We start from the raw sequence: 128,820 nt of genomic DNA on the forward strand, positions 1-128,820 counted from the left end.
GGTTTTCAAATAAAGGAGAGAAAGTCAGGCGTGAAACGGTCAATTGGATAATATTGAACACTTTGAGATAGCACTATGAGCTATTTAGTTTAAAGCTTTAGTTTGGCAATGGTTCAACATTAAGCTTATATTATAGTTTATTTGAAAATCAATAAATAAGAAAAGTATGTGGATTGGTCTGTCTAAATTACTATGTACATCGTTCAAAATTAAATGAACGGCTTTCCATTTAAAATTTTAAATAATTTCTGCAGACAGCAATGGAAATGTGTCTTACCCATGGCTATAATAAGAGTGCACTCTCGAGTGTAATGTAATGTGTGTGGTGGAGAGTGTGCTGTGTGCTTTATGGTCTACGATAGAGTACATTTCTCACGGGGCACAAACTCAAGTGTCACAACACGTAAGTCAACACGTAGAAATTGGATTATTAGAGCGGCGCGTGTTTGCACAATAGCAGACGAGTATCCTGGGCAAATTGGACCTGGTCTTGGAAAGACGACCAATGTCGATTGGGCAACCAACGAGACACAAAACAAGCATTCTAGGAATGCGAACGCATTTAAAATTCAGCAGACAGAAGAAGTCCAGGACTAAGCAGCCTTGGAATGCGCTTTAAGGGGCATCCATAATTCAGTGAGCTCTCAGTAACCAAAGGACCTTAGCTTGGCAGAATAACAAGCAAAACAGCTCAATTATCCTTTCCTGACGTTTGATGGTTATAGACAAAAATTATATTTAAAATTTGTAGTCATTTTTATGTATTATTTTCTAAGCTTTTTATGTTAGATATATAACATTTATTACTACAATTTGAAAGAGCATTTAAAGCCCATGTATAACCCATAAAAATGACCTAAACCTCAAGACTCAAGGCCAGACTATGGTCGTTCGTTTTATTGTCCCGACAACAAGTGCAAAATATGGCACATTCAGCGAGGACCAACTTTAATTTGGAACTTTAAAGCAACTTCTCAGTGGCTGAACCTGTCAGATTACATATCGCAAATCGATTTTTCCCTCTCGGTTATGTTTTGGTTATAAATTACAAAACGAAATGACATGTCGTCCTTCGTCAAAAGTCGACGGAGCTTAATAAATCGTGTGCAATTTGCGCCAGGCCATTTTTTGCACTCTGTGCTCTCCGTTCGCCTCATTAAAATCGTTACCCCTCTAATCCCAGCCAGGCCTTCTGATAATAATTCAAATACGGCGGCACATTAGTTCCACCATTTTGAGCAGCCAGTGTACAATAAACGATGGTCCAACAGGTTGTGACAAGTGGATTTGGCGAAGATGAAAGCCGAAAGCCGAGGGCTGAGCACTAAACACGCTCCTGCAATTCACAGACACTTCATAAATGTCTAGAAAAGTTATTAAATGGACATTTAATTTGAGGGAAATGATTGATAGTGGCGTATACAGAGAGAGAAATTGGGGAAATATCAAGAACGCCTATTTCAAATGAAATGTTAAGTTAAAAATCTATTTGGCAGTCATAGAAATTGAAATAGAATAGTACCTTAGAAGCTAACCTAAAAAGAAGCTTTAAGAATTCTTCAAGAAAAAGAAACTTATATATAATAGATTTTGTAATAAATAAAATATATGTACATTAAAATATCCTTTATTTTTATCCATTTGAAGTGCCTATTCTTCCTGTGTAAACCAAGAATAGGAAAAAATAAGCCCATAAAACGTTTTCGGCAAATGTTCATCAAGTAGCCATACAATAAATAATAGAACAGTCAGAAACATTTGATGGAGAACCATAAAATTGCAGCTCACCCAAAAATGATGGAAAAAAAGCATCCAAGAAATATACACCCAGAGCTCATTCAAATTGTTGCCATGTTCACATAAAGAGCAGACAAAAGACATAAAGTAAATGAAGCGCCGCACACAAAATTCAGACATGAGATGAGTAGTATTTGGTATGTAGTATGTAGTGTCCTCGTATGTCGTATGTATTTTGGCCCAGAATGAATTCTAGACGATGTGACGAGTATTTTCATTCTATTTCCATTTGAACATTCTCGTAACTCCGATGCCATTCATTCAAAGGCGAGGGCAGAGCCACAGTCGAAATCGAAATCAATTGTTACACACAATGAAAACAGTTTTCCTTGGCAATAAATGTGAGCCACACACACTGGGGCGTGCATATATTTAGCACTTAGAGAAAGAAGCAGTTAATGTAAAAATTTAGATAAAATAGTACATTATATAAGGCCTTAAGATGGGTAGTTTTTAGAGCTAATATTTGCCAAATTATATTTTAATCAAAGATTAAAAATAGAACCTCCTATTGTCTTTTCAAAGACACATTTTCCTTTGTGTTGAATTCGGTTGAAACCGAATCCTGCTTTAATATAAAAATAATCATTTAAACAAGATTCCAGGACCCAATCTACCAGGTTCTTCTGCCTGACAGGAGTGGAACAAAGGCCTGGATAGTTGAAGAGAATTGTTTGTGACTGACTGACAAGTTGTCGAGATAAGGTTTTAACATCAATCGCGACTTGACAGACTTTGGCAATACTTAACCTTGAGAGGTTCGAACACAAAAAGGTTATCATGTCTGGAATGTGTGAGGTACATGGCATGACAATTGAGCCTGATTTTGTGTTTAAATAAATTAATTTTCAATGTTCATAGGTGAACATGTTGTTAGGCTATAGGACTAATTCGAGGAAACTACAAATGAAATGTTTTTTTTCATCATCTTTCAAATCAAGATACTTAATTACATTCTTTAGTGAGTCAGTAAATGAGTTTCCTTTGTAAATGTAACATTCTGCACATCTCTTTCAGAACCTAAACAGACAATAAAGACATCTAACCAACCAAATTCTTTAGCCTCAAAGCCATGAATACAGAGTGCGTGCAAAACAACAAACTGGAGAGGGAAGGGCCTTCATGGGAATAGGGAAAATGTTAATACGCGTATGAATGAATGAAAATGCTGAAAATAAAATTCAAAGGCTCTGTGCCGACAGAGTGATGAAAATTAATTTTTCCCCGGCTTTAGACATGATAATGCCACGGCTTACAACCTACTCTATATTGGAGAGTATCTGGTATTTCGACTGCAAACAAATGCCAAATTGACGACTTGTCAAATGAAAGTTATTAGCATAAATTGGTTTTTAATGCCAAGGATTGTGCAGCTCGAGCATCATAATTCGAATATGATTATCACATACTTCTGCATTTGATTTTCCATGGTCTGGCAGTTATATCTCAGCTCGGGCAGGATCCCAAAGTGATTTGTTTACTCAAGGGGAATTGATTGCAGACAAAGACAAACGCATCTGGAGGTCTGGCGGTCCAAGGATACCAGTTCCAAATCTGTTATCCGTCCAGACAGAGAGGTTGCACATATAAATTCCATCCATCCATCGGAAACACGCCCTCTGGCGCACGAGGCAAGTGTAAATTTGCCATTTTTATGGTTTCAGTGTCGCGTCATTATAATTCAGTAGAAAATTAATGGCGTTCAGGACATTCGAATTGTTTATGGGAGACACATTAAAAGTTTCTTTTCGGCAGGAGGACCATATGTTTGTATTTGAAAATATATCACCCAAAAAGCAATCAAGATAAAATAACATGAAAAACAACTGACGCACTTGATGAAGCTGATAATAATGGAACAAAGTAAACACTTTATCAAGATTTAATTTGAATTTAATTCTAATTTAATAGCATGTTAATATAAAGTTTTCTAATACAACCTCTTCGTAGCCACTGAAAATATTAGGAAAAAAATGCATTATAGTCTAAACTAATTTAAATATTTACATAAACTTACTCCACATATTTCCCACGATAAGTGGACACTGATGATGCCAAACTCTTTTTTCGGAATTCAACCAAAGCAGCATAGTTCCCATCCGAGGTTTCAATTTAATATTAAGTGATGGGAAAACAGTTTCTCCACCTTGTTTAACATTATTCAACTGAAAATAATTAATAATTTTGATATAAATTTGCAGTTTTTCACTAAACACTTACAAATATTAAAACATTGGCTTTATGATCTCTTTTAGACATTTCTCTATCATCGGGGTTGTAGTTTCCAGAAATGCCATAATTTATGACCTCTATAACTTCATTAACATTTTTACCTACTCCACTAATGTCCCTTATTTTTTTGTTAATAATATTAACTATTTCATGTTCAGAGCCTTTTAGTTCTGCGATTTTGCAACTGCAGTTCCAAGACAAGTTTTCATCGCGATTCAACTGAGGTCTGGACACCATTTTGAGGGCTTCTGTCTCATTTTTAGTAAGAAAGTTTGGATAATGTCTCAGATTTATTTTTTTTGACAATTTAAATTTTTCTTCGAGTGAAATTTTAGGATATTCCTTTGTACAAATGGCTTTCTGCAGCTGATACATCTTTTCATTGCTTTTGGTAGATTTTGGTGGCTTTTTATCTAAATCGTTTAATTTAAGTAATTGATTATTTATGTAATTATGATTAGGTTGCAGACTCAAAAGCTCATTGGCATATTGCCTTGCTTTTGAATAATGTCCTAAAAGAAAAGAAACGTTTTATAAATCAGGGAAATAAATTTAAATATTATTCACATTAAACCCACCGAGCCCCTTATTTGCTTCGACCAATAACTCTAAAATGTTGGACAATTTAAAAAGTTTAATATCAAGTTCCTTAGGCCGAGGATGGCCCCTGAAATAAATCAAGGCTAATCGGAACCATTGTTCTGATAGGTCGTAATGCTTCATCAATTGGTTTAACAGGCCCATTATAAGACACTCATCCGCACCCCAGTTTTTAACGCTAGAAAAAGGATGCTTTAAATATAAACACAAAATAAATTACATTCGTACTTGTAGCTTTTGCCATTTAAAATTCCACGCGTCATATTAGAGGCATCCAAATCGTAAACGACTTGAATTTTATAAATGGCTGCCATGGATTCTTCAAAGTCGGTTGCTTTGGGCTGTTTTTCTAATAATTCTTGGGAAAGGGACATCTCTTTGATACCCAATTCTTTTCTAAATAACTTTAAATATTCCGGCCAATCATTGTGCATATGTCGCAAAAGTTTAAACAAAACTATTACATTTCCCTTATCTTCCACCATGGAATTTAACAAATTTTCAGTATGCTTTATGGCTCTGTTGTAAATAAAATATGCACTTTAAAGTTTAGTCTAAAAATGTATCACTCACCGCTTAATTGCAAAGTAATGTATAGCTAATTCATTTTTATAGTTTTTTAAATTTGTTACTTGAATTTCTTTTAATGTCAAAAGTTTTAGTTGTGATTCTAAGGATATGGCAAAATCATGAGAGGAGTAAATGCTGTTATTGTGGGCCCTCAATTGGAAACAAATATTTGCAATTATAATTAAAAAACTAAACAGGATTCTAGCCATTTTTGTATGAAACTGAGAAAAAAACTGAGCTTTTTATTGAGATATTTTTTTGTCGAGGCTGACTAAATCAATTTATTATACGTAATGGTTTATTAAAGCCTCATGTGTCTTTCTCTCACAATTTACACTTAAATTAAAGTCGAAAAAAAGTTTCTATTATATTAACCCTTTTAATTTATTTATTTTGAAAGTCCTTGGGACACTTTCGTATAAACGTTTGTGCTTTTTCACGCAGCCATTTGGTGGCAACTAAAATAAAAAAATCAACTTAATAAACAGTATTTAAAATATGCTTAAATACTTACTCCATTTATTGCCCATGAGAACTGGACAAGAAGCATGTAAAACTCGAGAATCTGTAGTTCCATTCGAAAGTAAATTATACCAAACCATCAGGGACCCTTTTTGAGCGGGAACTTTTAAATTTAAGTGTGGAAAAACAGTATCACCGCCTTGCTCGACATCGCTTAACTGAAACAAAAATTATTAAAGAAATAGTTTATGAAATAAGCATGACTTCTTACATAAAACAAAGCTGTAATCACACGATTTCCAGAATTCCAAAAATCAATTTTAGTTGTGGTTGTAAAATCCTGATGCTCATATAAGTGTCCGCCAATGCCGTAGTTACTAATCTGTAGCTTCTCGGAATCTTTTACACTCAATCCTGTGGCGTCTACAATCCGATTATTTAATTTTTCAAGTAAGGGGTGATTGGTATCATCTAACCGCATTGTTTTGCAAGTTCGAAGATTGGAAAAATCCTCAAAAACACCATGGTATTCTGAATATAATTCGCTACGTTTCAAATATGGTGTTGAAAGGTTTTTTAATAATGAGATTTCCTTCTCATTTATCAAATCATGATAGATACTCATAGGTGGATCTAAGAATACCTTTTCCATTTTTATTGGTGCCAATTTTAAAAAGGGAGAAGCTTTCAAGTATTGACATTTTAAATGGACATGAGGATATTTCTTTCGGCAAGCAGGCTTGAACAGATACTTAAATGGCTCGAATGGTTTGATTACCTCTGGGTTTTTAATTAATGCTTCGATTTGGGCCATTTGATCTTCCCAATATTTTGTATTCAATTCAAGATTAAATCCTTTTTTGGCATAATTTAATGCTGTTTTGTAGCGGCCAGAACTTCTGGCTGATTTCATTAGCAATATCAAGATAAACTTGTAAGGAATGCCTAGAACTGCAAACTGTTTTGGGATTGAGTGCTGGTAGTACTTTTTCTGAGCAAGTTTAAACCAGATTTCTGCATTTTCAAAATTTTCATCCAAATAATATGTAGTTCCCACCATCAAACATTCCAAAGCGCTCCATTTCTTGCATCTGTAGATATATAAAAAGCTAAAATTTCTATATCTAAATTAGTTAAGTCTAACCTGTATTGCTTTCCTCTCAGTAAGCCCTCTGACATCTCAGCAGGATCCAGATCATAGGTGGTTTGAAGTCTATATATAGCATAAAGAGCTTCTTTATAATCGGTAACTGATGGCATCCTGGGACGTAACCTTTGAGCCTTTAAAATCTCTTTTGAGCCGATTTGTTCTTTTAGAAAACGAAACCACTTTTTCCAGTCGAAATATAAATGTCTTGCCAGTTTAAATAATTTAAAAGGTTTTAATGAATCTCCAGGCTCTAGGAGTTCCTCCAATTGCTTAATTCCTCTAAAAATATATGATTTTTATTAATGGAATAAATATTTTAAGCCTTACACTTACAGTTCCACATTTTTTAAGCGATTTTCCAAAGCCTTTGAATAGTTGCTAAGATTTTCTACTGCCTGTTCCTTGAGTTGCAACAAGGGAACCATGTGTATTTGAGATAAAGCATAATCATAAGGAATTTGTCGATATGTAGGTTCCTCAATCCCTAAAATAGATTTATCATGAATTAAAAAAAATAAAAGAATACAAAGTTGAATCATTGCAGAAAGTAATGAGACTGAATGCAAAAAATAAACTATAGTAAAAACTAAATACTTTTCACACTTTAATAATTTTTGAAACGCTTTAAATATGTCAGACAGACAGCAACCGAAACAATTGCACAAGTAGAACCTATTTTAGTTTATCGTGTTTCCTCTTAAAGCTAAAAATATGCGGTTTAAACCTACGATTTATTTAACATTACTTATTTTAACGGAAATAAAAATGGAACTCATTACTGATCATGCACTTTCGGTAGTTTACATGAAAAATCTAGTAGATATGGAGGATAATTTCATCGGCGAGCTAACCAACTATACAATAGCTCTAAAGGAAAAAATAAATACCATAGAGAGGTAGTATTTAAAGATGAACTATTAATTTATTAATTCATCGTGTTAGTTTTCTTAAGGAAGTTCGAATTAAACGAGAAATATCTAAGAAAAATCCCGAGGAGTTTGTGTCGAATCCTTTAAATGGTTATTCTCTAATTCGTCGTCTTTACGAGGATTGGTCCTATTTCGAGTTGTACTTGCCAATAGTTGCGGGCGCTAGCCACCTGGAAAATATTAAAAATAATCTAAACACTAACACCGTCCTAGACATGGACATGGAGGATGCTGCTATGGGTATTTCTTCGATAGAAGTATACTATGATCTGGAAGCCACAGATATAGCCAGGGGATTTTTTAGGGGCAAGCAATACAAGTAAAGCACTCATCATCATGGTTATAAAATTGAATACTTAATACATTTATTATTTTTGGAAAAGTGGCACTCTTAATACTATGGAATGCCTTGTTATGGCCAACTACGCTACAATTAATGGCCGAGAACAATCATCTATAAATTGGCATGAGGCAGCTTTCCAACGGTATGAACAGGATGAAATGGAACACGGTCAAGAATTGCGGCAAGTTTTCGATTTTTCGTTACCACAGTTATTCAAAAAATATACAGATTCCTTGATGGTTAAAGGTAGGCCTCAACTTTGCAATAATTCATAATAATGCTGATTGTTTTTGAAAAGGATTTCGAAGAGCCAGTATAGATCTTCTTCGAGGAGTTTCCGATTCCGACGTCAGATTGTGGCAACTTCAACGCCTGCTTGAGAAACAAATTAAAGCTTTTGGGGTCGATGCAACAGTATGTTGAATCATTTTTAAAAATGACTGACTATATTTTTTTATTTCATCTAGTATATTAAGCCGCCACTTCAGAACTTCCAAAGAAACTGTATGGACCAATCAAAAACACCAAATTCAAAACTAAAATGTTTCTATGAACAAAAACGGACAGCCTTTTTGGCAATTGCTCCTCTTAAAACGGAAATATTAAGTCTTGATCCCTATATAGCGATTTTCCACGATGTCATTTATGAAAATGAAATAAGGAGAGTGAAAAATATAACACTTTCTTCGTTCAAGGGTCCTTTGAGGTATTCAAATCGGGATGAATACAACGTCCAATTTGCCAAAGTCTATGAAGATCAGCAAAGTATGTTGAATAAACGCATTGAGGACTTAACAGGAGATGTTGTGGCTAAGGAGGATAAGGACTTTGACGTATACAACTATGGCATAGGAGGAATTTCATATTCCCACTTGGATGTACCCAGTGAAGAAGATGCAGAGGTGGGATATACATATATATGAATCCCTCAATCATTTAAAAAAAATCACAATTTTTCAGGCTGGCCTAGGAAACTATCTTACTAGTATTATGTTTTTCGTAAGTAACATGCATGGTTTTAACATAATTTGTTTATATTTATTTGCACTTTTAGTTGAGTGATTTGGAAGATGGCGGCGCCTTAACGTTTGATAATGAGGGTCTTACAGTTCCACCTAAAAAAGGATGTGCTTTGGTTTGGCGAAATTTGGATAATTTCATGACTTTCGATCCGCGGTTATTCCATTCGTCCTGTCCTGTTATAATGGGCTCCAAGTGGAGTAAGTTTTATTAAAAACCTTAATTAATTATTATTTTAATCAATATAATATTTTTATAGCCCTCGTTAAATGGTTGCACGAAGTGCCTCAAATATTTGCCAGACCATGCCGGAATACTTATCTTGAATTTAATGCTTAAATTGAATTTGTATTTTATTAAGCAGTTTAGTAGTAAAATAAAGACTTAAATACTTAAAAAAAACCGTAACAAGCGTAGAAAATTATTAATTGATTTCTCTTCGGAATAAATTCTTTCAAACTTAGTTTCCTTTTAAAGTTCTGAGGAGAAACATGAGATATTTTGTATACCTTTTATTTATTATTTTTATAATAATATATAATGGATCAAGGAGTGGATCTGAGAAATCAAAAGAAGAAATAGAGGAGGAAAAGGAAAAGGAGGCAAAATGGCAACTTAAATATAACACGGAGTACTACAGTTCCTCATGTATGGGTTTGGTTAAGCTCCAAAAACTGGAAAATGAATTCATGAAAAATTTTACCCTCTACACTGATGATTTGCAGGAAAAAGTTAACACCTTAAACCTGTTAGTTTTATCTGCAAACTTAAATCTTTAAATATATAAGCATTTTCTTTTAGTTATCTTGATTCATTGAAGCGACCCAAACACTTAACTCAGAAAGAAAGAGAGAAGTTTGTATCTAATCCCATAAACTCCTTTGGATTGATAAGGAGACTCCACCAGGATTGGATTAAATTGCAGAATTATGTATATTCCCCTGTAGGAATGGAAAGGCTTGATCAAATGGAAGCCATTGTGAAAAAAGCACCCGAGGCCTATGACATGAATGAGGCCCAAATATCTATCAGTCGCATTGAAACCACTTACGAATTGAAAGTAAATGATTTGGCCAATGGTATTATTTACAACGAGGATTACAGGTTAGTTAATAAATAGAAAACCCATTTTGTTTACATTTTTATACGTGTTTTAATCTCAAGATCTGAGATGGGAGTTAGAGATTTCTTTGCTTTAGCTCAACATAGATTTAAAACCGGCGATTACAATAGATCCTTAGAGTGGCTTGAGGAGGCTCGGCAGTACAAGTCTCTGGAGAACCAAAATAACACCAATAAGATCCTGGGTGATCCTTGGGAAGAGTTTGCTCGCTCCATAATAATGCATAGTAAGTTAAAAAAATAAGTAAAATGTGTAGTGAACCAAAATCTTTCCTTCATAGATATTTCTCTGGAAAATCCATCCCTGAATAATGAAACTATTTACAAACAAGCGAGCAACAAGTTGAAAGTTTCAGAACCTAAAGAAATAGACAAAGTTGTTTACTCACTGCTGACTCAATGGAAAGAAGAAAGCCACAATGCGACCAATAGCACAGAACCGTCTTTAATTGCACATTATACTGGATGTCGAAATCAATTTCCAAAACAAAATAATCTTGTTTGTCGATACAACGCCACCACTACACCATTTCTGAAATTGGCTCCCCTGAAGTTGGAGGAAGTAAGCCTGGATCCCTACATTGTTCTTTACCATAATGTAATATCTGATAGGGAAATTGAAGAAATGAAAGGTCTAATTGATGAAATGGATAATGGTTGGACGGATTTGAATGAAAGCAGGGAAATCGTAAGCCGTCTTGTTTGGTTAACCAAGGAATCAAGATTTAGGAAACGCTTGAACCTGCGTATCAGAGACATCACAGGATTTAATGTTGATGAAATTCGTGGACTCCAAATAGCCAATTTTGGTGTGGGTGGACAATTCAAGCCGCACTATGATTATTTCACGGAGCGCATTTTAAGATTGAATAATACTATACTGGGAGATCGAATAGCTAGCATTATCTTTTATGTAAGTAACTTAATCAACGAGGAGATTTTTGGAAGCAAATAGACTCTTTTATAGGTTGGCGATGTTGTCCATGGTGGTCAGACAGTATTTCCAGATATTCAAATAGCCGTAAAGCCTCAAAAGGGGAGTAGCTTATTTTGGTTCAATACATTTGATGATGCAACTCCAGATCCCAGATCTTTGCACTCCGTTTGCCCTGTTTTGATTGGTGACCGATGGAGTAAGTATAATACTTTAATATTACAGATTTTCCAATCTAATAAGAATATTTCAGCCATAACTAAATGGTTGCATTATGAGCCCCAACTATTTGTGAAGCCCTGCTATCCAAAGATCAGAGAATAATATATGACGTGTACTTTGAATTTAAACCATGAATAAATAAATTAAAGGCATGATATTTCCAACTCGTATTTATTCATATTTTTAGTTTGCTGATATCATTCAATGGAGGTGAAAATTAAAAGTAGTTGGGTCTTCTCAACAATACTCCTCTTTTGGGAGCTTATTTTTGCTGAACAAACAAGAGATCAATCCCAAGATGAAGGGGGACTTATGGAGCTCATAAAACTAGAACAACAATTCATAATGAACCTGAAAGCTTACACTGAAAAACTGAATGAAAAAGTTACCAACTTGCAGGCGTAAGATTTAATTTTTGGTGAGAAAATTAGAAGCCACCTCTTGACTTTTACAGATTTATCGAATCAATTGATTATGGAGTTAATCAAAGCCTAGAGGAACGTGAGAAGTACCTCAGCAATCCACTAAATGCATTTTCACTAATACGAAGGACCCATCAGGATTTACCCAAATGGCATAATTACACGCAACAGTTTGTAGGAATGGGTAATATGGCTAAACATCTTATTAGCTGAAACACTTTCACAGTTTATTATATTTTAAAGAGGAGTTATATGCCTTAGATGAAATAATAGCGCAGTCCCCGGACGAAAATGAAATGAAAGATGCTTTGCAAGGAATGAATCGATTGGAACAAATTTACAATCTGGAAGCCATAGAATTGGCAAAAGGCCGTCTACTGGACAAGAAACACAAGTAAAAAGAAAGGAAAACAATCTTCGGATAAAACCGGAGCGTTTAGATTTAGAATTGAAGAGAATCGATTTTACTTTCCCAAGAAGCCAATAACTATTGGCGAAGTTATTGCCTTCGCTGTGAGCCATATAGTGGAGATATAGTGGCGGTCGTTGGGGGCCTTATAGTTTTCTAGATTTTGGCAGGGGGTCCTCCAAAAAAGTTGATGAAAAATCTAAAAAATATTTTGTTCCTAGATTTTGATGCAAAATGATGGGGAATCTATCTACGAATCGTTTAAGGTTTTCCGCTCAAGAATCGGATGAAAATTTTATAAGATAAGATATAGCCATCGCTGGAGGAGGTAATAATTATTGATAAGGTATAGCTTAGGAGGTTCTTATTATCCGTAACTTGTAGATTAGAAAAGGACCTGAAAGATTATAAAAAATATATTCCAGTTTTATTTATATTTCTCATAAAACTACTATTTTAAGTATTCAACTTTCCATACGTGACTGTGTGGCCTTGGGTGATGATAAATTTAAAAGAAAAGATTATTCAAAAGCATCCATGTGGTTTCGGGCGGCCATCAAACATGAACCTGAAATCCATTCCAATTTAATTAATGAAGTGCTTGGCGATCCCCTGGATAAATTACATTTGAAGTATGCGAAGGCGACTCTAGTTTATGGTAAATAATTTAAATAATTTTTTAATCATAATTCTTAAAAAGAAAAACTAAACTTGCAGCCATAATAAAATCAAATCCAAGGCAAGGTATAAAAAAAGCTGAGGAGATGGCAGATGGAGCCATTGCAAGTGCCAGTCTTCCGGATTTAAAGTCTTTAATAACAGAATTGCTAAGCCAAAGCGATCAGGCAATAATTAGTGATATGGCTCAAAATAAGACTGTCCCTACGGATTATGAATTGGGATGTCGAGGATTGTTTCCTTTGAAAAATAAACTATTCTGCCAATACAATTTCCATACAACCCCGTTTTTGAAGATAGCCCCTTTGAAACAGGAAATATTAAGCTTGGATCCATTTATTTCTATGTTTCATGAAGTGCTTTACGAATATGAGTTACATGGTCTCAAGGAGGACTTGAAAAACCCAATCAAATCTAAAAAATATAAGAAAAATATTACAAATAGATTTTCTCAACGCCTGACTGATATAACAGGCTTACATTTTTCCAAAAGAGATCAAATAAATATAGACAATTATGGGCTTGAAAATCAAGCTGAAGTTCATTACAACTATAAAGATATAGGAGGACCAGTAGGAGCCATTCTATTTTTCGTAAGTTCAGAGTATTATTTTATAATATTTATTATTAAATATACAACATTTAAATAATACTGAATAATTTTTTTTTAGATCAGTGATGATGTTCAGGGTGGTGCCACTGTATTTCCAAAGTTAAAAGTTTCCGTTTTTCCCAAAAAAGGAAGCTGTTTGGTGTGGTATAATATAAAGGACGACGGGAGGTTAGATCCTCGTACTACTCATTCTATTTGTCCTGTTCTTGAAGGAAACTCTTTAGGCAAATATAAAAATTATTAAAAGTTATATTTATTTAATTAAATATGAATCTTTTCAGTTTTAACCAAGACGTTTTTCATGGCAACACAGATGACTAGCCAAACCTGCCTTTTGAATGATTTTGCTCAAAACAAGATTTTTTATTTATAAATATTTACAAATCTTTTAAATCAATCCTTTATTTTTTTTTTCGATGGTATCTAAAATTCGAATAAATTCACTTAAAAATAAGCCATTTAGATTGATAATCAATTTTATAGCATACTAGCATATCTAATGCATTAGATTGCAATAAAACAAAGCTATTTCTGTTTGTTTAATTTTAATTTTTAGTGAATATGTTAGGATTCTTCGGGTCTTTAGTAATTTTCCTCTGTTTTGGCCCCAATTCTGTATGGGGAATTGAGGAAAAAAGCCAAAATGCAAGTCAGTACTATTCATCTACTGTTGAACTTCTAAAGTTATTAAAATTGGAGCACCAGTTTGTGGAAGTCTTCAAAAACTACTCTGAAGAGCTGGGCGGCAATCTGAAAGCGTAAGAATAACCAATTTTAGTATTTACCTTCATATTAATGACCAATTTTTTTAGTTACTTGATCTCAATAAAATATAAAGAAAACCAAACCATAAGCGAAAAGGTGGAGTATATTTCAAATCCTTTGAATGCGTATATGCTTCTGAGGCGCACTCGCGAGGAATTGCCAAAGTGGTTGGATTATTTTAAAAAGATACTTGGGAATGGTAAAGCTTGTTTAACAAATAGAATTTAAAATTCATGAAATATCCCAATTGTCCTAACAGATACATTTAAAAAACTGGACAAACTTGTGCCTTTATTACCAGATGTTTTGGATTTAAGAGAGGCCATGTTGGGATTACAACGGATAGAAACTACTTATGATCTGAGGGTAGACGACTTAGCATATGGTATTCTTCAGGGCAAGCAATATGAGTAAATTATGACATTTACACAATTCTTAGTTAGTAAATGAATCTATTTTTTTTTCAAGTATACAACTTTCTTATCGAGATCGTGTGGCTATGGGACATTTGAGCTTTCAACGACGGAACTACCAGGCGGCTGCCCAATGGTATCGTACGGCATGTAAGCACGATTCCGAGGATAATGAAGAGATACTGAACAAGGTCCTGGGCAATCCAACCGAATTCCTGCATCGCCAACATATCAAGGCCCTTTATGTATATGGTAAACTTTTACTTATTTAAATATAAATTTACATTAATTTTATTTATTCAAAAGGCATCAGCATCTCAGGAGACGACGAGACGGAAGAGGTAGCCCTTTCCAGGATAGAGAACTCCTTGGGTCATGTTGGCAACCAATGGCTACAGAAACTAATAGAAAGTCTTCATAGACCCAATAATGATGTGGAAATAATGAAAGAGCTGTATCAAACGAAGCCACTTGTTTCCACCTTTGAGGAGGGATGTCGAGGCTTATATCAGCAGAAAATGAACCTATTTTGTCGGTATAACTTTACCACAACACCGTTTCTCCGCCTGGCACCTCTTAAACTAGAGGAAATCAATTTAGATCCTTACGTAGTTATGTATCATGAAGTGCTCTACGAAACTGAAATCGAGGAACTCAAAAAGCAATCGGGTCATATGAAAAATGGATATGCGGATCAAAAGAATGGAACCATGTATAGGGCAGTGGTGGCTCGACATTCCTGGTGGTCCGATGAGTCACCTACTAGGGAAAGGATTAACCGGCGAATCAGGGATATGACAGGATTAGATTTTCCCATAACAGACACGCTGCAAGTGGCGAACTACGGGTGTGGCACATATTTTAAACCTCACTTCGATTACACCTCAGATGGCTATGAAACTCCGAATGCGGATGCCTTGGGAGATCGCTTGGGAACTATTATTTTTTATGTAGGTATTTATAAATATTTTCCAATGTAACGCTATATATTTTATTTCCAATTCCAGGCCAGTGATGTTTTGCAAGGCGGTGCCACTGTTTTTCCAGATATTAAAGTCTCCATAACTCCTCGAAAAGGTAGCAGTGTATTTTGGTATAATTTGTACGACGATGGAAGACCTGACATCAGAAGCAGGCACTCTGTTTGTCCGGTTATAAACGGCGATAGATGGAGTAAGTATTTTTAAGTTGAAGTTTATAATTCCTCTCAACAAAAAATTTGATTCCAGCTCTCACCAAGTGGATTCACATATTTCCTCAAATGTTTATTATTCCATGTGGACCCAGGAAGTAGTCTTTCATGCATTTTAAACTTTGAAATATCTAAAATGGAAAAAGATTTATTAAATTATATGGATCTTATTGTAAAATAACCATAACCAATACTTTGTGAAATTAGAGTTTCTTTTTCATTTGTATTTTACATCTGAAATGAAGTGGTTTAGCTTTCAGCTCCCTTTTCTGTTATTTCTTTATTTTTCACAAGTTATTTGTTTTGAAAAGTTAGAGAACCATGAAGACTCCATTATATACAGCACTTCCGTCATGAGTATGGTTAAAATTTTAGAATTGGAAGAGTCTTTAAAAACGAATCTGGAAGTATACGTTAATGAAATGCAACACAAACTGGATCTCATTAAAGTGTAGGTTATAAAATATATTCCTTAGAACTAAAAATATAATTATAAATTCTAGGTTTCAAGAATCAATTAAGCGAGACAAGTTTAAGACTCTGGAAGAAAAGGAAGAATATATGGGAAATCCTTTAAACTCTTATCCCATGCTAAGGCGTCTAAATCAGGACTGGCCAAAATGGCTCAGATACCTCAAACTGGGTATATCTTCCAAAAACATCAAAGAAATGGAATCTTTACTTCAGTCTTCCCCAAGCAATGAAGATCTTCAGGTGGCTCTCAAAGGAATGTCGCGTATAGAACAATTCTACAACCAACATGCTGAGGACTTAACCAAGGGTTTTCTCTTGGGAAAGAAATTTGAGTAAGTCATAACTTGTAGGCTCTTTAAGAATCTAATCCATTTCCTTCATAGTTCCCAACTGAATTCCCCGGACTGTGTGGCTTTAGGAGACTTTTATTATAACCAAACCCAATACTCGGATTCAACGCACTGGTATCGCATGGCATTACGACTTCATAAGTTCACCGAAGGAAAGATATACGAAAAAGTTTTGCATTTAAAAAGAAAAAGAATCTACAAAAAATATGCCAAAGCCATGGTACAAGAAAGTAAGTTTCCAAACAAAAATAATTTACATTAATCAATAAATATATTTTTTAAAAAGCCCTAAAATTAGACAAAAAGAAAGCCATTGCCAAAAATATTCCAGAACTTGAAGCTATGGCCAAGCAGGTGGCAAGAGAAGACAACTATCAGAACATTAAAAGGACAATCGATGAACTATTAACTGGAAAAGAGCGAATATTCCAAGAGGAAGCTGCCAGAAATAAGCGTAAGCCTTCAAATTTGGAACTAGGCTGCCGAGGAAAGTGGCCCAAGAAGCCATCACCAACACTAACATGCAGATATGTTAGGGAAACCCATGATTTCTTGAAACTAGCACCATTGAAAATGGAGTTTTTAAACATGCAACCCTTGATAGTTCTTTACCACGATGTCCTTTACGAAGGCGAGTTCAAATCGATGCGGGATATAGCCATCTTTAATGCCACCATGGGGGATGGGTGGACTTATGTGGATTTTGACAAAAAAGGAAAGCCAAAGCGACAGGATCGAGTGGTGAAAATGATCACTTTTCAGGGAACCACGGCAGAGTTTACACTTAGAATCAATAGACGGATCGCGGATATGACTGGGCTGGAGATGAACGAAAATATGGCTCTACATTTGACCAATTACGGGTTGGGGGGACATTTTGGTAAGCATGTTGACTATGTTGAGTTGGCCAAACGTCCGGTGAGTAGTTTAGTTTTTATAATACAACTTAATTTAAATACAATATTTTTCCAGCCTAATTTCTTTGGGGATTTAGGAGGCGATCGAATCGCCACAGCTCTTTTGTATGTAAGTAGGATTACAAGATATTTGGAAATTAGGATTAAATCCTTCAATTTTACATATTTCAGGCTAGTGATGTTCCTTTGGGCGGCACCACCGTCTTCACCAAATTAAAATTATCCATTGAACCGAAGAAGGGAAGTGCACTAATCTGGTTCAACTTGAACAATGCCGGAGATCCTGATCCGATGAGCGAGCACTCCGCCTGCCCCGTAGTCCTGGGCTCTCGATGGAGTGAGTTCCATAAGCAAACCTGTTAAAAATAACTTTAATAAGTATGTGTTGATAATTTACAGCCATTTCAAAGTGGATACACGAACGCCAGCAACTGTTCAAGAAGCCCTGCTTTGCCTAGTACAATGTAGAATGTATCACTCTATTAGAGCCTCCATTAGGAGGGGGCATCTCTAAATAAATAGCCATCGCCCGAGGCGAGGACAATGTCGATGCACATTGGAAGTTGGAAGGGGAGAAGGGAGATGTGACACCAGAGCCACACTTTGGGCCTCCCTTTCTTTGTTTGCCATAAAAATTGCAAGTGCCACTAAATCCAGAGCCAGTATTGGCAGGGAGGAGTCTCCGACGGGGGCGCTAAGCTTATGTGCTTGCCCCAAATACCATTTAGCGGAAGTGCACACTTCAATAATGGAAAGAGGGCGGCTGGAGCAGTCGAGTAGTCAAGCGGGGGCACGAGGACAATAGCCAGTCGAGGTACTTAAGCCAACTTTGTCTGTTCTGCATCCAGGAGTAGACAGAAAGGGTGCAGCCATGTGATTTAAGGGGTCAGGGGAGCAGTCCAGTTTACATGGATATTTTCCACCAGGGATGCAAATGGGTTTTCCGATTTATTAAACCAATTTAATGGCTTACTTCCGTATAGGATGATTACAAGATAATGCCATTGGTAAGCACTCCTAATAATCTTAACAATTGGTACTAGAAAATGTGCCTTAAAATATTAAAATCTTCTTAAAAATACACAATTACTATTTTCTCTTTCAAAAATAACACAAAACTTGCATCCCTGTTTAACTAAAAACTGCATAATTTGGAAAATTGTGTAGGAAGCGAATATTCTCAAAAACTGTTACACTAATTGGAATATTTTTGAAGTGGCTGCCTCAATAGTGACCCTAATACACGGCCAAGTTAGACGGGAACTTTAAATGAGTTTAAAAACAACTCGGTTTGGTGGGGGGACGAGGACATGGACCGAAGCGAAGCGAACGAAACGAAATCAGCATGAAAGCAATTGTCCAAGTTGTTCCAAAGAGCCCGCAGGCAAAAGACACTCGGACACACAGGCAGCCCAGCCGGCAGGACAACTTCCAGAGAATCCTCTTGCTGTTTCTGTCAACGGAACTGTTTTTGAAAGGGGTTAAAAGGAAAGGCACTGCCGGATGATGGCCCCAGTCGAGTGGGCCAAGAAGTCTCTGAAATGTTGTTTGTATAACCATTGAATTTACGATCCATAGTTAAGAATTAACAATTTAACCAAGGAGTTGCTGTTGTTGACAAAAAGTTGTCAAAAGCTTCAAGCTGCTAACAAAAATGATTACTCTTTATTGCCAGAAATGTGTTTTTAGGGATAATAATGCGATTCACATTTTGAACTCAACGAGGAGCAAAGTTTTTAAAGTTCTTGGTAGAATATTTTTAAAGATTTCTTAAAATATTTTCCAAGCCTAAGGTTAAAGCACTTATGAGTACATTCATGACAACCAGACCATTACATTTTGCCCAGAAGTGCATCTCAAGGTAGTAGGGCATTGTCCTATTCAAATCGACGGCTCCAATGACTTAGCCCAAGTTTGCCGCATTGATTTACCATGAGTCGCCTGTTGAAAGGCCAGGACACGGAAGCCAAAGTCCAGGAGAAGTAAATCCATTCGAATGGCTTGCCAAGTTGTTGAGAAAAGTGCAGGACCGAGAGCAAGAAAAATGTGAGAAAAAATATAGAAAATAAGCAGAAGAAAATGCAATCTAAAGCGTCTGCACTTACCACTTGCCGAGCAAAGTTGTCAAGAGAACCGCAGAACACAGGACGCTCAGGACACCACAATGTGTCCACGGGGACCTGGCTTAGGGGCATTGTAAAGCGATTCCGAAATGTGCTGAACTCCTAAGTGATTGAATTGTTATCGCTGACATGAATTTGTTCGCCGATTTGAATGGAAGGAGTCCGGGAATCAACGTTGCCATCGTGAGATGGCAGATAAGTTAATGCAAGCGCACAAAATACGAATATTATCAACTAACCGGATATGACTCAGCTGTCAGGGGAGACCAGAAGCTATGGTTGTGCAGTTAACTCCCTTGGATGAGGCGACGAGAACATGTGGAGCTGAAAAAAGCACACTCGAGGGATTACAGAGTAATATTATTAGAGGTTTGAACATTTGATTATAAATACCTTGAGAGCCATCTTCTCAAAGCTACTAAAGAATAGTTCATATATGTAGCTATTTTCAAGGCAGTACATGCTTAACATCTCTACGATTTCGACCACCACTGTAGGAAGGAAGGCAGGCAATTCGATTGAATGCACTTACATAGCGCCGAGTCACTGCCGCAGTGTCAAGCTGCTGCAGCGACTAGGCCATAAGGGTTTATGGTGGTCATGTCCGTGCCGCAGTTCCTTTCTGGCAGCTTATGTGACCCCTCCACTAAGAGATCTCCGCCAATTGTGTCACTGGATTAAAGCTAAAAGTAGACTGGGCTGAAAGTTAACATCACATGGATGGCCCACCTTACAGAGAAAACATTGAAAGTTAAAGGTACATTGATTTATACACCATATGGAATGTATTTAAATAAGAAATATAAAGTTAACATGCAGCTCAAGTCAAAATAAAGTAATTTGAGTGTCAAACTCAAAACGAAAAACTTAAATTCAAAGATCATCGTCGTCCGGCAGAGGGGCTTCCTCAAACTTGCAGATTTGTTCCCAGCTGAGATTCGACGGTTTGATCAGACTGATGGGTGCTACGCAATAAGGGCACTGCTGGAAGTCCATTAGAAACGCTTCCTATAAAGCAAAACGAGAATATGAGGAGGTCAGAGGAATAAAGAGGCCTTGGGGGCTAGCTCACCGAAGGATGCTTGTCACAGATTTCAGCGACTCTACCGTGAAATAATTGATGACACCTTCCACACTCATAAGCTATCGAAGGGCGCATACAGATGCACGGTTTGCGTCCCATGGTCTCGACCGGGACCTCGCATTTCAGCTCTTGTGACTGATTTGCAGCCAGACTCATGTCCACTCTGGTGGCCAGGTTGTTGTTCAGATCGCTCTCGGATTTTTTTCCCATCTCGGTCAATGGAGTACGGACGAAGGCCTTGGGTTCCTTTGGACGATAAGTGACACCACGCGGCGATGAGGCACTCAAATTGGGGTACCGAATGCTTAAACGAGCAGCAATATCGGTAGGACTAGTTCCCAATATTTCTAAAATAAAAAAATATTCACTTTTCATACATACCAATTATTTTGAACTTATTTTTACCTTTTGATAGTTTGTATTCCATTTTTATAAGTAAAGAAAATTTTTAAAAATATATTATATTATTTTATTATAAGGGACAACTGTGTAGCTCGAAAACTTCCTTTGTAATGAGGAAATTAAACATTTTCCTGAGGTTCTAAGCTCTAAAACATATTTTCGACGCCAACTTTGATTAATGGCGCTTGCCAGTATTGGAAAATTTCGAAATAGGTTTCTGTCGATTAGTGTTAATTGTTTTTAGTAATGGGAGCTTCTTAAAGGTGTTGTAAACTACTTGATATTTTTTATTACTTTTCATTTTTCAAAAATCATTCTTTAAAAAAAACAAATTTGTATTCACATCTTAACTTTTATATTTAAAGAAAAATGTACTTCCCTATGAATCATGCTTTAAAGCTATTGTTTGTTTGCAACTACCCCAGCAGAGTCGCAGCCCTGGTGATTTTTCTATAAAATAAACAAACCCTTTTATTTACAAATTTCGCTTTATTTCAACGTATACATTATGCTTATGTATAGTATCTGCTCCAGTAATGTTTATTTTTATTTGCAAGCTTCGTCAACGACAGCATTGCATTTGAATATTTATTCTTCATTGGGGCTCAATTTTGGCCAGTGATCTGCAAATAATGAACATTGGCCCCGCAGAACGCACAATGACGAGCATCCATCAGAAAAGTCACCTAAATGGACACAAAAATCAATATTTAATTGCAATTTTCAGATTTTCGCTACCTACTTCAGGATGTTTTGGGCATTGCTGGGAAATGCGTCCCACAAAAGTTTCCTTGCAGTGATTGCAAAAAATAACACTGCGCTTCCGCTCACAAATGCAATATTTGTAAGCGGAATGGATATAGTTTGGAAAATCGTAGGACTTTTGTAGATCCATTGTTTTTTTTCATCCGACGATCAGAACCTTCTTTGTTTCTTTCAGCGACTATGATCCACGACCACAGCTTACAACTTTGAGGCGTTTGCCAACACATTTCAGAGGCAGTCTTCCAAGCTTGCCAAATTGGTATATCGGTAGTGGAACAATTATTTTTATTTATATTATTTTTACTAATATAATTCCGATTAAAAAAAGATATTTTACATTCTTTCTTTTCAGCCTTTTCAATGTTGGTGTAGTACCATCTGTTAGCGATAAATAAAACTACTGATTGTGATATAAAATGGCTGTGATATTAAATTCTTCAGAAAACTTTATTTATTAATTAAAATTTCAATTAAAATCTTGTTTTGTAAAATATATAAAACTTAAGTTTAAGTAAAAAAATACCAGTTTTTAATAGATTTAAAATTTAGCGCTTAACAGCCTTACTTTCAACACCATTTCGAAAACTTGTCCAACACTGGCAGGTTTGTGTCTTTGATAGAAAAGCCTTTTATACACATTTTTTGGTCACACCACAAAAGATGCTCAACGCAATTTAATTGAATTTGCTTTGCACATATATTTTATTTTGTGGGTCAAATCTTTATTGCTATTTTTTAAACTTTTATGGGAACATATTAAACGTTTATTGCACTCTCGACGCAAATGTTGCCTCGTTCTCATCCCAGCCACCGCTTCTTAAGTGTACAATCCGGCGCTCCACCTTCAACTGGCTCGTTGGTCTAGAGGTATGATTCTCGCTTCGGGTGCGAGAGGTCCCGGGTTCAATTCCCGGACGAGCCCAAGCTAATTTGAAATTAATTTTTTTTCTATTTTAAAGTAGTTATTTTAAATTATTAAGTGTTACTTTAGTGGCTATTACTTTATCAGTGTTTGATTTCATAATTTTTTTGGAAAAAGACTAATAAGTTATAATTTTTTGTGGTAAGACTTGTTTGTATTTCTATGGAGGCAGCTTAAAAAATTATGTCGGATTTAAAAAATTATTTGTAGTTATATACATAAAAAATAATACAGCAGCGTCTACAAAAGATAATCTTTGAAATAATAAAAAAAAAGAGTTAAATTTTAACAAATTCCACCCTAAAAGACCTCCTTTTCACCAGAAATATTTTGTTCGTTTTGAGCTTTTTTTTAAGATCCTGGTATCCTGGTAATAATATGTACATGCATAAGGATTGTTTTCTTTATATCATGGATTTAGTTTTAGTTTTACTTTTGTGGATTGAAAAGTGGGAGAACCCCTAACAAGTTACTCGGTATTTAGATTACAACTTTAAATAGTCTGTGAATAAAATAAATTCTTGATGGATTTCATTTTTAAACTTTTGAGTGCCGGAGCTGAACTAATCTCAAGCGAGGGAATACCCAGTATGTGGTTTTTTTTATTATAATTTTTGTTTTTAGTTAGTATTACTTAATTTGTAAGCGCTGCCGCGGCCTTGTCTCTCTTTTGTATTCTTTATTGTATTTATTTATTCGTTATGCATGGGTATTGTGTGTGTATATGGTGTTTGGGGTGCAGTCTCTATGGATGTCCACGGATGCCTCACTCGTACTCCAGCACGTTTTTATGGTAGAACAATAAATAACTAAAGGATGAATGAAAAGTTTATTAGATAAGTATCCCAAGTAATCCTTAAACTATAATAAATAGAAAGAATCTTACCCCTCGCTGTCTAGCACCTGCTTGAGCGACGCCATCGTTATCACATGATCATCGCACTTCACCCAAGTGTCCTTCTGGTGGCGCACATACGCCGTATAGTGTCCAGTGTCGATGGTGCCCACATGGTTGACCACGGCGTACAAGGAGAACCGGAAGTCTCCGTAGGCATTCTTCTTCTCGGACATAAACGGCGTCATGTCGAACTCCACCGGGAACTGGATGAACGAGGAGATCTTGCGGTCGATGAGGGCCGAGTGCTCGAAACGTTTGAGATGAAAAGAGACGACACTGGGCAGGGTGCGAAGGCTGAACTGCTTGGTGGACTCCTGGTAGGACTTGCAGGTGGAGCACTTGATCTTGGCCGCCGATCCTAGGTGTTCGGCCCGCGTATACCGCTCCAGGCAGTCGATCAGCGTCTTGGGAGTGACTCCACCATGCGTTGTCGTCTCCCCCAGGTCCAGCGATATGTCCCAGAAGGGATCAAAGGTGGTGGAGACACCGTTGCAGGCCTGGCACACCACATCGCTCTGCAGCATGCCGGTGAAGATCTGGTCGATGATGCAGTTGCACTGTCCATAGCAATGGGAGCTGCTCGAGCTGCTGGAATTGGTGCCGCTGCCGGAGCTGGAGCTGTTGCTCTTGTTCTCGTGCTCGGCCTTCGCCTTGACGCAGTGACGATGCAGCACGTCCAGAGTGGCAATAAAGAACTCATGGGCATCCTGTTGCTCATACCCGGCCAGGTGCTTCGCATGGTTCCAGATTAAATGCAGTAGCCGGTGCAGGGACAGCGGCGAACGGGAGCCCGAATAGAACTCCTGGAGGAAGATTAGATAAGGGATTAGGGTACTTTCTAATGATTTATTTTGAATCCTGACTGTCCACGCACCTGGAAGAGACGCGAAACTTCGCAGACGAGACATTTGTGCGAGGACTTACTACCGCAATCATGGCGATCCGACATAAAGTAGTCACTGAGCAGCGGAGTGTGAACCAGGGCCTGAAAAAGCAACCAAAGTTAGTCCCTTGGGTTCAGTTCTCTGTCTCTCAGACAGGACATTACCTGGACAATGCAGTTCATGAAGCAGGTGGCCCCCAGATTTAGGAGCCCCCTCAGACCGATTGTCTGATTCGGTCTCACCAACCTCCGGCGCGCGTTGGCCAACAGCAGATTCGTCTCCTTGGCTGTAGGAATCCATGGCTGCCACCCCAGACTCTTCTGCAGATCCTTGGCCTCCAGCTTCCGGTTGATTAGCGCATACTCCCTGCTCCTCGCATCGTAGATGAAGTCGCGGCACGCGTAGCAGTAGAGCGTTCCGTGCGAGAGCTCCAGGGCCACGTTGTGCTTCTTCGCCCGCAGGTGGCTGGTGATGTGGGCGCCACGGCATCCGAAGTAGATGCAGTGCAGGCAGGCGTACAACTGGATGCCATAACTCCCGCACTCGAAGCAGTTGCAGTGAATGGCCTGTGGAGCACAAAATCATATCTAACTTATAGGCTACTTTTCAGCGAAAAATAAAAGTGTATTCTGATAAATAATTAAATTAATTAATCATTCTTATCAATCATGTTTCGATTAATCAAAATTTCCCGTCAATACTGATCATTTGCAAGTTATACCACGTGATTGGGTCAGTGACCTTCCCAGTGACTGAGTCACGGTTTATGCTTGCTCATCTCCTTTTTACTTTTTGTCACTTCCCCTCTTTCTCATTCTTTATCACCTTTTTCGTACATGCAAAAAAAACTAAAGGTGTTGCGAAGGGTTAAATTTCCCCTAGAGATGGGAAGTCCTTTAAGGATAATTAAGAATATTTCTTATATATTTTATATTATTATCAAATGAAGCCTAATTAATTATTATTAAAAAATATTTAACTTAAATATTTTGTTTTTGTTTATTTTTCACAAATTAAAAAATCACGTGACTGAACCCCGGCTACCTTTACGTCGTGACTTAGTCACGATTATGCAAATATTTGATCATCTCTATTTTCACAGCTTGGCTCTTTCCACCCCCACCCCTACTACCTGGGTCGCGCCGCTCGAACTCTGCTCTCACCTTCTTCTCTCGCGCATCTCTGTTGACGCAGGCCGCGAAGTAGGCGTCGATGACCCGGAATGTATCATAGCTGTGCTCCTTCACGTAGCTCTGATAATGCCGGCAGCCCGTCTCTGACATGACAGCGCTGCTGGCGTCGGCTGTGCTGCTGGCGGTGGCGCTGACGTTGGCGTCGAGCTCAGTCGCTAACTTTTCAACGGTGCGCAGGGACCGAACAATTGAAAAGTCAGCGGCGTTCAGGGGACTCTTTTGGCTTTGACCCTTTGTTAGCTGCTCCTCTTCCTTTTTCGCTTTCGTTGCGCTTTCTCCGGCACCCCCAACGCCGGCCCCGCCGCCACGCCCACCTCTTGCAACAGCTTCGCCGAAAAATGCCGCACACCGGCCGGCAGCTGATGTTAGTGCTCCTGTTGTTGTTGTTGTTGCTGGTGTTGGTGTTGGGGCTGAAGAAGCTACCGTTTCATTCGCGGCCGTTCCCCGGCCCACTCCCGCCCCCGGACGCTTGTTGTTGCCTACGCCTACGCCGATGCCCGCAACGACTGCACTGCCGCTGCTATAGGTGCTGCTGCTGCTGGCACTGCTCAAAACGCTCGTATTGCTGTCAACACTATTCTCTTTTGTTTTCGTTCGTTTTGTGCACGGCTGCGATGGCACGAACGCTTTATCACACTTGCGCTGTTTTCGCCGAATTTTGGCCACTTTTGCGCTCTGGCTGCGAAATGATATTAAATAGGAACTCGGCCGGTTTTCGCTTTTTTTCTATCTATATTTCAGTGACTTTTCGCGTTTTTTCTGTTTCGGTTTCAGTTTCTGCACACATACACGCAGCCAGCAGCTGTTTCACGAACTCGTGAGAGTACCTACTCGTGCCGAATCGTGTGAGAAAATTTACAGTCGTTGCGACTTTTTACATTTTACTTTGAGTTATCGGTTCGTATCGGTTACGGTGACAGTGTGCCCAGCCGCATAAGTAAATACCTGTCAAGTATTTTTTAATTTAAATTATTTAAATTTAATTTAAACAAAGTTTCATTGTAATAATGCCAGCTAAATTGTAATAAAGACTATTTAATCCTTATTATATTTTAAAAAAGAATATATTTATTTTTTGTACAATTGTATCAGACAAAATAACTCTTAAATAAAATAAATAACAAAATACAGCTTAAATCTAGTTTAATTTTAAATCACCTGGTTTTAGGACTTGCCGCACGTTAATATTTATACGCGAATCGGCGATATAACTACAAAAGGGCTGCCAATAATTGGAATCTGCCACTTGTTCGAATAAATCAATGTCCAAAAATTTGAAATTTTCCAATTTAGATTCATTTGGAAGACTATCCGTCGACATATTCGTTGTTTGAATAATTCGAGGAACTGCGTGGTAACAGAGACGGGATTCTCCGGACATTACTAAGACATCGCCGCTCTCCAGGTATATAGCAGTGGGTTTCTCCTCCAGAGTTCTTCCGCCGATGAGGAAAATCGCTGTTTGTCCAAAACTGAAGGAAAACAAGGGGGCTAAGTGATTTGGTTCAGAGTGATCTGTGTGGCCCGATAGGCTGCTTCCCAATGGGTAGTAGTTGACAATGGCGGCCTCTGACCTAAAGTCCTGATACCCCAAATAGGACGAAAACAATTGGCAGAGCCTGCTCAAATCCTCCGGGAACGGGGACTTGGAGTGCTCATTGTAGATCTTGGTGTCCCAATCGTGATGGTAGCCCAAAGTTGTCCAGCGCATGGCAGCCTTGATACGATGCCTTTCTGAGGGATCTTTGCATTCCTGGAGCTCCTTCCACCAGTCGCATCTGACGGAGTCGTCGAAAAGCCTTTCATTCAGATTGACAATGTTAGGCGCCCTTGGGTAGTCGCGCAGGCACCGAGCTATCCAATAACGCTGGCCATGATCGGTGAAGGGATTTCGTATCACCAGCAAGCCGGGATGACTTTTAAGGACAAAAGTTCGCCACGCACGTGGGCTTTTTAGTCCAGGAAACTCAGACCAGTTGGTGTCTTCATTATTGAAGCTTATACGCTGTGCTTTACTATCCTTCTCCGGGTTGTCGTCAATTTCATCAAAACTAACCACTTCGCTGAGGTCTGGGCTTGTGCTTTTCACCTTGTATTGCTTAAAAACAGTCTTAAACATATTATGTTAAACGGTATTAATTGTTTTGGCAAAATAAAAACAAAGGTGTGACCGAATTTGGCGCTGTTTCAGTGTTGCGAAGTAAGCAATTTCTTAACTGTAAATGAACCGGCTTATTCATCAGCGTTTAATTTTTGTTCAAATCTAAATCAAAATCTATATTTGTGAAAAAATAAAATTTAAGGCTATTATAATATATAAAATAATCATTGTTAAAAGTATTTTGCATCAGAACCATTTTAAATATTTGCAAGACACATTTGTAAGCTATTTGTAAAGCTTAAAAGTAAAGTAACTTTATTCGATACATAATAAATAGTAAAATAAAAGAATCACATTTCTTTTAATTTCTTTAAATTTTTAGCTTCTTTTTAATTTCAAATCTAGCATATTTTGGCGCGCAAACCCGCCAACACTGATTAATTCATCGAATCGATAACATTGGCGCTTGCCCACACTGCTGCATTTGAAAATACTGATCCTTTTTTGACATCTGCCTCTCGCCCTTTTAGTTTAAGACAAAATTGGACATAATTGTGATTGAGAAAGATGCCAAACAGCGAGGTCCGGACGCCCCAGGCAATAAAGAATAGGTACTTCACAAATCTGAGTGAGTTGAAGTGTAGGGCGCGTAGAAATAGTGCCTCAATTAGCAACAATTCCGGGGCGGCGTCGGTGGCAACGCCAACGAATGGCGGCAAGGAAAATCAAAATGGAAAATGTAGCCCTCAGATGTCGGGATTTGTGTGCACACCGCCTCCAAAAAGACTGCACAAGGTAAGGAATCCGTTCGAAGGAGCTTTGGCCGATCGCTTGCACCTTCCGTTGATTGCCAGGTAAGCATTTTGGATTGCAAATTGTTCTTCAGAGTATTGAATTGAGAATTTTTCCTGCAGTCCCTCGCTTTTCCGGTCCAGGACTCCTCAGCTCTCCTCAACTCAATTCGAGTGGAATATAGAGGAGGTATCTCAGCTAAAGCCCGCCGATGTGGAGCCGCACGAAACACAGTTCCATGACTCTCCCGATCCTGAACTGGAGTCCAAAGCCCAGCTGGCCATCAGTACCTTTTTCAGGGAATCTCACATTGTGCCCAGTCCCGTGGATTGTCCTTTGCGTAGACAGCGCATAGTACTTAACCAGAATGAGGACAATACGCCCATATCCAACAAGTCTCGCAGGAAGCGGGACTGTGAGGTGCAAACAGAGTTGACGCTGCCACCTGTGCTACCGAAAGCTCTCGAGGATGCACTGCGCCCCTATTTCCAGCCACACTTGGCGGGAAGGCTGTCTGACAGAGGAAAGTCCAGCGGTGGTCACGATATTTTCAACAGTTCGATGCGGCGAAAACTCTTTGATCTGCACAACGTGATCGTTTTGGGTGAGCAAGATCCGGCCGAGCCGTTTTCCCAAGTAGTGGGTTCCAGTCCTCAAGGTAAGCAGACTATGTTCGCTGGCAGACTCTCGGACTCGACCTCTGCCGAGGGTAGCTTCGGTAGCCTTTCGCCGATCCGAAATCTTTGTGGATTGAATCCGGGGACTCCTGATGACGGCAACTGCTCGGGAAAGAGAAAACTTCTAATGCACGAGCTGGAATTGCCTTCACCCATTGCCCCCTCAGAGCATCTAAGCCGGAAATTGGCTTACTCCAAGGTAGAAGTTAGTGTCACGGAACAGCATGAGACCTTGTCGGAGACAACTGCCCTGAAGTTTACGCCCGACAGGAGTTCATCGCCCATGGGTGCCCTGGAGCACTCGGACTGTAGCATCAATCAAAGAGTTAGTCGCTTGAGGGTGAACAGCACCCGTCAGGCTTCTCTATCCATAATGCAAGTGGAGCAGCCCTTGTTCGAGGAATCAGATGAGGAGGAAGAGCAGGCGGAGGAGGACGAACAGAATGATGAGGAGGAGGAGGAGGTAGATGTAGAGACCGAGGAGGAGGATGGAGAAGCTATGCAGCTCTCCACCCTCAGCTTCAATTGCAGCTCGTCCAATTCGGACACTCCGCGGGGACACAGAAGACATCGGTCGGCTCAGCGCAAGAACCTGTCGCAATCTTTCAGTGCAAATCTAGAGGACGAAGAGGATCAGATGCAGGAGCAGGACATTAAGCAGCACCTGACCGTTCCACCGGCTATTAACCCGCAGCAGGGACCCAGGATTCTCTTGTACCGCACGGATAGCGGCTTCAATGAAACATCCAGCACGTCGACTTTTGTGTGCTCCCAGGAGCTACCCTTGGACATCTCCATGACCTGCTGCTCCACCCCATCCAGCCGCTCCTGACCCGCAAAAGTTTGCCTTTTTAGTTCGTATACCTTAATTATTTAAGATATTCAATGCAATAACTCATTTTCCCAGGCTAATGAGAGGAAGACTCGTAATTATCTGCAATTTAAAACCACCGATTATATATTTTGTATTTAAGTTTCGTCTTTGTAGTTTAAATTTGCCAAATAGTTTAATAAGGTTTATTCGCTTACCCTGTTTATTGCCTCCAATTATTGTCCTTAGTCTTTAGAGAATTAAAACTCGATGCCATATTAGGTCTAAAAAGTTGTATTTTAATTTAAATTTTGAAAAATATTTATCCACCATAAACAACAGATTTTCTTTTGGCAGAAAGTTGAAGAATTCTAGAATGGATTGAACAAATTAAAATTGATTTCAAATAAAGTATTTTTAAAAATAAATAGTTTAAAAAATTAAGTTGCCGTTAGTAGAAAGTAAGAGAGTTTGCGGTAAGAAACGCTAATCGCTCACCTGGTCACACTATTTGTTGTTTTTGTTTCTTCGTTGGTGTTTTTGTTTATTTTCGTTTTATCAGCTCAGGTATGAATATCGGTGGTCTCCGCGTTGTGCCGGAATGTATGATTTTTTTCAAAATCATCACTTATTTTCGCGCTTGTTCAGCCTAATTAGTCGGCTTTGCCTCAATTAAAGATAAGCTGTAATAGTTTTTAAAATAATTTTTCTGTTTCGAAAAACGTGTCTTTTTAATGAGAACTTGTTGCATTCGGCGTTCGTACAAGTAATTAATTTTAAAATTATTCGTACGATCGGTGGAGATTTCTGCACTAATTTTCACCTGAACGCTGCAGTGGGTGTGCGTGCGTGTGTGTGTGAGTTCTGTTATAAATAGCAAGAAGAGAGGAAAAAGCAGATCGCTTTTTGGGCCGTAAAAAAATGCCGAAAGAAAGTGCGAAGAAAGATAAATGAAAATATTTGTTTGTGGGCCAGCAACATAAATTAGAACAACTCGTAAATTAAACGGGAACAGAATCCCAATCGTCAATAAAAAATTCAAACTAAAATAACCAAACACCGGAAATGTGCAAATTGATGAAAAATTCAACAAAAAATTGTTCGTTTGTTTTAAGAAAATAAATAAAAAAGAAAAAAAAAAAAAAAGGTTCCTGTTACAAGAAACCTGTTCCTTCTCCTCCGCACTCCACCTACTCGCATGGGATACACTGAAAACACTAATATACTCATACCTGTACCTGTGCTCGATTTTAAGGATGCAATTGGTATCTCAAAATATGAAATCTGTTGCAAATCTAATCTAATCTTTATATTTTTGTAGAAAGATAAGATAAGAAAAGCTACAGCTACAGTCATAAAATATTTAAATAATTAATTAATATAAAATACAATTTTTCGCTGTGCTCTGCATCCGTTTTGAGCGAAAGTTTCCTACACCCGGGTGTCCACTGTGCGAAATGTGGGCTAACAACTTGGCCAGCTGTTGGCGCAGAAAGGGGCGGTTGGAGTGGAGTGGAGCGGCGACTGCGAAGGAGAAAAATCTAGCCAATTAATTGTGCTGTGAAAGTGTGTGCCAAGTCAATGTCTATAATAAATACAATTTTTTACAATTTGCAGTTGTGCTTTTTGCGTTTTGCGCGATTTGATTCAATTTGTTGCAAAGCAACATTGGCGAAAAAAAAAATAAAATCCAAAACTAACAAAAACGGAAAGTCTTGCCTTGCAATTGGACTTGAATGGTAGACTGCGGCCTTTTATTTCATTTTTTTGCTCATTTGGAGGTAAGCGTGTTTAACGAGGGGACATTTTTTGCTCATATATTATATAGCTATAGCTTATAGGCATTGGGGAAAATGATTTCAGGAGTTTTATGCAAAATCACGTTTTTCCAATATCGAATATTTTCTCTTTCTGGTTTTCAGCCTGGTTTTCTGATTAACTAAAAAGTATACTATTTAGTGGCTTGTTTTAGATTATGGCATTTGGCCCGGAGTGGGGCAATTAAGAGTGTAAACAACAGTTAAATGTTGTTACCTCGCATCCAAGTCACTGCTTTCGTCACATGTTCTACGCTAGCAGTATTCTTTTATTTATTTATTTTTTTTTCATTTTCGTCATCAAGTTCTTTGGCTTATCTCTCAACCCTTGTTAGTTTTTGTCATGCGGCCGGTTTTGCGGCTTTTGTATAACTTCCGCTATTGTTATTATATTTTTTTATTTGTTCGCTGGAAAAAAAAAGTGTAATTAAACTGAGACAGATGGGGTGGGGTGGAGGGGTGGGGGGGCACAAATAACCCTGCAACAACTGCAACAGCCTCTCATGGGAGCTGCCACCTCAGAAACCGGTTATAAATCATTAAACTACAAAATTCTAAAGCATGGAAGGCTGGTAGTGAGGTGTGTGTCTGCAGCTGCATCTCTCTCTCTTTCACGCTCCCCGGTTGCATGCCTCGGTGGGCAGTGGCGCATGCAAGTGCAACTTGTTGCAGCAACTGTTGCTGCCTCAGCCGTTGCTGTTGCTGCACTTTCATTAAATATCTATGCGATAGGCCAATATCAAAACTATGAATAAAGGGAAAGTGTATGGAACGAGTCTTAAAAATAACGTGAAGTGGTTTCCGGATCTAAAAAAACTGGAACTTCTTTTTACTCCTTTACATTTTTTATTTAATTTGTTTAAATTTCAACAAAAGGATTGGGTATTTTTTGTATTTTCCGGTTATATTCAATAAAAAGAAACAAGAAATTTAAGAAAAAATATAAATAATGGTTTATTTTCTAAATATAAATTATATTATATACTATAGTAGTAGATAGTAGTAGATATAGTAGTATATATAGTAGTAGTACTATAGTATTAGATATAGTACTTAAATCTTACTCACTATAGTGTATTTTATATTCTACCTAAGCCATCTGACTTTTTCTCGTTTTTCCTGTTTTGCTTACAAAAAAAATCGAATTCAATTTGTCTAATATTCAAAATAGAAAGAGAAAAAAACTCGTTTATTGGCATCCTTGTGACACACTGACATCTTTTGCTAATCTCGGGTTCTCCTCCGCTCCAATCCCCCACTCCAACTCGCACTCTGCTTAATTAATTCTGCTTTGGGTTTTTGTGTGCCGCCACCCATAACTCCCTCCCTCCGGAGCTCCCATTGTTTGCCGAGTCATTTGCATTGATTTGCAAATTTTTTTATTGGCCATTTGGATCCGAGCCTGACGTAATTTGTTAAACTTTGTTATTTACCTGACTGACATCGATATAGGTTACTAATCAGCGCCAGCATTTGTTGACTTTAATTTATAGCCAGGGGGTTCGAGCGATTTAGCCATCAAGGTAGTCCTTTCTCACACCTCCATTCTACCTTGAATTTAAATATTGTCCCAATTTTTATTCAAAATTTTAAAGGGGTAATTTATTTTATTTTATTGTCTTTAAAAACTTCAGAAATTAGTAGTTTATGGGAACTATCAAATATGTAAATATTTGGTGGGGAGTACCGCTAATTCTTCTTCGTGGGGATGGAACTACCTCCTCGATACTATCGCCTTGAAGGCCTTATCGATATATCGTCCTTTATCTGCAGTGCTAATCGCCTTACTTATTTATTTGGTATTATTACCATGTTACAATGTTATTATTGTCTTTCAAAGTTAAACTTTAATAATCTTTTTTTATTTATCTTTTTTTAAAATTAGATTGACTTTCTCTGTTTCTTAATTATAGAACTTTCTCTGTTTCTTAATTATAGAACTGAGAAAGTCAATCCATAAGTGAGAACAAAGTAATTTCCGCTTATTAGAATCAGAAAATGATTAGATAATTACTCTATAATTCTTTATAATTAGAAAAGTGAGTGGAAATAGTCAATTCTACTTAAAAAATACTTTAATAAGTAATTTATAAGAAAGAGTATTAAAGAAAAGACATTGTAAAATCCTGTCTTAAAATGGTACGACTTTGCGTGTTTCGGAGCCTTAATTTTTTGGTTTGAAATTCGATACCTTGAACTGAAACCGAATGTTGAGGAAGTCGCCCTTCCTTTCTGTTTGTCCACAGCTGTTTTTAATTAGTAACCCAGGCAGCAGCAGCAGCTGTTGAGACTGAAATCCACACTTGCCTTGAATATCTTTTGTAAGTTTACTTATTTAACCGTTATGTACCTTACTCCCTTTGGAGTGTTAGGAACTTGTTAATTGCGCACTTTGCATTCTGCTGCAAGTTCATCATGTTTAACGGTATAATTTCCAAGTACAAGGGTTAAATATGAAACAGACTCAAAAGTCAGTTAACTAATTCAATTAGTGCCACGTGAATTACCCCATCAAAAAAATAAAGGAGAATAAAGAGGAAAATAACAAAGAGCAAACTGGACGGAGGAAAGGCGAAAACTTTTCTTATCCCCATTGTGATGATTACTTTTGAAGCTGAAAGGAAGGCAAGGAAACTTGTCTACAAATATTCCAAGAACTCTTCTACGAAAAAAGTTTGATAAGATAAGATTCGAAGTAGACACGTGTTCTATTCAAAATTCAGAACTACTCAAGTAGATACATATTCTAGGAATAAAAGCCTTTAAACATGTTTAAGTTGAAGTTTTATTTAAAGACAATATCAGTATTTTAGTATGAACTCTGTCTGGCGGGGATTACCGCTAATTCTTCTCCTTGGGGATGGAACCACCTCGATATCATCGAAGGCCTTATCGATATATCCTCCTTTAACTACAGTGCTTATAACTATTATCGTTACAAAGTTCAAATTTAATAATCCTTTTCTTTTAATTTTCAATAAAGAAAATCTTCAATCAAAACCCATTCATAATCTTTCAAAAAAGTTAAACAATACAAGCTTTAGTTTTAGTTTGAAAACTTTGTTTATGTTTAAGTCAAAATTGAGCCTTTGCTTAACTGGGCCATAAGGCCCTCAAATTATTCTTATCAAATTCAAGAATCTTTGTTGACCTTGTTCCAACTTTTTGGCCCATCTGCGAATTTTAACCAGCTCGTATTTCCATGCGAATTAGCCAGAACGCCTCCCAGATACATAGACTTGTTCTGGCCTGGTTTTTCCACCCAGTCCGGCTTATTATTATCACATGAGAGACAGAGGCAGTAAGCACAAAAGCCAGTTGCCAAAAACAAAAACAAAAAAAACAAACACTGAAAACTTTTGTACCAGTTTCATTTGGCATTGTTTGCTGTATTCTTTTATTATCCCCCGAGTTTCTGGCCCTCACCAAAAATTGCCAAACAAGACACAAAAAAAAAAACAACCAAACATAGACTATAAACTTTTGGTAGTGGGTGTCAACGTTGTTTTTGGGGTTTGTTAGTGCAAAAATCCCACGCCCACTGCCACTGCCACGCCCTCTGCGCCGCCCCTTAAAATACCAAACAATTGTGCTTTTGTTTACTAATTTGCGGCTGTCTTTGTTTTTGTTAGTGATGCCACAAGTTTTTTTCGGCTTTGAGTTTATCGCTCGTTTTGTTTACTTTCTTTGACTTGGTTTAGTTTTTGGTTGGCTATCTGCTGCTGCTGCTGCTGCTTCTTGTTTGCTGTGAGTTGAAAGTTCATTTGCCGTTTTAATTGCCAGCTAATAGTCCGAAAGTTACTCGTATTTTCATTTTATTACCCTTTTTTTTTTGCTTTGTTTTTGTTCATTGGGTGAATGGCAAAAGTTATGCGGGCTATAGCCGAGGGAGATAAATGGAGAGAGAAAGGAAGAAAGTGATTTAGAAGTGAACTTTCCGACTTTTGGGGTTAGAAAATTTAAATAATTTTGACATTTGTTGTTCACTTGACACATTAAGTGCAAGTCTCTTAGTAGGGGTCAAATAGGGGACTTGGAAATTATAATTTTATTGGAAATAAAGTAATTAGAATGGTTTAGATAGCATGCTCGTTTGAACTTCCGTTTATCCTTCCTCTTATTGATGGCCCAACTTCAATACTATAGTCTTAAAGAGAGCTGTTATCGATACACCGCAGCTGATCCAATATCGCAACAGTGCCTACCGATATAGGATCTAGGATCACTTTAATCTGGTATTTTTCGGTATTCGTCTTCTTTAGCTTAAAAACCCGACCTTTAACTTTTGTCTTGTCTCCCCCCTGGAGGGGGAGGCTCAACCTCATTGACATTTAAATTTTAATTATATTTGAAATAAAGTCAAAATAGTTTTAAGGGCATTTTTGCTTGAACTTTCATTAATCCTTCCTTTTAGTGATGGACCAACTTCGATTCTATCGCCTTAAAGAAAGCTTCTTTCGATATACCGTAGCTGATCTAATATCGCAACAGTTCCTATCGATATATGTATTTACAGGATCATTTTCATCTAGTATTTTTCGTTAGTTGTCTTCTTCACCTTAAGAATCTGACCTTTAGCTGTTGTCTTGGCCCCCCTGGGGATAGAATTTCACCTTTCATCTGTTTACATCTCAACCTCAATTTTCTGGGCCACTTTTGTTGGCCAAGACTAGCAATTAGCCTGCTGGCAGTTGGCCTGGCTACTTTTCCTGGTACTTCTGTAGCAATTTCCTTGTTTGGAGGAAACTTTTCCATTTTATTTCATAATTTTTCTTCCGACCAAGTTTAGACGGCGCGGTAAGAGCGCTAAATTGTTGACTCCCCTTTTGTCCTCATTTCTCCCTATAATCTCCATTAATCAAACTTCTGGTCTTTGTTCAATCTATTCTGGCCTCCATTCTTCTAGCTTCTCTTTCTTGTTTTCTCGAGGGCTTATTATTATTTTTTTTATTTATTATTGTTATGGGTATAAAGTTTTTTTTCTTTTTTTTAATATTTTTCAAAAGGGGAATATTGCCCTTGGGGGCCTCAAACAGTTGATGACCCCTCACGCAATTTCTCCATTTTTTCTCTAACGATAATTCTTGCTTATTTTGGCTTCTGATGTTTATTTCACGCTTTTTTCAGTTAACAGACTTTTTTCTGAACTTTTTTTTTGTGTTAGCTGATTTGCGATAGGGAAACAGAAACTGTCAACGCACACTCCGCGGTTGATAATAAAAAATTGAATAGAATTTTTTGTGTTGTTGTGATTATTTAACTGTTTTTTTATTATTGCTGTTGCTGGCATGCTAAAACAAAGGCTTGTCAGCCAACACAGGTACAGGTCATATGTTCCAGATATGATTAGAGCCAACTACAAAAAAGGGGCAGACGACAAAAGGCAAAAAAGCGAGAAATTCTTTCAACTCACAGACATATATAAATATTAATTTAGTCATGGGGCTTTTATTGGCTGATTGAGATGTCGGAATGGCAGGTTATCAAGCGCTTTTTTCAACCAATTAATAAACGTGGAAGAACTCTACGTCCAATAAGAAATAAAAAATGACATAATGGGCGTACTATTCTAATATTTATTTTACATTCCATTTTAAGAACCCTTCGAGAGTGCTCAAGCATATTTATCCAATCCAAAAATATCCCAAGCAATTCGATGTCAACCAAAACGAAAATAATATTATAAAAAATTTATTGTCCATGAGAAGCAGGAGGGGGGACTGAAAATGCAATATCTAGAGACGCACACGATCGGATTTGGGTGTACACTAATGCTATATATAGCCGACTGTCATAACAGTACCCCTGATAGCCCACGATAGCCCCCCCATTTGTCTTTGAAAGCGGTTCTGTTCCAGTGACAAGTCAACGAAAACAATAACATTACCAAACCAGCAACAACTCGTTTTTGATTAGATCATTCGAGGCAAAATGTCAGTCAATAAAGGGTGGTCGGTGCTCGGTGCTCGGGAGGCGCCCCTCTCAGTTTAACCTGCTGGTGTGTGATAATTAACTGAAATAGACCCGTGACTGCCAGTCAGCCGGCCACAAGACATTCTACATAGATGGATCTATAGTAGAAGCGAGCTACAGTGGGTTCTAAAAGGAAGAGGTTTTCTAACAAATACTATTATTTTAAAACTCTTTTTTGGGAAGAAATAGATTCTAACAGATACATCTTACGATGTAACATGTCTTAAAAATATATTATAATTTTAGAAATAGAATAATAAACTGCATTGCACTGTATCTATATGATATATAGCTTTAGGAGGTATTGCAATGTGTAGGTGTCGCTGAGCACTTGAGTTGCAATCACATTTCATGGCGAGACTGCAAAAGTGGGCTAGTTAAAAATGTCAGGCAGAAGTGCGGCGCTGAAAGCCATAAAAGCCGAAAAGCAAAGGAAAAAGGTGGAAACAGGTCGGAGGAAGGAAGCCAGGGCCAAAAGAGAAGACTTTTGAAACTTTTTTGGGCCCCGCCAAGGCAGAGGGAGAAGGCTAGGAAGGCTAGGGTAACCCATTCAGTTTTTTTTTGTTAAAGTTTCACCCTTCCACCAGAAGGCCCCCTCCTGGCAAGTCGGCCAGGTGCTTAAGACCATTCACTGATGTATTTTTTTTCTCCTTTTTAATAACTCACGACTTTGGCCATGGCTTTGACAAGCTGTTAATAGCATTAAACGAGAGAAAAAAAAATTCTTTGCCAGTCGGAGGAAAAAAATAAAAACTTGTTGGTCATTTAACAAAAGCAATTTCGCCCAACTCTACTTGCTTTGAGAATTATATTGTAACTTTTTCCTGGCCGTAATTGGTTTCAATTTGAAATTGAAACGCATTTCAAAGAGATTTCTTTAAATGTTACCCGGAATACTTTGTGATTTCGGCTCCCAGTTCGAATTTGGTGAAGAAATTTCTGTGGTTTTCATGTGCGTCGGAGCGTGGCAGCTAGCCAGTCCAGCAGCAGTCCTAGCCATAATTCTGGCCACGCCAAGCAGTTTATGAGATACCACTAATTGGCCATAAAATTATATGAATTTCATGTGGCGGTTTTTCCACTTTCGTGGCCAGTTAGTCACCCAAAATGTGGTTTTTCAATAATTTTCATACCTTTCAGTCGATTGAAGTGTGCGGGGGATGAACTGTAGTTGGCTTAAAAGTGATTTAATTGGCAGTAAGCAAGTAGTTTATTAAGAACGAGGTATTAATCAGTCTAGCAATTGAACTATTTGATTTTGGAATATTTTTTCTTGTCTCTGAACTCTTGCGATAAGGTACGGTGATATAAAGTGCTGACCATGCTGATAGTCCTCGGCTGTAATTGCTCGCAATAAATCACAAATGTTTGCGAAAAGTACACAAAAGAAAAAGTAATTATTTAAACAGACAATACATCAATTGAATTTCATTAAAACGGAATGAGAAATTGTTAACCAAATACAAATAAATATGTCAATTTGGAAATTAAATTACCGTGAACAAAAAACGCAAGAAATGCAATTGAATTATCTTCACTTTCATTTGGGGCTATTTTTTCTTTTCTTGAAATCTCTCTCCCCGAGGAGACCAATAAAATATTTATGCACAATTAACAATTTGCTGAGCGACACTTGACAAGACAATAAAATAAAAAATAGCACAGAAAGCCACAAAAAAATCCGTTGAAATATTAATGCCATTAAAAATGTAATTTCAATAAAGGCGTCGAGAAAAATTCAATTAAAACCACAGAAAAGCCAAAACAAATACAAAAATAGGAGAAAAACAGGGCAAATAAAGTAGATGGCTACTGGATAAGTTTTTATTCCATTTTTACCCGAGTTTATTTATTTTGTTTGCCATTTTAATGAAGTCGATGGCCGCTAAATAAACCCAACCGATAGCCACAGAATTTAATATTAATTAGTGGTTGAGTGGGAATACAGAAGATACTTAATCAAAAAAACATTAAAGTGTTTCTTAAAGAGTTTATAATATTGTTGCTATTCTAACTCCTTCCATTTATTCCATTTATTTCAGTGCAGGCACCCCTATTGCAAAAGCTTGAAACCCAATTTTAGGGGCAACTGTTAGAACGGCTAAGCCAACTAAGCCAACATTTAACCCAGTTAACTACTCTACCTTGACGCATCTGCTACTTGAAAAGCGCAAAAAAAAAAGACCATACGGAAAAATAGAAAAAACAAAAATGTAGTAGAAACTAAAACCATTTCCCTTCCCTCACAAACTGAAACGCGTGCCGGTAAAACAATTTTCAAACTATCTCCGATCTACACACAAAGACAAAACTTTGTCGGATTCTGGAAAATGGAAATAACCATCAGCATATTCATTTTCCCTCCTCTCCCGCCTCTAGTCTAGCATCCAGGCTGCAATATTTGCGCATTTCCTGTCGTACAAATATTTCCCATGTAACAGCATTCACTGGAGTTCCGTTCCATTCCGTTCCTAGGTGGATGCCACTTCCATCTACTGTACAGTAACACAAACAGCAACAATATGAATAGTAGCAACACCCAAAGCCGGCACAACACTGTTGCCAGATAACTTTCTGGCCAAAAGTGAGCAGAAAGTCCAATTTGGAGGGAGCAGTTGCCGTCAAATGCGAATTTTATATACTCTTTTTATATGCTCTTGAGTGGTTCTTATTTCGAATTTATTTTTATAGGATTTAAAAACATTATATCATATATTTTTGACATGTTATGTGGTATGGTTCGAAGCAGATATATTTTAAATTGATATTTTGTTTTAATATTTCTATTACTAAGACAGATTATAAATAAATTAGTAATAAATATAATATATAATTTATCTCTTAACCATGTATTTTTTTTATTATTATATTTTTGATTTATTTTACTTTTAATACAATTTTTTTATTAACATTTTGAAGGTCAAGTGGCCACTTTTAGTCTTGTAGTCATACAATATGAATCACTATCTCCTCTCTCCACCCACATTCCTATACAGCTTTGGCGAACATGTTTTATTGTTGGACTGGAGTACCCTACTCCCTCAAGGGTAATTCGGTTTAAAAAGTTTTCTCTGCAGCTGCACTCGCCGGAGAAAGGGTCGCAGACAAAGGCGGGTGGTGTGTGGGTGGCGGTTGGTGGGTACTGGGTACTGGGTGGTGGAGAGTGGGGAGTCAGTATACACCTAACAGCCGCTAAACAAAAAGCAAACAATGTAATGCCAGCAGCAGCGACCACGCATGAGAAAAACAACAACAAAGTTGAGGCAGACCACAGGCGTCAGGAAAGAGTGGAGGTCCTGGTAGAAAAAAAGGAACTAGGACTAGGATACAGGCTACGCAGTTAGTGAACTCAATAAAATCAGCAGATTTTATTACAAAAAGTATGTCTTTAAAATATATAATTCAAATATTATTTTTAAAGGCAATCCTCTTGCAATAAAAATATATATTAAATATAATACATTTTCTTCGAGTGCACAAAAGAGAGACTAAAACGGATATTGCTTTAGTTGCGGTGGAAAAAATAAAGAAAAATCACATTTGCGAGAGAATAGCGAGCAAAGTGGAAACAAAGCGACATGTTGCGCTTGAAAGGTTCTCTGGATGGGGGAATCCCCGCCATTCCATCTCCCCACCATCCGACCCACCGACCCACCGACCCACCGACCCTACCACCCACTCAGACAAACAAGGTTGACCTTCATGGGTGGCACGTGGCGGTGGAATGATAACCAATACTGAGGCCAGGATATCCTGGTTTATGTGGGAAGGGTGACGGCTGGTTGCGGTTGTCTGAACTGGAATCCAGAATTATCTTCAAGATACGTTCTCTTTTTTGTTCTGGAATTCGCCGGCTGACAGTATTCTTTTGTGTGTCAGCCAGTGATGGGTTAAAGTTAGTTAGGAGTTGTTACAAATAGGATCTGATTTGAAATAAGTAACAAGAACCGAAACAGGCTTCGCAAAATGCATTCTATCTGCTATAGTCACAGTTATTTCAATTGTTTTTCTTACTCTTTAGGTAGTCTGATACGGGAATTAGATAACTTTAACCCTGAAAAGTTCATTAACATGGAAAATCAGATAAAATTAGCCGAGTATTTTGATAAGATAGCTGTCTGAAGTAAGAAATTAAAAAAAAATACTCATTGGTGACTTAAAAGCGTACTCCTTCTTTGGTGTAAATTTTTAAAATTTATTAAGGATTGGTAATCAAAAAATATTATGACTCAAAAATACCTTCTGGGAAATAATTTAAAGTCCCTTCTTTTTAGTTTACTTAATAAAGTTTAGTTACTCCCGCGATCGATATATCTTGGCCGATTTCTATCCGATTCTTGAGTTAAATACCTTAAATGATTTGTGGATCGATTCTCCACAATTGTGCATCAAAATATACAAAATATTTTTTAGATTTTTTCTTAAATTTCCCGGGGGATCCCCTTCAAAGAATAAGAAAAATTGTTCGAAGGTCAATATGGCCCCCAGAGAAGGCTATATCTTGGCCAATTTCCATCCGATTCTTGAGCGGAATACCTTAAACGATTTGTGGATCGATTCTCCACAATTCTGCATCGAAATCTGACAACAAAATATTTTGTAGATTTTTTCTTAAATTTCCTGGGGGATCCCCTTCAAAAGTTAAGAAAAACTCGTAATTAAGGCCCCCAGAGAAACCTATATCCTGGCCAATTCTCATCCGATTTTGGAGCGGAATACTTTAAACGATTTGTGGATAGATTCTCCACAATTCTGCATCAAAATCCAAGAACAAAATATTTTTTAGATATTTTCTCAAATTTCCTGTGGGATCCCCTTTGAAAGTTAAGAAAAACGCTTGGAAGGTCAATGTGGCCCACAGAGAAGGCTATATCTTCGCCAATTTCCATCCGATTCTTGAACGGAATACCTTAAACGATTTGTGAGATCGTCAGAGACCGCCAGAGAAGGTGGTTTCTTGTATTATTCTACCTGAAGAAAAATAAGACCAAGAACAGTAATAAGATTGGTAATCAAATTACTGCCAGGGCGTATTTCCAGCTTGGCCCATTTACAAGGCCCCTTCCACCACCGACGTCATCCATCCATTTATTGTTATTTATATTACGCAATTTAGCCTGCTTATCGGCCATCAAATAATTGGTAAAGGTGTAGCAGGTGAAATCCCACAATGCCAATACAAATTATAGAGCTTGCCCTTTCCGGGTAGTTAGGGCTTTCCTATAACAATAACAAGCCGAGAGAGATATTTGTATACAAAGTGAGGGAGAAGGAGCAAGGATGCAGAGCGAAAAAGAACAAACACAAGTTTGTTTAACAAAGTGGTTTTCAACACCCCATAAAAAACATTTGCAAAAAAAAAACAGAGAAGCAACTGAAAAATACGCAAATGGGAAGAGACACCAAAGCAAAAGCAAAGTCAGAGCAGCAAAAAGTATAAAAAATAAATTACAATTCAAGGCAAATTTCCGTTGTTTCCGCACGTAAAAGTAAAAGGCAAATAAATAACCGTTGAGAGAAATGTAAACAATGCAGAGGGAGATGCACAAAAGGCCAAGAAAATGTGGAAAAGCGCAGAAGAGAGAGGCAGAAGAAAGCAGAAATGGGATTCGAAGCCGGTTTCTGTAGAATTTTCCCGACCGGGCTAGGTGCTTTTTGCACTCCAGAAGGCCAGACCAAGTGGCGGACCAAGAGGAAAAACTGAAGAAAAATAACTACATTCAGTTCTAATGAATGAGTTAAGGAGACGAGGGAGCCGGCAGGGCAACAAAATGGAGATGGGATAAACAAAATGGATGGAATTGCTTAATTGACGGGATTAGTTGAGCTTCAAATCCTTGAAATTCTTCTTGAGCTTTCTCCTCCGAGCCTTGCCACTGAACTTGTGGACTACTTGACATTGCATTTAAATAAGAGATGTCCTTTTCTAAAAGGTGCTTATTTGTATGAATATATAAAGAATACAGCTTATATTTTAGACTTAATATTCCTATAAATTATATTTAACAGTTATGACCTGACAACAATCCATAAATAATTTTTAAATTTATTCGGTCCTGTCAAGAATTTAATATTCACTAAAATTAGCCTTAATACATTGCATTTAAGCAAATGACGTGTGCTTTTATAATTATTCTTAGCACTTACTTATTTTAAAACCTGTTTTTTGTGCTAATTAACTTACAAATTACACAAATGAGGCTTAAAAACAAACATAAAAAAGTTTAAAATTATCAGGTATATAATTTTTAAAAACAACAAAATTCTTTGTTTTTATAATCAGGCTTTTAAATAATGAATTATAACATTTAAGGCAATTAAATCTTCAATAATATTACGTATACGTAATGTGACCATAACCATAAACTATAATATTACGTATACGTACTGTAGGCTTTTAAAAGCAAATAGCGGGAATAAGTTTTTGCGCATTTACGTACCTAATAGAGCTTACAATAATTCAGAATTTGGAGAGTCTGGTCAGCGTCATTATTTTACAACCAAATCCGAAAAGTAACTAAAAGACTTAACGAAAACTGTGAGGCTACAAACGCCAAATGGCAAGCCAGGGAAATGGAGCAAATCTTTAAGCAAACGCCGGATGGGTGGCAATTGATAAACTGCGCCAGATAGCGCAGTCATAAAAAGGGGGATGGGTGGGCAGGGTGGAGCACAGTATGCGGCGGAACCCGCACACTGACACAATTTTCCTCTTTCCGATTTCCCTCTTAATTTTCCAAGAGGCCGACAACGCCAATAGCGCAACGTTTCGGAAACAATTTGAAGGCCATAAAAGTTGATGTGGCGGCTGTCATAAAGGAGGCGACACCAGGCACAGATTCCACCGCCTCCCATCTTTCCTCCCCCTTTTACGCAGAAGTTAGGTGAAAACTGCGACGACACTCAAGATGCGGCAAATACGGAAGATACGGATACGGCCACAGGCGACGCGGAGCAGCAAACTCCGCCGGGAGGACAAGGCGGCAAACACCAAAATGGCAAGCAACAAATACAATCGACGACAAAAACAAATAAATAAACATCAAGCAGCTGTTTTTGGCGCCGTCTGGCAGGGAGAGCCTGAGAGAGAGAGTCTTTCAAGAGAAAGAGCCAATAAAGAGAAAGCAGTGTAAAGTGGGAGCACATCATGAGATGCTCTCATTGAAAATCTCTGCCGGCTACAGTGGTCAATTTTAGAAAATTGTGTTTAAAAATCAAAAAATATTTGTGGATAAAATTTATGATTTTATGTATTATGAAAATTGTTATGAATATTGACTAAAGGGGTATATAAACTCTTAATAATTTCTTGCTACAGCCCTTGTCAATATTCCGACCTCTACTGTTACCAGTGCTCTCTTACGCGCCTTACTTTCTCTCCCGCTCTGCTCTTCATGGTAGTTTTCTCACCGCCCACTTATCAATAGGCACTCACTCATTCATGGCCAGACTATGTGGATCCCCTTTCTTCCGCCCCCTTTGCCTTGCCCACGGCCCACCCCCATTTACACCCCCTCCCCACAGCGTCGGCTGTCTGCTGCGCCTATTGGCAGTGCGAATATAAAGCGGACAGAGTGAGAGAGACGGGAGAGAAAAACGACAGCGACGCTGCGGCATTTTGGGCACGCTTGGTGCTTGGTGCTTGGCACTTTGGGCCATATATTTCAATCCTCGGTCGCCAGTCGTTCTGGCCAAAAGCCCGCAAAATCAGTAGCGCAACCAGTAGTGCCGGAGTCGCGCCCGTAGATACGTCCGTTTCGAAATACGGGCGGAAATACGTCGTTTGCAGTACGGCTCTCGAGCTCTTTATTACGTATACGCACCGCGTGCCGCCGGCTTGGTGAATTTTATTGTTTTCTGCGAGTATCAGAAGACGCTCGGCAAATATGAAATTAAAATGTAAATGAAAATGAGACGGCGAGGCAGAAAACAAAAAAGGAGATAAAAAAGAATAGTTGGTGGAAATCAATGAAGATAAGACGGTAAACAGTTTTTACATAAAAGAATATTTTCAAGGCGAGGAACCAATGAAAAAATGCACAAAAAAAGCTAATAAATAAAAATAAATATTATATAACGAGTTATAAAATAAAAGCTAGAAAAAGAAAATCAAAATAGCAAGTTTAAAGTATAGTACTGACAATAAAAAATTAAAAAAAAATATTTTTTGTTGCATTTCGAATATTTTTACCCTCTTCACGTGATAAGAAAAAAAGAAACACCAAACAGACAGATAGCTAGATTGCCGAGAGGTAGGAGGAATATTCCTCAATTCCGATTCAGATGCGAATCGATTCGATATATAGTAGGTGAGTGCCAGGCGTGCAAACACAAACAAACAAATAAATAAACAAATCGAGCACAATAGAGTTCCTGTTACATACACTCCACTCCGTTCCGCAGCGCCCGGTTCCGCGGAGAATGCAACCCAAATATTAGTAATGCCATAAACCAATAAACCACCCATACGTATTAATTGCAATCTTGTGATAATGAAAGTACTGAGCCAGCAAAATAAACAAAAGGTAATTGATAAAGGCAAAGTAGTTTGATTGCGAAAAGAAAAAGATTATGACAGAGCCTCACTAGTCAGAGCAGAACAACCCGACACCCAATTAAAATTCCACAAAAGATTCTATTTGGAAATTCAAATTTCACATTTTTCGAAATTCGAATGCCTGAACAGTTTTTCATATTTATCAACAAACATTTCTGTGAATATTTAACTCCCCCCTGGTCGCCTGTAGCCTGTCGCGTTCCCCGAATTTCCGTCAAATGCCATTTGGTAGCCAATTATTAGTCTATATGTTGTCTGTCGTTGACAGTTTAAAGCTTTTCCGTGCACGGGTTTGGTTATATGTTTGTTTGCCAATAAATATGCCATATAAATAAAATATGAATGAATGGAAAAAATAATAATTGAATGCTTAACTAAAAAATAATTGAATTTAAAGCATGTTCTTTAATATGTAGCTAATTTTTAATGCAATAAAGGCAAGTCATTAAAATAGTTTATGCCAAATTGCCTTGGTTTTATGGACAAAAGTAAGTTGATTCAATTAGGACCCTTTGGAAATTCCCCAGACGAGGCTTCTTTGAAACTTTTAATTAAAATATTTTTAGTTGCCGAATCTTGAGCTTCCTAATGCTCATTTGCAGTTTCGAAGAATTACTGAAACCTCTAAACAAAACTTGAAATACTTTAATTTCATTGGGGCTAAAGTTGGCTAAATAAACGCCAAACCAAACCATGTAGCTATCGGGTGCCAATAACAACTTGTCCTTAGCCACCAAATTCGCCAGAAAGAAAGTTCTGTTGCCAAAAATTTGAGGAGCCAACATGAACATGAAATATTTGATTCTCTAAAAATGACCAATGGTGCGTATACTTAATATTACGCATTCGCCATGTTGTTTCTGCAAACAAATCAAAAAGAGGATTTTATTTTTGAAGTTTAAATAAATATATATTATTTTAAATTAAATAAACTTCATAGGGTATCAGATATGCCCTTTAAGAAAGTTCCAAAAAAAAACAAGAAAAACAATAACTGTTCGAAGGAATAACTTTTTCAATTGGCTTCCGCTCCTACAAGATTTATCCATATCCCTATACCCAGATGTGAGTGGGTGGCTGAGGGTTCGGGATTAGATGGAATCATTCATTCACATGTGATCATTGAGACTGTGGGTGGGCCTTGCCGCTTTCCTTGTTTTTTTTTTATTTTTATTTACGCCAGCAATTTGTGCTGACAGGTTCCATAATTTATGGCAACTCACTTATTGATTAGGCCGCCACCGCTCCAAGGTACGAATATTTTTCAACTTTTAAGATTCTTATCGAATTGTTCGTTTCGCTGCTCTCCTCCACCAGTTTGCCATTTTGCTCTTTGGCTCTTTAGCCGCTTTTCCGCAATTGCGGTCATAATTTGTCCGTTCAACTCGTTTTTGGGAAAATTAAACAGTCTTTATTCCATATAATGTATTTTAAATAATTTGAAATAAGTGGAATAAGTTTTAAAGAAGATAATCGAATAGTGGCCCCTTGTGACAAATTTTCAATCACTGATTAAATCCCTGATGTCCCATTTATCGAATAACCACCGTATTTTAGTTCGGACTGCTGGCCAAGCGGAAACGAAAGCTGCGTTTAGCTCTTTTCTGTCCCATTCTGGCCAGCAGCTTCCAGCCGTTTCCGTTTTCCGCTGGCTGGACAGAATTTTCTGTGACATTTTTTTTTGCGGCCGGCCTTCGACGGTGGGTGGCCTGCGGCAGGTGGCAGTTTTGTTGCAATTGTTTGCAATTTAGTTGCCACCGCAAAATGCCCAACTGTTTTCGTAGCTAATCTGTTGCCAATTGTTGGCTTTTTCGGAGGCCAATTTATGGTTTGTCGTTATGCAAAGGCTTTAAATGCTTTCAGCTTACTTTTTGTTTAAAGTCCTTGCAGGATTAAGCCACGAGGTTGAGAGCGAGGAGTAATGATATTTACATATTTTGCTTTGCCCGCATTTTTATTTTTTTCTTCGTTACTTTGGTATAAAGTGGATTTATGCTAATTGTAAGCACCAGAGCCTGGATTTTAGGTTTTATTCAAAGGAAGTTTGGATTTTTTGTGGATTTGTGTTCATCACTCATCTGTTGTTGGTTTTCGCTAATTAGAAGCGTGCCTCAATCGCTGGGCCGAAATTTATGCAGATAAAGTCAGATCTCCATGGGGAAAGTGAAACAAAGAAGAAATTAAAGCATACTTCAAGGCTATTCTTAGCCTGGGGTTAAAGTTTAAGGGTGTATTCCTTTGGATATGGTTTGTCTTTAATTATGTTTGTAGTATTTTTAGCTTTACGTTGGATTAAAGAGCATTATCTTAAGCTTATATGTATATGTTTCAAAATTAATGTTTTCCTAATGCCCTTCTCATGCCCCAACTTTGCTCATTAACATTTCAGGAAGGGAAAACAAAGATAAATTAAATATAAGCACTCCAGGAGCACACACGCCCTTCTGCTCTTGCTCCTGAAATTGCATTTAAACTAAACTGCACACAATGTTTGCGTTGAAATGCTCCCTTTTCTCGAAAACTAAACGCTGTTATGGTTCGTGCTTACAGAATATATTCGCTTCATATTCATATATCTATAAAAATAGCCATTCGTTGCGCTTCATAAAGAACTCGCTTGTTGATTGCAGATTGGCTGGTAGCCAAGTCGAGCCACTTAAACGCTAATGTTCCTCATGTCTGGGTTATTAAAGTTAAGCCAGCCCATTGTTGGGGGGCTTCTTTTTCCATTTTTTTTACTTTCATGGCGATTTACGGGGGCGACATTAAAATGACGGCTCATTCAGTTGATATCTTTCAGAAGATGATCAATAAAGTCAATCCCCAGCAGCCAATTGACAGGTCGTCTTCCACCGAACTTTTTTTTACTCTCCGCCCAGATTTTCATGGCCCTGTGCCATGGGACGAATATTTTTTACGACTTCTGTTTATATAACCAACAACAAAGGGGTGGCCCCCCTCCGGCATGAAAATGATTCCAGAAAAATCATTCGTGTGTAAAAATGGCAAGCAAGTAGAGAGACATTGGCTTAATGGATGCCTTACCCACAAAAGAGGGCCTGTGAACAAAAATGTTGGGCGGGAGATGGCAAAGCCTTTTTGGGATGAGATGAGTTCACCGCATGGAAAATCCATTTATCAAAACGGCGACCAAAGAAAACCGCAAACACATCGCATCATATCGCATCGCACAATTTGGCGCAAAACAAGCAACAATAACACGAAACAAATGATTTAAATTAATCCACTTAACGCCACTTGAACCCATGATTCCTAAAATCCCAAAAATGTATGCTACATATTTTGATAAAAGCCAGGACATATAGGACATCCCATGGTAGATGCCCGAAATGACTGTGGAGGAGTGTAAAATATCAAAAGCCTGAAACGCAAAGTGGACATCGAATGGAAAAGAAATATAGTTCTGAAATAATGGGGAAAATGGGAAAAAAATATGCCACTGCCCACGGCTTGTTGACTGAAATGTTTACTCTGAAAGAAAATGAAAATTAATTAATGAGCGGAAAATAAGACACTTTTGCCCTTAAATATCCTACCTGAAAAGATATTATTCTTTTAAAGCTTAAAAGTAAAAATATTTAAAAAAAATCAGACCAACATTTTTAGCCAATTTCTGAAAAAATGTAGAAAAGCAATCAAGTTCCATCACATGTTATCAGATTTTCGTTATCCTGTTAACCATTATCCTTTGAAAATCAAGAGTGCCTTCGCCCCCAAAAGGGTATTGGCCACAAAAAAGTGGGCTTGAGGGCGTGACATATTGAAAAAGGAAGCCGTAGGAAAAAATATTTCGCAATTTCAATATAAAGCCTGGCGGCATGCTAACGCGGCTAAGGACAATCGTGGGCGGCGGCACGCCTCCAAATGTGGGTCAAACTACACATACCAACGAACTCTGACAATTGTTATTGCATGGAGTGTTCGAGGGGCCCGAGAAGAGGAAAAAAAAACAAGAGGTTGGGGGAAGGTTGTCAACGTAACGACCCCATGCCGACCCGCTTTCGGCCAAGGCGCCGGCAACAGAAGCGGCAATAAAAACAATCGGGTCCTACATATGCTGGACTGCCCACGGCTGGGCTGGCAACCCTGCCACGGGTGGGAGTCGTCGGCGCTTTAAATCGACGCTATCGGCCTTTGGGGTATTTTTTTTACACTCTGCCTGGATGTTTTTGAATTTTAAGGGATTTTATTTAAAATTTAAAAAAAGTTGGCATTTAAAATATAAATATTTGGTTAAGAGATTTTAGGATTGTCACCCTTCTTATAAGGCAAAGCGCCCTTCTCCACGCTTCTCAAAGAGTTTACCTAACCAGACAAAAGATATAAATAAAAAATTGAATATTTTAAATAATAAATTGAGATCAACTAACTATATCCTATAACTGCCATATATTTTAGCCTTCTTTTCTACTTTTATTCTTTAGGAAATAAACCATTTAACAAATTTAGTATTCAGATTTTTTCCGATTTCTTCTTGTTATTTAACTGTTGTGGTGCCAACAGTTTATTGCTGCATCCTTGCAGTTTTCATAGACCCATCCACACATGCCTTTATACACCTCCCCGCTCTCCCCCTCTATCCTTTTTCAGTATCTTCCCTCTCTTACTTACCTGCTCGCCCCGTCTCTGTCTGGCACACGCCTATACAATGAACCCGCACGAATGTGTGCCAGTACGTATACGTTATATTGTGTATTTGCCGGCTGGGCGTGAGCATGTGTTTGTATTCTGCGTGTGTATTTGTGGTCTTCCACACATACTTTTGCAAATTTGTTATTTACAGTTATTTTAGTGCATTGTGCGGCCGTCGGAAGTGGAAATGAAGGAAGTAGCAGGGATCGGATCCCAAGCGCGTTTAAAAAACCCACACAAGCGCCCACAAATGCAGAGAAGAAAAGAAGCCTATTACTTAAATGTATTAGATTTTTATTATTATTAAATAATAAATACATTTTTTAATTTTTATTGGCTTAAAAATTGTTAATACAATTTTAATTTTTTATATAAATATATTAAAAGCTAGAAATTCTATTCTCTCTGCAGAAATATTTACCAACTTAAGCATATATCCCACATTTCTTTCAAGGTGAATTTTCCTGTTTAAAGGAAAAGAAATATTTGGCAGGCACCATGAGAAGGAAATCTCGGCAAAAAAAAAAGACACAAAAATGTCAGAAAGAAAAAAGTGTGGGAGAAATTAAGAAGGGGAGGCAGTTCCAACTTTCTTCGATAGCGTTTCGCAAAAAATTCGCAAACAAGAAGCCACCAAGAAGGCACACACATGCATCCTTCGCATGTTTTTTCTTATTTTATCCTGTTTTTGGTCCAAAGTCCATATGCTCCTTTTCGTTATGGTCGCCATATGCTTTTCACGGCAATTTGGATTCTTGCCCGATAGTTTTTTTTGGTGATAGTCCTTGTAGTCCTTGTAGGAAGTAACATAGAAAATTAAGGTAAAATATGTAGATACTTTAAAAGGTAAATAGAGAAGAGTATTACTATATTTCTTTCAATATATTCTTTGTTAAAGAAACTGTTTCATAAAGCTAATAGGTTCTCCTTCGAAAGGGTATCATAAAAAACTCGTTAAGCTAAATAGAAAGCAAAAAGATAATCGCATGGAATTTTTTATTGTATCTGGCCAGCGTACGTAAGCCGTTAGATAAGTTAAGTATCGAACCGAGAGATAAAAGTGGCTGATAGCTAAGCCAGATAGTGGAGCTGCATAGATAGAAGAACTGAAATGGATTGCTTTTAAATGCAAAATAAATATTCAAAGGCAATGATTGATGGATGATTTGGCAAAGTATTTCATTCACAATCATGTATCATATATATATTTGATACAAACGAGAAAATATTTGAAATGGAGTGAAGCACTCTCGAAAGTCAGTGCCAAAAATAAGTGGCTCGCCCCCGCTGAACTCAATAATTTGATTCAATTACTGGCAACCAATTTGTTGCCGGGGCAGAAATGGCTTTGAAATTGTGATATTTTACACCCGAGAGAATCAAAATCACGGCATGGGGTAAATGGAATATCGAAAATTTATATATTTGTAAACAAATTAAATTGCAAATTGGTGATTATTTTAACGAACTATCGGATTTAAATGCCGACAACCGCAAAATTGATCATAAAATGCATGCCAGTTTATATTGCCATTTTTCCATTGCAGTTTCCCAAAGGCCGCCCACAGATGGCGCAATTACCGAAGACCTTGAAATGAATTTTCCAAATTTTGGCCCAGTACTGTGCAATTGATTGGGGAGTGGGTGAAAAAATTTCCACAACAATTGACAATTTATGCAAATTTTGCAAAAATATGCTCCACATTTATTAAATAATCATATTTTGTAAATTGTGCGAATTATGCGTGAATGATTTTCCGATAATTTACTTACTTTTATGCAAATAGTTATGATTGGAATAAATTTACGAGTTAGTTGCTCATTTAGTTGACCTTTCTCCGGTTTTGATCCTGTTAACTCCGGTTTAAGCCTTCAGTTGTTGCCATTCTCAGGGCCTCATCATCATCATCAAACAACAGAGTCGAATCATAACAGCTCAGAAGGCAGACACAAGCTGGCCGAGCCAAGTCTTTGTTACAACTGGACCGGCAGCTGGCCAATCACACACAAACCCACAAACAAACAAAACCCACTCCGACCCACCCAATTAAGTCGGATCACCAGCCCCACACCGGCCAAAACTGGCACTCCTTGTTGTTGCTACGTGCCACCGTGTGGTGCGGCTTCCTGTGAAGTCTGCCCGTCCATAATAAGCCCACATAAGCTGCTCTTAAACCCCTTCGCTGGTGGAGCCTCAAACGGTGTCTGTCGTAGTACTCGCTTTTAATACAAATTTGCAGCGGTGTGTGTACTCTAAAAAGCCAATTACGTGCCCCAGACTCCGAGTCAGTGCTGGAGAGTATCGGAAGCAGGAAGTGGGATGTACTGATGTATTGGAGCCAAACTGGTCATAACATTTATAAGATCACGTGCTCAATTATTAAGCCACTAAATAAATAAATAGGCGACCACCGACACGTGCCACATCCACCAAAAACCCACACTGACAGTTATGTGACGGTTCGCCCTTCGTCCCTCCAATAAACTTCCTTCCACAAACGCATACCCACGTACAATGAGTGTATATGTGGGTATATGTCCATAAAAAAGAAAAGAAAGAAATTTCATTCATGGGCTCATTACTCATACGCAGTGTTGGCTGGCCCCCGCCAATGACGGCTCTGTTTTGTGGCTTACGTCGTTTAATTAATCACAAGGATAGCTAATAGCAGGATGTAATGGACCGAAAGGGAACATTATTAAAATAAACTTTAATAGTTTATTTAAGCTTATGGCTTTTTTTACTCAAACGCCTCATCTTTAATTATTTCATTGTCATAAAGTCGTACTTTTTATGACGTTTACCACAAAGAAAGTTAAATCCTATTTGAATCCCTGTTGGCACTGTGTGTGGATATGGCTTTTTTGCGAATAATTTATTTCCCCCAAGGTGTTGCGACCTCGTTTATATTGGCTTGATAAAAATCGCGCAATTAGCCGCGTTGATTTTCGCACACAGGACCAACCAGGACCACCCCGGACCGGCATAAACACATACACGTTTATTTTTATAGAACTTTCTATATAGCAGGAGAGGTATAGAGTGAGGATGTGGAAGAACTAGAACGATGAGGTCCTATGTAGGTCTAATTTACGAGCAGGGCGCAAAAATAATTTACTTTCCGAACGCAATGACGGCACGGGGGGTGTGACAATGCTCTTTGGCTGGTTGGGTGGCTCCTAGAGGGGGGATTTGGAGCGTTTAAACGAAGGTGCAAATTAAATCAACATGCATATCCGTTTGACACCGTTTCGCCGAACCTGCTAGCTCATGGTAGCAGGCTACCAGGGTACCAGGGTGGCTGGGTAGCCCACCTGAGAGGCCCACCTGATAGCGCCATTCTTTAAAGGGAATACTATAGCAGGTTCGGGCCCTAATGGAGGTGACTAACGGGGGGCTCTACAAAATGGCGTACACATTGCAAATGACCGAAAAACAGAAAAAAAAAAAACGGCAGCGGGGGAAATGGAAAATGGGAAAACTTTCGGTCATGTGTTGTGTGTCGAGTGTCGAGTGCCGAGTGTGACTGTGTGTATGGTAACCTTGTTTAAAATCTGGGACGCTTAGATAGAACATACTATAGAATAGAAGAATAGGTGGTGGTGGAGCACTTTCCATTTCTCATTTCCCATTTTCGGCACAAGACGGTGGAGGAGGAGGATAAATACTTTTGGCTACCAGTTGCAAGTTGGCTCCAGGGATACTCTGCTCTCAAAGGTCTTGAGTTACCTTTTACCTTTTTTTGTTTGAGGTTTTTTGAAGAAAAACAAGGAAACTGCATTAAGGATTTCCCCCTTGAAAAAAAGGTGCTAAAAATGCAAATATGGTAGAAAAGGAAAAAGGAAAATCTGACGTGCGACACGTTGGCAGTGTTATGGGCACTAATAATGACTGATGGGCTTTTTGGCTTTAAAGAGTGGGGACTAGGGATGGTTAATCTTAATGTTGATTAAAAAACTTTTTAAACTTTTTCCCAAATCATTTTTTAATCATTTTAAATTTCTTTTCATTTCAGGTACAAATTAAATTGAAGGCATATTTTAACATCTATGGTAATTTTTATGGTTAAAATAAATGTACTTTGTTAATCCCATTAATGTCTGACATAATCCGCTCACAACTTCTCACATTTCCCGGTTTTCCCGCAAAACCTTTTAATATTTTCCACGCATTTTAAATAACCAACTAATATTGTTAATAGCCAGGGCCACAAACGGAATAAAAAGAGTTGGCAAACAATTTTTTTTTTACCCTATTTCCTCGCATATGCCAAAAATATTAAGTGAAAAAAGGGAAAAAGCCAAGCCAAGAGCTGGGGGGGAGGGAGTGACGAGGTGACGATGATGATGTGAGAGCCTGACACTCGCTTAAATAAAAGATTTTTTAATTAAAAATATTTCACCTGCAAAGTAGAAAAAAATGGGTGAAAACGAGAGAAAAAAAAGGAGAAGCGTCGACACAATTTTCCTCTTTGCGCTCGCATAAATAAATGCAACCACGCGCAAGAACAGCGCCAGCAACAACAATAGCAGGAACAGGAAATAATACACATGAAGAAAATATTATTAAAAATAAATACATAAAAAATATAAAATTATCTTAGCTTACTTAGTCAAAAGGATAATGTAACAAGCAGTGAGGCTAGTATCCTGGTTATGGGGTTTGAAATCTAAAGATCGAATCAAGGCAGGAACATTAAATTAAATAAATAAATATATAAGAAAAATATAATAAAAATATATTTTATAATTAATTTAATTTTTTATAAATATTATCACTCACTTTTTCGCTCACTGTACCAATACAAAACACCAACAAACATAAAGAGCAATTTAACAACAAAGACACGTGCGAAATGGTCAGAGGGGGCCGGGGCGTCGGAAAAGTTGGCGCGGCAAGTGGCAAGAGGGGCGAAGCGGGTCCTACCTTTAAAAATGGGCGGGATGGCGGTATGGCGGTATGGCGGCAGTGGGTCAACGAAATGAAAATAAGCCGCGGGCGTAAATATAAATAAATAAATGAACGGGCCAAGCAGGCGGCGAGCAACAGAAAGGAAGGGGGAGAGCCTGCGGCATGCCACTTGCGAGGTGAAAAGGACCGGGGGGAGCGGTAAATGGAAACGGGGCAAGGGGCAGTAATTAAACCGATACGCAAACAATTCAACTGTAGGTGGTGCTTTAAGGTCATCAAGACCGCAATGACAGCGAAAAAAAAATAAAAAAAAAGAACAAAAAAGTGTCAAAGGGCGTCGAAGGGGGCGTGCACCAGGTGGACAAAATGGGCGGGATCATAGCAAGTCGGAATATTAATTAAAAAGGATATTATTGTTGACCAACCGGGTATCCTTCTGGGTATAAATAAATTTCTTTAAAAATAGGTTTTATTTTTTTATGTTAATTGCCATTCAAAAGGTTACATAAATAATATTAAAAATGTGGGATTCTAGAGGGTTAAATTAATTACTTAATGGCTTTTATTATAAGCTTAAATTGTACTATTTTTGTAACTAATAAAATCAATTATTAAGCACAAAAATAAAAATGAATTAAACCCCAGATCTGCAGGGTATTTATAAGGAAATAAATGAAACAATAAGGCATCAGCGACACTTCGTTAAGCCGGTCAAGAAAAATTACAGAAATGATGGCGCGGGAAGCTTAAATAAAAATGAAATGAACGAAATGAGCAAGGATCAGAGCAAGGACAACGTGCCACGTCATGCTGACAGTGGGCGGATGGCGCTGGGAATCCTTCTCTCTCACATACATATGTACAGAAAATACATACATGTGTCATCAGTAAACTTGATTGAGTAGGGGTGGGGCGGGGGCGTAGGTGGGGGTGGCAGGAGGCAGGAGGCAGGGCTGGGGGGTCTTAACACAACGACGTGCTAAATTTTGAAAGATGACCAAGGCTTCTGTTAAATTGTGCACGCCAGTTGGCCGGTTGACTGCTTCACATCGAAAGGCACTGAAAAAAATTATAAATTATTCAAATTAATAAGAGAGTAGTAGCTGGTATTATAATGTATTACTTTTAAATAAAATTTAAAGTCTTCTTAATCATTAAAAATTAATTAAATTTAAATTTAAAAACTTCAAACATTTCTCTCAGTGCCTAATGGCGTGAATGGACCACATCCAGAGCTTAGAGTGTAGAGGGCAGTGCTGCGAACGAAATGAACACATCACAGCCGGGCCAAATGGGATACACAGCACTCCATGATAATCAGTTGTGGACACTTTCCCTCCGAACGAGTGGGTGGGTGTTGGGGACTGGAAGTGGGGGACCAGGGACTAGCACCAATGTGGCAAGTTAGTCCGGCAGTTTTTAGATGGTAATATTTACTCACTGCTTATGCATATTCTACTGCAAATTATCTTGGCCCAGCAGGAAGTTATAGTTGCAGAGGCATTTTCGTAGCATACATTTCTGGGCACTGGGCACTGCACTTTCCAAAACAATTAGGAACCTAGAACTTTGTAAATTAAATTCTGTAGAAGCTTCACACAGTCTTTATTGTTTTAAATCCTTTTGTTTAAATGGGATAAAGGATTCAATAAATTAAATTATTTGTAAGCCAGTGAGATTTGAAAATGAGAGATGAAATGTGGCATTAAATTATCATCAGATAGCTTAACAAAGCACTTTAAATTATTCCAATTAAATGGAGTAGATTTGTTTGTTTTTTTAACCGACAGTTGCTCATATTTCTGTTCAAAATAAAATCACTTTTCAGTTGTAAATTAATTTCGCAAAGCTCGACAATGACAACAAAGACAGAGGGATACATTTCAGTTTACAGGTGATTTGCGGAAATTATGAAAATGAAAAAGCAATTGAAAAATAGTTGTAGTTCCTGTGCAGTCCAACCAGGCAAGCTGCCAGAGTGTGGTTACAACCATCCTGCTCCCTTATGAAATTCCACAAAAATACGCCACAAGCCACTAAAAGCACTCGTTCTGGGACAATATTCTGTTGGCAGCTCAACTCCGGCAAGAACCGACAAATACCCATTCCTTGGAGCCATTCATTTCAACTCATTTCAAATCTCATGTGAAGTCCCCTCATTATTTTGTGTCCCTGCTACTAAGCATTATTTTTGTGTCGCTTATGGTAAGCGGCTTGGCTCTGCTTTCTGTCCTGTTTGCCACTCCTCCCGAGCCCTTCGGGTTGACATGGCCCTGTCCATTTGGCCCAGTCACTGAAAGTTACCGTTCGCTGTCTCCTTTGGGACCTGTGCCAGAGATTCTCAAAAAAAAAAAGGAGAAAAAACTAAAAAAAGTAAAGGGAAAAATCGGTAAACGCAAACGAACTTTAACTGGCACAAAATACACCTGTGACCCCGTTAGAGAGTAACGCAGCAGGCAATGCAGACAAATCGGCACAGAAATTTAATTTGCATGGGGCATGGGGTATGGGATGGGGAGGTCCTCGTCCTGCCACCCTTTTGAATCATGGGCAAAATGGGCGTCGGACCGGCCGCGCAGAGTCAACAAAGCGGAAGCAACAAAGTTGGAAGCAAAATTCGCATTTTCCCAGTCTCGGTTGGCGTTGAATCGGTCCCAAATCGACTCGAATTTCAACCCGTCTCATCCTCGATGCCTCCAACCAGGCTCCTGACCTGGCCCGAGACTTGGCTCACCCGGCTCACGTGCAATCGCTTTATTTGATTTTCATTTTTGGGGCCAAACACAACAGCAACAGAAGCAACATGGCAGTGGCAATGGCAGTTCCAAAAAGGCAGCCTGATTTAAGGGTTATTCATGGTAGAGACAAAACTCCATATACCCTAATAGTTAAATTGAGTTTTGAATTTATTTTTTGATAAAAATAAAATGGATAATAATATTGTTAAATTATATTAGGGCTGCCGCCAAGAGTATTGTCTTAAAATAACTCTTTTCCAGCTAAAATATATTGGTTTTCCTTCACTTGTCAAAGGACTTTAAGGCCTACCCATGTTAAACTAACAATAAAACATGTTCAGAGTTGATTTATCTTTAGGAAAGGGTTCTTTCCAGGACGAAATGTCCTTCGGATGAATTATTTTAAAGTGTTTTATGGGAATTGGGGTCAGTTTCTCAAGCTAAGGTGAATTTTTAAGTTCAATCTTAAAGACAGATTCGGATTACTATTTAACAAAAAAATAGGTTAAAATATAGAGGTCCTTATTAGGGAATTCTTGCCAAGAAACTCTGGAAGCAAACACCCTTTATTAAAGGGTATAACCACTAAGGCAGTAACTATAATTTTCATTACCCTTTCGTGCCTGTGTTTATGCATCTGTGCTTGTGCTTTCTGTTCTGAATTTTTATTTTTTGGCACACTTTCTGGCCGAAACATCGGCCCATGCCGAAGCCCAGTCAGTGGCAGACATTGCAATGGCCTCGCAATGAAACACTTGGGCACCGGTTAAGGCAAACATCCTGCCACCCGGCATCCGCATTCTCATCCTTCATCCACCCAGTCCTGCCAGTCCTCCCTCCAGCCCAGTCCCACCCACTTATAACGGGTGCTAATGCACTTGCACTCAGTGCAAGCACATAATTCGCTGCCCTCGAGCACACATGCGAGAGCAGCCGACACTCGAGCAGCCACCACAAGTACAGTACGACCCGACACCCACTCCACCAGCGCCACCGCCACCTGGCCCTCCTCGGTCTACAGTGGCTGCTAATTAAGCGGAACTTCAACGGTTCGATGGCCATAAACTATAAACTACAAACTATAAGGTCAAATAATGAGCAAAGTGTTAGCCGAGGGTGTGTTTGTTGGCTGGATATTTTTAATTGCAATTTATACTGACGTCGAAAAGTGAAAATTATTACGAAAAACTGACGTGGGGGGAGAGCTAATTATAATCCTGCCAGAAGGTTCTTAAATGATTACAGGTAAAAGGATAGAAAACATGTGGGAGTTATGGACTCTCATACATTGTAGCTTCGAGGAAGTCCAGGTTTTAAAGTGAATTATTTTTTATTTATTCCACCAATCCATCCTGAAAAGCTTCAAGAACTTTAATAAAAATTGGAATTTCTTTAAAAAGGATGGCCTACTTAGTCCTCACTGTTTCGCCATCTAACTGCGGCATCTCTGCAGCTGGTTGTGGCACTGAGGCACTCATTAGAAGTGGAATGCCTCGGCCGCTGGCCGTTGGCTTGTCAGATTTCGTCGCCAGCCAGATTTCGTTCATCCCCTGACCTACCCAAACGGATGCTGCCCGGAAGGTGTTTTTTGTTGAGCCTTTGGTATTGTTCTTGTTTTTTTTGTTGCTATTATTGTTGTTGTTGTTGTTGGTGTCTTATGTTGCGCATTGCGCCTGTCTAGTGCCATTCATTTGTGTTGCCCCCTTCAGTTCCTCACTGCCCTGGGCCACTTGTCAACCCCTTAAGGTCACTGTGGTTTTCGTCACTTGCCTTGATGTTTGTCCGAAAGCGAAAAAAAACAAGAAAGGAAAGCTAACTTCGAGCGGAGCCGAAGTTTATATACCCTTGCAGTTCAGTCGCAGTCCGCTAGGTGGCGCCACGCATCTTATATTATTAGATATGTAGCGGATCGTATATAGTTGGCCGATCCTTATGAAATTTGGCATATCGATTTATTTTGCCAAAAGAGTAATCTGTACCAAATCCCATCTTTCTAACTTAAAAAACATCAAAGTTATGCCAATTTCGATCGTTCTATGACAGCTATAGGATATAGTCGGCCGATCCTTATGAAATTTTGCACACAAGATTTTTTAGTCAAATATAACATGTGTGGAAAGTCCCAACCCTCTAACTTAAAAAACACCAAAGTTATGGCATTTCCGATCAATCAGTTATATGGCAGCTATAGGATATAGTCGACCGATCCCGGCCGTTCCGACTTATATACTGCCTGCAAAGGAAAGAAGGGTGTGTGCAAAGTTTCAACTCGATAGCTTTAAAACTGAGAGACTAGTTTGCGTAGAAACGGACAGACGGACAGACGGAGAGACGGACATGCTCATATCGACTCAGGAGGTGATCCTGATCAAGAATATATATACTTTATAGGGTCGGAGATGTCTCCTTCACTGCGTTGCACACTTTTGACCAAAATTATAATACCCTCTGCAAGGGTATAAAAAATCATAAAAGCGAGTGAATAAATTGCTTTAAGTGTATTTGAGTGGGGATTTTGTGCTGAGCTTTCTTTATCTTAACGGTTAAAAGGCATCCATTTGAGTCATAAATTATTTGCTTTTGCACTTTGCTCATTAAATAGTTGCATAAATATCGGGCTTAAAGCGAGGCGTGCAAAATTAGTAACACGAACGTTGAGGCACGCACTGAAAGAGACGGCCTGATTGAGGGCAGAAAGAGACAGAGACAGAGACAGACAGAGATACAGGGCCTGACTGACCGCAGAGATAACACGCATACGCCATGATGTACGAGGGGTATCTTCGGGTAATAGTAGGGCGGATACCCCATTGTTATTCCTTTAGTTATGGATAGTTGTTTTTGCAGTCATGTTATCGACAATTTTTGGGACACATTGTGGCACACACACACACCCACTCACACACTTGAACATTTTCGTTGTCACGTAGGATGGAAAATCCTTTTGTAATGCAACTGGCAAAACTCATAAATGAACATTTCCTTAATGGCTGCAATTTCCATCCATCCACTTCAAGGATATCCTAGTGCCGTAGCAGGATGCCGAGCAGTTCCAATCGATATTCGATTAAAATTGTTCATTTAATGCCTATTACAGCTGCCGCATGAAACATGAAAGCGACAAAAATGCATACAAATTATGTATGTTTGTAGTCACACATGCATGGAATACTTTCCAAGGCAAAAAATAATTGCAATTTTCAATCGCAGTCTATGATAATGAACTCAATATTTCCCATTAAATAGAGATTGATACAGATTGCTCAGTTTCTCGAATAAAAGGATATCGAGTGGAGGATAAATGGAGTTTACTGAGAAAATATTTAATGACACAGGTGGATGATTGATTGTTGGCTTAACAAATGTTTCACATCCTTTTGCGGATGAAATTGAGCTTGAGAATGGCAATTGTTTCGTGTGTGAAATGACTTGATTCTGCAAGGATAACAGGGAGGAAACTGTAACATAATATCCGAGCAATTTGTAACACTACCAACATGTACAGTTGAATTCAGAGAATTTCTTTTATTTTTTAAAGAATTATATTCACATTCAATCATGTACCTTAGTACCTTAGAGGGCATTCTAAATTAGCGACTTAGTAGCTGAGTGCTTTTTACGTAGCAAGAGTCCTTTAAAAGCCAATGGCTTTCGCTGATGTTCCGCAGTACTGAAGTCCACTTAGCAATTCCCTTTACTAGCCACTCTAGGATAAGACACATGAACAGGATCAACCTGGCTGCACATGAGATTGGGCTTGTGGCCTGGCGGCGAGTGTGGAAGAACTTAACTCGATGATGGCTGCCTGGCATGCAATTTCCACAAAGCACTGGCTAAAACTTATTTAAAGCATTGGCCGGGCCATCGATGACAGGTCGGGCAGCCAAGGAGGGGTTAAGAGCCAAGGACACATGCGTCATCAGCATTATACTTACACTTCAACGCACCCAAAAAAGAAACCATTACGAAAGTAAAGTCTTCGACTACATCAAAGTAGGAATACTCTTGGGGAAATGGGAAACTTTTTGATTATAAATTGCTTTCTTTTTTTAGATATTAAGTTTTGGTATTAAATTTTTGTTATAATTGGTAGATTGATAGACTTGTTTCTAAACCTTAAAATAATAGTGTAGAAACTAGTCTGACGTCTGATAAAAAAGGGAATGATACTTGGAGCTTCTGGAACATTGGATCCATTAACTCAATTGCCCTGACCTCACTGTGGAATCATTTATCATGCTTGAATTTATCGGGCAGCTAGATTCAAGACTTGGGGGCTTTTTAGTTTACAGTTCAGCGATGCTTCATGAAAACTATGCAATTTTATGGAATTTTATATTTATTTTATTTTGGTTTTTCTTGGATTTTCGTCCTTGCAGGGCCATCGCATAGTTGCTGAGCAGTGAGAGTGAGCTTCGGCAAATATCAACAGCTGGGGGAAAGCAAATCATAAGTAAACACAAAAGGACAGGAACCGACAACCGCACAGGACGAAGGATAAACGTGGTAGTTGCCATGAGAGCAGCCTCGGGTGTTGGCCACGACTAGCGGAAGGTGGACGAGGAGAGGAGGAGCAACTACTGTTGCAACATCTGCAGCAGCAGCTACAGCTGCCACGAACAACGAGCTACCAGAGCAACCAGCAACGAGTCACGAGCAACAACGAGGGCACAACAATAAGAACCGCCAGAGACAACACCCGCAATCAAATCAAATTCAAAGATGCAAATTACAATTTGCATACAAATGCATACAAACTACAACTGCAACAGCAACAGCATCAGCAACTGCAACAGCATCTGCAACAGCATCTGCCACAACAAAAGCACAAACAACATTTCTCACAACAAAAGCGCCGCAAATTGTCGTCAAATGCTATAAAATTGTTGAGAATAATTGTAAAGCACATTTGCAAACATATCACTGAGCGGGTGTAGGGTTCAAAGCCACAACTAACTCACCATGATCAAGGGCATTTTAATCCAGCGGAAGAGCCAGGAGGATGCCAGCTACACCAAGCAGCTCAAGATGGAGCACGCCGATCTGGTGGCCGAGATGCAGACGGTGGAGAGCCTGCCCACCCACGAGCGCCTCCAGCTGGCCCGACTGTAAGTATAAATTATCTCAAGTATATGTCTGGCTTATCCAAGTCACTATATATATATGGGAGTGCCTTAAACAAAGTCCTGCCTTTCCTGTGATGTTGTGCTCCCTTTGGGAATTCCAAGACATTAATCCAATATTCCGCTTCCTTTCCTTTTCCAGACGACGTGCTCAGCAGCTGAAGCTGGCCAGGCAGAAGGAGAAGGAGTGGGCCAAGTTGCAGCGGGCGAAGGGCAATTCCGCCGGCGGTGGCAGCGGCGGAAGCGGGGTGCTGGGAAACAATTTGATGAACGGGAATGCGGATACCACGCACCACTTCCGGCATGCCAACGGATCGGGGACGGTGAGCGGAAGACGGCACATTTCCTTCGAGAACAGCGTGGTGCTGCTGGAGGCGGCGTCCAGGAACGACATGCCCGAGGTGGCGGCCCTGCTCCAGCACGGAATCACGCCAGATGCGGCCAACGAGGACGGGCTGACGGCGATGCACCAGGCCTGCATCGACAACAACGTGGAGATGCTCCAGCTGCTGCTCGAGTACGGAGCGAATGTGGATGCCCAGGACAGTGACAAGTGGACGCCGTTGCACGCCGCCGCCACCTGCGGCCATCTAGAGCTAGTCCGCATTCTCATCCGGCACGGAGCCAATCTCTTGGCCGTCAACACCGATGGCAACATGCCCTACGACCTTTGCGACGACGAGAACACCCTGGACTTTATCGAGGGCGAGATGGCGCAAAGGGGCGTCACCCAGGAGCTTATCGACGAGACGCGCTCCTCCACAGAGCGCATCATGCTGCGCGACCTCATGGAGCTGGCACGCACTGGAGGGGACTTGGAGGAACCGGATTACCAGTGTGCCACCCCGGTGAGTAAGCAAATTCTGGGTCTTATATCCTTTTTGTTTATCCAAGTTATTTTCTCTTTAAATAATAACTATTTTGGTAATGATTTTCAGCTCCACATAGCCGCTGCCAATGGCTATGCCCGGGTGGTTGAGTTCTTGCTGGAGCAGCACGTCAACGTGGATGCCATGGACAAGGATCTGTGGACACCGGTGCACGCTGCCGCCTGTTGGGGACATGTAAGTGAACCCAAGGTGACCATAAAAAATGGCACACAATTTACAAAATATTCCTTCCCCCCTTTCAGCTCGAGGTGCTGGAAATGTTGGCCCAATGCGGTGCTGATTTAAATGTTCGCAACAAGGACGACGAGACGCCGTCAGGTGAGAATGTGAAAGGAAACCAAGGAAATCCTTGCACGGGGAAATAAACATGAATATGAAATTGAGCCATAAATTCTTTCTAATGTTAACATATAGCATAGAATTGAATATTTGATTCGTTTTGACTAAAGAGTTGAAATAACATCCTGTTGGGAGGAAGTGAAAGCATTTAAATGAAAATAAATATGACTATGAATGACTATGATTTTATAAGCATATGCTAGCTTTTTATTTACATATTTATTTCCATTTATAGATATCTGTGAAGATCCTGAAATCAGGGAACGAATCGAGCAACTGAAAACGGAGCAGGAAAGCAAACGACTTGCTGAAGCGCAGCGGAGGCGGGTTCGACGCTCGCAGAGTAACAACACCAGGTGACCCCCACTGGATACCCATAAAGAGTGAACCATTTAAATGAAAAATAATCTCTTCTCGTCTAACAGAGCCCAGTCGGTGCGTCGCACTAGCTTGCGGGACAAAACGCTGACAACCAAAAAGGATGCTGTTGAGGAGACCCGCCTACGTCTGCAGGCCCAGGAGGCAACGGCATCGGACACCTCTGCCGTGAGTGGCGGAGATCCCCTGACCAATGGCTATGGCTATGGCAACAATAACGGCGAGAAGCGACCCTCGACTGGCAGCTCGAACGGCCAACTGCTGCCCCACTCCAAGTCCGCCGATGCGCTGGACAATGCGATGGTTTCATCATCGTCCGCCGCATTGACGGCGACAGCCACACATTCCTATCAGCCGCGTCGTCCGCCGGATGGCCGGGAGAACGATGAGCTATTCCTGAAAGCCGGCGCCGTGGGCGACATGCAGCGGGCCACCTCAGCGGCGGCTGTGATCCTGACGGAGAAGGGCACGGCGGCTAGTGCCGAGGCCGTCCAAATTCAATCGTCCAAAGAGGCTGCCAACGGCAAGATCAATGTCCAAGTCACCGTTTTAGTGGGTAAGTTCCCAATTACTCTGGCCACGTGTCAGGCTTGCTTCCGCTTGTGCCACTCACCCGAAATCACCACCCATCCGCCCATCCAATTCATTTGAAAGAGTCCTCAAGGAGCGTCAGTGTATCGCAGAGAGTCCTGCTTAAGAGCCGCTCTGTCCCCGTGTCAGTGTCAATGTTTAATGTTTATTTAACGACTCTACTAAAATGGAAATGAAAATACTTCCAGCAAGAAAGCAGAGCTAACAGCATGCATAGAACTGGAGGTATCCTGTAAAAAGGATATCTCTGATTAGTATTTATTTTTTTTTACTTATCTAAGTACTAATCAGGGGTTACTTGTCTTAAGTAAATAATTAAAAATGATCTAGGCAATGGAAGGATATCTTTCAATGACAGACTTAAGCATGATTGTGAATATATATTTTGTTTGTAGCATGCAACATCCTTCACAACTGGGCAAGGGGTATTATAGAAAACTTAACCCTCAGAGAGAAAAAAGTTAAATAACATTTGCTTGTTTTTGTTTCATTCTTTATTTTTTGTTGTTGTGGCTCGTATCGCCCGTTTTGTGTCGTCTGCCTGCCGCCCAATGCCACTGCCACCGCCACCGCCACCGCCTGCCTGCATCATCATCATCATTGACAAACAAACAAACAAAAAACCATTTCGCACACCACACACACCCACACCCCAGACACAAACAGCACACACCATCATCAGCAACAGCAGCAGCAACATCACCAACAACAGCTTCAGCAACACGCCATGCTGTTGCAGCAACATCTCCACCCCCAACAGCAGCACCAACAGCTACAGCAGCAACACATCGCCTTAGATGGCTATAGTGCCACATTGTCCAATTTGAAGAAGCAACGCTCGCTCTCCCGCACCGCCAATGTACTCAATAATTTCGAATTGTCATCATCCCAAGCCACTAGCCTAGCCAATTCAATGCCAATTGTTGCTGCCACAGCGACGACAGCAACAACTATTAATGGTTCTGTTTTAGGAGCCGGCGGCAACAACAACAACAACATCAGTACCAGCAACAACAATAACAACGGAGCAACAGCCCCCATCTCAACACAACCCCTGGGAGGAATGGGAATGGGAATGGGTCCTGGCAGTCTAATATCCGATTACGAGGTATCCTCACCAGCGAGCAGTTCGGTGAACAAGTTCAGCGGTATCACCGGTGATGTGGTCAGCGATAGCACCAGTTCCAGTCGCAAGTGCTGTGTCCTGATGTAAGGATGCTGAAATAAAATATATCTAGATAGAAATTAGCCGCATTAGAATCACAGGGTATTAAACCAAGATGTCGAGATGGATGGAGACTCTGTCCACTCAGTAGGAGTAGGAGGAGACTATTATTGTCATGGGAATGTGTAAGCAAGAAAAAGTGTCTTTTTTAGAGTATTCGGAATTCAGTGAGAATTGTAAATGTTTAAAACAAAAGTCGTTACAGTAGATGCATGTTGGTTTAAACAAAACACAAAACAAACAAAAAGCAAAAAAGAGGAGTTCAATTATGTGAACTACCAGTACGGCTCAAAGTCGTTGCATTTTCCTAGCAAATGATACACTACACACACAACAAATTATACTATAAAAATTTATATATATATATACAAGCATATGTATACATTTTAAAAATTATTGAATAAACTAAATGTGAGCAGTTTACCTTTAGCTAATATATGTAAAATCAAAATCAAAATCAAGAAAAACAAAAACACAAAGCATCAAAAATATTTATACAGAAATGTTAAGTACTTTTGTTAATTAATTTGTGCTTGGAGTGCATCGAGAATAGTTGTGGTTCAGTGTGTGTGCGTGAGAAAACCAAAACAGGCAAAGTATTATGCAACAAGTATGAAATATTTAACTAAATATATGATAGCAAAATTATAGTTGAAACGAAAACAGCAAATGCAAAGCAATGAAATGAAATGAAATGCAAAGCACTTGAAGCAATTTCCCATAATAAGTGTCTAGACGTGAAGTTTATGCCAGACAGCATTAGAATTTTGCTTTGTTCGATCTGGATTTATTTTTGTAAGACAGCAAATATTTTGCTAAAAACTAAATTGAGTTTTTCGCAAAAAAAAAAAACAAACAAACATGATAATTTGTATTATTTATGTAGGAACTATATTTGTAAATAGACACAATTCCAAAATATGAAGATGAAAAAAACTTAAAATACAACGCGCAATTAGCAGATGAGACTTTTTCGATTTAATTGTCAAGGCATTAGCTGAACGTTTTGTAAAATAAAAGTGAAAATACGAAATATATCCTACAGTTTTGTTTTATTTAAAAATGGCGCCAATATCAAAATGGCGACAATATCAAAATGGCGACAATAACAAAATGGCGTAAGAGTCGTATCCCGTTTTTGAAAACCAGAGAATGATTCTTAATTGATTTATTTTGATAAATAATCCTAAAAAAAGTAAAAAGTTTTAAATAAATATTTTGTTTCAAATTAAAATTGAATTTTGTATTTACAAATAATTTTAATATTTAAAAAGATATCGATAAATTTTTCGATAAGAGCCCAAGTTGGCAGCTCCGTCAATCAGCTGTAGGGTTGTTTATATTTTTAACCGGAGTTTTCGGTTTATTCTTTTTAGAATATTTGAATTAAATGGATTCCTTGCTTAATTATCGTTATAGTTTAGTGGCTGGGGCTTTTGCTGCCGGAGGTAGCTTTTTTGGGAAGCTACCAAGTCATCTCAAGGCTCAAAAGTTTTTAAATTTGTCTGACAGCTTTTCAGATTCCTCGTATTTGGGCAAGTATCTGGTTAATAGTTGATAATTCTTTGATTAAAACTATTTTTACATAGGAACTGGATTGGTGCAAGTATTACCATTGGTCTTAATGGTGATTTGCAATGTTTCCAATTTGCGATGCTTTTTGAAAGCTCTCCAAATGACGGAGCAAACATTAACCTGTGTTGTTCTAACTGCCGCCTCCAATTACATCTTATCGGTGGGTGCTTCTTGAAATAGTCCACCACATTATGTCTAATATATTGTTTAGTTTATTTTGGGGGCTCTAGTCTACCAAGAGCCACTGACGGCGTTATCTGGCGTTGGAATAACTCTCATTGTGGCGGGTCTTTGGTTCCTTTGCGATGGCGGGGAAGCTGCGGAAGCCAAGAAAAAGGACTCTAACAAAGAAAATTAGCATATGAAAATATACTTTAGTTTAAGAATAGTTTAAAAGCCCTAATGAAGTAGAAAACTAAGGAACTTTTTTATATTTTGTTTAATGTATGTACGCTTTTGCAAATACATAGTTGAACTACGATAGTTCTTTCCTTTTATAATGCACATTAGCATGCATGCTTCTTCAATTGTGTAGTGTTAATTACAACTATTATTTTCGTATGTGGGTTTTGTATTTGTTGCTTTTGTGTGTAAAAGTTTTGGCAGAACAAAAAAAATTGTGTTTAAGTGGGATAGAGCATGACAGTAAGAGCACAAACTATAAATATATTTATCCTTCGTTTATATATATAGGTAATAGTAATTAATTTGTATATTTCAGAATTGTTATTTAATTGCTAAGACGTATAAATACTATTTTTCCTCGTTCTCGACATCTGTTAATTACTGCATCAGCTTCAACGCATCCAAACAGAGATATATGTGTGTTAGTATGCCGGGGCGAAGAGAAACTGATCCAAGTTATGTAATTTGCTCATCTTTGTATCGTATTACCGAAGTTCTGTACTGTCTGGGAGTTTTAGAAACCCTTAGAGCGTTCAGTTTCCTGTATATAGTTGTAAGTTATTTTCGTTTTTTTTTATGTTTCTAACAACTATTTTGTTTTATTATTAATACATTATCAAATAAACCATAATCGAGGGAAATAATTATTAATTGTATTCAAAAATGCACGCGTATCGGTATGCTGCTGCTTCCTTTTCTTTTTCCCTAGTGACAGTTTAAGGATTCTTTTGATAAGAGTTCCATTGAGAGTTAAAGGTAACGATAATTGTACGTTTACGTGGCCATTACTTGCATGTGGATGATTGGGGATTTGTTTGGTTTTTTGCATTTTCTTATTATGGGTTGGTTGTGTGTGTATGGGTTGCATGAAGATTTTATGTTTTTTGTTTGCTGTTAATACGTATGTTTGCTCAGTTTCTCATTTTCTCAATTTTTGTTCTCCAATCCGAGGGGCATGCGTTGAGACTGATTCTGCCGCTGGTTTATGTAGCCGCCACCACCGCCCTGGTTACCCGCTGCGCCACGTCCACGATCGCCCATCGGTCTGCCGAACGAGCCGTTGCCGTTGCGTTGCTGGTTACCACCACGTTGGTTCCGATAGCTACCGCCACCGCCTCCCGATGACTCGTAGCGCGACTCCTTGTTGTACGATCCACCGCCGCCGCCTCCGTTCTGGTAGTAGTTGTTACCACCTCCGTTTCCGGACTCGTTGTTGCGGAAGTAAACCCCACTGTTACCAGAGTTCCGGCCATTCTGATTCGAAGAGTTACCGTACTGGCGAGATCGATAGTTACCGTTGCGGCGTTCATCCCCACGTCCGCCCTGGTCACGATCCCGGTTGTCCCGGTCGCGATCTCCTCCATTTCCACCGCTGCGTCGCTGGTAATTCCCAGAATTACGACGACCCTCGCCCTGCGAGTTGTTCCAGTGATTGTTGCCCTCGTTGTCAGCGTAACCGCCATTTCCGCTTCCGCCGCCGCCGCCTCCGGCGCTATTGTCCCTTGGTGTGGCCCACTCCTGCTTGTGGCTGGTGTTGCTGCTGCTGCCGTTAGATGCCGCGCTGCTCAAGGCGTTCATCTCAGAGCTCCACTTGGTTGGAAGTGCCGAGGGCGTAGCTTCCCCTTTCAGAACATTTGTCAGAGCCGCTGTGGCTGCCACATTGGTGTCGTTATTACGTGAATTCCACTCATTGTTTTCCACCACATCCCCACCAGCTCCAATAGTGGATGTAGTATTCACGGCCGATCCATCATCCAGCTGCGGCTGTGGTTGTTGCTGTTGCTGCTGCTGTTTTAGATGCTGTTGTTGCTGCTGCTGCTGCTTTAGGTGCTGTTCCAATGCATTTTCGTACGGAAAAACACAAGTTACATCGCCTGGTTGCATGCCGATTCCCAGAGGAACTGGTTGCTGAATTATCAACATAGGTTGCTGCTGCTGTTGTTGTTGCTGCTGTTGCTGTTGTTGCTGCTGCTGGCGCTGTTCGTGGATGAGAACTGGGGAGAACAGTTGCTGCTGCTGAGGAGGTGCCTGCTGTTGTTGTTTGGGCTGCTGCTGCTGCTGTTGCTGTGAGGGGAACGATTGATTGGTGAAGGTCAGCGTTTGTATGGCCTGTGGTGGTTCGTCGACATGATTCGATTGCTGCTGCTGTGCTTCAAATACCAATCCAGTATTCGCAGCTGGCGGTGGGGCTAGAACTTCGGGAGTGTCCAGTTCGCTGTCCTGCAGAAAGTGGAAGCTCCCCGTGCCTAAGACCTCCGCTAAAGGACGCAGCTGCTGCATGAATTGCTGCTGCTGTTGTGGCGTTGGTGGTGCCTGTAAGCCCGGTGCCTGCGGATGTGGTGGCGGCTGCTTAAAGTAATTTTGCTCCACTGCCCTCACATTTGGAGGGAAGTGTTGTGGATGCGGCGGCTGCTGCTGTTGTTGCTGCGCAGGGTGCGGCGCGCCAGCTCCCGTTTGCAAGGCTTGGAGATTTACGGGACTGCTCAGAAGCTGATGAGGGTGCGGTGGTTGCTGGGGAGGCGGTGCAGGAGCATACAGTACATGCACTGGGGTCGTAGTACCCCCGGTTTGAGGGGCTGCCTGGTAGACCTGCGGCGGCTGCTGTGGCTGTTGAACTACTAAGCCCTGCTGTTGGTGCAGCTGCTCCAAAGGTGGGCCACGTTGGTGTTGCGGCTCTACCAAAAGATGTGCTGGACGCTCCAGCGGTGGCTGGGTGTGCTGCTCCAGTTCCGGCTGTCCGCCCAAGTGCAACTTATCCAAGCCCTCTTCCAGCGAATTGCGAGCAGATGGCTCCGAAGGCAGTTCCGTGTCCAGCTCACCGGATCTATCGTTCAATTCTCCGGCGTCGCCTTCACCGCTTCCAGTTCCGCTATCCGTGCTATTGGCCACAGCGTTTTCACTTGGGACCTGGTAGTACTTGTCCAAGTAACCAGAGTCCTGGATTTGCTGGAAAAGTGCTCGCAGCTTCTCGAAGGATGTGTCCCCGAATGGCTTGGGTCTGGCGTTTATTGTCGACGCATACAATTCAGCGGATTTCTGGGCTGTCGCGATAAAGCTGACATCGTCGAGAGTCTCCGGGCGACGAGTTTGTGTCTCCAAGCAACTAAAAATGATTTTGCGTCAAAAAATTAGTCAAATATTTAACTATTTCTATCGTTTTTATGAAACTAACAATTTCTCCAGGATGTCCAGTTCGGATGTCTCCAACTTTGTAGCTCCATTCTCGCCGGTAACGAAATCATTTCGCACTTGTTCGTCGTTAAAGCAACTGAGCACATTCTGGATGACTAGAACCTCCCGAATCTTGGCCGTCTCCCCGAGAATCTTTGCCTGGTAGTCCTTCAAAGACAGTTTCAAATAGTATTTTTCATTAAAAAAAATAAAAATTAAATCACATACCTTGCGCGCCTGCTTCTTTTGCTCCTTTTCCGCCTCCTTGGACTGCTGTTGCATCTGCTTGGCCAAGTCGCGGGCAAACTCCAGATTAGCCAGGACCGCATCGTACTTAGCCACGGCCGAAGCCTGGTCAGCGCTCAGTTCCTTGCCGCTGCTCTGTATGGCGCGATAGGATTCTAGTTTTGTCTATGTGAAAAATGAAACCATAATTCATTTATAAATAATAAAGTAATTGAAAGAATGCGAAATTTAATTATATTTTTAATGGATTACTGCTGAACAAATATTTACAAAGAAAACAAATTTTAAGCATCAAATAAAAAATTATTTTTCACCTAAGCAATTAAATTGTAGACAAACAAAATTCTGAAAATGTACACTCCCTTAATCATCATATCCTAATATTTAGATGACCCATATAAACAAATAATGTGCAACTCAACATTCAGCAGTTTCGCAGAGTTGCCAGATCAGTTTCAGGCACAGCTGTTGTTTGCAAGGGTGAAATATTCTAGAGCCTTTAATAGCCCAATTAGGATTGGCATAAATTATTAAACAAATTAAGGTCCAAACTACGGGGGAAGTTTAAGACAACAATTATATATGTTTCAACGTTATTTTTCCTAAAGTTCTAAGCTGGCATGCCGGCAACAAGAGGCGCACAAGAAAAGATCCGGTAGCACCATGCTCTAGAAAACATGGCGTCGCGAAAAATTTGCTAAGGGGAAGGGATGAGCGGGGTGTGCGCGCAAAACGAAACAAAGCAACACGAAGAGAATATGAAAATAAAAATGGTGGGCCATGCTGCCCCAGAATCCTTTGTCTTAGGCACTTTTTAATGGGGATTTCCAGCCTACCTTACGCTTCTCCAGATTTCGGATTTTGTGCTCGATGATGACCAGCATTTGCTTAAGCGGATTATAGGGCTCCGATGCGACAAGAGCGGCGGATGCACCAGTTTTAAGGGCCTTGCTGCTGTTTCCGTTGCTAGCATTGTTGTTGGCCAAATCCGAGTCCGCCGGCTGCCCTAATACTGCAGACGCTGGGTTGCCGCCGCCGCTGCTTGTGTGCTGGCCATTGGTGGTAGCAACGCTTCCAGATCCAGCTCCGCCTGCTCCTACCGTGAATCCTCCTACGCTACCTCCACCGTTTCCCGTACCACCACCAATTGAGCTGACAGAGGCGCGTTTCTCCTTGCTATTGTTGTTGTTGCTGGCGATGGTGGTGGTGGTAATCGTGGTGGTCGCAGCCGAAGGCATGGTTTGCCGCTGGATTCTTCTAGTTGATCACTACGTATGCTCGAATTGGGAATGATTTCCAAACGCTACTTCCTTTCCTGCCTTTCGTTTCCCAGTCCAGTACGCTAGTCTGCTCCTCCGAAAAAACGCACTCTCCGCAAAAAAGTCGCAAATGAAAACGATGACAGCTGCTGGAAAATTATCGAGGGGCCACCGATTACACAGCTGCTAACACAGGGTTGCCCTGTTAGAGATGGGAGTTTAAAGTGCCGCGAAAATTCAAATCTACCGCGTATACCAATAGCTTTGGTAATTTTCAAACGTTGAAAATAAAAACGAAATTTAATGGACATAAAACTGTATAAAAAGTGTTAAAATGTTATACTAAAATAATCTAAAATTCATGGTTTGTAGGGCTTTCGAATGACAATGAAATAATATGAAAAGGAGCACATGTTAAACTGTAAATACATCATTCGATAATAATGTTAAATTAAGACAAAACAACGGTCTATTATTTTTAAAAAATATTTTTATTTTTTAGAGAAACTTTTTGTTTTTCATTATGTGAAAAATTTTAATCGGCATATACTCTGACGTAATCTACAAGCATGGAACTTTGTTTTCCCCAAGTAGAGGACCACATGTCCCTATTTTGCCAAAAAGATAGTGCCGCGCGTGGTTCAGTATTTTTATACGGTTTTACATCTTTTTGTAATACTTCATCGTTGAAATTTGTAAATCCTCCTACCGTAACTCCCAGTATAATGAAGCACTTCTCGTTGAAAAGAGCCAAACCATCATAAATTTCACCGTAGATCTCCTCGTCGACCATCAGGGTTATCTTATCCCGTTGCCATATCATGGTGTAGTTGTGGTAATCATCGCCATAATGGGCCTGGCTTAGCCGATCCCTAAGGTACTGTTCTGCCCTGCCATGGTTCCAGATCAACATGCCACCATAAAGATGATTTCCGGAGATGTCCTCGTTCTGTTTGGTCCTTAAATGGGCATTGCCTCTGGCAAAGGCGATTCCTGGATTGGTCAATGTGGAAATGTTGAATTTTTAAAGACATATGCTACGTTAACAATTTTTTTTAACTTACTCAGTTGTTTGGCATAGTGGGTTTCCGCATATGTCGACACCGGTTGCAACATGATATCTTTAAATAATTTTCACGTTTAATTTATGTCGATTTAAAAATTGTGTCTTTACCTACATGGAAAGAGCCAATCTCCTTTGGGTAATTTCGCACGGACCTCAATTTTCCCGTATTTAAAACTAAAGGAATTCCGGGTATGTATTTGGGCTGAGAAAACGGGAGGCTTGATGCTGTAATAGCTTCCTTGTGGTATGTTGCACTCCTTTTCCGGACTCTCTACAGCTGTGCAGCGATCTCCGAGCTTGAAGGAGCCCTGTGTTACATCACTGGCCATAATGGGAACAATGTTGAGGTCTCCCTCTTTCAGGAAGCAGTTACGGGGCGCATCGTCGAAGGCTACCAGTTCCTCCTCCACGTGATACAATCGGTGCCGAATGTCGTGCTTCCAGGCGCTTCTATTTAAATTCATCCCCGAAAAGTTGTCCTCAAAGATCAGATCACCCTGGCAGACCTGACGACCACTATTTACAATGGTTTGGGAAGGCAAGCACTTCTTGGATGCCTTTTGAGGACTCAGGATCGCCTGACACTCACTATCGCCGGAGGGAAATTGTATATTCCGGGATTTTGAGTTCTTGGTGGTCAGTAGACGTGTATTAATGATCACCCTTGTCTCGGTCTTTTCATATATCTGATCATTGTACTGCACCAGTAATGAAATGTGGACCTTATCGTTGTTCTGGATGCAGGCTTTTTGTTTCGACACCCAACTGCCATTGACGGCCTTCGTGATATAGTCCATTAGTGCCGGACACAAGTCATCTATTTGAAACATATAGAAAACTCGTTGCAAGCCAGGCTCATCTGGAAGAGGTTGTCATTATAATTTATAACTAATGTATAGATTGAATACAAAGTATCAGATTTTCCACAAAGTATCAGTTTCATTCGCGAAAGATTAGATCTGAAATGACCTTGCTTGAAATATTATATTCACCTGGTATAGACACTTCAAATCCTGAGTCTCTGAATATTTCCAAATCAACATCGGAAATTTTAAAAGTCAGCACTCCATCATAGTTTGATATTAACAAGAACAAAAAGCAGCAGAAACTCAGTAGAGTTTTCCCCCACATGACGCAGTTTCAATTAATCTAATATGTCTACTAACTAGAACCCGATTAACGTATAATTCTTGGAAGCTCTGTGCGGCGACTGTTGCATTTGATTGAAAATCTTGATTTGAAAAGCTTAGTATCTTACAAAGCTCGGACTGATTGCAATCAAAAAGAAATGAATTATGCATGTTGATTAAACTTTAAAACTGGTTTTTCCAAAAAAACACATTTCCTAAAAGTTGTACAATTGGAGTTTAAAAAATTCTAAAATTAAAAAAAATATATTTGAGAATAAAAAACAAATATTTTAATTCGTGTAACATATATAAGCTTTTTTAAGTCAGCTGTTTAAAGCTAAGATTGATCCCGGGGCCAGTCGAGTGAGAGCTTAGATTGCAGCCTCTACTCGGAAACTCTGATTTGTTTAATTTTGCGAGGAGCCAGATCGAAGCCGGTGCTAAAATGAGCGGGGATCACCATACATATATTCGTGGAATTGATAATAGGGGCCAAGCAAAAATAAACAATCGCCCAGAAGCAGCAGCACCACCAGTCGAAACCGGTCTCGAATTGAGATAGACACCCAGGCTGAGTCAGAGGCTTCAGAATCGTGCAAAAAAAGAGACTATTGAGGACTTAGAATGCCAGGATTGTGCATTGGAATTCTCCTTCTAATCACTATTGGTAATATTAAAGCATATAAGACGCCAACGCCCAAGGTGGAGCTACTGGAAAATGGATTTCGTATCTCTATACCAGGTAATGTTTACTTACCGAGTGTAGAAAAGCTTTCAAAGACTTCTCCTCTGGTATAAGTTCGAAACAAAAACAACGAAAAGAAAATAGTTGTTTTTATTTGATTTGATAGGAATACTTTTATTTTACTAATACATATACTTTTTTAGATGAGAATGGGGTCAAACTGGTGGCTTTTAATGCCAATCGCAACAAAAACTTCACATCCTTCAATCAAGGACAGTACACTATGAGGCTGACTGAGCCCCAGAATGGAAGATGGACAAGTGAGTTTATCTCCGTGCCTTTAAGGGCTCACGATGTCCTGTATCTGTGGACGAGTGTTCAGCACGAAAAAGCCGTGTACCAGGACATGGGTCAGCCCCTGCAGGTTTGCAATCTCGAAGGAAACTTTCTCCCGAGAGGATGTACCTCCCAAGAGGATGACGATCCAACAGATGGTAATCCATCGATCAACGGTGAGGGATTTGTGGAGTCTACATCACCTGCATCTTGCCAGCCATCTTCAACACGGGTCTCACCCGCTCCAAGTTCACCCATCTGCAGAGGACAACTCATTTTTCAGGAGATTTTCGATCAGCTTAACGATTCTCTTTGGCTACATGAAGTTCGCCTGCCGCTGGACACCAAAGATGCTGAATTTGTCTTGTACGATGGAAGAGCCAGAGTGGAGGAGGGCAACCTGGTGATTGAACCTAAGCTGTGGTCTAGCTATCGCCCGGATTTGTCCATAGCCAATGCCAGGCTGGATCTCTCCGAGAGGTGCACTGGTACCCATAACAGACGCCGAGAGTGTGTGCTGCAAACCACCGGAAGTGGTCCCAGTGGCATAATGCCGCCTATAGTGGTACCTCGTATTAACACCAAGGAATCCTTCGCCTTCCAATACGGACGCATCGAAATACGGGCAAAATTTCCGAAAGGGGATTGGGTCGTGCCTCTCCTGTTGCTGGAGCCTCTTACCGAATGGTATGGCCAAACGGGCTATGAATCCGGACAGCTCCGAGTGGCTTTTGCCAGGGGCAACACCAAGTTGAAGATGCCGCGTGGAAAGCTCGTCGACGGTAGAACCCTGTACGGGGGACCCATTCTCTCCACAGATGCCCAGCTCAGGGAGGATAACCTGGTCAGTCAGCGGAGGAGCTCTCACTTTGGCAACGACTTCCACACATATAGTATGGACTGGAGCAGCTCTAGGCTGCAATTTTCAGTTGATGGCCAGATCTACGGAGAGATGCTGAACGGCTTTGCTGAACTGGATCTAAATCCCAGGTGGAAGCAGGGTGGTTCTATGGCTCCATTCGATAAGATGGTAAGATTTTTGATGGGAAAATTGAACTTTATTTAGAGATATTTAATGTGATTTATTTTTTTCATGAATATCTACAGTTTTACATCACTTTGGGTCTCTCTGTGGGTGGATTCGGTGACTTTGTTGACAACCTGAAGACTTCGTCGTACGAGAAGCCTTGGAGAAACTATGATCCTCTTGCGAAGATCGAGTTCCATGGACACGAGAGCGATTGGCTACCATCCTGGGAGCAGCCCGCAATGTTGATTGATTTCATTCGTGTGTATGCAAACTAGATCAGCATGGGTAAATTTTATTATAAATTCGAATAAAATAAAATCGAAATTAAGTGGAAAAGTCACGAACTGATAACCTTAAAATGTGTGTTTAATAAAAGCCTATTTAATTACATATGTTTGAGTTGTGTGTGAGATAATACATATATGTGGAATAAAGTCTCACAGTGATTGAGACGAAAATAAGATTATTGTTTCAGTGGCATTTGAAATGCGACACCATGCGGCTGTTACTATTTTCTATATTTTTCATTTTCGTAAACGGTTTGAAAAACTTTGACCCGAATTTATTGGTCAATACCACGGATTCTGATGCGGCTTGGATTTCGGTTCCAGGTAAGTTTTTTGTTAAACCTATTATATATTGTTGGATCATATATTGTATTTTTTAGAGGATCACGTCAAGTCGGTTTTCTTCACCATCAAGCGGAGTGACAAATGCCCATCTTACGATTATAAAGTGTAGAAAATAAAGTACCCTGTATACTTTGGTATGTTACAATGCACGCTTTTATAGATATAGGAAGGAGAAAGAGATCTTCGAGTAGTTATAATTGTCCCACTCTAAGAAATAGAGAATAAGAAAATATGTATATCAATTTTTCCTCAGTCACAAATAAAGTTCCGAAGCATACACACGGTGTTTTAATTTTGTCGCTTCGAATTCTGCCGCTCAAGAGGTTATGGGCCCAGGCACTGGAGAATTCAAGTTATTCGGTGTGTGACTCGATATTAAGAACAATGAGTGCTCTTTATCAAATTGATAAGTTAGAGGAGACGAACTATGACACATGGAAAATACAGATGCGATCTGTATTGGTGCATTCCGGTTTGTGGAGTGTTACGTCTGGAGAGCTAACTGAAACAAATGTTCCAGAAGGACAACAGTTTGCGGCCTTGGACAGTAAGGCGTTGGCAACAATAACATTGAGTGTAAAGTCATCTCAATTGACCTACATCAAGAATTGCTTGACGGCTGTGGAGGCATGGACCAAGTTGAAGGAGGTTCATCAACCAAGCGGACCTGTACGAAAGGTACAGTTGTACAAGAAATTGCTTAATAAACGGATGGAGCAAGGGCAGAGTATGACGACCTACATAAGTGAATTTGTGGAAATTCTGGATGGTCTAACTGGAGTTGGAATAGAGCTAAACGACGAACTTCGCACTATCGTTTTGCTATCAAGCCTTCCAGAGCAATTTGAACATTTCGTGGTCGCTATGGAGACACGAGATAAGTTACCTTCGTTCGAAATTCTCACCATAAAGTTAAAGGAGGAGAGCGAAAGAAAAGGAATAGCAGATGAACGAGTCGACACTAAGGCATTCGCTGCAACGCAGAAACACAACTCACAGACAAAAACCTATGGGCAGAAGAAAAGAAAGAATATCGTTTGTTTCAAGTGTGGTGAACAAGGACACATTAAGTCCCAGTGTCAAAATGAGGGTGAGGGAGATCACCGCATGGCATCAAGAAATGTGGCGAATCGCCAAAGCAGCCTTTTGCACGCCTGTGACGTCAACAACATTGACAATTCAACATGGTGTTTGGATAGTGGCGCAACAAGCCATATGTGTTGCGAAAGAGAGCTATTCACAAAGTTTGAGAAACACACTGAACAGATCGGACTTGCCAATGCTGGTTTCCTTCAAGCAGAAGGTATAGGTGACGTCAAGATACAGACAGGCCAGTGCATGTTGACACTAAAAAATGTTCTTTACGTTCCGAAGATGACCGGAAATTTCTATTCCGTGAGCAGTGCTGTCCAGAACAGATGCAAGGTGACCTTTGACTTAGAGAATGCCAAGGTGATGCAAGATGGAGAATGCATAGTAAAAGCCAAAAAGATTGGCAACTTGTATTTGTTTGTGGGTGGTCGCAGCAAATGTTTTGCCATGTCAGCTGTAGATGGGATTTTGCTACACAAGAGATATGGACATATTAATTTCTCTAGCTTGAAAGAGATGGTATCCAAAGGGATAGTTCGAGGGATAGATAATATTCGGTTGCCAGAGAATATTAGTTGCAAAACGTGTATGGTTAGCAAAATCCATGTTCAACCCTTTCCATCAGCAACAAGTAATCGGGCCAAGGAGATTTTAGATCTAGTACATGCAGATGTTTGTGGACCTTTCCCAACATTGTCCCTCGGAGGTTCCAAGTATTTTTTGACGTTCATTGACGATAAGTCCAGAAGGATTTTTGTTTACTTCCTGCGTGGGAAGAATGAGGTGCTACCCAAATTCGTCGATTTCAAGAACCTGGTGGAGCGACAGACAGGAAGAAGACTTAAATGCCTGCGGAGTGATAATGGCGGAGAATTTGTCAATAAACAGTTTGACGAATGTCTGAGGCAGCATGGAATCGACAGACAGCTAACAATAGCGTATACTCCCCAGCAAAATGGAGTTGCGGAACGGGCAAATCGTACGCTAGTGGAGATGTCAAGATGCCTTCTGGTCCAGGCGGGACTGGGAGATCAGTTTTGGGCAGAAGCTGTCAACACTTCGGTTTATTTGCGAAACCGCTCCCCTACTAGCGCATTAGAGAGTATGACTCCTATGGAAGCGTGGACGGGTAAGAGACCTTATGTACAACACCTAAAAGTTTTTGGATCTCTTGCAGTTGCTCTGGACAAGGGTCCGAGGAAGGGCAGCAAATTTCAACCTAAAGGCAAAGAGTACATTATGGTTGGGTACTCTGTGGCAGCAAAAGGTTATCGACTATATGATCCATCAACTCGGCAATTGGTCGAGAAACGAGATGTGTTATTTGATGAACATCATGACGTGGCATCCAAGGGTGATGCTGTGACGATCAATCTGGAGGAACTGGAGGAGGCCCACCAGCAGCAGGGACCCGGAGATGCAGAAATCGTTTCTGACTTATCCATCGACGCCGGCAGCTCCGATGAGAGTACAGATCAGTACGAGAGTGCCGAAGAAAAAAGTGAGCATGTCGTGGAGGAGGCACGCAGGGGCCCCGGTCGTCCTAAGATCATTCGGAGTGGAAAACCTGGACGCCCAAAGAAGCAGTACAATATACTAGGCGCCCTTGTTTCGGAAAATGTTCCGATTCCATTAACTTGCAAAGAGGCGCTGAAGAGTAAATATGCAAAGGAGTGGCGTGAAGCCATGGAAAGAGAACATGATTCTCTAGTTGCCAACCAGACTTGGGAAATCACTGATTTACCCAAAAATCAGCGAGCAATTGGATGCAAGTGGGTATTCAACGTGAAGCGTGATAAAGATGGCCAAATAGAACGTTTCAAGGCTCGACTGGTAGCAAAAGGATGCTCCCAGCAGTTTGGCGTAAATTACCTAGAAACATATTCGCCGGTATGCCGATTGGAGAGTGTGCGCTTTATTATAGCACTGGCGGCTGAGCTCAAGCTACATCTTCATCAAATGGATGTATGCACCGCGTATCTTAACAGTGATCTGAGTGAGACGGTCTACATGAAGCAGCCGGAAGGGTACTCAGATGAAACAAATCCTGACAAGGTATTGCTTCTGAAAAGAGCAATATATGGTTTAAAGCAATCCGGAAGGGCCTGGAACGAGAAGCTAAATGGCGTGTTAACTAATATGGGATTCGTTGCCTGTGATAACGAGCCATGTTTGTACAAACATTGTGGAGAAGGTAATCTTGTATTAATCCTTGTATATGTTGACGATATACTTATAGCCAGCCAATCGCACGAGGATTTGCTAAAAATCAAGAGCGGCATCTCACGATCATTCGAGTGCGTTGACAAGGGTCAACTTAACCATTTCCTGGGCATGGAAATCGAACGGGACGGTGATCTTGGAGCAATTACTTTAGGGCACACGCAATATATCAAGGACTTATTGCATACCCATGGGATTGATTTTTGCAAATCGGCGAAGACACCTTTGGATCCTGGTTTTCAAGTAGATTGCACAAGTCCCCAATGCAAAAAGGTGGATCCTACTTCTTATCAGTCCGTAGTAGGAGAGCTTATGTGGCTAGCTCTTACAACAAGGCCAGACATATTGCATTCGGTGTCAAAATTGGCACAACGGAATCAAAACCCGCATGCTGAACACATGGCAGGCGTAAAGCACGTCTTTAGATATCTCTCATCTACGATTGACATGAAACTACACTACCGACAATGTGGTCAATCGTTCTGTGGATACGTGGACGCGGATTGGGCAGGTGATAGGCTTGACAGGAAGTCCTATACTGGTTATATCTACCTGTTAGCAGGTGGTCCGATTTCTTGGCGTTCGGAAAAGCAGCGAAGTGTGGCGTTGAGCAGTACCGAGGCGGAGTACATGGCACTATCGGCGGCATTTAAGGAGGCGATAGTCATGCGAAGGCTGATTATGGAAATTGGTTGCGGAGACAACGACACCCCGATCGTCGTTTATGGGGATAATCTGAGTGCGCAGGCGCTAACTAAGAATCCCGTTCATCATTCCAGAACAAAGCACATTGATATACGTTATCATTTTGTTAGAGACGTTGTTAAGAAAGGGCAAGTTTTGTTAAAATACAAATGTACAACCGAAATGATAGCAGATATTTTGACAAAAAATCTTCCTAAAACGAAACACGAAGAGCTTACAAATATGTTTAATTTGTTTTGATATTTAGTTTTGTAAACAAGCTTGCATTGAGGAAGGGTGTAGAAAATAAAGTACCCTGTATACTTTGGTATGTTACAATGCACGCTTTTATAGATATAGGAAGGAGAAAGAGATCTTCGAGTAGTTATAATTGTCCCACTCTAAGAAATAGAGAATAAGAAAATATGTATATCAATTTTTCCTCAGTCACAAATAAAGTTCCGAAGCATACACACGGTGTTTTAATTTTGTCGCTTCGAATTCTGCCGCTCAAGATAAAGGCGATCCAAATCAAGGGCATCCATGGGCCATAAAAGAGACCCTGAATCAGACCCTCAGAATTGATGCTGTTTTGGAGACAGACCAAAATAAAATAGTCATAGGGTCATTCAATGTCACATCAAACGGGAAATCGACAAAAGTAGAGCAGCCGCCCTTGAAGAAAATGATAAAGCTTCCATCAAATTATTCAACCGATACCATTTGCTCCACGTTTCGAGAAGACCGGAAAGTGTGTATTCCATCTATATCTAAACGAGGGGACACTGATGTTAAGTGTAGCGGAGAACTTTTATTCTCCGAATCATTTGAAAATATGGATAATTGGAATCATTATGTGGTCTTTCGGGGCCCGCATCCCTACAGAGAGGGCGTGGCTTATAAAACCTCACAGGCAAATAGTTACATAAAAAACCAAACATTGCACATTAAGGTTACCAACTCCACCGGAGAAACCTATCTAGATAATTGTTCATTTTTTAGCATTTATAAATCCCAAACAGATTTGATATGTGGCATACGGGATTCAAAAAGAAGAAAGTTTTATAAAGATAACATTATGCCACCATTTGATTCGGCAATGCTACAATCCAAAGAAAAATTTAAGTACTGCCGGATTGATATTGAAGCCAAGGTAGCCCACGGAGATTTTTTATTATCGGGTAATTAGCTAGTAATAGATACTATTTTGAATTATTAAATACAATTTTAATACACAATTTTGCAGGGATGCAGCTCGCGACTAAGAATGACGCTATTAACATTGCTATTGTGCGCGGTCATTCAAAATTGAACGACACTTCCAATAATGAGGTCGGAGGTACACGGGTTTTTGTTGGAGTTTTGAAAGATTCTCCAAACTCTGCTGACCTTAAAGCCCATATGGCAGATCAATTTTTCAGCAACGATAAACACCTTGGAAAGAAGTATCATACGTATTCGGCCATTTGGAAAAATGATAGTATAACATTCAAGTTGAATGGCAAGACCTATGCTGTTTTCGACCATGAGGAAACAATGGCCCAAATAGATATGCATGAAGAGGTAATTAATCTAAATTGGGCATCTAAGATTGTTTAATTGAATATTTTACGTATTATTTTAGCGCTACATTCAGTTGTTTTTGACAGTTGGGGGCGAACTATATTATCCAGACTCCCGTATACATAAAGGAGGCAGATTCTTAAATTCCAATCCAAAAATCGCTCCTATTATAAAATCCCACGTAAAGACCGCAAACTGGATTGAACCGAAAATGAGCATCAAAAGCATTAAAGTTTATTCAACCGACAGGAATGAATATTAAGAGTTTTGTTTTATGGTATTTGATGGTAAATATTTAATTATATTTACTTTATATTCATTCCAACGAAATATACTATTTATGAACACAACGTGAGTAGATTTTATATATATGTTTTGCGGGTTATCTCAAATCAGACTTGAGAGACATGAGACTTGAGAGCCTATTTCTGTGCGATTAGTAGCCCATAGTCTACAATGGGAAGAGGCTGTGTCATTATTTGGCTTATCAGCCTCGTTTATTCGTCGAGTGCGTTTAATTTCACGACTCCTGTGGTAAACTTCAATGGCAGCAAACTATTCCTCTCGATGCCCGGAACGCTGGAAAGTGTCGTTTCCATTATGTTTCAAGCGGAAATTCAAAGAAAGGATAAGTGCGTATCCTTTAATGTTGCCTACGCAACGAAGCATCCCTGGGAAGTTGAAATCGAGTTTGATAAAGAAATAGAATCGGATTTCACTATCAAAATTCGGACTATTGTAGAGGGTGCTGATAATAAACTTACGAGTCTGGCATCAGTGCACAAGATTAATGGCAATAAATTGACAAAATTATCAGACAACAAAACATTTTCGAAAGAAACATTGGAGTCTTTACTGTCCAAATGTAAGCCGCCTTTGAAAATCGAACCATTTCAAGAAACTGAAGATTCTATAAGTACGAAAATCATTCCTGGTCAACTGATAATGGAAGAAAGTTTTGACGGAAGTGAGATTAAGAATTCATTATGGACGCACGAGGTGCGAAACATGTATGAAAGTAATTTTGAGTTTGTTGCATTCACGAAGGATCCTATTAACTCGAAAATTGACAATAACATGTTAAATATAACTGTAACAAAGAAAACCATACCTAGAGATAAAAAGGACACCTTCAAGGATTGCACCACCACAGATGGAGCCTTAATTTATTTTGAATGCGGAACAAAATCAAAAAAGTGTTTGAAATCCATCTCATATCAGGATAAAGCATATTGTAAGCCAAAAATATTGCATTATGACATGAATGGCTCTGCCAGCATACACACCAGAGAAAAGTTTTCCTTTAAATATGGACGAATCGAGTTCAGGGCATTGTTTCCGAAGGGAGATTTCATATTCCCAAGTGAGTTTGCTATTAAATGGTTCAGGTACAAAATAATATTTGATTAAAATATTTCAGACATCGGTTTGACACCGATACACCACGCACCCGATGATGGTTATGCTCCTAAAATTCGTATATACTCGAGAGGAAATGAGTTGCTGCAGACGAAAAAATACTTAAGAGACTTCAGCGGAAAAGCTCTTTTTGGCAGTGTTTTACATTGGGGTAAATGTGAATATAAATCTGAAGGGTGCGCATTCGATAAATATGTTTCCAAGGAAAGTCAAACAGAATTTTCCAAACATTTTCATAATTACACTATAATTTGGCGCAATGATAAAATCATCTACAAGGTTGATGGCGAAACTTTTGGAATTATTACGGATGAAGTCCTTTTAAAAAAATTCCAAACACAGGTAACTTAAAAATATATTTTTTTTAATAATTTAAAACATATTCTTACTCTTTTTTTTAGTGTTATCTAACTCTGGGGTTAACAGTCAATGGTGTGGCAAACTTTGATGATGAGGTCTTAATAAAAGAGCATAAGAAATTCCCAAATGATCCAAAAATGGTGAGAAGCTCCATGCCGTTTCTTCAACATTGGGACCAGCCCTCGCTAGTTATTGACTACATTCGGGTCTATTCACTTGACGAGAGCGGATATTAAATATATTTTTGCATAGTAACTCGACTCATGTCCACGTTTAAATGATATTAATCTTTCCTCAAGAGTAATATACTAATAATCGTATAGATTTGAAATTCTTTTACTATGGCAATACAAAATTAAGATTAAACCTTAACTAAAACGTTTTTCCGTTGTTCTTCTTGGAGCCATTGTTGCGGGAGCTCTGAGATGATTTCTTTTTGCGTTTGTCTGATGACCAATCCACATCGTCTTCATCATCAGTGCCTCCGGCATTGCCTCCCGAATGGAGAAGGGCAGCGCTGGAGCCCTCCTTGGTAGCAAGGCGGCGGGAGGCGATTCGCGATGATATGCGACCCATTCCCATGCACTTTTCCAAATGCGGAGCAAAGCGAGCGGCGGCCACGAGCCGATCACAGTTGGGGCACGTGCAGTCCATTGGCTTTTTGGCAGTCGAGATACCGAAGATATCCAGATTCGGCATCTCGCAGATGCGGTAGGTTGAGTCCTCGGCCACGCCGTCGAGGGCCGAAAGGTTTCCCGTTTTGCGCAGGTGATGCGTCTCAATGAAGATGCCGGCTACTGCGTCGTCTAATAGTGTTTGGTACATATAGTTAACAGCCTCGTCCAGACTTTTGGGATCCTTGATAAGCTCCCGGAAGTTGTTAACGATTTGTTGGCTGGTTGCAGTATTTTGATTTCCCGAACCTTGGGCACTCGGTGTAGTTGGCATGTTGATTGAGTTAGCCGTATTTGACATAATATGCAATGAGGCAATCTTTTATTCAATTTGCATCCAGGACGTTCAAATAGGAAGCTTCTTTCGGCATGCCGGCAATGTTTAATAGAGTTGAAAAAATTGCAGGCAACTTTTCTCATCAAACCTTTTAGTGATGCCACAAAACCGATAGTTCCTGGCGAATTCTTGAAAATTACATTTTTGAATCGCTGGTGGATTAAGGGAGAAAAAACTAAATAAATGTCATTTGTATTTTAAAACATAAATTTTAAAATTATTAATGAATTATTTTTTCTTTTATAAACCATTCTTATATATATTCCATAAATCGATTAATGACAAAATTATAACGATCTGGCATCCCTTTTGGAATCTGGCTGTACGACAAAACAGCTTGAACTTGTAAACAATGAACAATAACATAAAAAAAATATATAACTAAAATGTTGATTAATGCAAAGTCCATCCTCTATAAGGAAATGGTGGAGAAGCTGTACGAAAAATGTCAAAGGATACAAGCGGAAAATGAGCGATGTGTGATGAGGTAACAACATCAAACAAAATCAACGGAAGACCAATTCATGTGGATTTACTTATGCATGTACATAATTTCAGGGTAAACGGCATTAAGAAGATTATCAGGCGGCGCAATCACGACGTGGAGTTGCTAAAGAAGCGGCTGGATAAGCATGGCGACAACTGGAGATCACTACCCATGGAGGCACCGCATCCCAAAGGAAAAACTGAGCAGAAACGTCGTGGACCAAAACCGAAAAATAAACAACCTATCGACGGAGAGGCAACGTCTTCCGGCGCAACTAATCCGGCGGCAAAAAAGCCACGAAAACAAAAGGTTAAGCAGCCCACCAGCCCGAGCTCCATTGTACACCCAACACAACCACAAATGACCGGAACGTAGTATTCTAAGAAACATAATAGAATTTAGGCATTAAAACTAATATTATTTAAAACCTTATCCTTGATTTCTCATACGAAATGTATTCCACTAAGCAAAAAATCTTTAAAAATCATAGCAGAGCCTTTATTTAAACCTGTATCTGTAGCGAAAGCCAAAAGATCCTAAAACAAAAAGCAAACCATCTGATCACAATCAGGACTAAAAAGCATGAGATTATTTTAAACCACGGATTTATACTTATTTATATTTTGGAGGTACTTAATGGATAAAACAGGGAAATTCAACGTTTATTCGGCCTGACGGAGACGCGCTAGGCGCTGGGTGAGCTCATCCTGCTCTTGGGAAACAGCCGTGGAGGCGCCGATCGTCTGGCTCTGCACGCCGCTGGGTAATTCCATGTTAAGTTCCAGGCCCGCCTCATCGGCAACTTGCTGAAGAAGATGGTCAACATCGCCCTGGGGCACCGAGGTGGTAACCGTGTCCGACATAGTTCCCTCCATTACTGAGCTCTGAACGTCCAAATCTTCGAACTGGGATTCGAATTTTTCCATTAGCGAGGATATCTTTTCCAAGTTCATCCCCTTCATCGCTGCATCCATGGCCTTCACTACTCCGGCCATGGATCCAGTAACCTTGCGGGTTGTCAGAGCGGACTGCACCCTACTGGCCACAGCATCGACTCGAGCACTCATCCGTAGATAATTAACGGCCTGACTTTTTTGACGGATGGCATTTTCTGCATGGATGCGGGCAACATCCATGTTTCCCTTTTGGATGGCTTTCTTAGCTTTGTTCTTTTCCACGTTCTCCTCCTTTTCACATTTTTTAGAATTGCGTTCCAGTTCCTTTACAGCAAATTTTAGATTGAAAAGATGTTCTATCCGGGGGGAGAAGCGAAAAAAATGATGTACATTAGTGGGTGGGTGAGAAAGAATTCGTCATCGCTTGTGTCTACTTACTTTCCATTGAACTCGTAGACATGTCGTTACCCAGCTTGATGGATTTCTGTTAGCGAATGAAGTAAAAATGTTTTCTGGCAGTTGATTGCAACTGGAAATTGAAGAATTTAATCAATCTACGTTGTTTTATTAGTATGAATCACTTCTGTTTGTCAGATTCGATGTGACCAGTTTCGGGGAATACCCACTGAACAGCTGTTCTGTTAATACGGTACTGTTAAGCGCCAAGCGGGAACTGTTAGTTCAAAATTTCCTTTTGATTTTAAGCTTAAGAAAAATTAAAACTTTTATTAATTTTTTGTGATATCTGGAAGCTTTTGGAAACCTTAATAATATTATTTCTATATATATATATATATAATATTTCTATAATATCTATATGTTCTCTACTCTTGTATTCGTTACTAATTGAGGTCTTAATGTCAACTTCAAGCAATATATATATTCATAAAAAGAAATCTAATAACTAAACTTTTCAAATCTATTGAAACTTCTAAGAAAGCCTTGAACCATTTCAATTCGAATATGTTTTCATAGAATAACATGTTTTCTTTTTAATTCGGATTAAAAAGCATCAATTGATTCAATTTGTTTTAATACCTTTAAATCCTATTTCAAGCAAAGCCCGACTCTTCATAATGGCTTGCTGAAATTATAGAAATTAGTTTGAAAAATATGATTGTGGCTACTTTTCATAAAACCGATTTAAGTGGCCTAAAATGTTTCGGCCGAGCGAAGCTTAGTTTCCATTCATGCTGGGCCACAAAATGCGATTTTTCGGGAATTATCCGGTCCAGTCCACTGTTTTCCACAAGCTATCAATAAAATATGAGATTCAAACGCTTGCAGGGGGACACAAAGGACAAGAGCAAAACGCATTTTATGTGCATTTCAAAAACAATAAACCAAAACAAAAGGGCCAAATCGGGCGAGCTCGCATACAAACACACACCAGCAGAGAGTTTAATCCGAAACAATAGGCCGAGAACGAGAAGGGAGTTGGACCATTGTTTTGGCCAACTTTGTTCGGAACCACTCTTGACTCCTCCTCTCGCTGATTCCCCAACCGATCCCAACTGACCACCAGAATGTATTACATATTAAGTCTGATAACACGTTGCCGGTTTAAATTATGGCTGAGGTCCGTTATGGCCACAGCCACGCCCCCACACATCCACACATTCACCAGGCCAAACGCCCATTCTCCCATCCGCTAAAATTAGAGAGAGTAAACTAAAATAGCAATTTGCCCAAACTGCCACTTATTCAGTGGTTCATACGGGGCAGGTATATCAGCAATTTAACAGGTGAATTTTTGGGTTCATACTCTTACATTTTAAGAAATGGAATTCGACATTCTTATTCGTTTAAGATTATATCAGTCTCAAATTAATGGTAAGACATTTGAAGCAGTAAACAGTGAAAATAATTCAAAATAAAGCTAGATATGCAGATATTTCAATAATGCTCTTATGCACTATATAGTACAGTCTGTGAAGTAACCACCTTCCTAGCATTTTGGTATAAATTGTGCACAAATTACACAATTGACCGCCAAACAAGCCGCAAACTTGGCCAAATTAACTGCGCCCCTACGACACAAACACATAAAAAAGTTTTAACATAAATTCTGTAAATTATTATAAATATTGTGTGGACCACGCAAGTTGGTCAGCCCACAAATAAAGTACGGCGTTTCATATTTATATAAATGGTTGTATATATTCATTTTTATTTACATTGTAGACCCTGCACGTGTGTCTATAAGCTGTGGATTATGGGCGTGTCGCTTGGAGACAGAAAAAGGAATTATTTACAAACAATTGCATTGAGTTTTTATGATTTACTCGATAATAGTTTTGAATAGAATAGCTAGAATTTATAGCCACCGAATATCCATTCAATATATTTTTGTCCTGAATGAAAAGTTTGCCCATTAAAGGCGATAACTTGAATAATTATTGACCCAAATCGATGTCGGGCCACTCGAAGGGCTTGCATTAATTTGCCATAACTCTTCCATTTGCCTGTCATAATCGAAATCTAGCCAAACTGTCGCTTGAGTGGAAATGCTGTGACATTATCATAACTGCATCAGATGTTCAATAATTTTTCCCTTTTTTCCATTTTAGCCATTTTTCCCGCCTGCACTCTTCAAATCGAAAGACACCTAGAGACCAAAGGCAAACAGTCGGATTTCTTTCAGCCGTTTTTTGTGTGTTGGGCTCCTTCTTTTCCTGCTCTTTATCACGCGCCCAATTTAGCGCCAAGGGAACAGGGGCTGGAGTGGGTATCCAGTTATCCTGATCCCGCAATCGGGCCCAGACAGTCCTAGCCACGCCCCTCGGCGGGGTAGACACCCAGCCAAAGGCAACGAAAAGATTAAATCAGCGCAAAGTGCAAACACTGTGTCAAGTGTAGACCAAGAGCCAGGAAGAGGAAAATGGTAAAAAAAAGCTCCTCCAACCTGGCTAAAGACACACGCCACCATAGGGCCATTGATATCGCTGCTTGTATAAAAAAAAACACTGCTTCCACGCTCACAGAATAAAGCGGATAAATGTCAATCAAATTAACCAGCAAGGCGATATGCTGTGATAGTTGGCCATGTTAAGCAAAGGCAACTTCCGGCCTTTCAAAGCAGTCTACCTGTCTGCAATAAATAAAAGTTAAGGTCCTTTTGGGAGCTACGTTTCTATAAGAGGTAGTTCCTGGCGATTGAATGCCACCCTAGAGGTATTATGGTTTTTAGTTTATAGTTTAAACTTTACGCTACTGAATTGTTTAATATTTATTTAAAAGAGAAAATTAGATTTGTATATTTGTCTTAAAATCCCTTAATCAACAACTTTTAAGTAGAGGATACAAGCTACTAAATAATCAGAATAAAAAGAAAAAATTCAAGACAAACATTAATTATTGCAGTTTTCGTATTTACATATCCTCCCTACTCGCTGGAAGTAAACCAGATGTGGAAAACACTGTAATTAAGTTGTATATCAGAATCTGAAAGGAAAAACTTTGCTAAATGTTTGTAAACAGGGAAATTTTCTGTCCGCTGCCAGGAGTTTCATTCATTTTATTTTTTTTTCAGACGTTTTAAATGCTTTTTTTTTTAGGAAAGTTGCTCGTAGCTCGTATCTGGGGGCAACAATTTAAGGCGCATTAACTGCAGGCAACAGGAAACCATTTCAGATATTCCTCTGATAATTACAAACAGACAGTGGAGAGTCAATAGTGGGCCTCCCCCTTCCTCAGTCAGTCATCAATCGGGATTTCCATTCGATGACATCCTCAGCCCCCAGCCACGCCCTCAGGCTAACCATAAACCATCGATTGTGGGTCAAATGCGTTGATGCGACATGGGAATCTTGGGCCTCTCTCTTCCACAAATGACATTCAACAAATGGGGGCAGTAATCGGGGGCAGCAATCATTGGCACAAGCCCGCGTGGCTTGTTTACTTGACTGCGGTCAATAGAATGTTTAATTTCAACTTCAAATGATATTAACCATATAATCCTAAACCATATAATTATGTGTCTAGCGTTCAGAGTTTAAAGATTTTAGGTTTGATTACGCGCACCCTCTCGTATGAAGAACTCAAATAATTATAGGAATATATGTGTAAGAATATAATACTGTAGGAAAGAATGTATAAAACTGTTTCTTTTCCTCTACCTACCATAATAATTAATTCATTTAGTTGCCCTGACCAAGCTTTTTGCTCTTATTTTCGTGCTAACAAATCTGTCAAATGTGTGGGTGTCCTCGGCAATTAGCTAAGCCCCTGCTGAGAACCAACTAGGCTTAACACGGACATCGAATCCATTTTAGATGCAGTGCACCAGCTGGGTCAAAGGACGTATAATTGAAGGGGTAAGGACATCTGCGACGGACCGCCTGTTTTCGGCGGCGTAGCACGGCACGACATAGTTCCATTAAACTTTCGACGATAACGCGCCAAACTTTGCGCCCAGCAAAACTCCTAGTAATTTGCAGGAAGTCAACTTACCTCTTCCTCTGCTCCCCCGCCGGCACCACCACCTATGGCAGCCCTTGGCCATAAGTTAGGCCCTGCACTAATCAAGCTCTGCATACTACAGATCCTTGCAACCCTTGCCGAGTTGCAAGCAAGCAAAGGCAAAGCGACGGCCCCAGTGAGGCATTTATTAATAACGCGAACTTTAAATAACCCGACAGAACTTAAGCCCGGCCTGAAGGAGAACTAGTTGTTGTAAACTCTTGCCTTTTCCCGACTTCACCTCCTTTCTGCCTCTTCTTTTCGTCCTGCCGCTGTGGTTGCCCCATAATAGCGCATACGCCACGTTGCCACGGTCGGCCAACAGAGCGCTGGACATTTTCGGAATATCCGCAATTATGCGGGCACGAGCTACATTTTTGTTGTATATTTTTGAACTGTCGGATATCCTGATCCCGGTTCTCAGCCAGAGCCTTGGGGCTGCAATCATGAATTTAAAATTTTTATGGGTGACTACAAGTTGTTAGAAAGAAATAAAATTAGTTGGAAAATTTAAAACAAAAATTTGAGTGAGTTTTAGGTCTTTAAAACTTCAAAGCTCTTTATGATTATTGGACTTTAGAGTGGGGCATTGCTTGGTAGGGGTAGTTATAGAGGAGAATCCCCTAGGAATTTTAATAAAAAATTAAAAAAAATTTTGATCTCATATTTTATAGCAGAATAATGAAGAATCGATCCACAAATCGTTTAAGGTATTCCGCTTAATAATCGGATGGAAATTGGCCAAGATATAGCTGCAGTGAACTCCCAGCTGTTTGGTTTGGGTGTTTGTCGTATTATTATTATTATTCCAACACATGTTGCCGAAAACCGAGACAGGCTAAAAAAGGTTGGCCTGGATTCTCTCAGAGATAGTTTGGCTCGTCCACACTATCAATCTTCCACCATATTTTGCATTATTTTTTTTAGCCTTGTGGCAAGTTGCATTATCGTAAAATGGAATTTCGAATTTTGGTAGCACTTTGCAGTGCCTGTGTTCGCCTTCGATTCGTGACTGGGGCCAAGTGTTTTTTGACAGAGTGTGGGAATCCTGCAGCAGCTTTGACCAGTTGATTGTGGCCTTTAACCCTTTAGCCCATCTACCAGAGGTGTGTCACCTTTGGGCCCTTTGGCCAGCAGTTGTTGTGATGTTGATATTTGGCCCAAAAATATTTTTTTAAAAGAATTCGATACGAAAATTGGCCAAAAGGACTCAAACAGTTGTAGTTGCATTGCGACCAGAAAAGCCACAAAAAAAGGAAAGTGAAAAAAAAACTTTGAGCGAAAAAGTTGATAGAATCTTTCGCCATTCCTTCTCCGTCTTTGTCACACTTTTAGCCGGATTCCCCAATTTCTTTGGCACCACCCTCCGCCTCCTTGGGCCTGGTGCTGGAGTTTGCCAAGTTTGGCGGCTTGCAGCTGCATTACATGTGGTCGGAACGGCATCGACAGCCGTTGCAAGCTCTTGTTTGTTGTTTTTTTCTCTACTTGGCGAAAGTTTGCCAAGGGGCGGTGGGTCTAAGGGGTGTTGAGTGGTCTTAGCCGGGTGTTGCGGTGAAGATATCTCGGCTATAAGTTGGCAGACTGTTGCATGCACTGCAGCAATGGAAATAAAAATGGTAAGAATTTTTATCTATTTTAAACAAGCTATTTGTAGAATATACAATGTGGACATTCCATCAGTAAAAATAAATGTTTATTTGAATTAAAATAATTCCATTCAATGCCCTTAAATTTCATTCTGTGAATTTCTTAAAAAATATTACTATTTTATTAAATATTTCCCATGAATATTTTTCCTGTAAATACCCTTAGATTTCTCATTTTGAAATACATCTTATTTCCAGATCATTGCGTTCTATAAACTTCACTTGCATGTCCAAAAATCGAGCTGAAAAGCAAACATGTCGGACTTAGACCTGGCTTTAGACTTTCTCTCATCGGTTGTCCAAAATGGCCTAAACAACTTCAATATGCAATTTTCTTCGACTGGCAACTTTTTTGTTGCCTCTTAGGCAGGCCGCAAACTTTTCTAATAACCTAAGATACTGGCAAACTGGCAAAATGGTAAACAGACATGTCGACAGACAACGAAAAACATTTCGGGAGCATGTTCTTCGGGGTCTTCCCTGTCCAAAGAATAGTAAGTGCTGCCGAATGAATTTCAGGGCATTCTGGCAGAAACTGGCTACGAAAAAAAAAAAAATGCCAAGTTGGCCCAAACAAAACCATCGATGTTGAGGCATCTCAAATTGACGTGTTAAGAAAAGACAAAAAAAAAAACAGAAAACACTTCCAAGGGTGAGCATTAAATTTGCAAAAGTAAATTTTCAAGGCAAGTTAGCTAGAGTGTGAGCTAGTGCATACGTGATATATTATTTCATATTACGGGCAAATTGAAAAGCTCAATGAAATAAAAAAAATTGAAAGAAGAACAATTCCAGAGAAATAAAATAGAAAAGAGAAAAAAATTCGCTTACGCAGGCGAAAGTTAGTACACAAAGGGAAAGGGGGCCTCTCGCTTGTGGGGTGGAATAAGTTTAACTGCCACGCCCACGCCTCTGTAGTTACGACTAACTGTAAAACGAGATATAGATAGATAGCGATGGGGACAGAATATATAGATCGGCGTATTGTGTTAGTTTATTTGCGCAGTAGAAATTTATGAATCAATTTTTTAGTGCCTGCTCATAAAAAATTCAAACAAATAAATTTGTGTGCGGCAGGAGTTTTTTGTTGCCTTCGTGTTTTTTTTTCCAATTTTCTTTGTTTTTCCTCCATGCAATTGCACTCAAATTGCAGGCAGTAAAATAAATGCCCGATTGATTGATTGAGCGCTTGATTGATGGCTCGACGTTTTCATCGCCTAATGAGGATACCATTTGGTGCCCTGAAAAGTATGCTATTAATACAAAGAGCCATGTCCTGAAAAAGTTTCCATAACAAATTAAAGTGTGGATAATCAATTGAAACCTATAATTTCTTATCTAGGGCTTATTGAAAAAGATGTATAAAAGGATTAAAATGGGTAGATCAACTTAAAACTATAGTAACTAACAAATCTACAGCTGTGTGCATAAATTTTATACAACTTTACAGAACAAGTTTCAAACGAAATGATGGATCTCAAATTTGAAACAAATCCAAATTCTGGTTCATTGTCGACGCAAAAGCCCACAACTTGGTAGTCAACCCGAAATAACTTTTTGCGGCGCTCCCGCAGAGTTGCCCCTAATATGTCCGAAAGTTGCTACCAATTTGGAACTGCGGAAAGGTGGCTGGCACACATTCGCCTTGCTGGCTGATGCCTAATGGCCGTGATAATGCCATGACAACTGTGTGAGCATCGGAGCACACTTGAAAGTTCTGCAGTCTGTAGTCGAGGGCAAGAGGAGCGGCTGTGGCAGCCACGAAACTATGCCAAATTACTCAACAACGTTGCAACACCTGCCTGGGATTGGATGCCTTCCATCGTTCACCGGAAAGTTGGCCAAATGGTGCGGAGCAGGTAAAAGGAGGAGCTGCCTCAATTAGTTCGAACTCCTGGCCAGCAATTAGGCAGCCTGAAGTGCCCATGTTAATGGCCGGAAATCGGGAATGACGCACGACTTCCGGCCTAAAGCCCATTGGCCACTTCTATTGATTAACTTAAATATTGAAACTATACATATAACATGGCTTTGATTTTATTGTAGTCATGATTTACACCTTAGAAAATAAAATAGACAAAATTCCAAATATAGAGAACTCTACGTTCAGACTATAAATCGACATTAAGAAAGACTCGGCGCAATTCCAAATGGGGAAGAATCGATGTTCCAAAATCACAACGATTGACGGTTTCAGCTGATTCACAGGTTCTAGCTCGGCACACAGATCCCATCTGGAGAAGTGCTTGCTATATCGGATAGAAATATTGATGGATATTTGAGTTCAAGCTGGCGCTTTATGACAATGCCACAGAAGAAGACACTCGCTCGTAAGATCTCTCTAACATGTCCCGATATAAATACTTATATATTTGATCGATTCCAGGATCCATCCCCCCTGGTGGAGTGGTGGTGTAGCTGGTGCTTGTTGTCAGTTTGTAACGGCGCCTCTTGATCTAATTGAGTCGCGTATGGTGGTCGATATAGAAAAGCGTGGGTTGATTACCAATATGGAATGGGCTATTAAAAGACATGGTAACAAAATACTATACTTCTTGATCAAGAAAACATAATCGTATCCTTTAAGGCTTCTTTTCCCTGTATGATGGCATGACTGCGCAGCTAATGAGGCAGCTTACCTACTCGACGCTGCGGTTCCACTTGTATCAGATGGGAAAGCAGCGGTTCGATGATTCCAGATACTTTCAAAAGTGCCTATTGGCCACATTTTCGGGAGGCATAGCCAGTTCTGTGGGAATTCCCACCGAGTTAGTCAATACCAGAATGCATATAGATAGAGCCCTACCAAAGGATCAGAGACGGAACTACCGCCACGTTTTTCATGGGTTGTATCGTGTTTGGAGTGACGAGGGATTCTCGGCACTGTACAAGGGCGGTCTCTTCTCAATAATGCGTTCTTCGCTGGTCACCGTTGGCCAGATCGCATCCTATGATCAGGTGAGGTGAATAAATAGCAAAATTTCAGGTTATGATTTTTGCGCCTTTCCCCAAACGTTCCATTTGATATAAATATAGGCCAAGGAGTTCTACATGCGATCCTTTCATTTCAAACACGATCAAACAGAGCTGCACGTGATTAGCTCTGTGACTGCTGCCTTTATATACGGACCACTGATCCAGCCAATCGAAAACTTTCGGACCCTTCAAATGACCAGCTCCGGAAATATGTCGGCGTACTTCCGGCATTTAATCCACTTCGGGAAGCGAGGACTTTTTCGGGGATTGGTGCCTTGTTTGCTGCGAACAGTGCCGAATGCGATCATTATGTTTTTACTCTTCGAACAGTTTCGTGTACGTTTTGGAAATAGGTATTAGGAACCCTTCGGCTACCCTTTGGCTATAAGTTTTTCTGCAGTTTCCAGTGAATCGAGATACATATGAAAGTGGCCCATATACAATGTTATTCAACTAAATTTTTTGACGTTCAATAAATAAAATCAATTTTCTACAATAGTAATTAGTCGGACTACAATTTTAAAATACATTTAATTCCCAATTAACAGGAGTAAACTTTTGGATAAATATTTGCCCGGGAAGTTGCCCATCAGACGGACGTGCTATCCTGGTCAGTTGCCAAATAAGTGTTAACTTCCCGACTTCTGACCTCTATGGGTGGTGTGGTGTTTGCAAAACAATCTCGGTTAGAGAACGCTTAAACAAACTGTGCTTGGTGCCTTCATAAAGCATTCAATTCCACGTTGATTGCACACACACGAAGACCGCACGCAGACCCGGTTAGGTTCGGACCGAATGCGGGTCAACGGTGCGTATGCGCTATATTTATTAATGCAAAACGATGTGAGAGCGCCACGACCACTAAAGCGGCTACATAAATACAAACTATGCAAATGATTTTAATGACAAACAAAATGTGCTAGCAGTGCGACTAATAACCAGCCAAGCGGCACAGAAAACAAGGGTGCTCCAAGCGCCACCTCTGACCTCCTCCGGCTCCGCCTTCCTCAGAGCCAAAACTCATCGTCGATGCAATTGCAAGTTAGTCATAAACTTGGCTCTAAGCATTTATGCAAATCGTCGGAGCTCACTGCAAGTGTTAGTTTGGATTCCTAGCTCCACTCAAGAATTACTCAGAAGTTGCTTTTTGGAGGCACTGTGGTATGATGAAAGGAACCTCGGTCTGATTCATTTTCATTGCGTCGCATTATTCGTATTTTTCCGCGGAATCGTCGTCCTCAAATTGCCTACTTACAAATTCAATTTCCACAATGATTGCAATCACGATTAAAGGGTAGCCACCAACGGGCTTTGCAGGGATAAGGGGTGTATGTATGTGTGTGCTTAGTAATAGCCAGAGTGTCCTCCATATGTTACAAACACCCATTCACCCATCCACGAATCCATAACAATGCCGTCCAGACGTGCAACATTTACCGTCGTTTACGTGACACGACACCCACACAAAATGGCGCTGAATGGATGGCATGGTATGGGATATGGTATAAAATAGAAGGATATGTGCGTCGCCTTTGCTGTTCCTGTCTAAGCATTGTTGCTCATACGCCTAGTTGTCAGAGGGACAGACGCGACAACCTAACTAGAACTACATACACAGCACGTGCTGGCATTTAGCCCCCAACTTTGGTGGCCCAACTGCGTCCTCCTTGTCAAGGAGTTGGACAAATTAATGTTCATTAGTCACGTTGCAAGTTGTAATCAATTTATAATGCGACCAGTTGTGGTTGATGTTTCGCTGAGCTCAGCGAACGGGGTCAACGATCCGCTCAATTATATTTTATTTCTAAACGCATGGTTTTCTTCCAGATATCAGACACTAGAACGAGGCTTGTAGGCTTCATCTGTTCCCTCTTAATCTATAAAATAAAAATACTGCAAAACACTTTATTACTTCATTTTCATACCTCCCATGCTGCATTTTCCAAAATTAAGTCTTAACTGTTCGTACATCACAAATAGCATTACAGTGGCGGGCCCCTTGCGCACCATTGTAGGAAGCAGACCCCGAAATGGTCCAATATACCCAAAGCGCATCATGTGCTGAGCGGCTTGCGATAATGTTTCGTATTGACCTGGCCTCCCGCTCATCATTAGGGTCTTCATCACGTCCAGTGGATGGGTCAGAGTGGATGAAATTACGGAGGTCACCAGCGAACTGAAAAAGTGCAGGGGGACGCTATCATGCATATCAAGCCGATGTCTCATTTCCGTTTTGATCTTTTAAAATGGATAAAAATAAAGAAACTATTTACTATTAATGCGTAAATAAATAAGTTAAAATAAACAACTTACAATGTCATAGGAGGATATTTGTGAGCAAGTTCCCAATGACGCCTTGAGAGTTGCCACCGATCCACCCTTGTATAGCGCCAAAAAGCCCTCTTCTCTGGGAATTCTCACCAGGGCATCAAAGATGTGCTTGTAACTGAAATAATCGAGATTACCTTAAAAAATTATGTATTTTGTCGAAAACAAATACTTGTGACGCAAATGTTCGGCATTTTTCATGTCCGTTTGCATCCGAACGTTGATCAGATCAGCTGGTATCCCGGAAATTGATCCACAGGCCCCAGCCACAAGGCCTAAAAGAAGTTTACCAAGGTAGGAGTCATCCTCAACGAAGTGGTATTGCCGGCCGGCCTCGTAAACTGAAAATCGGATGTTCATCGATGTCATCTGATGCAGAACAGCCGCCGAGAAGCCATCGTAAAAACCAACGAAACCTTGAAAAATGCTATTCTAATAAAAATTTGTAAACTATTTCAGTTAACCAGCAAACCTCGCCTCTCAAAAATTCTCCGGGCGGTTTCCAAAATATCGCGCTTCTGACTTTGGGTCTGCATGTGGGTCTTCACAATGTCGAGGGGGGCCATAACGGTGGCAACTACCGAGGAGGAGACGCCACCGAACCACCAGCGGGGCGACTTTACTCCGGGATTGTCGGCGCATTCAACTCCCAACGATCCGTTTATTCGAAGGTCATCAAACATCCCGCCATTTAACTATTCATTTAATAGTTTTTGTGCTAAAAAGTAAAAAAAAAAACAAACAGTATTAGTACTATTGCTAAATTTAAATGCTTAAAGTGGTGAGTTCTTGTGACTTACCTGGCAAAGGTCAGGGGGAAGGGAAATCTAATCACTAAATTTGATTGATTGGGGATTAAGTAATTCTTAGGATCGATAAAAATAAAAGACATGAGATAGTAGAAAAAGATATATACGGTTTATGTCCAGGAAAATTAATTTGCTCTTGGGGAGGCATTGCTTTGCATTGTAAGAAAATTTTACAAAATGAATTTGAATTTAACGCACAATTTGACAGTTTAAAGAAAGCATAGGATCAGTTTTAAGTATTACTTAGCATTAATATAGTATAATATCCTTTCTTTTATATCCCCTCTAGCTTTAACGTCAAACAAACAAACAAGTTCGATTTTTGTTGGCTCTGGAATCCAGATACATCAACTCCTGTTTGGAACTTTTGTCCCATTTTAGGGACAGTGGCAGCTTATAAATCTAAACAAGCTCAGTTGGCCAGTTGCATAAGTTTCCAGTTACGATTCCGGCCCTGCCAGGTGGGAGATCCGAGGCAGACCCACTGCATTCTGGTGGATCCTGAAACTATACGTTCTACTTGGCGAAACTTTTCGCCCCACGCGGTTGCTCGTGCGAACATTTTTGCGCCTCTGCCCCGTGGCACGTAGCAAACTTGCAGAGCCCACTATCTGGCCAACCATCCATTCCCTCATTTGCCACACCCCCGCATCCGCATCCGCCACTACCCCTACCGCTGCCTCTGTCAGTGCCACCTGCCCAATCGCCCAATCCACCCACCTATTCGCACCTCCTGCCGGTGGCTCTCGAAATGGTTTCGCCGATGACGATGACATAATAAACGAGGTTACCAGCAGCGAACTTGCTCCTCTACTTTGTCCTGCCCAAAGTTCTCACTCACTCTCAGTTTCGAGGGCATACCCTAGCTATGGGTATGGAGGTTACCATATTCTAGAAGGTTAAAATGAGTCATTTTTAGGTTTAGAGAGGTTTTTGGTGCAGTTTACGATACGAATTTTAGGATAAAATGGCATCAAAGACTTAATAACTTTATGGAGATATTCTGGAGCTATTATTCATTCAATGTAAAATAATAGAGTAAAATAATAGAGTATTTAATGTTTCGGTTTGTAAAAGGAGAACCTCTTGATGCACCTTTTTTTGTGCTGGTCCCCCAGCTAATGTCGGACATTTGTCGCTGTCCTTGCAACCCATCCTATTTTGCATACTCGACACGCTCAGTTGGACCTCCGAACAAGCAAGTCCCCCTGCCCAACCGACGCCCATGCCATCAGTTTGCATGCATTGACAAGTTTTTGTCACGTTTTCAGTGGCGTTGGAAATTTGAGTAACTTTTTCGCAACACGCACTTATCAAAAGTGGCTTCGACTTTTGTGCTAAAAGAGTAAATGAGGCGTCTTCACCAGAGGCGGGGCAATGCACCTGACCAGGCACTTTCCGGCTTTTTCAAACTTTTCTAATTAAATTTTACAAAAATAATGTCATAACACACACTCCCACACACACACACACACTCGGAAAGGGGAGTTGCAACGCAAAAAAAAAGAGTTGTCAAGTTGTCACTCGCTTATCATTTCCGTTTCCGGTAAGCAGAGTTGGAAAACCGCATAAAGTCCGTTGTTCGTTGTCTCTTGTCCGCTGTCCTTTATGCACTTTCCTGACTGCGGGACAATTGTTGAGTAAATGGGCCAAAGTGGCTGGAGTTGGAGTAATTGCGGAACATTTTAATTGTCAACGCCCAGAGAGTTAAAGTGGCTTGAAAAGCGATTGCAGCTGGGTAATCATTAATTGGCATTACCAAAGTGGGCAAGGAGGAGGATAGCAGCGGGGACGGGAGGGCAAAACTCTTTTCCACACCCACTCACACACGACTTGATGAATTGTCCTTAATTGCAATTCATTTGATATTGACACTTTCGAGTGGTTTGGTCGGCTCTTGTTCAGCTTCTGCTTATGCACAGAGAGAAATTATATATTAGAGTCTTTAAATTAATTAATTAATTAAGCCCTAAGCTTAGGTCCTTTTGTTGAAAATCTTAAAACCATTTGCTATTTCCACAAGCCACTCTATGGAAAGGATAGCAGTCATATTATTTGTACATCTCCCTTCGACTTATTATTTTTAATGAAATTATCCTTTTTCCCCCGGTGTCCTTGTTGGTCCTGCCTACTTGAAGACGCGCCTGGCCATGCCAAATAGTCATTGATTAATGTCAAACTCAAAGGAGCAGAGCGAGAACACACTGAAAGTTGTACTCTCGAGTGCAAAGCAATTAATTTTGCCCGTATGCACTCGAATGGAAACTGAAGAGCCACACACACACACACCCATCCATACAAATGAGTACAAATGAAACTCAGACCGAATGGCTGTGGGTTAACTTGAGCCAAATGAGTTGCGCATGTTCATATGTAATCGTCGGTTGGCATGCCAGCTGCATATAATCCTCCGAATTATGATGCTATGGCGTGCCCGGACTGTTTGATTTGCGGGACGAAGCCCCAGGACGAACATAAGGGTAATCCGTCAAAGAAGATGTTTTCCGCAGGACATACCATATCGATGCATTAATCTGAAAAAAAACATGTTTAATGGAACAAATAAAGAAAGGTTAGATCATTGTTACTAAACTATATCCTTTTGAGACAACTTGAACTTTGACACGTTGATGGCTGACTTTCGGAAACCACAATTATGGCTTGTTTTTGATATTTGGGTGACCCAGCCAGATCGGCTTACCTGGGTTCAAGTGCCGGCTGTTTGGCCGAGTTCATTGTCCCGGCCAGGGTGCCAGCTGCCAACAGCAGTTGGCTGTAATCCTTACCACTTAAGTGGGCCCCGAGGCGGCAGGACAAGAAACGCGGAGCTGCATTCCAGATGTCAGTCAACCTGCGATTGCCGGCAGCACAAAATGCACCACGAATACCAGTAGCAGATTTTCAGTTCTGCCTTTTCCCCACAGTCTGCCATTTTTCAACAAACGATTTCCCATCGCATGGCATTTTTCCTTGACGGTGGCCGGATGATGAGTTTTTAATGCAGCTTTGTTTTCGTCCGCCTGTCGTGTTTAGGGGACGGCCTGGCCCGGCACGCAGGCTGCTAGGATGCAAGGAGGCCACTAGGCTACCGGTCGAGCCAGTAGCGGGCTGCAAGGATGCAAGGCTGTCATCCTGTCAGGCAATGGCGGCCCAATTTTGAAAGTTTCTTTCTGTTCCCGGTTCCCTCGATTCGACTACGCATCCGATATGCGTGCCAAACGGCTGCCAATGTTGTAGGCGGGAACGTATGTTGACGCGTTTCAATATTTCCGCCAGTTGCCAGTTACCAGTTGCCAGTTTCCGTGGCACTAACCCACTTCTGCACCCACACTATAGTGAAAAAAGAACTAAAATCAATTTCCATTCAAAGTCCTCCATCCCCAAAAAAAAAAAAATAGCTCAACCCTAGGAAACTCTCAGAGCCCTAATTCATCTGCTTAAGTATGCAGCAAACAGCCTGAGCTGCAGGAAAACTTTTACATCCAGTTAATTTACATTGTAATTTCCCAATTGATGTCCTTAGCCGGCAAAAAAAAGTAGGGACTTAAGTTGAGAGAGAAAGCAAAGCAAAACCAAACGGGAAATCCTTCGGATTTGTCCAATACAAATACACAAAAATTGCAATTTGCATTAATTATGCAAAATTATTCAGAGTTGACCCAACTAGGCGTCTCCAACTTACTCCATTCAATATTTATAAATTTTATGCGTCGTTAAATGTTTTGGAGTCCCTCTGCCCACTCCACTCCACTCCACTTGGATCCTTGAATCCGCATTCCCCCACCCTAATAAGGACTTTGTTCCGCTCTCTTGTGACCATTCAACCGAAAATTATGCAAAACTTCAAGTCCGAAACTTTCCCCAATGGTTGTTGTTAATAAAAATGGGAGGAAAAACGTTTTTGCATTGTCCTTTGATTGGTTTTATGACTTTTCATGGCGAGCTGAATTTTAGTATTTAATTTAATTTGTTCTGGAGTTTGTAATGAATTTACAAGAGTTATGATAAGGATTTCTTTCTATTTAAAGACGAGCATTAAAGCTCCTTAATATAAAATGTAATTATTATCTCTTTAACTCTCCAACTCCTTCATTGTCATTAAATAATAAATATATCCTTTCTGAGCCAATTAATGTCGTATTCTAGCCCCATCGGCGTTTCCGCGTAACCCTAATCTCAAGTCGGGCCTTTGATTAAAATAATATCCTGCGTGCCTCAAAACAAGTATTTATGATTGCGTGGGATGTATGCTTGCCACATGCCATCCAAGGAATAATATAAAAAATAAATATATGAAGACTTTGGACCTGGAGCAGGAGAGCAGCTGGAACTCCCCTTTCGTTTGCGTTTCTTTTTTGCATTCACCCGAAACAAGATGAAGTATGAAATATGATGTAAAATGATGTGATTACAGTTGAAAATGTACAAAAAAAAATAATAAAAGGAGCAGACCGGAAGCGTGGTGCGAGGCAGAGGAAGTGGGTGGCAAGAAGCAGCAGCGACAGCAGCTGTATGTGTAGGTAACGAAAGAGAAAAATGGCGGGGAAATGGCAAAGGCAAGGGGTAGAATATATATACTATATGGCTGCCAGTAGCGACAAAAACAACTACAAGAACCGCTTCACATGTCAGGCCATAAAAATGAGCACAGTTCTTTGGGAAAACAAAAACACTGCCATACATGTAGCCCTCATTGGGGGCGTGGTCATCGGAGGAGCTGGCATTGGGAGGTGTTCGTGTTGCCGAGATTGACAGTTTGCGAAATGGGTTGAGTAATTCTTATGATGAATTATCAACAACTGAAGCACAGCAACCAGATAAGCGTAATACGATAGTTGAGCTTTAGGATGTTGCTGTTATTATGTGAAAAATCAAAGAACAGAAAACTGAAGCTTTCGAAAGGGAATAGCATTGCATTACATTAATTACATAATATAAATAAAGTTTGACAAAGTCTTTGAATAAGATGAGATTATCACAACCCTATTACTTCATAGAAATAGTATTTAATTTAAATGGAAGAGTTGCTTAAATTGTGTAAGAAGTCTTACCTTAAACTATTCCCAACTACATATATAGTATATACTTTATTAATAATACCCTGTTTATTTTTAGTGCCGTCGCATGACTGATGAAGCGATTTTAAAGTGCGTGCTGGTATTGTGAATTAAATTTTGCACGAAAACCTGGTGGTGGGAGGTCCTGCGAGCGGCCGAGGGAACTGGGAGCTCCCAGCTGCTAATTAATTGCACAACATTTTGGCCGATTGGTCAGCTCGGTGTACCTGTGAGTGTGTTAAAGTGAAGGATATAGAGAGAGAGACAGATAGGCGGGATAAAAAGAGGTGAAAACTTTTCAGCTTTTCGGATTGTGAAATGAAAAATTACCGATTTAAATGGCGGTCGCTTTCTCTGTTTGCATTTTTTTTATCGTTGAACTCTAACTGCCTGTCGTTTGTCGACTTCAGGAGCCTTTGGCTCTCTTTCAGGCTGACGAATGCGAATCTCTGTGGGTGTGTGTGTGTTTGTGTGTCTGTGTAAGTGCGAGTCCTGTCTGGCGGGCTGTGTGTGAGTGTCGGTGTGGGCCACATGCTGATGAACACGTCTTGTCAGCGGCTAACGAGCGCCACTTACACGCTCAACAATCACTTAACCTCAATTGTTGCTCCTGAATAAAAAATAAAAAAAAAAACAAAAAAAAAATGGAGGTAAAAAGGATATGAGCAGAACAACAAAGGGTAAAGGGAAAAGCGTAAAAGGCAATGCCAATGGCTCTGCCTCTGACTCTGCCATTGCCTTTCTCTGAATCCCTTTCCCTTGATCCTTTTTGCGCCTTTTGTGTATTGCGTGTAAATATACTTAATTAATTAACCGATTTTTTTCCCTCATTTTTATTTTCTTGTTTTTTCTCGGCCATGAGGAATATTTTAAAATTAACGCATGAACAGTGTATAACTCAGCATTGTCAGTTTGTTGGCCAAAAGGATCTGCATACATTTGCATGTGAATGACGTTGACAGCTGATTTAATTAAGAGACTTACATTGATGGCGTTACTGCAATAATATACATTTTTTTGCAAAAATATTTCTTGATAAATGTTACTTAGGAATATAAATTCGACGACTTACATCTAGTTAAATATTCTAAATCCTTATTTTCTATTACTCATAATTTTGCAAGGACCCGGCGAATACGTAATCCCATTAAGCTCGCATTGTGTGAGATTACGAGAAAAATTAGAATTTTATGAATTTGAAATTTGCAAGCGCCTGGCAGAGCTCCTTATTCCTTCTATTACTCGGCGATTAAGGAAGTAGAAAAGCTGATTAGGACAGAAGAGTGAAGCGCGCTTAACGAAGCCACTCTTCTGGTGACCAAAGGAGCAGTCCTTTTTAATGGCTTTTCATAGAGTATAAATGCCTCACCGTGATAGACAGACTGGCTACGGGGCTACGGGTCTACGGTCCTATGCGGTGTATGGGTGGACGGGAGCCCTTAGTTTTTCATTCATTCCCTTTTGCGTGGCAGATTTTTTTGCTTTTATCCAGGCACCCGCTTAATGCAATCAAAATGCCACTGGTCGAGTGCCGGAATGGCAATTGCCGTTGCAAAAGGCAGCTGGAACAGCTGCTACTGTTGCTGTTGCCACTGTTCGGTTCGTAGGTAGAAGGCACCTTTCCGGGCCATGACGTTGTGCCACCAGGTAAATTGACAATGACACAGCAGGGGTGTTGGTGGGGCAGGTTGATTTCCCAGGGCCTGGCCGGGATTTGTGAGTTAGTTTGCCGTGTAATAAGCAATTATGGAGCTTGGCAATTACCTAGATTTGTGCCCGGTTGAGCCTAATCGAGTTCAACTACAAATGCCAGTGCCACTGTTACTGCCACTGCCACTGCAACAGGCAACAGGCTGCACATATGTATGCAGCTTACCTGCTTCCAAGTATGTCCTTGAAGACCATAAAACCTGAATATCGAGGCTAAACCTCTTAAAGTCAAGCTCGACGAAGGCCTCCCTCTCGGCTAATGCAAATTGAATTTACCCCGGCAGCAGAAAATCGCCCCTGCTAATGGATTTTAAAAATATGCAGGCGTTTCCCGCTCCTTTTTTTCTCTGCCACCTGAGCCGCTCCCTTCCTTACCCACTTATATACACAAAAACAGCAATCAAGCCAGGCTCAAGGTGGAAGAACAGCGGCGAAAATAGAAAAAATTAGCAATTAAATTGTAAGGGCAACCTGAACAGTTTCCCCCTGCCAGTAGCAGCCTGACTGCGTTATGATTTCATTAATTTAAAGGTAGCATGCACTGAGAAAAAGGGGGAGTAGAAAGATTATAAGATAGAAGGGGTTCTAAGGGAAGAACTTTCCTTAAATAAATACAAGGTTATTTAATAAGATCACTAGTAACATATCTCTTTCAGAAAATTTATTTAAAATTGTTTCTAATTTTTTTCACTATATTCTCTCAGTGCAGAAGTAGCTGGCAAAAAGAGAGCTGAAGAATAAGAGGGCGCAAAGTTGTCGTGTCCTTGTCGAAGTTTGTGGCACTGCCGCTCCTGCCGCCTGGCAATTAGCAAAATGTGACGCGGCTGTTGAGCAACCCGAGCCGAGTTTGGGCTTAGTTTAAGCATCAGAAGCAGAAGAAGGAGATGCAGCAGGACCTGCAGGATCAAGGATACCAGCAGAACCAGCAGTTATACCATATACATACACATAGAAGAGCTAAAGCTGCGGTGGAATGAGCTTAACAACTCGCTGCGGATGCGGAAATGTTTTATTATGAGCAGCAGCTACAGCAGAAGCTGAAAAGTTGGTTTTGAATAGCTAAGCAGTGTTGCGAAGGCTCCTGAAAAGTGTTGATAACTCATGCAAGAGCATAACAGAATTACACTTTCAATTTTGAGAGGGGTTGTGGGGTTAATTATGCGCGAAAAGCGCTCAACAAATATTCCCTGAAAAGTAGGCAAGAATTTTTCGGCTATTATGCAAAAATGTAATGTTCCACCAAAGTGCATGCATAATTATGCACACTATAGTGCTTTCATTTTATTCAAATTAAATTACTATGTCAGCAAAATGCTAATATATTACCCCATATTCGAGTCCAGACAAATTTCCCATAAAACGTTAAGGAAGGACTATATTTTTCCAAACCAAAGAGAGCAACGAGCTCTTTGATTCTCAATCGATGTACATTTTTCAAACCCATATTAAAAATTCATCAAAGCCAGACTTTTAAGCAAATAAAGAAATTCATCAAATTATTGCACTCGTTCGTTTGAAAATATTAAAATTGCAGCAAAAGAACCAAAGCGTATGGAGCTTGGTTCGGAATAAAACCCAATAAAATTATACAACATTTAAGCAAAGTGAAAAGTGAGCCGAACCGACTCGAATGGCTGTAAATTAAATTGCGAAATATTAAACAAATATTTTCACTCAATAAAAGCAAATTACGTTTGTTTGTGCCCCAGTAAATGCCGAACATAAAGTCGCCAGTAAACAGACTCCTGTCAGCTGTCCCCTAAAGCGAAAATAAAAAATAAAGGAGTGATAGATAAGGACGGCGGGCGAGTCCTGCCGGCAGAGAAGCATCACGAATGAAAGATTCAAAAGGCAAATAGCATCAAACAATTTGTACATTTTGTTCGAATTTCCAACTGACAGAAATTGAGCAAAATGTTGTTTGTTTATTAGCCGAGCATTCAAGCGTAATGATTTCCTCCTTCGTCCTGTGTGTCCTGTCAATTGTCGCTAAGCTTCAAGGAATATTTTAGCATGATTTCGGTGTAAATACCAGAGAGTTTCCTTTCAGGAAAGGAAATTTGTTAAACAAGTTTTAATTTCATTAGCAAGAAAAAAAGTATTCAGAACAAAGGGCAGATTTCTAATTAATTTTACGCTTAAATTGTGAGTTTATTGAGCGTACTCTGATATATTAATTTTTTCATTAAATTTTTATAAAAGATTTATCAAAAATCTGCACATTAAACTTGCTTTGATTTGAATGCAACACCAGGATTCCCAATACCAGTGGCAGCCACAAGACATAATTCAATTTGGTCAATCAACTGCAACACTTGAGCTGCAAGTTTACTGCCAGGCACACACATACACTCAAGGATGTGTGTGTGCATATCCTTGCAATCGACTCACATCCGAGCGGCTGCCTATTGAACTCCATGAATTTATGGCTCAACATTTTAGTAGATGATTGATGTGGCAGGATCACAGGAGTTGTAGGAGTCTACGTCTCCGTCTCTGCCTCCTTTGCCTATCCCCCCCGCATCTTTGTCCTTTTGTAGCCTAAATTGTCTCTGTTACTGTGTCTGTATCTGTCTGTCCATGCAAATGGCAAATGCTAATGAATTCATTCAACATACAACTTCAAAAGTCATAAATACACCGAGTGCCGACTTCATGCAACGTTAACTGTGTCGCATGTGTGCGAGTGTATGGGCGGGTCAGAAGGATCGGTGGGTCCTTTTCGCTTTTCGGCAAGGAGACAAACTCATTTCCGTCACTGACACAGTCACTGAATTCATTTAATTTTCAAATTTTCAACTCAAGAGTCCAAAACGAGAGAGAGGTTTCATTTCAGCAATTTTTCCCCGTCACATCTTGTTGCGGGGCCATTGAGGCCGTCGCCTTTTGTTCCAGTGTACTAAAGTGAGACGAACGAGGCAGCAGGCGGGAGTCCACGAAAAAAAAAACGAAAAGGACTTCAGACAAGGATCCTGAGGGAGGAGGAGAAGGAGTAGGTGGCTGGTAGGTAGCCCGCGGTGGACAGGGTGAACGGGCAAATTTATGGCCACGCATACAAGGTGCCGGGGTCGGCGACTGTTTTACATTTTTGCATTTTTCATGTTTTGTCCTGCCATAAAGTTGGGAACGAACGGCGAGGGGAGCCGAGAATAGGACCAGGACCAGGACCCAGCAAAGAGTGAAGGATGGAGAGAGTGGCATAAAAAGTATGATAAATTAGCATATTACGCATACGCCGTGTGTGTGTCGGCCCGCTGTGTGTTTTTGTTTATATTATTATTTTTTTTGTTCATCTTGTGTGTGTGTGTCTTGTGCTGGATGACTGTATAATTATGTGCTTAAAGCAATTAGTGCAGGAAGTTTAGTCCCGGAGCTTAGCCGCCGCCAACAGTGCATTACCCATACGCCCCGTGGGTGGCTAAGCACTCAAAGAAAATGTGCCAGTGGTTTTTGGAAATACTCTTGATAAATTTTAAACTTATGTCAAACTGTTGGAAGTATTTATTATTTGGCAAATCAAAGCACATTCCTTACTTACACAACTTGTTCCATAACAATCACTCTTGAAAGTCCTTGCCCACAAAACGTAATCAAAATTGATGCAACACGCCTCGATGGCTATTATCCGATTTAATTGAAAAGACAAAAGGCAAAAACCGCAATGAAAATGCCCAATAACCGGCCAATGAGGAGCTGGCATTTTCCATTTAATTCAACTTTCTTGGGGAAATTGCTCACGCATCATTTTCCCCAATGGAAATGGGAATCGAAACGAAAATGGCCAAGAAGTTTGCATAATGTTTTGCGGACAGCCCAGAATCGGCACGTTTCACTTCATTTATCATCAATTCGAGTTTTGAAAACAAAATGCAAAAGTGCCAGAGTCATTGTGTCTCCACAACCAATTAATCAAGTTAGATGGCTGAAATCGCAATTGAAAATGTCACAGAACGAAAATCAAAGGATGTGAGATGTGAGCGTTCGGCGGATTCCCGTGGCACGATTTAATCATATTTGTCAGACAACAAGCATATGTACTGTATGGTATCTGCAGAAAAAAGAAAGCAATAAGAACAGAAGCTCTCTCTGGCATTCATCGCATTTGTCTTAGCTGGCAGTTTACGCTTATTGTCAATCAATCAGCCTGCATCAATTCCGTGTACCCGAAATCACCGAACGTGAACACAAATCCTTCCATCAGCCGCCTATTGAGATGGATTTTTCAGTGCCAGGAGCGGCATGGTTGCCACGATTATGTTTGCCTCTCAAAGGCACTGCCACTACAGGCACAAAAGTGTGTGCACCCGATTTCCTCAATGCCCCCTCCAGCCTCTCACTTCGTTTACCCAAATTTGCCTCGTTATTTGTGCTGAAAAACGGCGCGCGTGCTACAAGTGCCACTCGAGTTTCGCCAAAAATATCCTCAAAAGGATGAAAAAAAAAAACCAACTAGAAATTTGTTTACTTTACCAAACACCTAATACAATCCTTCACAGTGGACATTGGCAGGATTTATGCATAAATGGAAAATCAACACTTTTTTTATCGCTTTCCAATAAATTATTGCGAAATCTATAGAAATAAACACAATTTATGGCTCTGCTATTAAAGCTGAATTAATCAAACTGCTTATCTATAGAACTATATCAATTAAAGCCTTTAATTTGTTTAATTTGCTTTAATTTAAATTAATTTAATTAATTTTGGTAATTGCTTATTTTTTAAGAGATACAGTCACAATGTCAAGCCAAACCTGGAACTTGCAAGTACTTACATATCCTCTCATATCCTTTTATACCTAAAACCATGCCCACGCCTTGAGTTTAAGCTTCCTTTACTCACAGTGAGTATAATGAACTAGAAATGCGAAATGGCGTTGTGGAATTCGCAAACCAAAACATGGCCAGAACCTGAAGGAACGCCGTCGAGTATCGACCAAGTTAAGTGAATGCTAACGAGCTTGCCTTTTCGGGTTTTTGGATTTTGGTTGACTGCCCCCTGGACCTATTCTCACTACCATAGCATACCATACCATTCCGATTCCGATTCCCATTGCCATTTCCATTCCCGAAACATAACTCTGGGTCGGCACCACTTTTTGTCCCATCATTCCCTCCCCGAGGAGGACGCACAAGTGCACTTTAGTTTTCAATTTTTGTCGTCTCATAATGCGACGCTTTGGGTTCCCCCATATACATATACATACACATAGATATATATAATATATATCTTTCATTTTTGCTGTGTGTTCTCATGCTGCAGCTATTGAGCAAATATCTTCAAATGGATTTTAAAATCCCAGCCCAGGGGCCAGGGTCACGAGGCAGGGTCGGGGAGCACAGACAGGAAATGTGAGTCAAAGGTTACCTTGGGGATGCATTCAACAAAATTTGTGCACTAATGGAAAAGTAAAAGCTGCAAAACGAGTTAGCAGATATATTTATGTATATATATCATAATACTTTTGTGCCAAAGCCAGAGCCAACCGAAAATCACTTAAGGAAGGTCTTCTTTTTCGTTTTCGGTCTCCCCATCATAAACGAAAATGCCAAAATGGTTTACTCTGTGTTTTTGTGTTGACTTAGGATGTGAAACATTTGGCCCCCACCAAAGTCAATCTGATTATTAGCCCTGGCAAGCCCGCCACTCACTCCCTCGCTTAGTAAGCCAGTCAGTCAGTCAGTTGGTCAGTCACTGACAGATGGACTAACTGACCCACTGACAGATTGACAAACAGATGTACTGGCTGACAGCTTGGTATTCTCTGGCTTTGGTTTTCTCTGGTCTGGAGAATCCTCGCCCCTTCTCAATAAGGACAAGTGCAAGGACTGTTAACTATTTGAGAATTTTTCACTTGTTTTCCCCGGCACGTGCCATCGCACCCACTCAGCCTTCACCCCAAGAGCAGCACTGAGACCAAAATAAAGTCGAGAACTTGCTGGCGGTCTGGTGACTTACTAATGAGCCAGGTCCTTTTTCTATCCGTTCGACTGCATCAACCTGATTAAAAGGAATGCCAAGACTTTTTCAGCACCAGGACGAGATGAAATCATCCTAAAAAGCAAAGACAAATAGCAAGACATTTTTTACCGGAAACCATTTTGGACTTTATCATGATAATTCTAGGACTTGAGAGCCAAAAAAGGAGAAAGTTGGCCAAGTTTTTTATTAGAATATCTTACAAATATTTGAGCCAATTTACAATGAAATAAAATATAACAAAAACTCAATAGCTATCAACAAATTTTTATAAAATTTAATTTGTCGCTACTTTAGTTTCCACAAACAAACCGCAACTTAAAAATAAACTAACTCATTTCTGGCTAATCTGAAAAGAAGCAACAAGCATAATGGAACCACTGGACTGAGAGATTCCAGTCATGGTCCTGTTCACACCCGCATCCTGCGAGTCATCAAAGCGAAATGGCGGCGACAGTCAGGGATGAAAGTGAATTTGTTGGTCAAGCAAGCGTTAAATGAAAAACTTTCGCTACCAACTTTGAGTTTTCTGTGTACTTATGTTTCTTTTCTTTTTTTTGCGGACAAGTATTTCCATCTTCAATGGAAGCGAATAAATTTTACATGTTGGGGAAGAAAACACTCGACGAATATTAAAACAAATGTTGTCCCAATGTCAGAGGGATATATTTTTATTCACCAGCATTGCTCCAGTCCATTTCTCAGCTCCTTTCTTTTCATTTTTGGGAATTCGTAGCCTTCCTGTTTGCAAAATGGACCGATTGGCTAATGAAGGCCCCTCCATTATACGAGGATCCTGGGTAGAGGTCTTTGGGGCACTCTCACTCCTTGCTCCCACTCCTCGGCAGCATTTTCAGCTCTTTTATGCAAACACGTACGTCCCATTTAATTTGGCGAAAAGCGACCGCGTATATGGCCTGCCAGAAAAATACGTGATAAGCAAATTCATAAACCATTAAGACGGTTGCGCTGCCTTGCCGCAAAAAAAAACAGAAATGTATAAGCGAACTGCTGAGGGGCAGAAAGTGGGCTAACGTCAGCGCAAAAGAGCAGCAAGGATACAGGAAATCATATATAGACTGTAAAGATACTCTAACAAATGGGATATTTATAATGAAAAATTCTCTTAAAAGAAAGAGTCTTTTTTATTCCAAATATTAATCATATAGTAGTCTCTCTATTTTTCCACATATTTAAGAGAATTATTTTTGAAAAACCCAACCCTCGCAGATTTCAAGAAGCTACCTCCCATAACCGAAAAAATCCTGCTCTCAGTCCTCACAGCTTGGTAATTTAAAAAAAATATATGCGGCTTCATATGAGGTTTCATTAAATTTTATAACAAGCATTTTGTATAAACTTTTTCCTTTCTTTTGGTTTATTTTTTGCAGCCTAGACTCGAGTTTGGCGGTGGTTATGTTAAGTTGGTTGGGTTAAATTTGAGTTTGACTTTGTCCCTGGGTGTGTACGAGTGGGTGTTTTTATGTGGGAAGCCGCCTAATTGAGGCAGTTGAAAATTGAAAAAGGCACACATCAGTTGGCAAAGAAGCGAGGGATCTACAACCTCCAACCCCCACACGAAATGATGAGAAGCCTTTCAAGTATTTTTTTTTTGCATGAATGCTAAATGCCACCAAGCGAGCGTCTGACTGACTGACTGATTCATTCAGAAACCACTCAAAACAGTCCAAAAAGACTGCAGGAGGTGAAGGAAAGGAGGACTTGGCACTTAAAGGGACATCTCCATGGCGAGAACGTTGAGTGCGTGAGGGGTTCGGCTTTATCTTTTGACTCACTTTCCAATTATCATATTAAATCAGTTGTAAGTCACTGCATCATCTGTATATATTTACACAACTTATGCGACGGTGGCAGAAGGACATCAGCAACAACTGGGGTAATCCTTTCAACCAAAAACACACACTCGCACACACGGACACAGCCGTACAAATAAGAGCACACACATGGATAGTAAAATCAGTGGCGAACCAAGTGGATAACGGGTACAAGAAAATCCAGTTGACATTTTACTGAAATGCAGTTAATGGGAATTCGCTTGGCTATCTCTGAGGATAACGATTGCTAATGGGCATCGACGGGGCGTAGAGCGGGGCCATTGAGGTCCTGGGACATCTACGATACCCAGAGCATCTGGATCTCCGGGGCTACAACTGCGGTTGCTCGGATTCCACATTGATAGTCACCTAAGGATAATGAGCTCAAGGGCAAGCTAAAGCTAAAAGGAAGCTAAAAGGATAGGCGAGAATGTTCTTTTCAGGTGTGTCCGGAAAGGTTAAAAGAGCGTTTAATCCAAGGAAAAGACAATTACTTAGCACACAGCCGAAGAACAATCATTTGAAATTATTTAAAAAATGTTTTCCAAAAAGTTTATTCAACTGTCTACTATTCCGAGCTTAGAAGGACGATTATAAAGCTCAGTTTCAATCAAGTCTTGCCGAAAGAAACAATTTAAGCTTTAAAATATATCAATAGTATCATTTGTACCCCTGACATGCTAATTAAATTTTCTGGAGCTTCAATTTGTTATATCGCCTGCCTGTTAACATGGGAAATCATACACAGTATGTTTTGCTTATAATCAGCTTAAAATATCAGCGAACAAACAATATCAATCAAAACGAAATCAAATGCTGCAGGTAGTCTGCTCAGCCCTCCCCTTATCACCCATCCCTTCCAGAGCAGTCCCCATCCATTACCCGCAGTTATGTTCCAGATTTAACTTGCTACGTGCAACGCCAATTTGATTGCTCATACGAGTATATGTTTGTATATGTATCCGTGGCATCGAAGGCGATGGAAGAGAAAGAATAATAAAGGCACAGGTAGGTAGACCAGGTGCAGGAGTAGAAGGAGGCAGCGTGGGAGGTGACGTCAGGTGTAACCGAGAGTCACTCACTCGCAGTCGCAGTCTCAGTCAGTCACTTGGCTCGGTCCCAGTTGGTGGGAAAGGCCGAGCAGTCGAGCGCGAAATAAGCTTTGTCTGATGGACTGAGCCAAATGAACAGTAGAGGAGCGGAGGAGCCGCTGCCAGGTGGAGATGATACCACATGACATGTGGAGGAGCAACCAGCGGCAACAACAGCAGCAGAAATAATACGCCAACAGATTAATGACGGATTATACATGATGAAAAAAACATCGGATTGGAGAAAATTTGGAAATGTAATGTAAATTATTATATAGCCCTTTTAGTCATAATACAAATTATGTAAAATATTTCAAGTCATTTTATTAACTTTAATTTGTATAAAACATGTAATGATCTGTTACAGTTTCCACTCAAGATTAAAACCAGAAAACTAGAAAAGTAAAGACTTATAAGGACACATCTTAAATTCATTAAGCAAAAAAATCATAACCCCTTTCCTTGCAGTGTAGTCAGGTAACGGTAATTTGAAACGGCTTTGTCCCGCCACTACCCTCTCGGGCACAACATTTCTCCATCCTGGCGTATCCTGGAAATCCATTTTGGCTGTTAATGTGACATTTAGTCATTAAAATTTCAAGAGGCGCGACTCAGACAAAGCATAATATTGTTATTATTATTCGCTTGTGTTTGCCTAAAATGCCAGAAAGTTGATTCTGTTGATTCTGTGCGGAGTAACAGCTGCCAGCAGCTGCTGTAAGACAACGGGCACAACGTGGCGTATGCGTAATGTGCGTACAGTGATCACAGTGCCACGGTGGCACTGCTGGGCTGGTTCCTGCATGCTGGCTGCTGCTTCATTCAAATTAAATTTGCCCCGGGTCATGTGAGTATTGCCTCGTTTGCCAAATGTAGAGAGTGAATAAAAGACAAGTCAAGTTCTGTAAGAGGGCATGGCCTGGTATCCCAGGCATCGCAGCCATCAAGAGCAAAACAAATTGGCAAATAAAATTTTTACCAGCGCCAAAGAAATATAAAAAGTTGACTCCAAGTTAGAGGAAAGTTCTGGTGTGTGTGGGTCTGGGGTGAACACAGCACAACAAAAAACAACATCAAGTTTCGTGTGTGTAATTAAATTTACTTGTTGCTGTAAATTTCTCACAACCCCCCCATAGCCCTGCTTACACCTTGGCCATCAAACTAAAGCAATCGGAAGTTGGCTGAAGCGAGGAGAAGTGACACTAATTAAATGCCCATGGAGCGGATGTTTATTTGCTACAGCAAGGAGTCGACTACCGTCAAGGCAGTGCCACACACATATTCCCATCCGAGTTGTCTTTAAATGATGGAAAATAACCAGTCCCATCCACGCTCTATTTGCCAGCTTCTCGAGCATCAGCTTCTGGGCATATGCAAATTTGGGCCAAAAACTTTCAAAGCCGAGGAAGTGTCACATGGTTTGGCCTCTGACATTTCTACACACAATTAAGTTGATTTGTTGCCTGTTGCGGTCAAAGCTAACGAAGGCCTTCTCGCTCGGGCTGCACTTAATGGCAGGATGCGTCTATAGGAAATGCATTTTCAGGACCCCCTAACCTCTTTGTCTTTGTGTGTGAGTGCGTGCGTGAAAGGATTTCGATTGCAAAATCACATGTGTGTGTGTGAGTGAAGCGCTTGGAGGCCAAATAATATGGCTTGATGGATGTCCGGAGTGATGAACTTGGCAATTTCTCTCTCAGCAGCCTAATATCTTTCACACAAGCGGCACAAATTAAATTCTATTTGCCTCGGATCAATTGGCTTTTGGTCTTGAGTTTTCTTGAGATGCTTCAGTTTGACATTAGAAGATATCTTTAGATTATCCTTAAAGGCAAGCTCAGTTCTTTCCTTACTTATTTTATTTATGAAGTTAGAAATACCTGTTACCATAAATAACACCACTCTACCACCAAGCCATAACAAGTCCTTCTCCAGTAAGCCCAATTCCCCTGAAATGGCAAAAACTCCCAGCCAAGAATCATTAGATTTCGAACCATTAAACGCGTTTATATGTTTGCAATCACATCATCACAAAGCAAGGCAAGCGCGACAAAAACTTATGGCAATCATATAATAAAAGGAAAATATATCTCGAGAGGAGTACCAGACCGAGCACAAAAAAAAACAAAATGAAAATGCAGAAATGGCAGAAACTTTTGCCAGCCATGTGTCTCAACTTCATTCGAGTGCTCCTCCTCGTCGTACGTGTCTGCACTGGCAAAACAAACAATAAGACCGGCACAAAAGATCCTTTCCCTGTCAGAAGACGGGACAGACAGGGGCTGGGCGCACAGGACTCAGGGTCGAGGCAACTTTAAAGTGCAGCAAATTGCATTTGATATTTGTAGTAATATTTTCTGCAGCTTCTCAAAACAATCGGCGAAAACAATTGAAAGATGCGTCGAATCGAGCAAAAGGGCACAACAAAACAAAAATGTAACAAGGATAATTCTGTGAAAGCTATGAAATGGAAACTCAGCTCATGAAATATTCAGAGTGAGATTTGTGTTATTTTTCGGTTCTGTTAGGGCTAAATTGACAAACAAACAAAAAACAAAGTAACATTTGGAAAATATAAACTGTAGGAAGCCGAATATAATAGTTCTTTCTTCTTATTTTTATTTAATATTATTTAATGAAATTTATTTAATATAAAAACTAATTTAAAAAAAGCTGTTTGCATCAAAGCTTTAAGGCGAAAGATGTACCTGATAGACTATAGACTTGTCTAGAAAGACTTACCTGATAGAATGACAAGAAATCTTGACTTTTATATTTCTTTTTTTCTGAAAAAAAGTATTTGTTTCAACAACCCTTTGTTTAGAGTATTATAAATACTTTCAGAGCTCGGCAGGACCACAAAGCATCCCAGGACGATGAGCAGCAAATTGTTTGCTTAATGCGAAGCAGTTGCTCGTTTAAGTTTCTGCTTGTTTAGATGGTCTGGGGCCTGCAAGGGATAGTTGGGAAAACGGAAATTGAAATGAAACTTCAGATAAATTATACCTGGAAAAGGCAATGAAAGTTAAATTTGTTGTTTGTGTGAAATACTGGAAGTCATATAAAAAGTTTTCAACATTTTTCAAAAGGGGTTTTCTTTTTGACAAAAGTAAAAAAAATTAAAGACAAATTCTAAAATTATTTCAACTATATGAAAACCCTCAACAATTACATGTATTTCCCAAAATTATTTAATTCACTTGGATTAATCAATTAATGTAATTTAATAGTCGTTCTCTTTTATCACCTGAAACCGCCATCAAATTAGCTATTCGGCGGCAATTAAAAGGACATGAAATCGCAGACAAAGTGCACAGCCAGTATTTTCGTACTAATCCTGGCTATTTGAGCTCTGATTGAATACCGCCAAGGACTATGACAATTCCGCTGACGATGATGGAGCTACGACTGATGCTTGATGGCGATGGCGATGGTATAACAATAAACATGAAGGAAGGAGTGTAAAAACAAGCGTTTCCACCGAGACTAAGTATTTTATGGCCAGCACTAAAGTCCGAGCATCAAAAAGGAAACTTTGTCACACACCCCCGCACACCCGCACAGCCACTCATATAGGGTAAGCAATTACAAGAACAAGGACATTGAAATGGAAATGGAAAAAATTATACATCATCGAGTCGTCTGTCATTCCCCACAAGGCTATTAAAACTTGTATGTAGCTCATATAACACTTTTAATGCCAATCAAAGTCTTAACCCAAACTTGGAGAAAAACCAAAAAAATAATACCTATATAGCTGAAAGATTTCAAGCAAATAGCATCACAAACTTTTACCTTTTGTTTCCAAAAAAAAAAAAAAAGAAAATACAGGCAGAAAAAAAATAAACTATAAGTCAAGGCAAGTCGGAAAGTTAAACAAAAGCTCATTGAAAATGGGAAAAACAAAAAGCAAGGCAAATAATAAAAAAAAAACCAAAAGCCGAAAGAAAGAATCAAGTGTAATAGAAAGTAAAAGAAAAGCAATAAAGCCAAGGAAACGGCGCAAAGCGAAAAGAAATTGTCACAAATACAAATAGGAAATTGACGCGGAAAAACAATATGATGAAAAATATGATGGAATGGGTGGTGGTTGGTGGTTGGATGGAAAAAAAAAACAGAAACTTTTCCCTCAGAAGAAACAGAAATTTCCCAGAAGAGAGGCGTGGTCTACCATGTTTACCACATATTTTTGTTTTTATTATTTTTTTTTTTGGCTCTTCCTAAGGAGGCTTTACTCGTGTAACGAATTTAATCTTTTACGTTAACGCTTTCGGATAGGGAATGGGGGGTGGTGGTGGGTTAATAGGGGGTGGCAAGTAGCGAGTGGCAAGTAGCAAGTGGCAAGTGGCAAGCGGCAGTAGGCCCGGAAAAATCTGTTAGACGGAGCCATTGTTGGGTTTATTTATAGACCTCAAATGGCTTGAGCCCGAGGATGTGGCATTTGTTTGTAATGACATGTATGATAGGGTGGGGTTTTTACGGGAGGGGCACACACTGTACATCTAAAATAGGGGCACCAGGGAGGTTGGGGAATCAACAAGGACGAGGGATGCCTAAGTAAACAAAAGAGTTGTACTATGCAGTATATGTGCTGGCTGGCGTAGCCCGAGAAATGAGGTGGGTCCCCCATAAAGGACCTGATAAAAGCGGCTTAAAAAAGCTTTTAACGCAGCCAAATAAAAGAAAGCCGGAGATGAGAAATAGAAACGCACAAAAGGGTTAAGGCCAAGAGGAACGGACGAGGACGGGGTCCGGATGTTTACTGAGGTGGGTAAAGAGTAAATACATTTTAAAACTCATAAGTTAATGAAATTAGGCATGAATATAGATTAATGTTATCAACTTGTGAGGTCAAACTTTTTTTTAACAAGAAAGGAAAGCAAACTCGGGCTCAGTCGATACTTACATGTGTTACATACCTCCAACACATTTTCGATAATTTCGATTGGGAGCTACAGATCTCAAAGAACAACAGTGGCCTATGGTAACATCCTTGGAAAAATTACGATTGAAAATGTAGGTACTCGAAGTTCTAAAAAAAGGAAGGTATAACATTTCGCGGCTCGTCAAAAACTAGGCGAGTTATAAACAATTTTTTTGTATGCCAAAATCTCATATTTTTACTTACTTTTTAGCGAATATTTTAAATATTCAATAACCGGTGCAAAAACGGAATACCAATTATGAATCAGGAAACTTTTTCCCTCCGATCTGCGTCAAAAGATTAAAAATACGATTACAAATAAAATAAAAAAAAGGGGTACCCCTTAGAAAAATTTCGAAAATGGGGTCAAAATTTTTGTTGCCAGGTTTTGACAATAAGGTTTTGAAAATAAATGTACTCGAAGTTCTGAGATCGGGAAGGTATAACTTTTCGTGATCTGCCAAGTATTAGCCAAGTTATACACATTTTTCCATAGCAAAACTTCAAAAATTGGACCAAATCTTTGAATATTTATTAGTTTTTCCAAAATGGATACTTTTGATACACCATTTAATCAATATCTTTACTAATTCTCATCAAACAGAAAAACTGAATACCATTTTTGAAGGAAAGCTTCATTCCCTTTGAATAAAACACGGATTATATTCTTTAAAATTTATATATTTTTCATTCTTTACAGGATCTGGGTTGCTTTGTGCCTATATCCTCGTGTTACAGTTGCCGCCGCTGCAGTGTTGTCCTGCCTCAATGATGTCCTGCCACAGAAGCAAAGTCGCCGGAGTTTAGTTGCAGATCCTTGAGGTAACGGAGTGTGTAGGTCATGATCCTGCGACGATTTCTAGTATCCTCTCTCCAGTGTTTATCTCGGCTAATACTTCGAAGATCTTGAAATGTTATTCGTTCCCAATCTTATAACTTCAAGTGGTACTCTGTTTATCGATCGGTTGCGAAATAAATCAAATATCCTCTAAGCAGTATATAAAAGCATAATTTGTGGACCAAAATGATTGTTGCTTATATATAATATATCTTAAATTTATATTTGGTTTGCGATAATCCCGTATTTAAGATGTGCCTTGTTTATCCGTTCGCTTTGTTTTTAGTCGATTTCGCTTGAAGGAATTCCCAGTTCCAATTAAATCTTGAAATTCCCTTGAAAATAATTTTACAGCCTCAAATATTGCCACAATCCACTCCGGTTCACATCCCGTACTTCACCTTGACCCTGGGTGTCTTGGCATTTGAAGTGTTACTTTTATTGTATATCAAACATTGCTCGACTGCTCCCTATCATCCGGGGGCTCCGAGTGCTGTTCGGTGTCACTGGGCGGGGTAATGCAAGACACAATGTCAAGTGGCCGGAGGGGACGAAAAAAAACGGGATCTAAAAAAAAAATGAGCAAAAAATGTGGACAAACATCGACAGTCACTAAAAGGAGACATTACAAGCGTGTGGCACTGGCCAAACATTAAGCCCGGACACGTTCCATGCAACATGAAAAGGGATGGCATCGCAGGGAACTCTCAAAAAGAAAAAAAAAATGGAGGAATACAAAAGGGGACCCAAGAAATTAATAATACCATTGCACAAGGTGGCTTACAAGTATGCAAAATTGCCGGGAAAATGCCGGCGGAATGCATATTGATAAATTCCAGTACTAAGAACCAAAGGGAAGCCTGAGATATAAAGAGAGGCATTGTTCCGAATCGGGTGATAGAGGTGCATGCTAGTGGCGATGATATCCTAAATCATAACTTAAAATTAATTAAAAAATTAAAAATAAATAAATGAGTTCATCAAATATATTTCTTTTACGCCCTTATATGTATATATTTCTATATTATTATATACTTAATTATTTCAAGTTGAAATTTTCAACATATATATTTTGTATGTATATATTTTCCCCTATTTTTTATGTATATATCAAAGATGTGGTTCTTTTCCTTCAAAACTTCTAAGCCTAAAAGCGAAAAAGGTAAACTTAATTTGGAATCCCTTATCCCAAAAAAATGCCAAATAGGCATCAATGTCGATCCCAATATGCAATCCCCAATGTGAAATGTGAATGTGAATGAGAATGCCAATCCGGCATGCTGAGTCGCAGGCGCCAATACAAAAGTATGGAACTCGATATGCATAGAACCGGGCCGCTGACTCCGACATTCGACATCCCTCATCGTTCTTTTATCCTTTGGAAGCGGGAAGGAAAAGGATGCACCTCGCTGCATACTGCTGCGGCGGCATGGCAGCGAGTCTGTGTGCATATTGATTGAATGCAACTGTCATACATGCCATTGCCATAAACAAGCTTGAGATGCAGCTGGAACTCGAATCCGAGCTGAAAGCTGCGAATAAAGATGAGGGAGGCGCCTGAAAGGATTCTCAGGATTCTGGGTGGCTGCTGCTCCCCCATTTACGAGTGCACGATGCAAAATTTTTATGCAAAAACGACCAAGCCGTGTTTCGTGATATCTTCCATCGAGGTTAAAACTGAAAAATGTTTGCCTTTTCTCTACTCTTTTGTGGGTTGAGGGTATGTGTATTTTTGTAGCCAGTTTCTCATATGGATTTCATATTCTAACAAGTCCTTAATTATCTCAGAACAATTTTGTTGCACACTTCAAGGATTATTGGTTTTTTCTTTTTAAATAAACTAGTTTTTTAAACCTATTTTATCTTTATTATAAAAGTAAATACTTTATCAAAAATATTTATCATTAAAATTTATAAAATTTGACTGTCCCTCCTTAAAATTTTAATTGTTAAGGACATATGCAGTTCGGCAATTAAGCCTTTACAGTTAACTCCTGCCAATTCCTTGGTAACCAACATGGCTTTATGCTTTGCTTTCTGCACACATTCATACAGCCATATGTATTTGTGTAAATCGATGTGAAAGCATACATATGGTGGGCTGGATATTTGTTGGTAGCACTGTGGCATGTGGCATAGCCAAAATGCTTAGCGTTTCGTGGCGAGGTCGGACAAGAAGTCGAAACGCGAACGGTATTTTCAGCTGCCGATAAGACCGCTGTGTGGGTCGTCGGTGGGTGTATCTGTGTACTAGTGTGTGTGGGTGTTTGTGTGTCAAACAATGTAGTTGCAGATGAACTATCCGCCAGTTGGCGGAAAGGGGGCTTACAGGAGGGTTAGGCAGAGAGTCAAAGCACAAACGATTTTTGCAAATTATTTGCAAACAGTTGAACTTTTGACGTTGATTTTTGCATGGCAAACTGTTATTGTTGTTTGTCTGGTAATTGCTACGCCAAGAGAGAGAAGGGCGATGGGGTACAGGAGGCCAGGGTGCCAGGGGTCAGGGGTTAGGGGTTAGGGGTCGGTTGGTATATATATGGATTGAGGTTGCACTTGGCAATATGTCAGCAGCTTATCGCTTCATTACGCTGACTTGACAAGGCGCCTGAGTCTTCCGACTTAATGAGAACGTTGCACAGAATGCATTGTCTATCTCAGTTTTCTCCACCTCTATGTACTAGTACACTCAGAAAAAATCTAGTAATATATAAACAGCTTAAAATGTAATTACTGGCAATGTTAGTTAAATAACTATCTTCAAAAATAAGATCATGCGACTATAAAGTATACAAATTATTGAAATAAAACCCTAGGGTAATATTTTCTTTTAGTGTAGGGTTTCAACTGTCTCTCTCTAACTTTGACATACATGAATACCCAGCCCACCTCTGCCCCGCGTCATATTTTTGATTTCCTTGCAAAATTGAATGCGAAAGGCGTCTGCAAATCCTTATGCCCTTTGTGGAGCTTTTCCATAAATTACAGACAGACTGAATGGATAAATCGGAGAGGAATGTGTGGAGCCTTGTCTGAGTAGTTCGTCATATTAATTTTTGATAAAAGAACTAAGCGGAGGGGAGTGTCTGCCATCCGATATATGTACATTTGTAAGTACTGCGACAAACGGCGGCAAAAGGATTTGAAGGATTGACGGCGTCGATTGAGAACTGATTGATAAACTGAAGAGAAAGCCCCCTGGGCGATGGCCTAAAATCTAAAGAAATCTACTGCAGGTCTCCCAGGGGAATCACATCAAAAGATGTCATCAAAAGGTAGACCTTTAGCCAAACGAATCAAGTTAAGACATTGATTTTTGTTTTGATATAATTTGATTAAAAATCAGTGGGAATAAAAACATATTTTCTTTAGGCCACTTTCTTGATCCATTTTATTTTTTAATCAACCCAAAAGCCTTCGTTCACCTTAAATCTGATACCTAAAATAAAAACGAGCAATTAATCAATTTAATAGCTTTCCTCGCGCTCGATTCCACCTCAATCATTATTGAAACCAGAATCAAACTTTTCAGACATTTCCCCTCGAACCAGGGTTTTTTTTTTCCACCATAGTCCACATCCTTTTCAATTAATTTTTATTAAAAAACCTTTATTCTTTCCTTTTTTTGTTGATCGTTGCGGGGAGTGGCTTTACCTATTCCGACATTGGAGAAATCATCGGCAGACTTTGTTAACCGAAGCGTGTAATAAATTTTTCTCTTCCGCCAAACAACAAAAGAAGAAAAAAGTAACAAAAATTGGCATATTAATTTTTTTCCCTCTTCGCTTAAACTTTATTTAAAAGTTTTTCTTTCTTGGCTGCTTTGCTTCTTTAATAAAGTTCATTAGAAGTCGAGGCAAGCCGATGCTTTGTTTTAATTATGCACGAGACAGGAGGAGAGACATTAGAAGGAAATGAGGGGACTAAGGAAGTTGGAGCGCCAAAAGCTGGAGCCAGTTTTAAGTTTTTCGAAATTAAATTAATTACGCGGGCAAGCAATTAAGAGAACTGTCCCCAGCACAGGCACTGTCCGAAGAGCGGAGGCGCACAAGAAAAGAGAAAGATGCGACGGTCAGATAACTTTCTAACACGAAGATAATAGTCCTGGGAGCTGAAAGGACACTAAAGGATTCCGGTCGCAGTTCGGGTTAATGAGCTCTACGCTCTGAATTCATTGAGTGAAAAACCAGCAATGTAATGCCTAAGAAGCCTTCTAAAAATAGAGGATTCATTTGAAAATAATAGAGTGAGCAAGTGGTTGAGTTTCATTTAAAGGAAAATATTTAAGATATATCTTATTATTACCCTTAAAATCCATTTAATAATTAATTGTGACGGTAACCCCTTAGTTTCTGCAGCTTCTGCGATGTTTTCGAACGTTAAAATTAATCCTGCAATTACAGGCATGATCCATTAAAGCCCTGTTATCCCACCACTTTAGTTAAACCTGAAAAGCGCATTTTCCCCGCTGTTTGCTGATTTTTAATTCATCAACATGTTTGGGGGGATGAGGTACGAGGTGGGCCTTATGCCCACGGCTCGGGGCTCAAACAAGCCGATACATCTTCGTCACAAAGGTGCCTCCATAACGGGGATACTGCTACTGGCACCGACAGTGAAGGGAGCGTCAGGATGTGGGGGATGCAGCGAAGGATATGGGCACGTAGGGTAGCATTTGGGCCCTCGGCCTTTTGTGCCTCGAACACAGTAAATGAACAGCGCGAAGACAAAGCGTCGGGGGCCAAACAAAAGCAAACTACAGCATCAGGAGCAAGGATATGGAGGCACGCCCATACTAAGTGGAGGAGGCAGGACCAGCGGAGCCGGAGAGTGCCTAAGAAGTGAGGACTGCGGTACGTCTGTCAGTGCAACAATTCGACGAAGGACATGTCAATTTTCATTACAAACAAAAAGCTAAAAGGCTCCCTCGACCCACGGCCCTACCTCTCTTTCCTCTCTCTCCAGCCAGGGCGAAAGTTCCTTGCCATGATTAAGGTGCCTTAAAAAGGATATGCCCCGTACACATCACACCTCACCTCAGTTAATCCCCCCTCTGGCATCCCCCGACCCCTGACACCCTGGTCCCCCTTCGGCCTCCTCAAACCCAGAAACAGTCCATAAGTCATTCCCACAAATCGGAAAATCTCTTCGCCGGAGGCTGCTCTGGCATTAGTGGATGCGAATCTGGTTCTGGATCTGAATGGGAATCTGACGTGGGTAGTTCTGGCTTCACGCCTCAATGACCGCCCAGAAACGGACGACAGATGGCGGTGCCGGGTGCCCCGGGCGTGTGCGTGATATTTGCATAGACTTCATGGCAGCCAGATTGGTGATTAATTAGGGGCATAGGTAGTAAATTTTTGGTTAAAGGCGGAAATTTAAAGACATATGACATGTGTGTTTAATATAAACTTTGACCTAAAGCTGAAGCTACATTTATAAACCACATACCCCAATAATAAAAACCTATTCCTTTAATTTGATGAAAAATCCAACACACAACCTTGAATATGTAATTACTTTTCCATATGTCCTTAAAGCTAAAAGTTTGAAGCTGACAGCCCACAGACTCGGCAACCTGAACCGAAAAATTAGTCAGCAAAAAACGAAAATGCACAAAACACTGAATTTAAACTCTTGGCCATTTTTTGGAAAACAAAAACGAGCTGCTGACAGGCCACGCCCACAGATCCACCTACGCCCCACTGTTTAACCAACTTCAAAAACCGAACTTTGCCAGCTACTCAAAGTCAACAACTTAAGGACTTCAGGACCCTCCTCCAAACATCGGGGATACAGAGCAGCTGAAGAGGGGGTAAAAAAAGGGACAGGAGCCATGGATGTCACATGGATTGTCAACAAAATGCAACAAATTGGCAAAAAACTTTTCGTATGACCAGCAAAATTAAAACCCCAAGCAAATACGAGGGAAACTAGACTAAACCAAAGGACAACAGCATCACCAAAAAATAAAAATAAAAAGCAAAAAGTGAACAACTGCCGAAAGGTACGAATTCTCCCAGAGAAGAAAGTAAAAAATAAAAAATAAAAAAAATCAAGCCCTACACAAAATATAAAAGGGCAACAAAATATGCAAGCGCTTGGGATTTTATGCAATGCAATAGAAAATAAACAACAACAGGTCCTACAAAAAAAAAAATTGGGGAAAAAGCCCTCGCTCTAACCTGGCAAACAATTTTTATTCAATTTTTTTGTTTTTGTTTATCTAATGGGAGGGTAAAAATGCAAACAAGCGCCGATGGTGCTTCATTTTTCCCTAAAAAAATACAGTGATGCCGAAGAAAAGGATAAAGTTAATATTTTAACATTTTACACTCTGATTTTGACTCACAAATAAAACTTAAAAAATGCTAATTAAGTCTATAAATTAGCTTACTATTGAATGGATGAGGAAAATTGTATGTTTCAGCCACTTC

At 39.9% G+C, this 128,820-nt stretch overlaps 23 protein-coding genes and 1 non-coding gene across 30 annotated transcripts; 14 read left to right on the forward strand and 10 right to left on the reverse strand.

Moving 5' to 3' along the window:
* Positions 1 to 3,665: 3,665 nt before the first annotated feature.
* On the reverse strand, positions 3,666 to 7,363 carry LOC6493683 (prolyl 4-hydroxylase subunit alpha-1). Of its 2 annotated transcripts, XM_001958193.3 has the most exons (10): positions 7,145 to 7,363; positions 6,806 to 7,090; positions 5,933 to 6,752; positions 5,714 to 5,879; positions 5,203 to 5,657; positions 4,858 to 5,148; positions 4,608 to 4,807; positions 4,018 to 4,541; positions 3,815 to 3,962; positions 3,666 to 3,750 (listed from the first exon to the last, which is right to left on the reverse strand). In XM_001958193.3, the coding sequence occupies exons 5-10, from the start codon at positions 5,406 to 5,408 to the stop codon at positions 3,728 to 3,730; spliced, it is 1,392 nt and encodes a 463-aa protein (XP_001958229.3). In that variant the 5' UTR covers positions 5,409 to 5,657; positions 5,714 to 5,879; positions 5,933 to 6,752; positions 6,806 to 7,090; positions 7,145 to 7,363; the 3' UTR covers positions 3,666 to 3,727. The 2 variants fall into 2 exon arrangements, with proteins under 2 accessions (XP_001958229.3, XP_001958228.3); XM_001958192.3 differs by lacking the exons at positions 3,666 to 3,750; positions 3,815 to 3,962; positions 4,018 to 4,541; positions 4,608 to 4,807; positions 4,858 to 5,148 and having other exon boundaries at positions 5,480 to 5,657.
* A 119-nt stretch (positions 7,364 to 7,482) lies between these two features.
* LOC6506268 (prolyl 4-hydroxylase subunit alpha-1) lies at positions 7,483 to 9,566 on the forward strand. Its single transcript, XM_001958191.4, has 8 exons — positions 7,483 to 7,707; positions 7,754 to 8,059; positions 8,124 to 8,329; positions 8,382 to 8,497; positions 8,551 to 8,985; positions 9,044 to 9,082; positions 9,138 to 9,303; positions 9,363 to 9,566. Exons 1-8 carry the CDS (start codon positions 7,523 to 7,525, stop codon positions 9,440 to 9,442), a joined length of 1,533 nt encoding a protein of 510 aa, XP_001958227.3. The 5' UTR covers positions 7,483 to 7,522; the 3' UTR covers positions 9,443 to 9,566.
* LOC6506269 (prolyl 4-hydroxylase subunit alpha-1) lies at positions 9,564 to 11,538 on the forward strand. Its single transcript, XM_001958190.4, has 6 exons — positions 9,564 to 9,851; positions 9,905 to 10,207; positions 10,268 to 10,452; positions 10,507 to 11,138; positions 11,193 to 11,358; positions 11,413 to 11,538. Exons 1-6 carry the CDS (start codon positions 9,595 to 9,597, stop codon positions 11,481 to 11,483), a joined length of 1,614 nt encoding a protein of 537 aa, XP_001958226.2. The 5' UTR covers positions 9,564 to 9,594; the 3' UTR covers positions 11,484 to 11,538.
* Positions 11,539 to 11,560: 22 nt separating this feature from the next.
* Positions 11,561 to 14,046, forward strand: LOC116655761 (prolyl 4-hydroxylase subunit alpha-1). The gene is made up of 7 exons (XM_032453894.2): positions 11,561 to 11,782; positions 11,836 to 11,987; positions 12,047 to 12,197; positions 12,674 to 12,870; positions 12,930 to 13,483; positions 13,562 to 13,727; positions 13,785 to 14,046. Exons 1-7 carry the CDS (start codon positions 11,586 to 11,588, stop codon positions 13,874 to 13,876), a joined length of 1,509 nt encoding a protein of 502 aa, XP_032309785.1. The 5' UTR covers positions 11,561 to 11,585; the 3' UTR covers positions 13,877 to 14,046.
* LOC6506270 (prolyl 4-hydroxylase subunit alpha-2) lies at positions 14,038 to 16,060 on the forward strand. The gene is made up of 7 exons (XM_032453893.2): positions 14,038 to 14,261; positions 14,316 to 14,467; positions 14,528 to 14,678; positions 14,737 to 14,933; positions 14,988 to 15,631; positions 15,689 to 15,854; positions 15,911 to 16,060. Exons 1-7 carry the CDS (start codon positions 14,065 to 14,067, stop codon positions 15,973 to 15,975), a joined length of 1,572 nt encoding a protein of 523 aa, XP_032309784.1. The 5' UTR covers positions 14,038 to 14,064; the 3' UTR covers positions 15,976 to 16,060.
* A 30-nt stretch (positions 16,061 to 16,090) lies between these two features.
* Positions 16,091 to 18,164, forward strand: LOC6506272 (prolyl 4-hydroxylase subunit alpha-1). The gene is made up of 7 exons (XM_001958187.4): positions 16,091 to 16,324; positions 16,377 to 16,679; positions 16,731 to 16,927; positions 16,984 to 17,615; positions 17,670 to 17,723; positions 17,786 to 17,951; positions 18,014 to 18,164. The coding sequence occupies exons 1-7, from the start codon at positions 16,113 to 16,115 to the stop codon at positions 18,070 to 18,072; spliced, it is 1,623 nt and encodes a 540-aa protein (XP_001958223.2). The 5' UTR covers positions 16,091 to 16,112; the 3' UTR covers positions 18,073 to 18,164.
* A 2,324-nt stretch (positions 18,165 to 20,488) lies between these two features.
* Positions 20,489 to 21,437, reverse strand: LOC6493681 (uncharacterized protein CG13380). Its single transcript, XM_001958186.4, has 3 exons — positions 21,227 to 21,437; positions 20,810 to 21,168; positions 20,489 to 20,745 (listed from the first exon to the last, which is right to left on the reverse strand). Exons 1-3 carry the CDS (start codon positions 21,246 to 21,248, stop codon positions 20,611 to 20,613), a joined length of 516 nt encoding a protein of 171 aa, XP_001958222.1. The 5' UTR covers positions 21,249 to 21,437; the 3' UTR covers positions 20,489 to 20,610.
* A 255-nt stretch (positions 21,438 to 21,692) lies between these two features.
* Positions 21,693 to 22,198, reverse strand: LOC26515276 (uncharacterized protein CG13380). The gene is made up of 2 exons (XM_014910227.3): positions 21,966 to 22,198; positions 21,693 to 21,909 (listed from the first exon to the last, which is right to left on the reverse strand). Exons 1-2 carry the CDS (start codon positions 22,116 to 22,118, stop codon positions 21,829 to 21,831), a joined length of 234 nt encoding a protein of 77 aa, XP_014765713.1. The 5' UTR covers positions 22,119 to 22,198; the 3' UTR covers positions 21,693 to 21,828.
* Positions 22,199 to 22,838: 640 nt separating this feature from the next.
* Positions 22,839 to 22,910, forward strand: Trnap-cgg. Its single transcript has one exon. It is a non-coding gene; the product is annotated as a tRNA-Pro (tRNA).
* Positions 22,911 to 23,305: 395 nt separating this feature from the next.
* Positions 23,306 to 27,010, reverse strand: LOC6493680 (ubiquitin carboxyl-terminal hydrolase nonstop). Its single transcript, XM_044714536.1, has 5 exons — positions 25,856 to 27,010; positions 24,857 to 25,258; positions 24,683 to 24,793; positions 23,797 to 24,611; positions 23,306 to 23,719 (listed from the first exon to the last, which is right to left on the reverse strand). The coding sequence occupies exons 1-5, from the start codon at positions 25,973 to 25,975 to the stop codon at positions 23,677 to 23,679; spliced, it is 1,491 nt and encodes a 496-aa protein (XP_044570471.1). The 5' UTR covers positions 25,976 to 27,010; the 3' UTR covers positions 23,306 to 23,676.
* On the reverse strand, positions 26,255 to 28,078 carry LOC6502849 (nucleic acid dioxygenase ALKBH1). The gene has a single exon (XM_001958184.4). The coding sequence runs from the start codon at positions 28,002 to 28,004 to the stop codon at positions 27,024 to 27,026; it is 981 nt and encodes a 326-aa protein (XP_001958220.1). The 5' UTR covers positions 28,005 to 28,078; the 3' UTR covers positions 26,255 to 27,023.
* Positions 28,079 to 28,427: 349 nt separating this feature from the next.
* On the forward strand, positions 28,428 to 63,376 carry LOC6506273 (protein aurora borealis). 2 transcript variants are annotated; one of them, XM_014909213.3, is made up of 5 exons: positions 28,428 to 28,840; positions 28,901 to 30,309; positions 30,363 to 32,047; positions 55,283 to 55,319; positions 63,296 to 63,376. In XM_014909213.3, exons 1-2 carry the CDS (start codon positions 28,554 to 28,556, stop codon positions 30,285 to 30,287), a joined length of 1,674 nt encoding a protein of 557 aa, XP_014764699.1. In that variant the 5' UTR covers positions 28,428 to 28,553; the 3' UTR covers positions 30,288 to 30,309; positions 30,363 to 32,047; positions 55,283 to 55,319; positions 63,296 to 63,376. The 2 variants fall into 2 exon arrangements, with proteins under 2 accessions (XP_014764699.1, XP_001958219.1); XM_001958183.4 differs by having other exon boundaries at positions 28,901 to 32,047.
* Positions 63,377 to 63,612: 236 nt separating this feature from the next.
* LOC6506274 (protein phosphatase 1 regulatory subunit 16A) lies at positions 63,613 to 68,499 on the forward strand. Of its 2 annotated transcripts, none has more exons than XM_032454757.2 (7): positions 63,613 to 64,024; positions 64,182 to 64,887; positions 64,978 to 65,103; positions 65,172 to 65,247; positions 65,504 to 65,624; positions 65,694 to 66,202; positions 66,894 to 68,499. In XM_032454757.2, the coding sequence occupies exons 1-7, from the start codon at positions 63,879 to 63,881 to the stop codon at positions 67,448 to 67,450; spliced, it is 2,241 nt and encodes a 746-aa protein (XP_032310648.1). In that variant the 5' UTR covers positions 63,613 to 63,878; the 3' UTR covers positions 67,451 to 68,499. The 2 variants fall into 2 exon arrangements, with proteins under 2 accessions (XP_032310648.1, XP_014764702.1); XM_014909216.3 differs by having other exon boundaries at positions 67,209 to 68,499.
* Positions 68,500 to 68,765: 266 nt separating this feature from the next.
* Positions 68,766 to 69,520, forward strand: LOC26514406. Its single transcript, XM_014910130.3, has 3 exons — positions 68,766 to 68,997; positions 69,052 to 69,197; positions 69,249 to 69,520. Exons 1-3 carry the CDS (start codon positions 68,853 to 68,855, stop codon positions 69,393 to 69,395), a joined length of 438 nt encoding a protein of 145 aa, XP_014765616.1. The 5' UTR covers positions 68,766 to 68,852; the 3' UTR covers positions 69,396 to 69,520.
* A 139-nt stretch (positions 69,521 to 69,659) lies between these two features.
* LOC6493679 (caprin homolog) lies at positions 69,660 to 74,493 on the reverse strand. The gene is made up of 4 exons (XM_001958181.4): positions 73,696 to 74,493; positions 72,842 to 73,024; positions 72,615 to 72,781; positions 69,660 to 72,545 (listed from the first exon to the last, which is right to left on the reverse strand). The coding sequence occupies exons 1-4, from the start codon at positions 74,095 to 74,097 to the stop codon at positions 70,370 to 70,372; spliced, it is 2,928 nt and encodes a 975-aa protein (XP_001958217.1). The 5' UTR covers positions 74,098 to 74,493; the 3' UTR covers positions 69,660 to 70,369.
* A 97-nt stretch (positions 74,494 to 74,590) lies between these two features.
* Positions 74,591 to 76,404, reverse strand: LOC6493678 (gram-negative bacteria-binding protein 2). Its single transcript, XM_001958180.4, has 4 exons — positions 76,177 to 76,404; positions 75,297 to 76,043; positions 75,183 to 75,239; positions 74,591 to 75,111 (listed from the first exon to the last, which is right to left on the reverse strand). The coding sequence occupies exons 1-4, from the start codon at positions 76,313 to 76,315 to the stop codon at positions 74,654 to 74,656; spliced, it is 1,401 nt and encodes a 466-aa protein (XP_001958216.1). The 5' UTR covers positions 76,316 to 76,404; the 3' UTR covers positions 74,591 to 74,653.
* Positions 76,405 to 76,711: 307 nt separating this feature from the next.
* LOC6506275 (gram-negative bacteria-binding protein 1) lies at positions 76,712 to 78,755 on the forward strand. Its single transcript, XM_001958179.4, has 3 exons — positions 76,712 to 77,056; positions 77,203 to 78,365; positions 78,443 to 78,755. Exons 1-3 carry the CDS (start codon positions 76,939 to 76,941, stop codon positions 78,638 to 78,640), a joined length of 1,479 nt encoding a protein of 492 aa, XP_001958215.1. The 5' UTR covers positions 76,712 to 76,938; the 3' UTR covers positions 78,641 to 78,755.
* A 626-nt stretch (positions 78,756 to 79,381) lies between these two features.
* On the forward strand, positions 79,382 to 84,595 carry LOC26513718 (retrovirus-related Pol polyprotein from transposon TNT 1-94). The gene is made up of 5 exons (XM_044714501.1): positions 79,382 to 81,191; positions 81,267 to 82,259; positions 82,329 to 82,442; positions 82,875 to 83,051; positions 84,243 to 84,595. The coding sequence occupies exons 1-5, from the start codon at positions 79,382 to 79,384 to the stop codon at positions 84,593 to 84,595; spliced, it is 3,447 nt and encodes a 1,148-aa protein (XP_044570436.1).
* Positions 84,596 to 84,970: 375 nt separating this feature from the next.
* Positions 84,971 to 86,720, forward strand: LOC26514961 (gram-negative bacteria-binding protein 2). The gene is made up of 3 exons (XM_014910201.3): positions 84,971 to 85,922; positions 85,980 to 86,320; positions 86,380 to 86,720. Exons 1-3 carry the CDS (start codon positions 85,016 to 85,018, stop codon positions 86,572 to 86,574), a joined length of 1,443 nt encoding a protein of 480 aa, XP_014765687.1. The 5' UTR covers positions 84,971 to 85,015; the 3' UTR covers positions 86,575 to 86,720.
* LOC6493677 (SAGA-associated factor 11 homolog) lies at positions 86,659 to 87,313 on the reverse strand. The gene has a single exon (XM_001958178.4). It carries the CDS (start codon positions 87,311 to 87,313, stop codon positions 86,711 to 86,713), a length of 603 nt encoding a protein of 200 aa, XP_001958214.2. The 3' UTR covers positions 86,659 to 86,710.
* A 311-nt stretch (positions 87,314 to 87,624) lies between these two features.
* LOC6506277 (TCF3 fusion partner homolog) lies at positions 87,625 to 88,434 on the forward strand. The gene is made up of 2 exons (XM_001958177.4): positions 87,625 to 87,836; positions 87,908 to 88,434. Exons 1-2 carry the CDS (start codon positions 87,736 to 87,738, stop codon positions 88,209 to 88,211), a joined length of 405 nt encoding a protein of 134 aa, XP_001958213.1. The 5' UTR covers positions 87,625 to 87,735; the 3' UTR covers positions 88,212 to 88,434.
* LOC6493676 (charged multivesicular body protein 1b) lies at positions 88,425 to 89,355 on the reverse strand. The gene is made up of 2 exons (XM_001958176.4): positions 89,171 to 89,355; positions 88,425 to 89,088 (listed from the first exon to the last, which is right to left on the reverse strand). Exons 1-2 carry the CDS (start codon positions 89,190 to 89,192, stop codon positions 88,499 to 88,501), a joined length of 612 nt encoding a protein of 203 aa, XP_001958212.1. The 5' UTR covers positions 89,193 to 89,355; the 3' UTR covers positions 88,425 to 88,498.
* A 7,509-nt stretch (positions 89,356 to 96,864) lies between these two features.
* LOC6506278 (mitochondrial dicarboxylate carrier) lies at positions 96,865 to 98,317 on the forward strand. The gene is made up of 4 exons (XM_001958175.4): positions 96,865 to 97,169; positions 97,226 to 97,374; positions 97,427 to 97,797; positions 97,876 to 98,317. Exons 2-4 carry the CDS (start codon positions 97,311 to 97,313, stop codon positions 98,173 to 98,175), a joined length of 735 nt encoding a protein of 244 aa, XP_001958211.3. The 5' UTR covers positions 96,865 to 97,169; positions 97,226 to 97,310; the 3' UTR covers positions 98,176 to 98,317.
* A 1,237-nt stretch (positions 98,318 to 99,554) lies between these two features.
* LOC6493675 (mitochondrial dicarboxylate carrier) lies at positions 99,555 to 101,191 on the reverse strand. Of its 4 annotated transcripts, none has more exons than XM_014909008.3 (6): positions 100,944 to 101,190; positions 100,616 to 100,861; positions 100,316 to 100,559; positions 100,129 to 100,261; positions 99,741 to 100,053; positions 99,555 to 99,686 (listed from the first exon to the last, which is right to left on the reverse strand). In XM_014909008.3, exons 2-6 carry the CDS (start codon positions 100,824 to 100,826, stop codon positions 99,646 to 99,648), a joined length of 942 nt encoding a protein of 313 aa, XP_014764494.1. In that variant the 5' UTR covers positions 100,827 to 100,861; positions 100,944 to 101,190; the 3' UTR covers positions 99,555 to 99,645. The 4 variants fall into 4 exon arrangements, with proteins under 4 accessions (XP_014764494.1, XP_001958210.1, XP_014764495.1 ...); XM_001958174.4 differs by having other exon boundaries at positions 99,555 to 99,692; positions 100,944 to 101,189; XM_014909009.3 differs by lacking the exon at positions 99,555 to 99,686 and having other exon boundaries at positions 99,707 to 100,080; positions 100,944 to 101,191.
* Positions 101,192 to 128,820: the final 27,629 nt, after the last annotated feature.

Source organism: Drosophila ananassae, chromosome 2R (assembly GCF_017639315.1).
Source record: "Drosophila ananassae strain 14024-0371.13 chromosome 2R, ASM1763931v2, whole genome shotgun sequence".
Lineage (NCBI taxonomy): Eukaryota > Metazoa > Arthropoda > Insecta > Diptera > Drosophilidae > Drosophila > Drosophila ananassae.

Coding starts and splice junctions, on each gene's coding strand:
- LOC116655761 (XM_032453894.2), top strand. CDS start 11,586: ATGGAGGTGAAAATTAAAAGTAGTTGGGTCTTCTCAACAATACTCCTC. Junction 12,198..12,673: donor CTACTGGACAAGAAACACAA/GTAAAAAGAAAG, acceptor TACTATTTTAAG/TATTCAACTTTCCATACGTG. Junction 12,871..12,929: donor GAAGGCGACTCTAGTTTATG/GTAAATAATTTA, acceptor CTAAACTTGCAG/CCATAATAAAATCAAATCCA.
- LOC6506268 (XM_001958191.4), top strand. CDS start 7,523: ATGCGGTTTAAACCTACGATTTATTTAACATTACTTATTTTAACGGAA. Junction 8,986..9,043: donor CCAGTGAAGAAGATGCAGAG/GTGGGATATACA, acceptor ACAATTTTTCAG/GCTGGCCTAGGAAACTATCT. Junction 9,083..9,137: donor TTACTAGTATTATGTTTTTC/GTAAGTAACATG, acceptor TTGCACTTTTAG/TTGAGTGATTTGGAAGATGG.
- LOC6506274 (XM_032454757.2), top strand. CDS start 63,879: ATGATCAAGGGCATTTTAATCCAGCGGAAGAGCCAGGAGGATGCCAGC. Junction 64,888..64,977: donor ATTACCAGTGTGCCACCCCG/GTGAGTAAGCAA, acceptor AATGATTTTCAG/CTCCACATAGCCGCTGCCAA. Junction 65,625..65,693: donor TCGCAGAGTAACAACACCAG/GTGACCCCCACT, acceptor CTCGTCTAACAG/AGCCCAGTCGGTGCGTCGCA.
- LOC6506275 (XM_001958179.4), top strand. CDS start 76,939: ATGCCAGGATTGTGCATTGGAATTCTCCTTCTAATCACTATTGGTAAT. Junction 77,057..77,202: donor ATTTCGTATCTCTATACCAG/GTAATGTTTACT, acceptor ATACTTTTTTAG/ATGAGAATGGGGTCAAACTG. Junction 78,366..78,442: donor TGGCTCCATTCGATAAGATG/GTAAGATTTTTG, acceptor GAATATCTACAG/TTTTACATCACTTTGGGTCT.
- LOC6493683 (XM_001958192.3), bottom strand. CDS start 7,350: ATGATTCAACTTTGTATTCTTTTATTTTTTTTAATTCATGATAAATCT. Junction 5,880..5,932: donor TGATTACAGCTTTGTTTTAT/GTAAGAAGTCAT, acceptor TTTTTGTTTCAG/TTAAGCGATGTCGAGCAAGG. Junction 5,658..5,713: donor TCTCATGGGCAATAAATGGA/GTAAGTATTTAA, acceptor TTTTTATTTTAG/TTGCCACCAAATGGCTGCGT.
- LOC6493678 (XM_001958180.4), bottom strand. CDS start 76,315: ATGTGGGGGAAAACTCTACTGAGTTTCTGCTGCTTTTTGTTCTTGTTA. Junction 75,240..75,296: donor AGGAGATTGGCTCTTTCCAT/GTAGGTAAAGAC, acceptor AATTATTTAAAG/ATATCATGTTGCAACCGGTG. Junction 75,112..75,182: donor CCACTATGCCAAACAACTGA/GTAAGTTAAAAA, acceptor TGACCAATCCAG/GAATCGCCTTTGCCAGAGGC.
- LOC6493676 (XM_001958176.4), bottom strand. CDS start 89,192: ATGTCTACGAGTTCAATGGAAA. Junction 89,089..89,170: donor GTCTACGAGTTCAATGGAAA/GTAAGTAGACAC, acceptor CCCCCCGGATAG/AACATCTTTTCAATCTAAAA.
- LOC6506278 (XM_001958175.4), top strand. CDS start 97,311: ATGGTGGTCGATATAGAAAAGCGTGGGTTGATTACCAATATGGAATGG. Junction 97,375..97,426: donor ATGGGCTATTAAAAGACATG/GTAACAAAATAC, acceptor GTATCCTTTAAG/GCTTCTTTTCCCTGTATGAT. Junction 97,798..97,875: donor AGATCGCATCCTATGATCAG/GTGAGGTGAATA, acceptor ATATAAATATAG/GCCAAGGAGTTCTACATGCG.
- LOC6506273 (XM_001958183.4), top strand. CDS start 28,554: ATGCCAAACAGCGAGGTCCGGACGCCCCAGGCAATAAAGAATAGGTAC. Junction 28,841..28,900: donor CACCTTCCGTTGATTGCCAG/GTAAGCATTTTG, acceptor TTTTTCCTGCAG/TCCCTCGCTTTTCCGGTCCA.
- LOC6493680 (XM_044714536.1), bottom strand. CDS start 25,975: ATGTCAGAGACGGGCTGCCGGCATTATCAGAGCTACGTGAAGGAGCAC. Junction 25,259..25,855: donor GAGATGCGCGAGAGAAGAAG/GTGAGAGCAGAG, acceptor TGTGCTCCACAG/GCCATTCACTGCAACTGCTT. Junction 24,612..24,682: donor AAGTTTCGCGTCTCTTCCAG/GTGCGTGGACAG, acceptor ATCTTCCTCCAG/GAGTTCTATTCGGGCTCCCG.
- LOC6506270 (XM_032453893.2), top strand. CDS start 14,065: ATGTTAGGATTCTTCGGGTCTTTAGTAATTTTCCTCTGTTTTGGCCCC. Junction 14,262..14,315: donor CTGGGCGGCAATCTGAAAGC/GTAAGAATAACC, acceptor CAATTTTTTTAG/TTACTTGATCTCAATAAAAT. Junction 14,679..14,736: donor CTTCAGGGCAAGCAATATGA/GTAAATTATGAC, acceptor TTTTTTTTCAAG/TATACAACTTTCTTATCGAG.
- LOC6502849 (XM_001958184.4), bottom strand. CDS start 28,004: ATGTTTAAGACTGTTTTTAAGCAATACAAGGTGAAAAGCACAAGCCCA.
- LOC26514406 (XM_014910130.3), top strand. CDS start 68,853: ATGGATTCCTTGCTTAATTATCGTTATAGTTTAGTGGCTGGGGCTTTT. Junction 68,998..69,051: donor TTCAGATTCCTCGTATTTGG/GCAAGTATCTGG, acceptor ATTTTTACATAG/GAACTGGATTGGTGCAAGTA. Junction 69,198..69,248: donor CCTCCAATTACATCTTATCG/GTGGGTGCTTCT, acceptor TATATTGTTTAG/TTTATTTTGGGGGCTCTAGT.
- LOC6493675 (XM_014909008.3), bottom strand. CDS start 100,826: ATGTTTGATGACCTTCGAATAAACGGATCGTTGGGAGTTGAATGCGCC. Junction 100,262..100,315: donor GCCGAACATTTGCGTCACAA/GTATTTGTTTTC, acceptor CGATTATTTCAG/TTACAAGCACATCTTTGATG. Junction 100,054..100,128: donor AAATATCCTCCTATGACATT/GTAAGTTGTTTA, acceptor CCATTTTAAAAG/ATCAAAACGGAAATGAGACA.
- LOC6493677 (XM_001958178.4), bottom strand. CDS start 87,313: ATGTCAAATACGGCTAACTCAATCAACATGCCAACTACACCGAGTGCC.
- LOC6506277 (XM_001958177.4), top strand. CDS start 87,736: ATGTTGATTAATGCAAAGTCCATCCTCTATAAGGAAATGGTGGAGAAG. Junction 87,837..87,907: donor AATGAGCGATGTGTGATGAG/GTAACAACATCA, acceptor ACATAATTTCAG/GGTAAACGGCATTAAGAAGA.
- LOC26513718 (XM_044714501.1), top strand. CDS start 79,382: ATGAGTGCTCTTTATCAAATTGATAAGTTAGAGGAGACGAACTATGAC. Junction 81,192..81,266: donor CCCTACTAGCGCATTAGAGA/GTATGACTCCTA, acceptor GATCTCTTGCAG/TTGCTCTGGACAAGGGTCCG. Junction 82,443..82,874: donor CATGGAAATCGAACGGGACG/GTGATCTTGGAG, acceptor ACCTGTTAGCAG/GTGGTCCGATTTCTTGGCGT.
- LOC6506269 (XM_001958190.4), top strand. CDS start 9,595: ATGAGATATTTTGTATACCTTTTATTTATTATTTTTATAATAATATAT. Junction 10,453..10,506: donor TCGCTCCATAATAATGCATA/GTAAGTTAAAAA, acceptor TTTCCTTCATAG/ATATTTCTCTGGAAAATCCA. Junction 11,139..11,192: donor TAGCTAGCATTATCTTTTAT/GTAAGTAACTTA, acceptor ACTCTTTTATAG/GTTGGCGATGTTGTCCATGG.
- LOC6493679 (XM_001958181.4), bottom strand. CDS start 74,097: ATGCCTTCGGCTGCGACCACCACGATTACCACCACCACCATCGCCAGC. Junction 72,782..72,841: donor AAAAGAAGCAGGCGCGCAAG/GTATGTGATTTA, acceptor CTGTCTTTGAAG/GACTACCAGGCAAAGATTCT. Junction 72,546..72,614: donor CTGGACATCCTGGAGAAATT/GTTAGTTTCATA, acceptor AATCATTTTTAG/TTGCTTGGAGACACAAACTC.
- LOC6493681 (XM_001958186.4), bottom strand. CDS start 21,248: ATGGAATACAAACTATCAAAAG. Junction 21,169..21,226: donor GGAATACAAACTATCAAAAG/GTAAAAATAAGT, acceptor TTTTTATTTTAG/AAATATTGGGAACTAGTCCT. Junction 20,746..20,809: donor TCTGTGACAAGCATCCTTCG/GTGAGCTAGCCC, acceptor TTTGCTTTATAG/GAAGCGTTTCTAATGGACTT.
- LOC6506272 (XM_001958187.4), top strand. CDS start 16,113: ATGAAGTGGTTTAGCTTTCAGCTCCCTTTTCTGTTATTTCTTTATTTT. Junction 17,616..17,669: donor TTGAGTTGGCCAAACGTCCG/GTGAGTAGTTTA, acceptor ATATTTTTCCAG/CCTAATTTCTTTGGGGATTT. Junction 17,952..18,013: donor AGTCCTGGGCTCTCGATGGA/GTGAGTTCCATA, acceptor GATAATTTACAG/CCATTTCAAAGTGGATACAC.
- LOC26514961 (XM_014910201.3), top strand. CDS start 85,016: ATGGGAAGAGGCTGTGTCATTATTTGGCTTATCAGCCTCGTTTATTCG. Junction 85,923..85,979: donor GGGAGATTTCATATTCCCAA/GTGAGTTTGCTA, acceptor AAAATATTTCAG/ACATCGGTTTGACACCGATA. Junction 86,321..86,379: donor TAAAAAAATTCCAAACACAG/GTAACTTAAAAA, acceptor TCTTTTTTTTAG/TGTTATCTAACTCTGGGGTT.
- LOC26515276 (XM_014910227.3), bottom strand. CDS start 22,118: ATGGATCTACAAAAGTCCTACGATTTTCCAAACTATATCCATTCCGCT. Junction 21,910..21,965: donor AATGCCCAAAACATCCTGAA/GTAGGTAGCGAA, acceptor GTGTCCATTTAG/GTGACTTTTCTGATGGATGC.